This window comes from Schistocerca americana, chromosome 5 (genome assembly GCF_021461395.2).
Source record: "Schistocerca americana isolate TAMUIC-IGC-003095 chromosome 5, iqSchAmer2.1, whole genome shotgun sequence".
Classification (NCBI taxonomy): Eukaryota; Metazoa; Arthropoda; class Insecta; order Orthoptera; family Acrididae; genus Schistocerca; species Schistocerca americana.
Window position 1 is genome coordinate 256,325,821 of NC_060123.1, and position 144,179 is coordinate 256,469,999.

Here is a 144,179-nt window from a genome sequence, read left to right on the forward strand (position 1 = left end):
TGGGGTTTATGATCGTCACGTGAGGTGTACGTAGTCTGCAACCTCTGTACTATGCTCCCTGGCCATCATGGTGCCTTGCACGAGCTCGAATGAAAACATGGAAGCCCATATGAATGTTCCCCAGAGCGTAATGGAGTCGTCACCAGCTTGTCTCTGCCGCGTCCCGCGGTTGTACGAGTGTCAAGGAGATGTTCTTCTGGAAGGCGAATGATTCGCGCCCTCACATCGGCATGAGAGACAAGGTATCGGGATTGATCAGGTCATGCAGCGCTCTGCCATAGCGCCAACGTACAGTGCCAATGTTCCCGTGTCAGTTTCAATCCTAGTTGCCGATGTCGTGACATTAACATTGGCACTTCCATCGGTTGTCAAGTGCGGAGGGCCATAGGTAGAAGCATTCGGTGCGCTGTGTGTTCGGATAGAATAAATTGCGCTCTGTGTAGCATGAGCGTCTGATGTTATTTCCGACACAGTTCGCCGCCTCTTCTGTTGCACTAGTGTGCCCAGACCACGACGTACGACGTGGTGGCCGACCAACCCCACGACTTCTGGACTCGCCAACGCACCCCTCACACGCCCTGACAAGTTGTGCAGTTTCCGAAATGCTCGTGCCGAGCCTCCAGGCCATCAAAATCTGCTCGTGATGTAACTCATACAGACCGCGCACCTTCACCATTTATACATGGACAGCACACTCACTGATACTGCATGACCCGCGCATGTGTCTGACTACCAGTCATTCCTCGTCAGATGGCGCTACTGTCGCCTGGACTGGTTTGTATTGATAGTGGGTCGATGGCGATAATATACTGGCTGAGGAGTGCGTAGGGTGCGTAAAGTATACATGAAAGCGTTGCAACGATTAGTATTGAGTCATAACGGGGAAACTATGTTACTGTTTTCTAATATACAGGCAAACACAAATGTAAAGAGAACCCCACTGGAAGTAACAATGAAATAATGAATTAAATGATCAGAAATGTGAAACTTCCACTATGTTGCACATAAATCTGCCCCTACAGTTGCACATGAGTCTGCAATCACATTTATCAACACAAACTCCTGTACATTATGCAGACCAATCTTAAGAGAAAGAAGCGCGTTGCGCAGGACTACAACAGTGGTCATGGTAAGAAACACCATATGTGAGTAGATGCTCACTATAATGACACGAACCAAGGAAGGAAGGATAAGAAAAGGTGCATCAGTATCATATTGAGAACAATACGTATAGACAGGATAACAGGATATCTGATTTACAATTCGCTAATAACACGTAAACCGTTGGTATGAGTATATTAAAAAAACGTGTGTGTGTGAATGCCTAAGGGACAAAACTGCGGAAGTCATCGGTCCATATACTTATACACTACTTTAAACTAAGTTTTGATAATGACAACACAGACACTCATGCCCGAGGGAGGACTCGAACCTCCGGCGGGAGGGACCCCGCAATCCTTGACATGGCGCCTCAAACCGCGCAGCCACTGCACGCGGCCTGAGTAGGTTAAACCAGAGTCGTGAGATTCATGTACTCAACACATCATGTGACAAAGACATCGTAATGTTTCCAGAATGAGATTTTCACTCTGCTGCGGAGTGTGGGCTGATATGAAACTTCCTGGCAGATTAAAACTGTGTACCGCACCGAGACTCGAACTCGGGACCTTTGCCTTTAGCGGGCAAGTGCTCTGCCAACTGAGCTACCCAAGCACGACTCACGACCCCTCCTCACAGCTTCAATTCTGCCAGTACCTCCCCCAGGCTGTGGCTAAGCCATGTCTCCGCAATATCCTTTCTTCCAGGGGTGCTAGTTCTGCAAGGTTCGCAGAAGAGCTTCTGTGAAGTTTGGAAGGTAAGAGACGAGGAACTGGCAGAATTTAAGCTTTGAGAATGGGTTGTGAGTCGTGCTTGGGTAGCTCAGTTGGCAAGGTACTTGCCCGTGTAAAGCGTAGGTCTCGAGTTGGAGTCTCGGTCCCGCACACAGTTTTATTCTGCCAGGAAGTTTCACATCGTAATGTTGTCTGGGCAAAAACATACTGAGTCAATAAACCCTGTGAACTCCCGTGTGACGAGCCGTTAAGCTCTTTGAAAAAGGAGGCAAACTCATCACATGAAAAATGAAGTTATATTTTAGATTATAATACACACCTGAGGGAGCGAGATAATACAATCAACTAGTAGAGACGATATAGTCAGTAAGAATAGCTCCACTACACCACGTCAAACGACACACTGAACCTGATGTAATCTACTGATAATAGTCTAAGAGAAGCAAGCCTAATGATCTGAGCATCATGTCGGAACGTAGGTCCCCCTGCTACATGTGCCGTACTATACTTACAGATGTACATAAACGGTTTAAGCCATACAAATATAAAACCTTACTAAAACCAAAACCGACATCAAAGTATACATATGACCTTTCTTTAAAAGAAGGGACATAGGTTTGCTCATGAAAGGTGGGTATCGCATAAGCGTACAAAAAGTTAGAAAAAACACTGGCTATTGAAAACCTACTAGCAAGGGCGTACTCTCACCCTGAAACGAAAGCTGTTTTGGACTCAGCACTAACAGTTGTGGTAAACTGGAAATGAGCGTTTGGCGTCATTGGCCGGAAGGGCACTTACGGGGCACGCCCGGCCGCCTTGGTGCAGGTCATTGGGCGACCTGAGCGCCGGATGGGGATGAAATGATGATGAAGACAACACAACACCCAACCTCTGAGCGGAGAAAATCCCCTACCCAGCCGGGAATCGAACCCGGGCCGCCGGCTGGAGTGGCCGTGCGGTTCTGGGCGCTTCAGTCTGGAGCCGAGTGACCGCTACGTTCACAGGTTCGAATCCTGCCTCGGGCATGGATATGTGTGATGTCCTTAGGTTAGTTAGGTTTAATTAGTTCTAAGTTCTAGGCGACTGATGACCTCAGAAGTTAAGTGCATAGTGTTCAGAGCCATTTTTGAACTCGGGCCCGTAGGACGACAATCCGTCACGGTGACCACTCAGCCATCGGGGCGGACACAGTTGTGGTAAGTGGTAGAAAATAGGAATGGAGTATAGCAGTAAAACGTAAATATCTAAGTGGACCTATCCAGACCAGGATATAAAAACGTCTCAGCAACCCATAGGCAAGCTTTGGCATAACTCAGTGGAGACTAGGATTGAAGCAGCAAACACAACTAACTTAAGGAACCAGTAGCTGTTGAGGACGCGTCATTTACTTTCACGGTCGGTGCATAAAGAAGGAGGGAATTACGGTATTATGTAATAATTCGTGACAGAAATATGTTCAATACAGGTAAAATATGAAAAGTTAATTAAAACAGCGTTTGCATCAACGTCAGCTGCTTTAGGTAAGGTTCAAACAAATGAGTTTGAACTATGAACTAATACGCTTGTACGATGCCCACCTTCCATGAGTGAACCTATGTCCCTTCTCTTAAAGAAAGGTTACGTATTTTGATGTGCTTTTGGTTTTAGACGTCTTTCAGATTATGTATTTGTATGGCGTAAACCATTTATGTACCTCTACAGTAGGGCACATGTAACAGGGGGACCTACCTTCCCACATGATGCTCAGATCGTTAGGCCTCCTACTCTCTGCGGATTTTCAGTAGATTGTATCAGGTTCAGTATGTCGTTTGACTTAGTCTAATGGAACTGTTCTTACTGACTCTATAATCTCCACTAATTGATTTTGTTCTCTCGCTCCTTAAGTTGTGTACTATAACCTTAAATATAATCTCATTTTTTCATATCATTTGCTCGACTCCTTTTTAAAAGAGTTTAGTAGTTCATCACCCGAATTTTAACAGGGTTTGTTGAATTAGTATATTATGCCCAGACACCATTACGATGTCTTTATCATTTTATGTGTTGATTACAAGAGTCTCAAGACAGTAGTTTAACGTATTCATATTGTAAATGTTTATGTATTATTAGTGGATACTAAAGCGAATCTCGAGTTTATACGTGTTCTTCTCACTGTCATACGGATGCACTTTTTTTGATCCTTCCTTCATTTTAAGCATCCAATCACATACGGTGTTTGTATACCATTACCATCGTTTATGGCTTGTGCAACCTGCTTCTTTCTTTAAAGATTAGTCTGTATTACGTACAAGACTTGAGTTGCAGACTGATATGCCACGTATTGGAAGTTCCACACTTCTAATCATTTAATTCATAGTTAATTGCAGCGGGGTTCTATTTTAGTTTTGTGTGTCTATATATTAGAACATACTAGCACATTTTCCTCGTCATGACTAAGTACTGATGGTTGCAACGCGTTCATGTGCACCGTATATGTGGGATATCACTTTAGGGTCAAATGGCTCCAAGCGCTATGGGACTTAACATCTGAGGTCATCAGTCCCCTAGACTTAAAAATACTTAAACCTAACTAACTTAAGGACATCACACACATCCATGCCGCAGGAAGGATTCGAAACTGCGACCTTAGGAGCAGCGCGGTTCCTGACTGAAGCGCCTAGAACCGATCGGCCACAGCGACCGGCATCACTTTAGGAACGATACCTAATTGTAGACTGTGATTGTTGTACTTCTTACTAGCAATTATGTACGACAGGCGTGTAACTACATGTGATATTGTTTTACTGGTCTCCAATATGCACTGGGATGCTTCTTCACATGTATTTCTTGCCTCGCTATTGACGTTATTTTTCTACGCTCCACTACGACCGTGTGAATACAACTGCATGTAGCATAGATGTTTATGTTTTTAGTAATTTTCTAATTTTTTACAATTCCTGTGTGACGCAGATTAACGTTGCCTTGACCTACTAACATGATTACTTTCATTCTTCGACGTGTAACCACGATAGTTACTACACTACATTTATTGGCATTATGGTGATAATGTTGTGAGTTCTTCCCTCGTTATATTGTTTTGATGGTACATGACGTGTTTGTTTTCGCGCGACTTCAGTTACATTGGTTGACTTGGATATGTTGTTCAGATTGCACACTTGTACCTCTTATGCTGTGGTAATACCCGACATAGTGTTCTGGAATATTCCTTGACAGTCATATTCTCATTTAAACACATTCTCATGAAGGTAGTGACTGAGATATTACACATTGCTTAGTACAGCCTGACACCTGTTTTTGGTTTAGGGTTGACTGTTCGACATAATTTGACATAAGTTGATTCTCACATCATAGCTTTTGTCCTCATAAGCATCTTAATATTCTCCACACTATAAACTTGTATTTACTATACGATAAGCGGATTCATTCTTTAGCGTACATCCATTTTACTGGTTCTTTTTCTGCTTGTAAGTCGCACTTTCATTTGTCTTATCCTGCATAGGGGCTACGTGTAACATAAAGGTATGCGTCGTCGGTTTTTCTGACTGAAACGAATGTCTTTCTTATAGACTGTCTACAGGTATGTATGGCGGTACTGTTTTTTAGACTTACTTCATAGTTTATAGTTTGGTTTATCAGCTAGCCACACGCCTGGCTAGCAGCAGATTTCTTACTTTCATGATAATGTTGGTTATGACCTTATCCATATGATATTTCAGTACACCCTACTTCATGAAAATTCGTTATGGTAGATTACATTACCTTCAAAGTTTGGTTGATTAAAAACATTTTTATTAAATAGATGGCCCCTTATGACACTGTGATTGACTGATTACGCTGAAGTGACCTTTTATTCTGGCTTTATTATTTCTTATCAGTATATGGAAAATGATGACAAAGGCGGATAGCGTTCGGGTGACATGCAGTAAGTGGTTTTATGTCTACTGGTGCATCAGAATTTACAGATAAATACTTTTCTTCAGATTGACCTCGTCAGTATATGTCTATGATTGTTTTGTTCCAGATGTTTCACGGCCATTGACATTAGAATTACATCGCGGTTATCTATGCATAACACGTAAGGCGCCGGGCTGATAGCCGGCCAGTGTGGCTGAGCGGGTCTAGGCGCTTCAGTCTGGAACAGTACGACCGCTACGGTAGCAAGTTCGAATTCTGCCACCGGCATGGATGTGTGTGATGTCCTTATGTTAGTTAGGTTTAAGTAGTTCTAAGTTCTAGAGGACCGATGACCTCCGATGTTAAGTTCCATAGTACTCAGAGCCATGTGAACCAACCCCCGACTGATATATTCTCTTTTACTGTTATGTGGCATACACAACTGGTTCCTTAGTTCGCGCCAACGGCCTTGTCGCAGTGGTAACACTTGTCCCAGTCAAATCATCGAAGTTAAGTGCTGTCAGGCCGCGCAAGCACTTGGATGGGTGACCATTCGGTCTCTCCAGTGCTGTTGGCAAGCGGAGTGCACTTAGCCCCTGTGAGGAAAACAGAGAAGCTACTTGATTTAGAAGTAGCGGCTCTGGTCTCGTAAAATGACATACGGCAGGGAGAGCGGTGTGATGATCACGTGCCCCTCCATCTCTGCATCCAGTGACGCCTTTGGTATGAGGATGGCACGGAGGCCGGTCGGTACCGTTGGGCCTTCATGGTCCGACGGAGCTTAGGCTTTTAGTTTATATTCACACAGTGTGCAACTGTTTTCTCCTTCAGTTCCCTAATTACTCTTTAATCACTGCCTGTACTTTCATTTTGCTATATGTTAATACATATTGCGTCTAAGTGATTATTCTGCTATTCACAACTAAGTGGCTGGCAGAGGGTTTAATGAACCACTTTCAAGCTGTCTCTCTAGCGTTCCACTCTTGAAGGGCGCGCGGGAAAAACGAGCACTTAATTTTTTTCTGTGGGAGCTATCATTTCTATTATTTTATCATGATGCTCATTTCTCCCAATGTAGGTGGGTGCCAACAGAATGTTTTCGCAATCGGAGCAGAAAACTGGTGATTGAAATTTCATTAGAAGATGCCTGTGGCACTATCTCCAATATTTCGCGATAGTACAAAACCCTACTTCAAATCGACATTAGTGATATGGGCTTGTAATTCAGCGGATTACTCCTACTGCCGATATGCGTATTGGTGTGACTTGAGCAATTTTCCATTCTTTAGGTACGGATCTTTCAGTGAACGAGCGGTTGTATATAATTGCTAAATATGGAGCTATTGTATCAGCATACTCTACAAGCAACCTGACTGGTATACAATCTGGACCGGAGGCCTTGCCTCTATTAAGTAATTTAAGCTGCTTTGCTACACCGAGGATATCTACTTCTATGTTGCTGATCTTGGCAGTTGTTCTTGATTGGAATTCAGGGATATTTACTTCGTCTTCTTTGGTGAAGGAGTTTTGGAAAACCGTGTTTAATGACTCTGCTTTAGTGGCACTGTCATCAGTGACTTCACCGTTGTTATCGCGCAGTGAAGGTATTCATGGCGCCTTGACACTGGTGTGCTTTATGTATGACCAGAATCGTTTGGGTTTTCTGCCAGATTTTGAGACAGGATTTCATTGTGGATATTATTAAAAGCATCTCGCATTGAAGCACGCGCTATATTTCGGACTTCTGCAAAACTTTGCCAATCTTGCGGATTTTGCGTTTTTGTTTTGTTTTTTGTTTTTTTAATCTGGCACGCTGTTTTCGTTGCTTCTGCAACAGCGAACTGACCCGTTTTGTCTACCATGGGGAATCAGTACTATCACTTATTATTTTATGTGATATATATCTCTCAACTGTCGTCGATGCTATCTCTTTGAAATCACTCCATGTCTTTTCTATGGTTAAGTGATCAGATCGGAATGAATGAAGACTGTCTCTTAAAAAGGCGTTAAGAGCATTTTTATCCTCTTTTTTAAATAGATGTACTTTGCGTTCCTTTTTAATGGTTGTGGGTGTTAGGGTATTCAGCCTAGCAGCAACTGCCTTGTGGTCGCCAATCCCTGTATTAGTCATGATACTCCCTATTTGTCCAGGATTATTTGTTGCTAAGAGGTCAAGCATGCTTTCTCAACCGTTTACGCTTCGAGTGGGCTCGTGAACTAATTGTTCAAAATAATTGTATTACAAAGCATTCAGTACAATTTCGGACGAAGTTTTATGCCTGCCACCGGCTTTAAACGTATAATTTTTCCAGCATATCGAGGGCATATTGAAGTCGCCACCGACTATAATTGTATGAGTGGGGTAGCTATTTGATATGAGACTCAAGTTTTCTTTGAACTTTTCAGCAACTAAATCTTCTGACTAGGGGTTCGGTAAAACGATCCAGTCAATAGTTTAGTCTGATTTTCAAGTATATCCTCCAACCATACTATTTCGCAGGAACTTTCTAATTCAGTTTCACTACAAGTAAACTACTTCTGACACCGATAAATACTCCACCACCAACTGTGTTTAATCTATCCTTCCTGAATACTGGCAGGTCGTATGAAAAACTTTCGGCTGAACTTATTTCCGGCTTTAGCCAGCTTTCCGTACCTTTAACTGTTTGAGCTTGAGCGCTTTCTATTAGGGCTTGGGGCTCTGGTTCTTTCCCAACACAGCTACGACAATTTACAACTACAATACCAAACGCTTCTACAAGTACCTTACTGTGTTGTACCTGCCCCCTTTAAGACGGACGCCCTTTCTGTGGTTTCCTGAGACCCTGTAACCTAAAAAACGGCCCCGTGCCTTCCACACAGTACCCGCTACCCGTGTAGCCGCTTCATGTGTGTAATGGACTCCTGACCACTGCATAAAATTTAATGTCTTAAAAAATTTACACGACTCCTTTTAGTATGTATTTTACGCTATTAACATTGTCGCCTGTACACGCTAACCTGAAGATGGCGTAATGTAACTGAAACTGGCAGCACAATTAAAATAAAACAAGAAATTTAGCTTTGACATTTAAAAAATGACATACTCTTTGCTTTGTTCCAGTACATTTCGTTTCTTTTCGTTTTTGGATCATCTTGAGTGGCCTGCTACTTCATAGTTACTTATCTATTGAACCATCAGAATCATATAATCATCATTCTAAGTCATTGAATCATGTAATCGTTATGTTTAATGTCGGGTACGCCAGATCTTTTGTTGCTTTAGTAGGTCCTAATACTTTCTTAGCCTCCATTATTTTATGACTGTCCTTTCGTGTTGAAATCTTCTATTTACGAGAAGAATCCTGTCCGTCTGACCGTAACAGTAAAGACACACTATTATCAAGAGTCATTTCTTTCGAGTAGCACCCTAAAGAAACTTGAGTTTCTTTATGGTGCTATTTGAACGAAATGACTACGACACAACGTGACTTTACCGCCGTGGGCCAAGGGCATGCCTTCTTCCCGTTAGTAGAATACTGGAAAACGAAAGAACAGTCATAAAACAGTGGAGGCTGAGAAAGTGTCGGGAAGCATTGCAGCAACAAAATATCTGACGTACCGCACACGTAACCGTAATAATTATATCATACTGATAATTTAATGACCCTGATAGCTCAGTAGCAGGCCAATGGAGATGCGTCACAAATAAAAAGAAGCTAAATGCGTACCACACAAATCACAATACATCTGCAAGAATATAGAAGCAAACGCAGAGCGACGGCAACCTTCGCTTGGAAAGTTAAAATGCCTCAACCGCGCAAATAAAGACGGCCGCCAGACATATCGGTCATACCAGCAACTACATGTGGCGCCACTGTATACTGCACCACACCTAGAACAGGTCGGTGACATCCTATATCTCCTTCCAGATCCATACAGAGTCATTCATTCCAATTTAGCCTATGCAAACATAAAGCATTTTTTGCTAAAAACATGTAGCAGGCAGATGGGCCTGTAAGATTTTCTCTGAGTAGGACATTTAGCCTCCTAGTTCTTCAAATTATGACATCTGAAAATTTCCAAAAGAGAAATTTTCCTAGGACAATTCACAATTGAACAAGCTGCTTAAAGTGAGAGTAATACCTGTACCCAAACTAATAGCTCTGCTGGTGTGACCACTGCGTCTGGTACCTTATTATTTTCCAGTGAACTGAGGATTTTCAGAGCCTTCTGATCATTAACTGGATTAATAACGTGACCGTTTTTGTACCCCTCATTTAGCTGTTTCCTCAAATTTTCCTGATGTTTATTATCTTCTGTTGGCAACAGTATTTTCATACAACAGTTCGTTTCTATCCAGCGAACGGGCGGTCTATTGACCATTTCTGAGAGAACTAAGGGTGACCTGATCTTATGAGTTACCAGTTTGTCAGGCGTGTTCCAATGATGCATCAGCAGTCGCTCTTATCACGTGACGTCCACAGTGTCGAAAAATTTAAATGGGAGTCTATCGGAATGTTTGTACCGCAAAATTGCTATGTTATCTTCTTCGGACAGTTTCGTCCTACTGCTAGAGCTTCTCCTTCTGGGGGCTAATTCGGCCAACTCCCGAATACAACACACGGCCAGCGGTGCTGGAACTTAAAAAGGTAAAAAAGAACAGTGACGCATCTAGAATACGAAAAAGGGTTTTAGGATAATTTAGATAGTGATTGGCATGGAAGTCACTTGGGCTCCACACCAATTGCTGGCATAGCGGATAAGGTGAGTCTTTTAGTGAATGTTGCTGTTATATACAATGAAGTCTCAACTTTAGAAATATATAGCGAAATGGAGGATGACCTGTAAAGGATCGACGCTTGGTGCAAAGATTTGCGAATGGACCCTTGACACAGACAGATGTGACCCATAAGCAGACTGACGATTCGTTACTCTACGATTACCTGATTGCAGAATAAACGCTGGAAGCTGCCTCATACATAAAATGCGTAGGATTGTGTGTTAGAGCGATTTAAAGTGTAATGACGTCTTGTTCACTATTTCTGCAGATGTAAGTAATGTACACAGTACTAGTCTAGAACAGGTGGTTACCAGCTTCAAATAATGTTCCTCCTTTAAAGGAAAAAAATTTCAGATGCATGCAGGTATCTTCATATAAAATTTTGGCAACAAATGAACATGTACTCTTTGATGCGAACCTTAACGTAATGGGTTGTTGTTGTTGTCTTCAGTCCTGAGACTGGTTTGATGCAGCTCTCCATGCTACTCTATCCTGTGCAAGCTTCTTCACCTCCCAGTACCTACCGCAACCTACATCCTTCTGAATCTGCTTAGTGTATTCACCTCTTCGTCTCCCTCTACGATTTTTACCCTCCACGTTGCCCTCCAATACTAAATTAGTGATCCCTTGATGCCTCAGAACATTGTCTTACCAACCGATCCCTTCTTCTAGTCAAGTTGTGCCACAAACGCCTCCCCAATTCTATTCAATACCTCCTCATTTGTTATGTGATCTACCCATCTAATCCTCAGAATTCTTCTGTAGCACCACATTTCGAAACCTTCTATTCTCTTCCTGTCCAAACTATCTATCGTCCCTCGACTCTTATAACTGCCATCTGCTTTCTGTACAAATTGTAAATAGCCTTTCGCTCCCTGTATTTTACCCCTCCCACCTTCAGAATTTGAAAGAGAGTATTCCAGTCAGCATTGTCAAAAGCTTTCTCTAAGTCTACAAATGCCAGGAACGCAGGTTTGCCTTTCCTTAATCTAGCCTCTAAGATAAGTCGTAAGGTCTGTTTTGCCTCACGTGTTCCAGTATTTCTACGGAATCCAAACTTATCTTCCCCGAGGTCGGCTTCTACTAGTTTTTCCATTCGTCTGTAAATAATTCGCGTTAGTATTTTGCAGCCGTCACTTATTAAACTGATAGTTCGATAATTTTCACATCTGTCAACACCTGCTTTCTTTGGGATTGGATTTATTATATTCTTCTTGAAGTTTGAGGCTATTTCGTCTGTCTCATACATCTTACTAACCAGATGGTACAATTTTGTCGGGACTGGCTCTCCCAAGGTTGTCAGTAATTCTAATGCGCCGCGCGGAATTAGCCGAGCGGTCCAAGGCGCTGCAGTCATGGACTGTGCGGTTGGTCCCGGCGGAGGTTAGAGTCCTCCCTCGGGCATGGGTGTGTGTGTTTGCCCTTTGGATAATTTAGGTTAAGTAATGTGTCAGTTTGGGGATTGATGACCTTAGCAGTTAAGTCCCATAATGTTTCACACACATTTCAACATTTTTGAAGTATTCTAATGGAATGTTGTCTACTCTCTGGGCCTTGTTTCGACTTAGGTCTGTCAAACTCATCACACAGTATTATATCTCCCATTTCATTTTCATCTACATCCTCTTCCATTTCCATAATATTGTCCTCAAGTACATCGCCCTTGTATAGACCCTCTATATACTCCTTTCACCTTTCTGCTTTGCCTTCTTTGCTTAGAACTGGGTTTCATCTGAATTCTTGATATTCATACAAATGGTTCTCTTTTCTCCAAAGGTCTCTTTAATTTTCCTGTAGGCAGTATCTATCTTACCCCTAGTGAGATAAGCCTCTACATCCTTACATTTGTCCTCTAGCCATCCCTGCTTAGCCATTTTGCACTTCCTGTCTATCTCATTTTTGAGACGTTTGTATTCCTTTTTGCCTGATTAATTTACTGAATCTTTATATTTTCTCCTTTCATCAATTAAATTCAATATTTATTCTGTTACCCAAGGATTTAAACTAGCCCTCGTCTTTTTACCTACTTGATCCTCTGCTGCCTTCACTACTTCATCCCTCAAAGCTACCCATTCTTCTTCCACTATATTTTTTCCCCCATTCCTGTCAATTGTTCCCTTATGTTCTCCCTGAAACTCTGAACAACCTCTGGTTTAGTCAGTTTATCCAGGTCTCATCTCCTTAAAGTACCACCTTTTTGCAGTTTCTTCAGTTTTAATCTACAGTCCATAACCAATAGATTGAGGTCAGAGTCCACATCTGCCCCTGGAAATGCCTTACAGTTTAAAACCTGGTTTCTAAATCTCGTCTTACCATTATATAAACTGTCTGATACCTTCTAGTGTCTCCAGGCTTCTTCCATGTATACAATCTTCTTTTATGATTCTTGAACCAAGTGTTAGCTATGATTAAGTTATGCTCTGTGCAAAATTCTACCAGGCGGCTTCCTCTTACATTCCTTAATCCCATTCCATATTCACCTACTACGTTTCCTACTCTTCCTTTTCCTACTATTGAGTTACAGTCACCTATGATGATTAAATTTTCATCTCCATTCACTATCTGAATAATTTCTTTTATCTCATTATACATTTCTTCAATTTCTTCATCATCTGCAGAGCTAGTTGGCATATAAACCTTCACTACCGTGGTAGGCGTGAGCTTCGTATCTATCTTGGTCACAATAATGCGTTCACTATGCTTTTTGTAGTGGATTACCGGCATTCCTATTTTCCTATTCATTATTAAACCTACTCGTGCATTATTCCTGTTTGACTTTGGACTATTTTACCTCCGGAATATTTTTTCCAAGAGGACGCCATCATCATTTAGCCACACAGTAAAACTGCATGCCCTCGGGATAAATTACGGCTGTAGTTTCCCATTGCTTTCAGTCGTTCGCAGTACCAGCACTGCAAGGCCGTTTTGGTTAGTGGGTTAGTGTTACAAGGCCATATCAGTCAATCATCCAGACTGTTGCCAATGCAAATACTGAAAATTCTGCTGCCCCTCCTCTGGAACCACACGTTTGTCTGACCTCTCAACAGATACCCCTCAGTTGTGGTTGCACCTACAGTACGGCTGTCTGTATCGCTGAGGCACGCAAGCCTCCCCATCAACGTCAAGGTCAATGGTTCATGGGGGTGGTGGGGGGACACACACATAATGTGTAAAACGAAGATTATCACACATGAAGTGTGGCAAAAACTTACCTATATCCATACACTAGAAAATAAAATTACAGTGTTGAATTCATGAAGGTGTAATGCCACAAAAAATCAATACATCCATACACTCTTGTCTATCAGATGTAAGAATTCGGGAACTATAATAATTAAGGTAGAAACTTCACTAAATTTGAGTAACAAGTAAAGCGCTTCATAATCATGCATAGCCCATAATGCCATTTTATATCTGCATAAGACCTCCTATTGTAAATAATGAAATGGCATAGAAACAAGCAAAACATCCTGCTCAAGGAAATAGGATACATGATGATGAGGAGGAACTGATGGGAGTTATCTACAGCATTCAGGTACCATGTTCCACATTTTAAAAGACGGAATTGAAGTTGTCCAGATACCATCTATTGACTAATTCTGCTGTGGTACGTCTTCTGGAAGTATCTTCATAAATATTCACTGTTCTGCGTTCCTGTAATGTGCATAAGATTTGGAGGAACACCTCTATATAGCCTAAATTAAGTCTATTCTTTTTTAGATGAATCTATTTGTAAAAGAACCTCCTATATGCCCAATACAATGCCTGAGGAATGTGCCACAATTATTCTCACAGTTGTCCGATTTACTGAGAGGTTAGCTTTTATTATTGTTGCGTATGATTAGTTTCTTCAGAGCGAAGTACGTTTGGAAACTAATTCCCAACTTTCTGTTAACGGCGAAAGGCAAAGGTCCCGATTTCGAGTTTCGGTCCGGCACACTGTTTTGATTTGCCAGGAAGTTTCATATCAGCGCACACTCCGCTGCAGAGTGAAAATCTCATTCTTAAAACTGTTACGGTTGACCTGCTTGTCAAAGATATACTAACTTATTTACGTATTTTGACCTGTCCATTACTATTGATTGTTAGAATTAAAATGATTTGTGGATAAGTTCTTAAGACGAACTAGTGACACGGGATGGGTAACAGGCACATAGTCACAAATCTTAACCCTCTCATAGTTACTTGTATGTAGGTTGTAACTTCACTAAATAAATGTAAACTGTGTAAACCAAACTGACATACTATAATATTCTTCAAAAAGAGGACGAAAAGAGGCTGGATGCTCACGACCTCTGCAAACTCATTGCTATTAGTGTAAGAGTTATTCACGTGCTTAGGATCGAATAAACCGTAGTCCGCTTTGGTTGTGACCACTGTGTGGGCTGCTTAGCGACTTCGTCGAGGTCCGGAAAGGCTCTCAGATACTATTGACTTCCTCAATATGTCTGGTCTGGCACCACAAAAGACTAACCTTTCATACTTTCTTAAATCAGTATTTCGGCAAAGATTCTCATCGACCGCAAACGTCAGTAGAACCATCCTTTTTTTTTTTACGCAAGTCAGAGTAAAGAAGAGAGAAGTGAATTACTGATCACCTGATGTACAGGAATAACGCGCTTACTACAAGCACAATATTTGCGGTAGAGTTTCATATATTGACTTAGATTAGCAAAGGAGATGGTGCAGGAATTAAGGAACTGCTTGCATTTGGTTTTCGGGAGAAATGGGGATCCAAACTGTACGGACACCTATGTTCACATTCTCAGTCGTTCCACTACATTGCTTTAGGCGAGTGCTGGAACAATATCTTTGTAGGCAACACCACAAGATTTTTCCTTTCTTTGCATTATGTGCACTTTAATTGCCTCTTCATCGGGGAAGTATCAGATCCTAATATTCCTACCTCCTTAGTTTTTAATAGTGGTGCTTCGAAATAAATACCTCAAGCTCAACCGAACAACAAATGTATCTTTCGTTCTACAGCTCAGAGGACTCTGCGATAGAGCTTCCTGAAAGATTAAAAACTGATAGCGGATAGGAACCCTATCTCCGAACCTTAATTATTGCGGCCAGTGATCTAGGCAACTGGAATTTCGTAACTAGAAGATCGGTGGTAGGATAGTGCCACTGAGGTGACTTCTGAAGGACCATTGTTGCTCTTCGTCACTCAGATTTAATTACCTGTTCGTATTAAGCTTCTCCAAACATCTGAATACTCTCCGTATATGACAAACATAACGACGTACAGCAAGTATATAACAGCAATATTCACTAAAACTCGAGAAGCTTTTGCGACCGAGGAGATGAAATCATTAAGACAATGGACTCGTTCAACAAAACTGGTGACCAAAGTCCTATTCAATCGTAATGGTTTCATTACACCACAGTTTTCCGATATTTGTTAAAGCACATGATGGGATTTTTGCATTTCAGGATACAGGAAATTTAACCGCAACCTCACTTTTTCGACAAAGCCATTGCATTTGGTGAGAACAGTTCCCATTTCCTTTAGTGTGTTAGTAACAAAGAGATAACTAGAAATATTTATTACATTATGTATTAGGAGTATTGTTGACAACAGATCCCTACAGTCGATTTCGAGAAATGAAGATGATGGAGTGGCATCAACTCTGCATTAGTTGATTTAGATTCAGCTGGTGAAAGAAAATTCCACTGCCGTGGGGAAGATCAAGCTATCGCATATTTCCTAAGCCCTAGATGTCATGAAAATGTCCTGTATCCAGTAATATGCCCCGCAGTAACCGGGCCTTCTGTCTGATGAAGATATTTAAGTGATCATTTCTAGGGTCACGTTTGAGAGTAGTAGGTTACGTGGTGAGATAGAGTAACACACTTCCTCTTGCCAAATATACACTCATAAAAAGGTTTTGCATCACGCCAGTTCTCAGAACTCCTGAAGACAGAAGTTGACTGTGGATATTGTATCACGACCCAGTGCCTGGGACTGTTCAGAGATGTCACTAAACAAGACCAAAGATGTAAACAACCATGCATGAGCATCGCCTATTAGACGGAGGAGGTCCGACAGTCGATCAGTCCCAGTCATTCCACCAGGAAAGAGGTACACGGCTCGTGTTGTCTATCGTTGAACCATGCCTAGACGGTCGATACCGCGGTTCGATCACATCCACATTGTTACTTTGTGTCAGAATGGGCTCTAAACAAAGAAAGTGTCCAGGCGTCTCAGAGTGAACCAAAGCGGTGTTGTTCGGACATGGAGGAGATGCAGAGAGAGGGAAAATCGATGAAATGCTTCACTCATGTCACCAAAGGGCTACTACTGCAGTGGATGACCGCAACCTACGGATTATGGCTCGGAGGAACCCTGACAGCTATGCCACCACGTCGAATAATGCTTTTCGTGCAGCCATAGGACATCGTGTTACAACTCAAACTATGCGCAATAGGCAACATGATGCGCAACTTCACTCCCGACGAGGTCCATGGCGAGGTCCATCTTTGTAAGCAGGACACCATGCAGTGTGGTACAGATGGGCCCAACAACATGCAGAATGGACCACTCAGGATTGCCATCACTTTCTCTTCACCGATGCGTCTCGCATATGGCTTCAACCAGACAATCATCGGAGACCTGTTTGGAAGCAGTTTGAACGCCTTAGACACACTGTCCAGCGAGGTGGAGGTTCACTGATGTTCTGGGGTGGCATAATGTGGGGCCGACGTACGCCGCTGTTGGTCATGAAAGGCGCCGTAATGGCTGTACGAGACGTGAATCCCATCCGCCGACCGATAATACCACCAACCATATCGATGGCATATCGCCGAGGGATTCGTCTTCATTGACGACAAATCGCGCCCACATGGTGCGCATCTTATGAATGACTTCCTTCAGGTAACGACATCACTCGACTAGAATGGCCAGCATGTTCTCCAGGCATGAACCCTATCGAAAATGCCTGAGATAAATTGAAAGGGGCTGTTAATGGACGACGTGACCCACCAACCACTCTGAGGGATCTACACCGAAACGCCGTTGGGGAGTGGGACAATCTGGACCAACAGTGCATTGATGATGTTGAGGGTAGTATGCCACGACCAATACAGGCATGCATCAATGTAAGACTACATGCTACTGGGTATTAGAGGTAGCGGTGTTTACAGCAATCTGGACCACCACCTCTGAAGGTCTCGCTGTACGGTGGTAGAACATGCAATGTGTGGTTTTCATGAGCAATAAACAGGGTGTAAATGATGTTTATGTTCATCTCTATTCCAATTTTCTGTACACGATCCGGGACTCTCGGAACCGCATTCGGAAGGACGACGGTTCAATCCCGCGTCCGGCCATCCTGATTTAGGTTTTCCGTGATTTCCCTAAATCACTCCAGGCAAATTCTGGGATGGTTCCTCTGAAAGGGCACGGCCGACTTCCTTCCCCATCCTTCCCTAATCCGATGAGACCGATGACCCCGCTGTCTGGTCTCCTTCCCCAAACCAACCAACCAACCAACTCTCGGAACCGAGGTGATACAAAACGTTTTTCGAAATGTGTACATACCTAACCGTAAAATCGCTGACAGAAATTTAGGCTTCAGAAAGGTTCATCAAAACCGTCTTAAACACTTGAACCATTACCTGTGAATTACAAAAAGCAACGGAAGTTTTTCACGTTTTGTCAAGCAAATAATGCAGCTTTGTTAGTTTTATCATATAAGTCAGTAACGTACAATACAGCAGTCTAGCTCATTTCTAAAGGGCGACTGCTGTACATTTGTTGAAAAGATTTATGGAAATTAAAAATTCGCCGTTCTATGAGAGGCATGACCTATCCTCTCTATGTGATCGAGAGCTCAGATATAACTCATATCCTGTGAATGAATAAATATTTAGGAAATTAATATGTTTCTGAAGCACAATTGGTAACCATTAGTTCAACAGGTTGTTGCTTTCTTCCAAGCTACCATTAACATTTATCTATCTGGAGGTTACTCACATCGGCTTATGTTCAGACGAACAAATTTTTTGTTTCACTTTCCGAAAAACCATTAGGCATTGTCGCACTTCACACATTTGTGAGGAAAGCAGTATCTGTGTGTGCGTGTGTATGTGATCAAAATATGGTTCATATGGCTCTGAGCCATATGGGACTTAACTGCTGAGGTTATCAGTCCCCTAGAACTTAGAACTACTCAAACCTAACTAACCTAAGGACATCACACACATCCATGCCCGAGGCAGGTTTGGAACCTGCGACCGTAGCGGTCGCGCAATTCCAGACTGAAGCGCCTAGAACCGCTCGGCCACTCCGCCACGCTGTGTGTGTGTGTGTGTGTGTGTGTGTGTGTGTGTGTGTGAGAGAGAGAGAGAGAGAGAGAGAGAGAGAGAGAGAGGGAGAGAGAGTGCGCGCGTGTGTGTGTGTGTGTGTGTGTGTGTGTGTGTGTGTGTGTGTGTGTGTGTGTATGGAGCGGTATGAATTGAGGAGGGCTTAAGAAGTTCCACGTATTGTCATTTCCACTGTAGCTCTGCATCTCTGCAGAAATGACCTCCTTCAAGCCGTATACATCATTATGTCATCACATTAAGTTAGCAATCAGTAACTGGGTCGCTGGTTTACTGCATCTTAACAGTCATAGCTTTGATTTATATGCAGTCGAAATTATAGCTTGATGCGACGCCGTAAATTACAAATTATGATACCTGATGACGCTCTTCGAATAGAGAGTAATCTCAAAGACAGTTCCACTGCCACGAAAGTTTCACTAATTTTGTCGGTACTGTTCGCTCTTTGCCGACCTGTGACACCAGGTGCGCCGACGAATCTCGTGAATGAAGTTGCGACACACGGTAGTTCGGTGAGAGCAGCGTAATGACGCAACGGTGTTCTCGCATCGCACCTAACTCGACTGCGTGTGCGTGAGAATGTGCGTGCAGTGTGTGTGTGTGTGTGTGTGTGTGTGTGGAGGACGCGCCGGAGGATGGACCGAAGTGGTCCGCAGTCGGCAGTCGGCACCGCGGTAACCTTGTGCGCCGTGCAGTCCAGCGAAAGGAGAGCGCCCGCCGATGGACGGACCTAGGCGAGGCCGCTGACAGCACCGCCCGCGGACGGCCGGCCCGTTACGAAACGGAAGACGCGGCGCGCCGTGGTGTGATGCGGCCCGCGGCTCTGGAAAGGCGCACTGGAGGCTGCGCTTCTGCCTCCCATCAACAGGTGGAAGCGGAGCAAGGCTGCCTGTCACCGCCCCAGTCGGCAGCTGTCTCAACTACAGCGGGCTCCGCTCTGCTTCCCATCCACGTTCTCTGTGGCTTACGACTCGGCTGAAACCGTCTACATCTTTACCCCCAAGACACATTACAGTGTGCAACGGAGGAAGCTCTGTGTATCACTAACACTTTCATGTTCCACTCTATAGTGTACTGCCTCGTACACATCGGTAAGGGGAAGTGGGCTACACAGTGGTACGGCAGCAGTTGTCGTAAGAAAGAAGCTAGACAGGAGCAGAAAAGATTAGTGAACAAGCAAATCCATTAAAGAGAATGTTTATTTAACTCAGATTTCTCCAAGCGTACGAAGATTTTTTACAACTGAAAAATTTGGAAATTAGTGGTAGCGAGTTATGGGACCAAACTGCTGAGGCCATCGGTCCCTAACCTTACACACTACTTAATCTAACTCAAAGTAACTTAAGCTAAGGACAACACACTCACACCCATGCTCGAGGGAGGACTCGAATCTCCGACGGAGGTAGCCGCGCGAACCGTGACAAGGCGCCTCAGACGGTACGGCTGCCGCGTGCCGCTACAACTGAACACTCAGCAATAAAGTCCAGTTCTCTACATCTACATCTATATACACACTCCGCAAGTGGTGTTAATGCAAAAGAAACAAAAGTGTCTTAGAGAGAGGGCCTCTTAACTAATTCACGAGCGACGTTCAGGGCCACAACTGGTGGCGACTCCGTCGCGACTGCGCCGCACCTCGTTGTGAATGGGCCATGTGGCTGTCACAGACACCTTGTGTCGTGGCGGCAGAGGGCACTCGTGGTACAGGACTGTAGGCAGAAACTTGTTTTATCGTTACCAACTGAGGGATGCCAGTGGGGCAGTATGAATCTACACTATGTGATGAAAAGTATCCGGACACTTGGTTGAAAATGACTTACAAGTTCCTGCCACCCTACATCGGTAATGATGGAATTCAGTACGGTGTTGGCCCACCCTTAGTCTTGATGACAGCTTCCACTCTCGAAGGCATACGTTCAATTAGGGAATGGCAGCCCATTCTTCACGGAAAGCTGCATTGAGGAGAGGCATCGATGTCGGTCGGTAAGGCCTGGCACGAAGTCGGCGTTCCAAAACATCCCAATGGTGTTCTATAGCATTCACGTCAGGACTCTGTGCAGGCCAGTCCATTACAGGGATATTATTGCTGTGTAACCACTCCGCCATAGGCCGTGCTTTATGAACAGGTGCTCGATCGTGTTAAAAGATGCAATCGCGATCCCCGAATTGCTCTTTAACAGCGGGAAGCAACAAGGTGCTTCAAACATTAATGTAGGCCCGTGCTGTGATAGTGCCACGCAAAACAACATGGTTGCAAGCCCCCTTCATGAAAAACAGGACCACACCATTTCACCACCACGTCCAAATTTTACTGTTGGCACTACACACGCTGGCAGATGACGTTCACCGGGCAACCGCCATACCCACACCCTGCAATCTCCACATCGCGTACCGTGATTTATTACTTCACAGAACGTTTTTCCACTGCTCAATCGTCCAATGTTTACTCTCCCTACACCAAGCGAGGCGTCGTTTGGCATTTACCGGTGTGATGTGTGGCTAATGAGCAGCTGCTCGACCATGAAATCCACGTTCTCTCACCACCCGCCTAACTGTCACAGTATTTGTAGTTTGGAATTCCTGTGTCATGGTCTGGATAGATGTCTGCCTACTACACATTGCGACTCTCTTCAACTGCCGGAGGTCTCTGTCATTCAACAGACGAGGTCGGGCTCTACGCTTTGAAAGGCCAGACTAAATCCGCACGACAGAACAGGTAGTAGGAATTGTGAAAAGGGGCCAGAAATGAGCGGCTGTTAGTTACACTCGAACACATGTAACTTTACTTAGTTGGCCAAACATTACAGCGCAGTTTTCCGAGCTTAACTATGTTATACAATCTTATGGCTTAAGAGCACAACCTCTTTCATTTTTAAAACTGCTTTAGGCCCGTTATTTGAAACCCAACTAAAAGCATACAAATTCAAACCATCGGCTACGAACCATTAAAATACACAATCAAACACCAATAAGAAAAGGCAGTACAGCCAGCGGTGCTCAGAAGTTTCCGGGGTCGGTCTGCTGCTTGAATATTGACATTCGCTTAGGGGAGACAGGTAGTCGGGCCAACCATTTTCAATCCGCTGGGAACCCAACAGACAGACAGTCAGCAGACCAATTATCAAGATCAGTTCCGCTCCACACTTGCACCAAACTCAAACAATGCTAACAGCGGAGACTGGAACAAGAACCAGAACGGATCACAGACATCCCATAAGCGGTGGACGACTCAAGTACAGACGACTAATCAGACGACCGATCAAACGGCGAAGCATGGTCGTTGCGACTGAAACGTGTGTGTCGGCAATCGTCGGGCGAGTGATGGCTATCCTGTCCTACCTCGCTAACGAACGCCATCCGACCAGTTCAGAGCCAGTACGCCGACAATCTTTAAATAACTTGTCAAACCACATAAACTACACACAGCTTCACGAACACTTGCCCGAATAACTAGACAATGCTAACGGCAGTGATTGAGCAAAACAAGGACGAATTATGAATTGGCACACATATTTTTTTTTTTTTCTGGTCATCAGTCTACTGACTGGTTTGATGCGGCCCGCCACGAATTCCTTTCCTGTGCTAACCTCCTCATCTCAGAGTAGCACTTGCAACCTACGTCCTCAATTATTTGCTTGACGTATTCCAATCTCTGTCTTCCTCTACAGTTTTTGCCCTCTACAGCTCCCTCTAGTACCATGAAAGTCATTCCCTCATGTCTTAGCAGATGTCCTATCATACTGTCCCTTCTCCTTATCAGTGTTTTCCACACATTCCTTTCCTCTCCGATTCTGCGTAGAACCTCCTCATTCCTTACCTTATCAGTCCACCTAATTTTCAACATTCGTCTATAGCACCACATCTCAAATGCTTCGGTTCTCTTCTGTTCCGGTTTTCCCACAGTCCATGTTTCACTACCATACAATGCTGTACTCCAGACGTACATCCTCAGAAATTTCTTCCTCAAATTAAGGCCGGTATTTGATATTAGTAGACTTCTCTTGGCCAGAAATGCCTTTTTTGCCATAGCGAGTCTGCTTTTGATGTCCTTCTTGCTCCGTCCGTCATTGGTTATTTTACTGCCTAGGTAGCAGAATTCCTTAACTTCATTGATTTCGTGACCATCAATCCTGATGTTACGTTTCTCGCTGTTCTCATTTCTACTACTTCTCATTACCTTCGTCTTTCTCCGATTTACTCTCAAACCATACTGTGTATTCATTAGTCTGTTCATTCCGTTCAGCAGATCATTTAATTCTTCTTCACCTTCACTCAGGATAGCAATGTTATCAGCGAATCGTATCATTGATATCCTTTCACCTTGTATTTTAATTCCACTCCTGAACCTCTCTTTTATTTCCATCATTGCTTCCTCGATGTACAGATTAAAGAGTAGGGGCGAAAGGCTACAGCGTTTTCTTGCACCCTTCTTAATTCGAGCACTTCGTTCTTGATCGTCCACTCTTATTATTCCCTCTTGGTTGTTGTACATATTGTATATGACCCGTCTCTCCATATAGCTTACCCCTACTTTTTTCAGAATCTCGAACAGCTTGCACCATTTTATATTGTCGAACGCTTTTTCCAGGTCGACAAATCCTATGAAAGTGTCTTGATTTTTCTTCAGCCTAGCTTCCATTATTAGCCGTAACGTCAGAATTGCCTCTCTCGTCCCTTTACTTTTCCTAAAGCCAAACTGATCGTCACCTAGCGCATTCTCAGTTTTCTTTTCCATTCTTCTGTATATTATTTTTGTAAGCAGCTTCGATGCATGAGCTGTTAAGCTGATTGTGCGATAATTCTCGCACTTGTCAGCTCTTGCCGTCTTCGGAATTGTGTGGATGATGCTTTTCCGAAAGTCAGATGGTATGTCGCCAGACTCATATATTCTACACACCAACGTGAGTAGTCGTGTTGTTGCCACTTCCCCCAAGCGGTCGCCGGCCAAATATACGTCGTCCGACAAGACGACCGACCGACGATCAACCAAAGTCGCCCCCACTCAAATCATGTGTGTCGGCAATCATCGGCGAGTGATGGCTATGCGCGCCTCTACAACGCGAATGCGCCAACCGAGCAACTGCTACATATCAGCACGGAGACAGCACTAAAATAATGGGGCAGTGAACGTCACAGGCTACACACAATTTCACAAACACTTGGACGAAGAATGTGACCAATGCTAAAAGCAGTGACTGTGGAATCAATAGGACGAATCTTGAGTTGAGACATACTCCGCCAACCCATAAGCGATCGGCGAGCAAATACACGTCGTCCGGTATGACGACCAACCGACGATCAACCAAGACCGTCCCCAGGCAACGGTCGGGCTAACATGGCTATCCGAACCTCACTGCCGCTCCAACCTGACCGAACTTCTGCCGCGTCCCAACTATCCGACTGCCCGGTCCGAACTTAAAGCTGGTGCGTTCCAACTGACTTCATTCTCGTGTCCGAACTGCACTGCAGGCGCTTTCCAACTTGCTGGACCACACACGACGACTGGGAAGTAATAGCAGTCCAGCAAAGATAATACGGGAGGGCCTATATCGATAAGCGCTGCTACTGTCACTCACGGGCAGGCAAGGCAGCAACACGGTGACACTAGTAATTGAAAATTAAAATAACGAGGTGGCAGTACGGTAAAAACAAGATGTAAAATAAGAAATGGCACGGACACGAGCCACGCACGGTTCACGCTTTTGTGCTGTACGTGTACCTTTACATTTCCAGTTCACTAACACATCGGAAACTGTGGACCTAGGGATGTTTAGGAGTGTGAAAATCTCGCTTACAGACATATGACACAAGTGACACCCAATCACCTGACCACATTCGAAGTCCGTGAGTTCTGCGGAGCGCCCCATTCTGCTCTCTCTTGATGTCTAATAACTAATGACGTCGCTGGTATGGAGTACCTGGCACCAGGTGGCAGCCCAATGCACTTAATATGAAAAACGTATGTTTTTGGGGGTGTCCGCATACTTTTGATCACATAGTGTATGATACTACACAGTTGATAAAAGTACATGAAAGCACAAATGCTAACAAGTCCCTGCATCGTGCGATATATGTAGCAGAAAGCAATATGTTGGTTGACTCATGTAGGAATATAGGCTCTGGGAACTTAAACAGTAAGCCACACTATGATGCAGAACGCCTCTCTTGCAGTGTCTGCCTTTGGAATTGGATAAGCATCTCTGTGTCACTTTCGCGCTTACTAAATGAATTTGTAACGACAGGAGGTACCCTTCTTTGGATCATCTCTGCTTCTATTATCAGTCATATCTGTTATGGGTGGTATCACATGTCGATACCATACCATGGTATCCTTCAGTTGGTAACGGAACTGCAGGTTTCCATTAGATGCTGATAGCAGTCGAACCGGATCTGGTGGACCCAATGGTGCATGCCCACTCATCCAGACCAAATCGTTCACGTGATTCTGAGCACTATGGGACTTAATATCTGAGGTCATCAGTCCCATAGAACTTAGAACTACTTAAACCTAACTAACCTAAGGACATCACACACATCCATGCCCGAGGCAGCAATCGAACCTGCGACCGCAGCGGTCGTGCGGTTCCAGACTGAAGCGTCTAGAACTGCTGTGCCGCACTGGCCGGCTCCACTCAACCATGTGGACAACTGGTTGTAAAGCTCTGTATGAAGGAAAGTATGACCATCCTTTCCCCTGCGTTTGCCGCCGTCCGCAGTTCAGGATTGGCTGAAACCGCGTCACGTGACATGAGCAGCCATTGTGGGCCCAAGCGTTACGTGTGAAGCATACGAAGCGTTGTGTATATTTTAGGTCTTAAGTAGAATTATGCCTCAGTGCGGTGCTTTTGGTTGTTCGTTTCGAGGCGAAAAGGGAGGAAAACTGTACAGAATTCCTTCCGGAGGAGAGATGCAACGAGGAGGAGAATAATGGTTGCAATGTGGATGGCTTCAGGAACTCGACTTAACTATACAGTTAATTTTATTCATTTCTGGCCTTTTATCTCCGTCTCCTTTTTATATTTCTTGGTTTCCGATCCATTCGAGCGGTAAAAAGAAGTCAGAAGAGCTAATGGGATGGTTTAATGCTAATTTAATTACAAAATAGAGATCTTAGAGACAAAATTGCCACTGTTAGCACATAAAACGAAAAATAGCGAATGGAACGTACAAAGTTATCAAGACCGGTAAAAAATTTGAACTTCGTGAAGAAGCGAAATAATAATCAGGAAAAACATGACTAATGCTGAAAGCTGATCACTTTGGAGCCTATCTATCCGACATTTTCACTCCTACTAACAATCTTCCTAGTTATTACTCTTAATTTCCTACAATCCATGAACACACAACATTGTGCCAACCCTGGCTCCCAGCTTCCATTACTTGGGAAGCATTTCACAAACAGATTTATAGACACCGATTTCAGCACATGACATAAAAGAACTTAAAAGATGCAATACATCCACTGGCCATGACGGCATTACCTATCGAATACCATCCCCTCTCCATTTACAGTAACCATCGCAACTCTTTACAAGATCCTCTCCACATGTTACAATCATAAGCTGTGGGAAACATGAGGACTCCTACATTTCTTCAAACCACACAAAACCCCTAATGATGATTCTTGTCACCCCATTAGCCTCATCTCAGTGTTAAACAAGGTCATTGTATCAATACTCTTCCGATGCATCCATCACACGCGGATCAACGCCTCCCCCATCGTGTTAACCAACACAAAACCCCTAATGATGCTTCTTGTCACCCCATTAGCCTCATCTCAGTGTTAAACAAGGTCATTGTATCAATACTCTTCCGATGCATCCATCACACGCGGACCAACGCCTCCCCCATCGTGTTAACCAGTGTGGCTTCCATCCCAGCTTCTCCTCTGACGACCAACTTTGGTGCCTCACTCATCTCCTGTCCAAACAGCTCACAACCACAAATGCGCTAATTTTGTATCCCTTCACCTGGAGAAAGCTTGTGACAGTGCATGGCATTCAAATCTCCTTTCGAAACCACAGACTTAATGCACTTTCAGTTAACTATGTCCGCCTTATTACGTCCTTACCTCGTAGCCCATCCATACCTTTCATCCAACTGCTGGCGTGCCTCAAAGGTCCATCCTTTATCCTCTATACCCAAAACCCTTCCACCCGCCCACCTCCTTCAGTATGCTATGACATCGCTTCTCAACCCTCTATCCTGCAATCCAAAAGTCCCACCTATCTCTTTAAATCCACCTTAACCAGTTTACCTCCTCAAGTTCAACGCTTTCAAAACCCAAGAAATAATTATAGGACGAACTACCTGCTGCTTCTACATCATCTTTTATGCTGTTCCTGTACTACTAACCAACACACTAAAATATCTGAGTGAAACATCATGCTGACTCTCATCAGCGATGTTTAGAATTATACGACTACAGAAGATTAATTTTAACTATTTAAACGTATAGCGGTTTACGTTATAACAACACAGATCACAGTTAAGAAATATCACAAATATTTCTTCGCCACCTGTGTCCGTTTTCTGTCATGAAGTGATTCTTTAAATGTCAGTGAGTGAAAAGTGATCCTTGCAGTTGTTTACACACTGAAATAAATGAGCTTTTATACAAGAGTTTCAATCGAGCTCTTTAGTATGAAAAAACGTTTTTCTTTTTTTCACTATGTTCTCTTTCCATTTACGTTGAAAACCATAAGAAAGTGGTTACAGCTAAACCACGTAATTAACCCAGTATCCGATCATGTCGTTCTCTATTTTTAGAATTAAAGTAAATTATGAAGTTAGAATAGATTTCTGACATCTCATAATGATTTTCATACATGGACGTCAAACTTTTTCGTATGAAGTTAATCCCGATTAGTGTCAAAAGGTGCAGGAGTTAAAACAGGAGGTACTTTTCTAGTGACTGATGTAGACTATGTGCTTTTAAAAGGAAATGTAGCAAATCCTCTCGATGGATGTTGATATTCACAACACAGGCAAAGATATTAGCTGAGACAAAGTTAATAAATGTCCTGGAATATGCTTTTACTTGTAGAGTGGAAGTGCCCGATGAAAATTGTGGCCCAGTTGAGGAATACTTACGGACGGGACATCCCTTTATGCCCTGATAGGAGTCTAATCGTAAGAGCGCGAAAGTTCATGTAGGGGATTAGATCAAGTTACATGACACTGATTGAGTCCGCAGCTCGTGGTCGTGCGGTAGCGTTCTCGCTTCCCACGCCCGGGTTCCCGGGTTCGATTCCCGACGGGGTCATGGATTTTCTCTGCCTCGTGATGACTGGGTGTTGTGTGCTGTCCTTAGGTTAGTTAGGTTTAAGTAGTTCTAAGTTCTAGGGGACTGATGACCATAGATGTTAAGTCCCATAGTGCTCAGAGCCATTTGACACTGATTGACGACACCAAAAAGTTAAGTCACCACCACGGGATCAGTGGAGGAACGTGGATAGACAACCTGTATGCCGGCCGCTGTGGCCGAGCGGTTCTAGGCGCTTCAGCCGGGAACCGCGCTGTTGCTACGGTCGCAGGTTCGAATTCTGCCTCGGGCATGGATGTGTGTGATGTCCTTAGGTCAGTTAGGTTTAAGTAGTTCTAAGTTTATGGGATTGATGACGTCAGATGTTAAGTCCTATAGTGGTTAGAGCCATTTGAATTTGACAAACTGTATGAGACAGAAAGACGACGTAAAGAATATGAGAAAAAAACAAACAAACACAAGACAGAGCAATGAAGAGGCAGAGTTTGTTTATCGAGGTTATCGTTTACGTGCGAGAAATATCCTAGAGTAATGAACAGAATCTGTACTTGGACGGAGATATAGCATTGGTCGTATGTTTTTGGTTTTATTATCCGCAAAATCGGTTTTCGGTCACAGTGACCATCATCAGTGCTGTAATATACAATTAAAATTGGTAGGCACTGGTATCAACAAGCTTAGAGCGATCACATGCTGTTTCTCCCTCCAGTTATATCCATTATCTGGTCGTGGTGCACAGAACACTCCATGGAGTCGCCAATCAATAGTATCTGTACTACAAGTAACAGTAGAGAATAATCGAGGAGACTGGTAGAATTGAAAATGAGCAACGTTCCCCATGATGCTTGTGGGTGTGACTTTGTAGTCGTTATATCGTTAAGTTCGATTTGCACTACGATTAACTGAAAGCCACCTGTGATCACTTTAAAGAAATTATCGTGGGATTCACTTTAAGTGATACATGAACGCTGTGGAAAACCTAAGGTGGAAAACCTAGGGCTGAATCCAGGAACAAGTTTCTAAACCTCCGTCCACTCGATTACTATCACTTGTCGGCGTTGTTTTTTTTTTCTTTTTTTAATCCAGTCAACAGTTGTGTAATAATGGTTTTCTTAAAAGCTGAAACTTATCTAATGTTACAGGACATTACTTACAAAATTCTATGTGTCGTGCTTGGGTAGCTTAGACGCGAAATGCAAAGGTTCCGATTTCGAGTCTCGGTCCGGCACACAGTTTAAATCTGCCAGGAAGTTTCATATCAGCCACACTCCGCTGCAGAGTTAAAATCTCATTCTGATTACTTACATAATACTTTCTAACTGATCCAGCGGTTAAATACATAGAGGCTGGGGTAAACCATTTGTCAGTTTTCCTTAAATACGGAGATTACCCACACAGTTAACGTTACACAAGCACCTGGATCGCGCAGTTCATGTGCTGTTTTGACCACACAGTAGACGTATGTGGTAATTAGCACTTCAGTGACAGTGGTCTACTTGCAGTAAATTGAAACCAGAGATCAGCAATGAGCTCCGTATACTCGCTTCCATCTAGCGGGTCTTGTGATGTCGTCTCCGAACTCGCCAGCTCCGTGTGTCCGTAGACTCAAACCGTGAGTCCCCACTGCCGCTTGCTCGTCACCTGAGTCCGGTTTCAGGCACAAGTGGACTCGACTCGCTGAGAAAGGAGAGTGAGTACACGAGTTCGCAAGTATAACCACGGACCCACGGCATTCTCGCTACGCTCGCAACTGTTTTAAATGAAGATGCCGTCATTAAACCTTAAAGTACTATTCAACTATTTCACGCAATTATGATTTCGGATTTACAACCATTCTCTAATGCAAGCTGAAATGTCACAAAGTGTCCCACCGGCCTAAATGACAGAAGCTAGCTATATACGAGTGATCGGTTAACAGGAAATATTGCTCTGCTTATAAATAGATTTATGTAGATAAGGCTATTTCGGAGACTGTTGTAAATTTATTGTATTATGTAATATCTATTCAGAAGACGTCTAGCAATTACGCTGACCTATACACACCTTCGATGCCTTACCGTGTCTGTAACGATAGTACACGAAACCAACTCTACTTGGTGATTAATTATTAAAATAAATTATAGAAATGAATAATAAGGTACACTACTCGCTGTTAACCCATAAACGCAAGTTTCCATGAGCAAATGAATACAAAAATGGGGCTCTTTCTTGTCGCAGGGGCGTGACAGAGACGTTGTTCTGTGTCCACTTTTCGTTTGACAAAGCACGTACGTTTTCTCGTGGTGGAGGTGGAATAACCAAGAATAAAACCATTTTGTTTGTGGTTTTCGTCTGAAGCGTGGACTATAGCGTTAAACCTATTCCAGACATCACTCCTTCTCTGATGGATCACTTTGGCAATTGTGTATTTTGCTTCAATTAATTTTGCTCGTGCGCCCTCCATAGTCTCAGAAAACACAACCTCGTTAAAGACCAACTCATTCCGACAGTCGGTCATTTTCTCTTGTCGTTACTACTTTACAGCAATAGCATCAAACACTCAGCAGTAAGTCACGACTAGCCGTACACTCCTGTAGGCTACAGTTAAGAGGGGACGAGTTGACAGGCGTGGAGCGACGGTTCTCAGACTCGTCATACTCGCGGAAATGCAGCGGGAACGAATGAAGCCCGCCAGCGCTGACGTAACAACGGCGCCTTGGTCTGTGAAGTATGCAACCGGACATTACATTGCTAATCGCTCCCTTACTGAATGAAACCTATTGTGCTTTTCAGTCACACTGCTCCTTTACTAGCACCTCGGTTGTTTGAAGTTCACTGTTCGGATAATTCAAATGGTTCAAATGGCTCTGAGCACTATGGGACTTAACATCTGAGGTCATCAGTCCCCTAGAACTTATAACTACTTAAACCTAACTAACCTAAGGACATCACACACATTCATGCTCGAGGCAGGATTCGACCCTGCGCCCGTAGCGGTCACGCGGTTCCAGACTGAAGCGCCTAGAACCGCTCGGCTACCAGCGGCCGTCCATTTGGGGAATAATAATCGAAATTAATAATATAACGAAAACCAATAGGAATTCAACTGTTAAGAAAAATTGTAAACTCTTTTGAACATTGTTATTTCCGCAGAGTGAGAGAATCGTAAGCCTCTGATGTGATCCGACGTATTTTTAGTTAATAGTTGCGAACAATATAATTTCGGCCTTTTTAATGTGAAAAATCTGAATTCTGTACGATATATTAAACTGTGAGAAAATCAGTGGAAAATACATTCACGTAAAAATATTTAAGCAGCAACAGTGTTCCAATCTACTTAGTTCAAATCAATCCAGAGGACCTGATGCTATATTTTTAGCTTCAAGAATCAGACCGCTAGACAAGAAGGACTGGAGCCGTCTCAACATGACAACCTCAGTAAACTTGAAAGTTTGTTTTAATATTCGCTTCCCTCAAATCTTCATAAAAGACTTTGCTTATTAATTGCTTGGACTGGTCATTGTTTAATGTGGACAATAGGTGGAAGAAGGAAGGAGGGGGGAGATTACAAGCTGCAACACATATACGACTTTTGTTGACAAGTGCAATTACGATTGATAGATCCCAGTCGTTCCATAGGCCATTCAAGGATTTTTTAAGGATTTTTCACCTCCTGGTTCTTAAGTAGAGCATCTTTTACAGCCGCCAGAAGTCTTAAGTTCACTAATCGAGCGCAGGATAATCTGCATACTCGTACGTCCGAAATTCATCACTGCAGAATTGCACCCGTAAACAGGAAACTTGTCACAGCATGACCGCAGAATTCATCACTCATGAAGACCTAGTGGCAGTAATTTTTGAGCCCGCGACAAGCATTCGTAACGCGCAAGAACGTTTCAAAAAAGTAAGGCATGCATTGTTTGGCGATTTCATCGTTTCAGAAAAGCTTAAAGCACAATTTTAGAGCATTTACTGAAAAAAAGTGATGAGGAGAGCAGAATGTTTTAATTTTTTTCTGTATCATTCTTTCTTTTTCAGCAATTTTCAGGTTTATTTTAATCTTCATTCTTAAAATAAAAGTTAATTCTTGCTATCCATACATCAACTAAAATTAAAATTCGTGTTCTCTGCATTTCATTACTTAAAATGATTTCGGGGGACGTATATCGACTACTTTATTTCAGTTTCGCATCTGTACATTTACAAATTGATGGAATGACGGTACTTCTGGGATAGATAAATTAATAGTTAGGTCTTACCTAGTATCCACAAGAACAAAACCGTGTCTTACGAAACTAGTTGTCCACACGAATATAAAATTTACGTAGAACTCAGTGTTCAGATGAAACAGTAACCTTGAGAAATTTTAGCTAGTTAGTTAGCTCTTTAGCGTAACAGGCATTAGGAAATGCACGCTTGGTTAAAGCTCTTTCTCGTGGTCCTGCCTTATTGACTGTCGTTTTATGCCCGCTGCTTCACAACGTTACAATTTCGGTATATAGTTATGTGGTGACTTTTTCTCGGTTCAGTGATCCCTTAACCTGTTCTAACCTCACTGGCAGCTTCTTCCGTACCCTATATATGTATTACAATAAATTAATTGCCGGATGGCAGTCCATCTTACTTTTCCTCATCAATGACATCAAGCAAAAACAAAACAAACAAAAATTAACACTGGAAACACTGTATTTTATGCCCGCGGTTTCACAATGTTACAATTTCGGTATATAGTTAAGTGGTGACTTTTTCTCGTTTCAGTTATCCCTTAACCTGTTCTAACCTCACTGGCAGCTTCTTCCATACCCTATATATGTATTACAATAAATTAATTGGCGGATGGCAGTCCATCTTACTTTTCCTCATCAATGGCATCAAGCTAAAAAAAAAAAAAAAAAAAAAAAAAAAAAAAAAAAAAAATTAACACTGGAAACACTGTATTAGTTCGCACAAAAGCCGCCCTTTTCCCCAAAATTCGGTCAGAAAAATTTGGGGTGTGGGTAATACGCTCGACCCTACAAACACTCGTTTATTTTCACGTTATAAGAAATTTAATGGTAGTGCACGTTTCTTGAATGGAAATGGAGCAACTGTCTTCGATTGTACCTATTTCATTTTGCTAGTGACTACTATCGTCCTCACTGTTTCGCTATTTTATACGACAGCACAGGCAAAGCTTTTCCTTATTTTGAGCAAAATTTAGTCTTCTCCGGTGCGTGGTAACGTTGAGAGGAAATCCACAGTAGTTTGGATCCGGTGTAATTAATAAAGACAGCTTGCAAGGTATTAGTTGTTCAAATGTGTGTGAATTCTTAAGGGACCAAACTGCTTGGGTCATCGGTCCCTAGACTTACACAGTACTTAAACTAACTTACGCTAAGAACAACACATACACCCATGCCTGAGGGAGGACTTGAACCTCCGGCGGGAGGGGAACTATTAGTTCAAATGGTTCAAATGGCTCTGAGCGCTATGGGACTCAAGTGCTGAGGTCATTAGTCCCCTAGAACTTAGAACTAGTTAAACCTAACTAACCTAAGGACAGCACAAACATCCATGCCCGAGGCAGGATTCGAACCTGGGACCGTAGAGGTCTTGCGGTTCCAGACTGCAGCGCCTTTAACCGCACGGCCACTTCGGCCGGCAACTATTAGTTGTTCCTTACATGAAGTACCCATCTAACAGAGAGTTTTTCGAAAAGTGTAGTTCAAGAAGTGCTGGATCGTAGTGAGGACAACATTCTATGGGAGAAGAGGAGCGAAAGTACTGGCAGTTATAATTACTTTACTTACTTTACTTTTTCGTGTCCGGAAACTACAATTTGTTTGCCCAATATTGGGCAATGTCCGATGCTTCTTCTTTAGCCAGCCATAGATCGTCGAGGGTGCATCTGTGCGGGCAGTCTGGGCATTGTAGGAGATGTTCCATGTCCTGTCGAGTGCCGCAGTCGCATTTGTCGTCATTTTCGTCCAACAAATCCCATTTGATCAGATTAGATTTCACAGGAGCCACCCCAGTTCTGATGCGGTTAAGCATTCTCCAGGTTTTCCAATCACCAGAAACGCCGCTTGGTGGGTCCTCTCTTAGTGGGTAGTAGATGGGGGGCTCATCTAAGGCGCAACTTAGGTAACGGCGTCTGGATTTGAGTCTGCTGGGGCCACACTCTAGGCAAAATATTGAGTGACGAGCATCAAAGGTTTGTTTTAGCTTCTCGGTATGTTCATGGGCTTTCCTACGTGAGTCAGGGTTTGAGAAACCTGCGGCCCTGTAAAGATTTTCTATGGGGGTAGGTTTCATGCAGCCTGTCACTATCCCGCATGTTTCATTCAAGCTAATATCTACCTTTTTTGCGCGGGAGGATCTGCACCATAACGGGCAGGCATATTCGGCAGTTGAGAAGCACAAAGCTTGGGCTTGAATACGAGGTACTGCAAGAATCCAAAATGAGTTCCAGGGCTCATAACTACATTTATGTAATTTAAATTAGGGAAACCAAATTTCGTCACCTTAATACGTTCGGACCTGTGTAAGTCTTGAAAGGTTACAGGAAAGGTTACAAATTGTTAGATATGTTCCTGATTTTATGATCCACTTGAAGGTAAATAACAGTTAAATTATTGTAACGTGCTAGAACCAGTATTTCACATAAAGTTAACACTGCAAAAGCAGAATTACAAAAAAAGTGTTCGTAATTTCGTCTCTCATAAAAATTCTGTAAAGTACAGTTATTTTTTTCTTTCTAACGTTACCAGGCAGATTCACTACTATGAATCACTTGAATGTCATGACTGAACAATCTTTTCAAGTTTTTTCAGCCTTCCAAAGATTGGTATCATATGAATTTGTGTGTCTGTGTACATGTAGTATGTTTCAAGATAACAAACTAAATATTCCGTGCAACGAAACTATTTCTCTCGCCTCGTGTTTTTCTACATCAGAAAAGTAAAGTAATTTTCATAAATAGCAAATTAAATCAGTCTCTAACTCGGGACCTTCGCCAATCCCGGGTAAGTGCTCTACCACCTCAGTTATCCAAGCACTACTCACGACCCTTCCTCACAGCTTTAACTCCGCCAGTACCTCGACTCCTACCTTCCAAACTTCACAGAAGCTCTCCTAACGACCTTGCAGAACTAGCAGTCCTGGAAGAAGGTCCCGATCTCGAGTCTCGGTCTGGCATACAGTTTCAATGTTCCAGGAAGTTTAATATCAGCGCACACGGCTGAGGAGTGGAAATTTCATCCTCGAAACATCCCCCTGGCTGTGGCTAAGCCATGTCTCCGCGATACGCTTTCTTCCAGGAGCGCTAGTTCTGCAAGGTCTACGTGAAAGCTTCTGTGAAGTTTGGAGGGCAGGAGACGACGTACTGGCTGGATTAAAGCTGTGAGGACCGGTCGTGAATCGTGACTGCATAGCTCAAATTAAATATGTTTATTGCCAGTTCCAAATTTTGTCTTCGGGACAGAAGTAGGAACTCCATGGGTGGCGAATTTACAAACATCCCCATATTTGTTGTTTTGGCCGCTATAGCAACACAGGCAAACCCCGTGTCTGTAATGACCACACACCGGGAACTGTAACAGAAATACTGCCAAATATTTGAAAACAAATCAATGCTCACACAAGGAATTGCAAGCTGTTTAATTGTAACTGCTACGCTAATCATCTCAGCATATTGTGTATACAGGGTGTCCCATTTATCTTGACCACCCTAAATAACTCTTTGTTCACATGCAAATTACTAAATCTTTCAAATAAATGTTCTTTAGCCGTCAGGGACATGTAAGAATACGATGTACACTGGTTTTAGGAATTCCAATCTCGAGTTCAAGCTGTCGTGTGCTCACATGTGGATTCATAGCAACGAAAGCGAGAACAGTAACTTCGGCAGCTTCGTCTCTGCGAGTGCTGCACCGATTGCGTTGCCGTGGGTTGAAACTTCCCGTTTGCTGAAGCGTCGCAACAAGACCCCGAAAAAATCCGTCGGTAAGGTGGGTTCTTGTCAGGATATCACTCTCTGTACAGTTCCGCTGCCTGAATAGCATTTCGCCTACCTTCAACAACAACAATAAAAGAAAAGTTATGTCGACGCAGTTTTTAGGAAGGACAGATTTACTGTATGCCTACTCTACACAACAGTATTTAAAAGGACTAAACTACTGTACTAAATGTACCCGTACATAAGAAAACAGTATTGCAATTACTGTTTTGCTAACTTACATTCCCCATAAATGAGTAGCATTGCTACCTTCTCTTCGTTGGTTTACATTCTACTCACACAACTCATCAACCGACAATGGTTGACGGAATGACGGGTGTGGATTCTACTTATGTTTACATTTGTCCTCTGTCAACGTCAGCACGAGGATGTGTTCCATTACCCCGAGCAATTGCAGTAAGCGCTGGGAGCGTCAACGTCATTGTTGCGTTACGTAATTAATAACGTTGCGGTTCAGCGAATGGTACACTGTGATACATTTTTTAATAGATCTTTAGGAGAGGAAATGAATTACCGAATAAAAAATACAGTGTGCCCTTTAAAAAAGTCATACCGCTGTTCTTATCTTTGTAAAAAAACAAAAACAAAGATACAACGAAGGCAATCATGCTGATTGATATCCCCCAGACGGCTAAAGAACATTTGTTTCAAGCATTTTGTAATTTGCTTCTGGGTAAACAATTATTTAGGGTGGTGAAGCTACATGGGTCACCCTGTATATACAAATACAATATTTCGTAGTCGCATGATACACGAGTTCCACGTAACAAACTCTCTCGACAATGCAGTGCACAGAGGTCACTGTGCACTGCTGAACATTTGTTGCCAACTGTGGAAACCGAAAATTCTGAGGGAGGGGGATGAAATTAGGTGCGACGACAATATTAGGGCCCCTTACCTTACTATCTCGTACTGTTATCGGTACAAGGCATAAGAGCAAATAATATTGCAAGCACTCAGTCGTTTTGGTGATGAAGTAGCAACAAATCAGATTGTAGATGAGACAGAGCGAGAACTGAGAGGCAGGCAGCGGTTAGCTCCGACGAGAGGACGTAGTGCAGTGGCGACGGGCCGCGGTCGTTCTGAGGAGAGATGGGCAGCGCGCACGCACGGACCGCCTTGACAGGGGGCGTTGTCGCAACGGCGGGCGAAGCTCGGCTAGGGAATGGCCAGCGTGTGGGAGAGCGGGGCGCCCGATCGCCACGCCGCTCCGTGACGCAACAGGCCCACAATCCAGTTGGGAGACACGAGGGGCGCCTCCCCCATCCGCGTGGCGCACTATATAAACTGCGGCCGGCCTACCTGCGAGCACCACTCGTCCCACGCCCATCGAGCAGGCATCACCATGGCCAAGGTAAGTCCTCACCACCGAGCTGCTCCTCGTTAGCTCTCAACGGCAGGTCCTCATCACAGCAGACTCAGTTACCCGGTACGCTGCAGCTCACACCTGCTGAGTTCTCTTAGCGGTTTTCTTTTTGTAAAGATCCTCTCATTTCTCATCGTGGCCATCCCGGGGAAATGTCAGTCATTTGTGCGGGGGAGGGGGTAACGTAGGTTTTTGTCAATTTCATCCTTCCCACTGCTAATCATCGTTTTCATTTTGAGCACCCTTAACCGGTTTTTAGACCCATTCGATTCAGGCAGACAGACACAGTTTCTGCTCAACTAAAAAGAAATATTTAGTCTTCGCCAGTGGCTGGTAACATCGAAAGGAAATCAACAGTGCTTGGATTCGGTGTAATTATTGTACATCCTTCAAACTACCAGTTTTTCCTTACGTGAAGACTACATCTAACACACAGTTTATGGAAAAGTGTGGTTCAAGAAGATCTGGATTGTAGCGAGAAAAATGTTCCGTGGGAGGAGAGTAGCGACAATACTCTCACTGAGGAACCAAATACCGGCAGTGAAATTAACAGCGATATCAGTGGAGACTGTGATTAAACGGCTGGAATTTCTGTGTAATTTATCGGCATTACGACATAAAAAATGTGAGTGAGAGTGACCTTATTGTAAACAGTTTTTGTAAACGGGCTGTGACGTAAACCTGAGATATTGAAGTTATCGTTTATTTATTCATACACTCTGCCCATCAGTCACTGCTGTCTGTATTCTTTACATTCTTTCCCCTATTCTCGAATTTTCTTTCCCTTCCTCCATTGCCTCGTCGACCCTTCCTCCATTGACTCATCGACATTCACATTGAATAAATCTGGATGTAGGCCGAAACTATGTCTCAAACTCTTACGGAAATTAGATTGTCTTTCTAGATTTCTCATGCAAGGCTTCTCCTCCATCTTTCTTCAGTAGTGCCCATCCTGTTACTTCAAACACTTTAAAAATGGTTCAAATGGCTCTGAGCACTATGGGGCTCAACTTCTGAGGTCATTAGTCCCCTAGAACTTAGAGCTAGTTAAACCTAACTAACCTAAGAACATCACACACATCCATGCCCGAGGCAGGATTCGAACCTGCGACCGTAGCGGTCTCGCAGTTCCAGACTGCAGCGCCTAGAACCGCACGTCCACTTCGGCCGGCCAAACACTTTACCTCACATTGCCTTGCCGAAGGCTTCCTCTAGGAAGATAAATGTCTAGGAAGTATCATTCTTTTCCTTTTCTTCCTTTCATTGTAACGTTGAATCGTAAAACTGATTCCCAGGTAGCTTTTTAGCTTTCAAGCAGAATTACTCTTTCTTAAAGATAGTACTATAAATTTGCATTGCGTAATTGATATTTCCAAGCGCCATGTTCTTTTTCGCTTATACAGGTTTCTCAGTAAATCGCTTTCTAGCATCTCATTGCAACTTTATCTTATTGCAAGACTGACAGCTATGTTTCTTACATAGGGAGGTTTAAGAAATGTGAAGAAACATGACAGAGAATCCGTGCAGAACTGAGATCACGTCTCTGAGAACCGTCTAGCCAACGAATGTTATCTGAAATTTTCTCTTTAATGGCTAGTTCGGGAACAATTCTTTTGAGCAATGATCTTCCTATGGAAATATTGCTGTCGAGGGTTTGTTTCGTTCATTCCACAAGAGCTGGCAAAAAGTGGACGCAGACAAAATCGTTCAAATGGCTCTAAGCACTATGAGACTTAACATCTGAGGTCGTCAGTCCCCTAGACTTAGAACTACTTAAACCTAAGGACATCACACATTCACGCCTGAGGCAGGATTCGAACCTGCGACCGTAGCAGCCGTGTGGTTCCGCACTGAAGCGTCTAGACACGCTCGACCACAGCGGCAGGGGGGCTGAGAGTAACCAGACTTATTTAGAATCTTACTTCAGTGCTTACCGCCCGAAAATGCACTCAATATTTTATCACAAAACGAAAATGATTCAATTTCTCGCTGGGTCATCCTGAGATTCCAATGTATCTTCCTCTGCGACCGAATATTGTTAATCAATATTTCTTTCTTTCCCAGACCATTCATACCATGGGCAGAGCATGTTACCTTTTTGTTTACTCGTCTCAAATATCAAATTGGGCACAACTCACCTTATTCCCAGGTGACTGTGCATGTAATCAAATTCTCATCCCACTCACAACCTACAGTTTATCCAGAGCCGGAGGAATTTAACAATAAACATATACACAATCTAGTCACACTAATGTGACCGCAGCCTATGTTAGATGTCAACGTGCAGTTGCCACTTACAGACGGCAACGGCAAGTGGCAGCACTCACAATGGAGGGTAGAGGTATAATGCGTATCGGGGCGATGCGGAAAAGCGAAGTATTTGTCGCAAGGCGGAAACTGAACGATTTATCCCACGTCCAAAGGGGTATGCTCATTGGCTTTCGGGTGGAAGCATTTCCGAAACGGCAAAATTTGTAAACTATTTGCTTTCCGCAGTGGTTAATCTATACCGTGCACGTCAAAATGGCGCTATCCAAAACCGGCGCCGAGGGAACTGTGGTGCACCATGGGCCCTAGGTGACCGGTGTGAGTGACGGCTGCAGAGGTGGTTGTACGTACCAACAAACGTGCAACTGTTGACTAACTGATCGCCCAGACGAACCAATGGGCTTCTGACAATGTCTCCTCAACGAACATTCAGCGAACACTGCTGTGTATGAGCCTCCGCCGTAGCCGCCTGCTTCATGCACCCGTGCTGACTGCTCTTCATTGACGACAGAAAGGCTGGACTTCGCACGCCAGGACCGCGACAGGACGCCCAATGACTGGCGACAGGTTGTCGTTTCCGATGTACTGCGTTTTACGCTGTTGGCGTGTACGGCTTTGCTACAATCAGGCCGAAGAAGGGAGGGTAATGGTCAGGGAAACATTTTCGTGACATTTCCTGGGTGAACTCCTCATTCTGGAAGGCGCAGCGGATCAAGACAAGTGTGAATCTATCCTTGGGGCCTAGGCCGCCACTACATGCACTTTGGTTTTCCCTCGATACGATGGCGTCTACCAGCAGGACAATGCAACATGTCACACAACTCTCAGTGTACGTATGTGGTTTGAAGACCACCAACATGAGTCTGCTGTAGTCCCCTGGCCACCAAACTTCCCAGGTAGATACCCGATCGTGAATTTGTGGGACCACTTGATGGGGCTGTTGGCGCCATGGATCCTCAACCGAGAAAGATGGTGCAGCTGGGCATGGCAATGGAGATGGCATGCCTCCACATTCATGCTGGTACGTTCCAGAACCTCACTGATTCTCTTCCTGCACCTATGCGCAGCAAAAGGTGGTTATTCAGGCTCCTGACATTTGGTCATATTAATGTATCTGGACCATGTTTAAAATTCGGAATAAAATGGTGTTTTGGGGCAGCCGCCCTCGGTCGTAGCAATTGATGGTCGGTGAGCTCATATATAGATATCTGCACTTGAAAAACTACCTTCATATCTTCCTTACAGCGGTTTTTAAGAGTGAACATGACAAAACAGCGTCTTTCACTTTTCTCAATGGGATATTTCTCACCTATCTTGATCGTCCGTATAGCTTCACAATCAGGCCCAAGCCTTACGCTCTACCTACCGATAGCTGGGTCATCTTCTACCTGCGACGTCAGTGGACGATTGCATGGAGGCGTATGTTTGTGCTACACCTCTATCTCTATCATATACAGATTTCGGGCTAGAACCGCTACATCTTCTTGAAGTAGTTCATCACTGATACGGCACAGTACGGCCTGCCGCGTTTCTCGTGCAAGAACAAAACCCTTTAATAGTACTCAAGTACTAAGAAGCGAACTTAGATCCTTCAGGCCGCTCAGTTACGGTGAAACTGTCTTTACTAGTACAGCGGTAATCTGTCTATCCGTTTTTCTGTATACAGCTCTAGTTGGCAGTTGCTCAGCGCAAGATGCCTTTCTGATAACATATTTCTCGTACCTCTTTCGCCGTTGTTATAGTAGTGGCATTGCAAAGAAATGTATCAACGAAGGAAAGTCCCAGTTTAAAATCTGTCGGTGGTGAGATGATTAATGACAGAGCACAGTATCGACCGGGCTACGATACGGGTAAGACCCGCCCGTTGTTTTGAAAGGAATCATTCCAACATTCGCCTGACCTATCTTGGGAATGATGGCAATACGACCACAGTAACCACATGGGGACTTCAGCCAGTGTGCCTGCTAAGTGTATAACACCAACGCTTCTTGGCTTGGTATTTTTTTCGAAATATCCCGACTTTTGTACATAATTTGTTGCTGGTGAAGTTCAACTCGAATCCCTAACATCGTTCCTTGATCATTTTTACGTTATTTCATTATCTGCAGTCGAAATAAAAAATTTCTAACACTGACGAATAGGAAAATATCATTAATGTAATTGGTTTGAGCAAGAAATCGTTTCCAGAAGTTTCATCAAATAGAAATAGGTACTGCGGATTCCTTAGCCTAGAGATTTGTCCTTTATGATTTCGTGGAAAAAAAGAGTGTTTTACGCTCTTTACTGAAAAGAACTGATTTAGTGACAACCAAAGTAAGACGATTTGGTAGGCATCAAGATCACAACAAAATATGAAACTATCTCACCTGGGCATCCTTTTCGTGTAGAGACTTGAGTGTTCTAATAGTCTAATTAAGATTGACCCTTGATCCACGCTTTTGTACTATAAAATTGCACGTCTAGGAATAGCTTTCTAGATATTGATTTTTCACCTTTTTTGATACTTCCTGATAATCCAATAAAAAGGCATAAAGACGTAACCCAGTGCCAATCTTCCACCTTCCCGACTACCCCTTAGCGTTCCCTACGTAGCACAAAGTTTAATATGTATATGCTTTCTGCTGTAGGTGGATTTGGGTCCAATACGTTAGTCAGCTATCTAAGAAAGGTAATTTTTTCGTTAAAGTTATTTCGTTCTTACATTACGATTCGTTGCTTATTTCTTTTCTTTCCCCCTTGTGTAGACCACTGTGACCGGAGCTTACAATGCAGAGAAGGTGTCCCAAGCATTTTAGGGATATGTTACTGGCCTACATTCTCTCTTGCCTGATGTATTCCATAAGGCGACGAGTGCCTATACGGTTTTTTAGGAACATTTTTCGTACACTTAGTTGTGTCCAATTCTCGTTGAAAATTCTGTCCATTTCACGTCGTAACTAATGTAGAAAAAGCAAAAGCTAGAACGAGTACGACGTTTAACTAGTATGATGTTTCTCGACGCAGCGATTCATCTTTTGTTCTCGGGAGACCTAAAGCATTAACATGAACTCCTTATTCTTCCCTCACAATTTACGTCAAGAATAGTTGGTTGGCTTCTGCTAACGTTAGGAAACGAAAATAATAGCCCCCATTCATAGCGAATGCACTTAGCCTTCCTTCTAATGCTACAGTATTTGATACCTTTTGGTTACCCAGGAATTAAAGAGTGAATGGGTAATCTGAAAGACGATCTCAACCCAACCCCATCCCACTTCCCTGTACTGCCAACATCACATGTGGGTGATTCTCACATGGTTGTTCCCTTCACTGCTCCTTTCGAAGAAAACTGTAGGATATTCAATAACACAAAATTTTCTTCCACTATGTTAAAGCCAATGAATGAGTCTGTATGTATCTCTCCTCCACAGAATTTCCTGATTCTCACACTGGCTGTAGCCAGCGTGCTGGCAGAACCGCCAGTCAGCCGCCAGTACCTGCCTCCTGGAGGAAACGGCGGCATCTCTACCCAGTACGGTGCTCCAAACGGCGGTGCCAACGGGTTTGGCCGAACGAATGGCCTGTCGACCAGATATGGTGCTCCCAATGGGAACGGATTCGGTGGACGCAACGGAATTTCTACTCAGTATGGAGCTCCTGGTGCCAATGGATTTGGAAGAACCAACGGAGGAGTCTCCTCCTTGTATGGGGCACCTAATGGAGTCTTTAGTGGAGGCAATGGCCTGTCTAACGGCTTTGGTAGAACAAATGGTGCTCTGTCCACCCAGTATGGAGTCCCTAATGGTGGTGCCCTGAACGGAGGTTTTGGGAGATCCAATGGCATTTCCACTCAGTATGGAGCTCCCAATGGAAATGGATTTGGAAGGGTTAATGGAGCGTCAAACGGACTCGGAGGCAGAAACGGTCTTTCGAGACAGTATGGCGCACCCAATGGAGGAGCAAACGGCTTCAACGGGGCTAGGACCCCTTCTTCTGTGTACGGCGCTCCCAACGGTAACGGTTTCGGAAGGATGAACGGCCTATCAACACGGTATGGCGCCCCGAACGGTGGAGCAGCGAACGGCTTCGGTGGAGGAAACGGCGGCCTGTCTACCCAGTACGGGGCCCCCAATGGAGGCGCAGGGGCCAATGGCTTCGGCGCTCCTTCTCCAGTGTACGGAGTCCCTGGTGCAGCTGGTTATGGCGAAGGAGGTGCCTCCCAGGACGATCTCTCTGTGAGTACAGCATGCCCAAACAGCGTTGCCAATAACTGTCATTAATTATACCAAAGTAAATGTATTCTACCTCCAACAGTTCTTTCAACAGGTATATCATTTTTTGCCCAGTTCTACATTGAAACGATTTTCACATATTCTTAGAGGGGACAGTATTACCCGAAACCAGCAAAAAAGTCTTGTAGACAAATGTCAAGAAGTAAATGTATCCTTAGATCACCACACGCTTAAGAAGCCACATAGATTTACCCACAAACTGCTTTTCAGTCCGCCGCCCCTCGATCTGCTTTTGTCTCATTTACTGCGATTTTTGACAGTGTATGTCACAACTATTTTTTCTGAATATCTTTTTCCCGTGATTCAAATACTATACTCGTCTTACAACTGGTTCTTCTGTGTCTGATGCATTAAAAAGTCAATACCGATACCGAAGCGTAAATATCCTCATATAGTACGTGCACGGTACAAAAGTTTTCTTGGCCAAACAGAGTAGCTTGAAATTTCGACTAGCGAACATTTTGTACATATTTCGTTCTGGGATTCTGGAAAAATAAGTGTTATTTCGAGATGAAGCCAATGCTAGTAAGCATGTCTGCCATCCAATCGTCGAAGAACGTGACCATCTCGTTCTTGTGCAGGATAATATAGAAAGTAGAGAAACCAGTAACGTAGCACCAGCTTCATTGCCAGAGCTTCGCAGCGCAATGTTTAGAATGTCTGCATTCCCGAAGATAGACCGTCTGTTTAAAACCACAAAGACGGAATACCTGCTTCACCGTATAGCTCCGAGAGCATTTTAATAAGTTCCATTCTACGTTACAACATTCTTAGGGCTAGTTAAATATATAATAGTTATTGTAAATTAAATATTACCCTTGAGAGTAAACTGTTTCAGGTCCGCTGATACCGAATACACGCATTTCAGGAAATATTGTCAACAACCAGTTTAGAGTACTTTGTATTTTGCTGTAGATGAGGCTAATGGGATATATAAAATATTATATTGACTAGACTCCGTTCACAAAAACAATTAATAATTCTATTTAGCATTCTTGGAAAATTTGGAAATTTGTGGTAAGACCATATGGGACCAAACTGCTGAGGTCATCGGTTCCTAAGCTTACGTACTACTTAATCTAACTGAAACCAACTTACACTACGGACAACACACATACACACGCCCGAGGTATGACTCGAACCTCCGACGGGGGGAGCCACACGAACCGTGCAAGACGCCTCAGACTGTGCGGCTATCATTCTTGGACACAGACTGTAAGCGTAGACTTCCAATACTTTTGCTAGTGTACCATAGTTCTCCCGAAAGATATTGCCAAGTTTATTATTTCTTACTGTATACTAAATTCAGAAGCTGCCTTTTACCCCCAGAAATTGTTGTATTTAAAGCTTCAAGGGTAGAAGTTGGTAGAACGGCTACTTCTTTAATATTATAGAAAAGTATTTTAAAAGAATTTAATTATAAACAATGGGGGGGGGGGGGTAAGAATAGAAAACTGTTTCATATAATTAAGGCACTAGAATACATTACATATGCTTCTTTGTTTCTTTTTTGGAAAATTCAAGAGTAAATCCACATTTGAAAATTGAAAACAAGCTAATAAAGTATTCTGAAGAAGATCTATTAAAACGTGACATGAAGCATAACACTTTATGGACTTTAATTCTTTGGTCAAATATAATTACAGAAAAATCTTACTAGAATTAATGCAGCTAGATCATTGTCTATCCAAGTCTTCATAGAGACGACGACAATTCCTTGGGTCCCAAAACTGTTACTTTAATTCATCATCATCAATTTGAACAGGTGTTCAGCACTTGTAAAGCACATTCAGAGAACTGCAAGGGTGTCTGGAAATCCTTTTCGCTGCCATATGACCCAAGGCATTCACAGTGTAATTATTTTTTAAGAACTTCTTGGACTGTTTCTACAATGAGTCCTTAGCTCTGCTGTGAGGAGTGTGTGTTTTAAACTTCCTGGCACTTTACAGCTGTCTGTCTGACAGACTCGAACTGGGGAACGTACCTTGCGTGGATAATGACTGTATCCACGAAGCTATCCAGCCATGACTCATGACCCCTTCTGACAACTTCGCTTCTGCATAATTCTTGTGTACACTTAACTGGTGGAGCTCTCCCGCACGACAAAGTTTGTGCGCGCTTCTCTTTGACATAATATGCTCATTTATCTAAGAGAGCGTACGCTTATCTCTGTTGCAGGAGCCAGCTAACTATGATTTCAACTACTCCGTGGAGGATGCGCAAACAGGTGCTGAGTTCGGCCACGAGGAGTCGCGACAGGACGAGAGTGCCCAGGGACAGTACCACGTGCTGCTGCCAGATGGCCGCAAGCAGGTGGTCGACTACGAGGCTGACGAAGGCGGCTACAGGCCGACCATCAACTACGAAGAGACAGGTCGTGGCAACGGAGGCTACGCCAACGGGGGTTACGCTAACGGTGGAAACGGTGGCTACCCCAGCAGCAACGGTGGCTACTCCAACGGCAACGGTGGCTACGCGAACGGCAACGGTGGCTACTCCAACGGCAACGGTGGCTACGCGAACGGCAACGGTGGCTACTCCAACGGCAACGGTGGCTACGCGAAAGGCAATGGTGGCTACTCTGGAGCTAATGGTGGCTATGCCAATGGCAGTCGCAACGGAAATGGAAATGGTGGATATCCGAGGGGCAATGGTGGCTACTCCAATGGAAATGGGCCTTATTAAGTTACGATGAAACAGGAATCGATTATGGCATTGCATGTTCAATGTTCTTTTTTCTGTAAATATCTAATGTAGAGCCGTGTGAATGTACAACAATTGTGTAAATACGCTTATTCCAAATAAATGGAAATATAGTAAGTTTAAACAATGTTTCTTTATGAGTACACAGTGAACTTTCAGTTTGAAGAACTGCGAAGAGATGCACTCTAAATCTTGTTTTATGGCTCAGATGTTAGTTACTAAAATAATTCCTTCAGTTACCACCTTTACACAACTTTCCATCGGTTATACTAGTGGTTGTTACAATTACACAAGGCAAAATACTAACACTTAATCCTTAAACGAAATATTTTACAGGAAACATTACTCATAATGTAGTTTGTACTTTGAGAATAATTATTTTTAGCGAACATCTCATAAGTTCCTCAGTTTGAACTGCTGCAAATTCCACTTTAGTGGAAATGCTAGTGGGGATACGTTGGACTGCTTTAAGGTCTTCGAAGTGGTTTGTCGATGATATTATTCCCAACCTTATAAAAAATTCTTTTGTAGAATTGCTTTGAGTATCTTGGTCGCAATAATACGGGCATATTACTGTTGTTTTCGGCGTTAATTTGCTGTTAACTCTGCCGACAGCAACCCCATCACTGAACTGTTCACAGTAACACACCCTCTGTCCTAGATTCACAGTCGTAACTGACTCCCATTATCTAATAGTCATGGGGGACTGGAATTTAGGGAACGGAGTAGAAGGAAGGGCTACAGCGAATATAGGGTTTGTGTTAGGAATGAGAGAGGAGAAAGACTGATTGAGTTTGCAATTAATATCAGCTAGTAATAGCGAACACTCTGTTCAAGAATGACAATACTTGGAAAAGGCAGGGACGCATGGGAAAAGTTCAATTTTATTCCACTATGGTCAGGCAGAGATTCCGAAATCAGATACTGAATTGTAAGGCGTTACTCAGATATGGGCCTAGATCAAAATTTAGTAGTGATGAAGAGTAAGCTGAAGTTTAAGAGACTAGTCAGAAGAATCAATACGCAAAGGAGTGGGATAGAGGAATATTAAGGAATGAAGAATTAGTTTGAAGTTATGTAACGCTTAAGATATTGCATTAGGGAATATCTCAGTAGGAAATTCAGTTGAAGAGATATTGTTACATTTAAAAAGGGCAATCACAGAAGTTGAAGACAAAACCATTGGTACAAAGAAGGTAATTACGAAGAAACCATGGGTAACCCAAGAAATACTTCAATTCATTAACGAAAGAAGAAAGTTCAAAACTTTTTAGGACAATTCAGGAATAAAGAAGTACATGTCACTGAGGAACGAAATAAACAGGAAATCTAGGGAAACCAAGGCAAAATGGCTGAATGAAAATGTAAAGAAATCAAAAAGGAAATGATTTTCGGAAGGACTCACACACCATATAGAAAAGTCAAAACAATCGTCGGTGACATTAAAAGCAAGGGTGGTAACATTAAGAGTGCAATGGGAATTCTACTGTTAATGCAGAGGACAGAGTGGAAAGGGGGAAAGAGTACACTGAAAGCCTCTTTACGGGGGAAGATTTGTCTGAAGTGATTGAAGAAGAAATGGTCGTCGATAGGGAACACATAGGGGATCTAGTATTAGAATCATAATTTAAAAGAGGGTTGGAAGTCTGAAGACCAAATAAGACAGAAGGGATGGATAGCATTTCATCAGAATTTCTAAAATCATTGTCGTCGATAGGGATCACATAGGGGATCTAGTATTAGAATCATAATTTAAAAGAAGGTTGTAAGTCTGAAGACCAAATAAGACAGAAGGGATGGCTAGCATTTCATCAGAATTTCTAAAATCATTGAGGGGAGTGACAACAAAACGACTGTAGAATGTTTGAGTTTGGTGACATGTCATCTGATTTTTGGGAAAAATATCATCCAAAGAAGGCCGAAGACTGCAAGTGCTAACAAACGTGAGAATTATCTCACAATCAGCTTAAAATCTTATGAGTCCAAGTTGCTGACAGTAATAATAGAACGAAGATTGCAAAAGAAAATTAAGGGACCTATTAGATGACAGTCAGCGCCATAGATATAGCTCTGACGTTACGGCTGGTAACGCAAGCAAAACTAAAGAAAAGTCAAGACAGGTTTGTAGGATTTATCGACCTGGAAAAAGCGTTCGACAATGTCAAATGGATCAAGATGCTCGAAATTCTGAGGAAAATAGGGTAGGGAGAGACTCGTAATATACAACATGTACAAGAACCAAGATGGAATAATGAGAGTGAAAGATCAAGAACGATGTGCCCGGATTAAAAAGGATGTAAGACTGGGAGGTAGTCTTTCGCCACTACTGCTCAATCCACGGATCTATGAAGCAAAGACGGAAGAAAAAATTCAAGAGCGGAATCAAAATTGCAGGTGAAAGAATATGAATCATAGGATTCGATGATGACATTGCTATTATCAATGAAATTGTGGAAGAATTATATGACCCTTCGAATGCAATAAACAGTCTACTGAGTATAGAATCTGGATTAAAGGTTAATCAAAGAAAGACAAAAGTAATGAGATGCAGCAGAAACAAAAACAGCAAGAAACTTAACATTAGGATTGATGGTAACGAAGTAGATGAAGTTAAGGAATTCTGCTCCCAATGCAGTAGAATAACCCATGACAGACGGAGGAATGAGGACATCAATATCAGGCTAGCATTGAGGAAAAGGGCATTCCTGGCCAAGAGAAGTCTACTAGTATCAGACATAGGGCTTAATCTGAGGAAGAAATTTCTCAGAATGTAATTTTGGAGCATAGCATTGTATGATAGTAAAACATGGATTGTGGGAAAACCGGAACAGAAATAAATCGAAGCATTTTAGATGTAGTGCTACAAACTAATGTTGAAAATTAAGTGGACTGATAAGGTTAGGAATAAGGAGGTCCTGCACAGAATCGGAGAGGAAAGGAATATGTCGAAAATACTAACAAGAAAAAGGGACAGGATGATAGAATATCTCTTAAGACATGAGGGAATAACTTACATGGTACTAGAGGGAACTGTAGTGGGTAAAAACTGTAAAGGAGGGCAGAGACTGGAATACATGCAGCAAATAATTGAGGACGTAGATTGCAAGTGTTTCTCCGAGATGAAGAGTTTGGCACAGGAGACAAATTTGGGGCGCGTCGCATGAAACTAGTCAGAAGACTGATGACTTAAAAAATAAAATAAAACATAAAAACTAACAATATTAGTATATAACTTCGCAATACTAAACTTCAAGAAGTAAAAAATGTACCATTTATGTCAGAGGTTTTGTAACTAGATACACTGTAGACTACACCACCAACGTCTGAACGTATATCTCAGCACTAGGTAAATAAAGAGTAAAATAGCTGACAGGTAATTTGTATAAAAACAATTTTTAAGTCAAACATTACGTCAAATGATACTAGAACGCAAAAATTAAAAAAAATATTTACAAAAATATAGTGGCTCACTAATGAGTCGAACTTTCTGTATCATATTGGTTAAACCAGCGAGATTACATAGTGGAATTTCTGAACCTAGAGAGACAAACGAAAAATTACCTTTCAGTAAAAGTAAGACACTAAACCCACTTAAAATTTAAATTATTTTTAAAAGCATTAGAACATGAAAAACGAAAAATGATACAATAACTTACCATCAAATTTTCTTGCATATTTTCATTCTTAGAACGTACCATGCACACTAAAATGTTCACTTGAGTACTGTGTTGACATATGCTCGTTACGAAGTGTAACATACGATAAATGTTGGTAAAGGCGGCTTTTCCACGAGTTTATATCAGCTGCGTATGCTTATCGGCAGAAACCAAAATTGGCCAGGATTAACTGACAGGTGGCACGGAAGTACGCACCTTTACGATTCCAAGAAACAAATACGATTATTATTAACAACATGATAATAAAGATAAGTATTGAATTGAGTACGAGAAAGCACACGAAGAAAGCGACTCGCAATATAGATGTAGAATTCACCATAAGTGTGTCAAGAATACATTAAATGTACGTATTAACTGTCAGCAGGCAACCATTTAAACAATGATTAATTTAACGGAATGAAATACGCATATTTTAAGTTCAAATGAGCACAGATAGGAAGTGCTGTAAATTAGTATTTAAAATAGTTATTGAAGGCCAATGGTCTGCCGTAGTGATTGAGGCGCCAACAGCAGTCCGCTGTGAGCAGCGGAGGCGATTTCAAAGAGCGTGCACTGTGCGGCAAGGGGAAGCCCGCAGTGCAGGTCGCAATCTTGCTTGCAGAACGTATTCGAAAACGGTCCATCGGCACCAGCGCTTCCATTAGTTCAATTTAGAAACACATTTTTTCAAACAAGTTCATCGACATATATTGAAAAAATAGTTCAGATTAAATTCGAGTTGATTATTTAGTATTAGTTCAGGAGATTTTTCCTTTTACTAAAATTTATATTCCCTCCAACAACTCGAGCATTATTCTCTTGCGCACAGTGTGCAGTACTTTCATACTATGTTCAATATCCTGCACCGCATGTGCGTTGGCAGCAATGTGCATACCGAAAACAACCTGATTTTTGGAATGTGTGTTCTCGCTAAGACGAGCTTCAAATGAACGGTCTGTCTGGCCGATATAAAATTGGTCACAGTCATTGCATTTCACTTCGTATACTATTAAACTAAGAAAATCGTCGAGTTTATGCCCAGTTCTATGCAGAGTATGAGAGTTTAACGTGCTAGTTGTTTGAAAGTCCAACTTCACGTTCACTTTCCGCAGGCACTATTTAGTCATCTGTGATACTTGACCACTATGAGCCATGGCTCTATATTTTGTTTTTAGCTGACGTCTCTTGTTCTTAGTCAAGACGCTATTAGTACTTGAGGGAGATTCTGTGTTCATATATATATTTTTTCAGCGTCAGTGATATCGGTTGTTTTGTATGGATTTGTGGCCGCCATCAGTTTTAAAATTCCTGTTTCTTTGTAAACTTCGTGTTGCTGTAAGTGTAACCGCAAGAGATCATGCATCATTAAACTAAGAAAATCGTCGAGTTTATGCCCAGTTCTATGCAGAGTATGAGAGTTTAACGTGCTAGTTGTTTGAAAGTCCAACTTCACGTTCACTTTCCGCAGGCACTATTTAGTCATCTGTGATACTTGACCACTATGAGCCATGGCTCTATATTTTGTTTTTAGCTGACGTCTCTTGTTCTTAGTCAAGACGCTATTAGTACTTGAGGGAGATTCTGTGTTCATATATATATTTTTTCAGCGTCAGTGATATCGGTTGTTTTGTATGGATTTGTGGCCGCCATCAGTTTTAAAATTCCTGTTTCTTTGTAAACTTCGTGTTGCTGTAAGTGTAACCGCAAGAGATCATGCATCATAGAGTTAAGAAGTATTTTTTATAACGTTGCAGATGGTGCTAACGCGAGTAATTGTAATGTCTTTTCTCTAGGTTATTAAAAAGTAAGGCCTAAGCACCTGTTAAATTGTGGCCCATGACGAGCCCATCTTTCTGATATCTTCCCATTAAATTGTAAGTAGTAGGACATTAGTGGTACCTTTGGTAGCTCTACCAACTCAGTGACTTAGCTGTACTAATCTTATGTGACAATAAACTGTGCTTTACACTAAAAATGGTTCAAATGGCTCTGAGCACTATGGGACTTAACATATGAGGTCATCAATCCCCTAGAACTTAGAACTACTTAAAAGTAACTAACCTAAGGACATCACACACATCAATGCCCGAGGCGGGATTTGAACCTGCGACCGTAGCAGTCTCGCGGTTCCGGACTGAATCGCCCATAACCGCTCGCCCACCACGGCCGGCCTTTACAGTCAGCATACATGCTTTTAACGGTATATTAGAGTATCATTTGGCGATGTCTGGAACTCTAGCTTTGCACAACAACAAAGAAGAATTGCCATATCGTGCATCAAGCACAAGGCAACTCCTTCGCGTCTGCACCTACCATCTGAGAACATGTAATGGACTCTCTGAAAATGCTGTCTCATCAAGAACCATTCGTTGGAGAGCAGGACTCAGGATTTACCGTCTCATGCATATGCTGCCGTTAACACCGCAACATGGACGGCTGCCTTTGAGATGCTACCGTGACCGGCACTGTTCATGAATGGTGACACATTGTGTTCAGCGCCGAATCACTGTTCTGCACTATACTGGAAGAGCATCGTCGACGACTATGGCGGCGACCTGGGAAGTGGTCCTATTATTTCAGTGTTTTGGAAACACTGGCGTCACGGTATGAAATGCAATTTCTAGTGAGATAGTGTCACGGTATCATTATTCAATAGGACAATGCCCATCCACACATGGAACGGTGTTTATGAAATGTCTGCATGTTGTTGACGTACACCGGTTCCCATCAAAAAGGCCAGATCCGTCGCCGATTTATGTGTTGGACCATCCTGGGATTTCTGCGTCTTGCTTCGTTTTCTCGTCGATTCATTGATAATCAGTCGATGAATTGTGAGCCATTATTAACTTTGTTAAGGAATGATGTTCCTTGGCAGTGGACTGAGGAGTGTCAACGAGCATTAGAAGCAACCAAGCAAGCTTTGTCTAATGCGATGATTCTATATCATCCTGATATGTCAATTGAATTTAGATTGATGACTGATGCTCCATCTGTTGATTTTGGAGTATGTCTGCTCCAAATTCGAATAATAAATGGCAAGCCCACCTTCTGCCTGATAGCTTTCGCTAGTAGGACACTGTCAAGTTGCGAGAGATCTTATACTACAACTGAACAGGAGGTACTTGCCGTAGTGTGGGCGTTCAAAAAGTTTCATTATTATTTATATGGAGCAAGAACATTACATGCGAGAATAGAAAGCTGAACGGTAGCTCTTCAAGAATACCAAGATCGTATTGTATGTATCCAAGGTAAGGAGAATATCATAGCAGATGCGTTATCCCGTCTTCCAGAAGGATTAGAAGAATACATAATCTAGGATGAAAATTCAGATGAGATTCCAGTATTATTTATGACAGATCAGGTAAACCGAAAATACTGTTTAGAATTATGTGGAGATACGACGAGGCTCCGAGAAAGTGATCCAAGGTGGCTAAACATTCGACAGAATTTAGAAGATCCACAAGAAGATAAAATAAGCCAGTACTATAAGATAGTGAATGAAGTACAGAGCAATATGAATCAGAATTGGTTTGTGTGTCTACCCGAAAAACAAAAGGAGAAGTTAATAATGTATACTCACAGCACTTGGGGACATTTTGGTGTTGCGAAATGTGCTAACAAACTGAGAATGTACTGTTACTTCTCAGACATACGTTGCAAAGTATGGAGGGTACTGAGAAAATGTGTAATATATCAGAAAACGAAACTGAACGACAGAAGCAGTAAAGGGCTTTTACATTCGATCATTCCCGAAAAACCGCTAGCTATTTTATTGGGCGATATCTGTGGACCGTTACCGAGGGATAGAGGAGGCTGTAAACATATTGTAGCTTTCTTGGACTTATTTACCAAATGTGTAAAATTCTATCCAATGAAAACTGCTGTAGGAGCAGCAATTCCGAATCGTCTATTCTATAACTACATTCCGCGCGTATGGTTTTATCCGACAATACTACAAATTTTACCGGATGTAGGTGATGGCATGCATTAGCCCGAGAAAATGTATCGTAAATCTTGACTTCCAAATATAGTCAGGGTGCGAAACCGATTATGAGGGTTTTTCGTGAATTAAACAGATTCGTGCGACCGTATTGCCATGCGAAACAAACGGATGGAATATCTCGATACCCTTTAAGAAATCATGAACAATTTGCTTCATATGAGCACAAACATTAAGCTAGCTGAACTAGTGTTTGAAAGAATAGAAAGAAATGAATGGACGGATAAGTTTCCCAAAATACCATAAGAAGAAACCCACTGGCGAGATAAGATTAGAACAGCATTAATAAATATCACCGGAAAGACAAGAAAAAGGAAGATAGATTCTGAAAAGAGAAAATCCTTTTGCGTTGGGGAAAGAGTATTATTACGTATACATCCACGAGAGTCATTACTAAAGAAAACAAATAAGAAATGGTTATTAACGTATGAAGAACCATTTGAGGTAGTTAAGATACCAAATCCAGGAGCATATCTATTAGGACATACTAAAACAAGAAATATAAAACAATTATATCCCCATCATGATTTAAAAAAGTTTCATTCCTGAAAGAACAAAGGATTGGCAAAGGAAGAAAATAATTTTAACTAAGAATAATATAAGCAATTTTTTTATAATTTCTGGTAAGCGTATGACGATTCAACTGAAATGCATAAGAGCTATATAAATATATATGTTTTGTTTCAGCAACATGATATTTAGTTTCATTAAGGAAAAGTTAATTATGATGTTTCTTAATTTCAGTTAAGACTATATTTATTAGTGGATATATGTTTTAGTTTTTTATGAAAATGATAGTATTAGGTACATGAGAATATTCACGTCAAGAGCATATGAATACATATATTCAAGGCAACGGCATATGACTACACATGATTAAATATTTTAAAGAGAAAAGTCACTTCACTTGGTGGAGTTTTTACGAAATTTGGTTGAGATAGATTTCAAACGAGTATATTAGGAAGGACAATGCTGGAACTTGTTGAGTGAGATATGTGTAATCGTTGTGGATTGTTTGAAATTAAATTTTCATTATTTAAATAAGAGTTATGAGGACAGATTAAGAGAACCAACTGGGCTGAATTTATGTAGATTCGTGGGTATTAAACAAATTTGTAATTGAATTTTGCAAAAGTTAAGATCAGTTCTGAAGACTGACAAAAGTTCGGATTAATGACGTACACTGTGAACAATAACGATGTTCCAATGAAATGTTGTGTGTTACCATGTGCGAAATCAGTTATGAACACGTGCTGGTGCAGTGTCATAAAAAGGAACTAGCGAAGAGACGTTAGAGGGATTATCTGTTTGCTAAAGAGCAAATATATACTCAAATGCGGCATATACGATAACGATTATTGTGCTTTATAGAAATAGTATGTAAAGACACTAAAGGGATGGTTCAAATGGCTCTGAGCACTATGGGACTCAACATCTTAGGTCATAAGTCCCCTAGAACTTAGAACTACTTAAACCTAACTAACCTAAGGACATCACACACACCCATGCCCGAGGCAGGATTCGAACCTGCGACCGTAGCAGTCCCGCGGTTCCGGACTGCAGCGCCAGAACCGCACGGCCACCGCGGCCGGCACACTAAAGGGAATTATCACCAGAGTTTACCACGGGCAACGTGAGTGTGTCGATGTTGTACTCTCATATTCAGAAGTGACTATATAAAGACAAAATTTTTTAATGTGATGAAAGATTGCCCGAATTCTGAGTAATAAAATTTGGTACTGCTTCTTCCGAATCTCTGATTTCAAACCAGTAGCGTGAGAACGAAAAGTGTACGTACTAACCCGTTCTCTCACAGCGCTTTACCATCAGTAAAGTTTAGCATTGATACATGCTATAGAGTATGTTAATGTTCACACATCACCGCCCTGTGAATGTACGTAAGTTGGTCTGATCCAGCCTTTCTTCTACCTGAGGATCAACCCTCTTCATGATCATCCCTACCATCCCACACACACTAGCAAGAGTGTCATCCTCTGTCTCTCCCCACACCTGCCCTGCACCTTCCACGCGACGTCGAGCTGACGTCGCTACCGAGATATCTTCACATTTGTTTATACCTGAATCCACCAATGACAGAACACATTGTCTAAAGACACCTTCAGATCTGTCAGTCAAAATATTAAATAATTTTTGTAAGTTACTGGGTGAGGCGCAAGGTTAAATTAGCCTTGTTCCGGGTTTCTCATGGTTTCCCTTAGGAATTCTCGCCCGAATGGGAAGGCTATTCTGATCGGAAGCCCATGGTCACATTAGCCGTTTACAGTTAATGTGAAATTATCAAATCTTTTGATCAGTAGCAAGTGAGTATGAAACCTTCTCAGATTTCATAAGAGGCAAAACTTGTCGACCGCGACTAGCACATTCCACTCAGTAATAGACTTGGCCACTGTTTCTATGTTTCGATACAGTTTATCGATACATGGAACTGTTTCAGTGTTTAGAACCGGCTGTGTTTCATTGTATCAAAACAGTGGTGTTTCATTCCGCTCGGTCTCGGCTAACGGGACCAGATTCGATCTCGAACCAGACACAGAAACTGTATCGTTGTTTCAAAGTAACGCTGTTTCAGTCCACTTGTGCTTGGACTAATTGTATCGAAACGGTGATGGTTAATTCCGCTCTGTCTCGGACGAGATTCGGCTACGGCACAGATACTGAAACACGTTTAATAGACTACTTCATAAAACACTTTCAAGAGTGTCGAAATCTTTTTGACAGGCAAAAGCATGAAGCTTAAGATTTCCCAAAATAAAGCTTTGTTGTTATTGACTGCCCATTACCGAAATGGCTTAATATCTGCTTTAAAAACACTGACAAACAATAAAGGACACACACTATCCCCATTCAAAATAATAAAAGTGTGAAGAACATTCAGTTACAATACACATCTCTTATAACATACGTTTCTCTGCTCATGTACAGTAGTCATATTAAAAAACGCAAGTAAATCTACAACATTTTGAATAAAAAAAGGCGTAGAGTGATAGTTTTTAGACGTATAGATAAACTGGATGTACGTATACGTGAAAACAATCTGATTGACGGATCATTGATGGTGCAGTGGTGAACGGGTAGGGCTGGGTAGCATGGTGGATTTTCTCTCTTACATTTTGCTATTTATTCGAATAACATGGCGTTATTTGTGGGTCTACAGTCAATGCGCCTATTCTCCACAATGACTCCTTTTGTCTGCATGGAAATTAGCAGGATGGTTATATTATCCATACTAAAGGAACGTAGGATTCCCAGTAGTGTATACGTTGTTTCTGCAGCACGCTCCCGCCTACAGTTCCGTTTTTGTTGGTTCTTCTGTCTTCAGCTACGGCGTTACGAAGCCCGGTGTGGGATTATTTCAGTGTTGTCGTTTAGAAGTAGTGCAACTTCTTGGTTAAACTGACATTTGCGACAAAAGCATCCAACAGTTAATTTAAGTGAAACTCTTTCGAAACCAGTTTCTACGAATCTGGACAGTGACGAAGCCAGTTCAGTTTCCACAGCAACTGTTCAAGAATCTGCCATTTCAATGCCTGTGCGTCAAGATGAACAATCTGACATCCGGCACTTCCACCTGTTCAGTTCTGGGTAGGTGTGGTAGACAAACAATGATTACTGGATTTGCATCAAGAACAGTGCCTTCATCCAAACGAGCCAAAATAGCCGAATAGATTTTGAGACTTGTTGTTAAACAATATCTTCAATTTTATATAGTTGAGGGTGTAGAGGTTAGAAAAATGACTTGTTTATTGAATGAAAACTATGTACTTCCCAATGAAAAAACACTCACCAACAGTTTACTCTCTCAAGTGTTCGATAACACTCTAGAGCGAGTAAGATTTGCAGTGCAAGCTGCATCCTACAAGTGCATTACGACTGATGGACGGAAATCTGTGAAAAATGAGAATTATATTGCAGTGACTGCTCACTTCGTTGATGAAAATTGCAAACTGAAGTCATATTTGTTATCTAGTTTTAAATTCCATGACAAGCAAGCAGCTGAAAACATTTCCAGTGAATTACAATGTGTAACTCCAACTTGGAGTATTACCAATAAAATTTCAGCTTGAGCTACAGATGCACCTAATATGGTGAATTCAGTGATGATATACAAATGGTGGCATGTACCTTGTTTTGCAAAAGTGACGCCAATAATGGGATTTTTCAAAAGAAGTCCTCAAGCGCTTGAGAAATTAGACAATATTCAGTAGCAAATGGGCTTCCCCATTTTAACACCGATACAAGATTGCTCTACGAGGTGGAAATCCACGTATAAAATGTTTGACAGGCTTTTGAAAATCAAAGAGCCTTTGCAAAGCACCCTCCCCATCCTCAGCGTGGATTAACAAAACAAAACTGTCCAATGAAGACTGCTCAGTTATTGAAAAACGTTATGAAATACTATCTCGTTTTGAGTAAGTCACAACAGAAATTAGTAGCGAAAGAAATTTAACCTTGTCAAAAGTTGGCTTATTAAGCAAAGGTTTACAAAGTCATTGTCTGAGACTGAAAAACTCAGATTACAGCAATGAAACCATTAATACAGTAACTGCTAAACTTGAGGATGGAATCTGTACCCGCCTCGTTCGAAAATTTGCAGATAAAGCAATTGCTTGCTAAGCAACATTCTTCAGGGAGCATAGAAAGAAAAGAAGCCATAATTAACAACTGCTGTGTAATACTACTGAAACCCACTCGATGGTCTACAGACAATCCACCACCAGCCAAACTAGTCGTGGTGAGCACATTCAACTTTAGCAGTGGCAACATTTTGACCAAGCTGTAGGAGGCGTGACCCAAAGTGTAGACAATCCACGTGCTGCATGTATAGTCAAGCTTGATAAATATGTCAAGATGCCACTGATACCCAGATCACCAGATCTGTTGAAGTGGTGGAAAGAAAATCATCTGTTGTTTCCTACGCTGTTTGAAATAATGAAACGGCGTCTTTGTGTTATGGCCACCTCTGTTCCGTTAGAGCGCATATTTTCAAAGCAGGGGCAAACAATAACAGACAGACGATCCCGGCTTACAAGCGAAAAAGTATAAAAAATGATATTTCTAAACTACGACTCAGAATTGGTACAGTAGATCTACCCATAAATGAGCAGTAAAATCTCAATTAATTTTCTTTTTCTCTGGACAATGTGCACTGAATTAGTATTTGACTGTATTTTGTTTAGTCCTACAAATTTTACAAGAACATTTTTATCAAATTTGTTCCACACAGAAGACACTAACGGCTTTGCTCACCATTCGGTGAGTTTAATTTTTTTGAGTATGTTTTTTATTGATTTGTTCGATAGTAATAATCTGATTTATGTATGTATATGTTTGTGTGTTTATTTTTGTAAATGTGCTATGTTTTGTTTTTACACTATAGGCATTTTAATACTTGTGTGTCAAAAATAACTCTCAGGCAATTTTCTTTCTTTTTTTTTGGCGTTCAGATACTGTGATAAAAATTGCTTTTCAACAGCAACTTAATTTCATCTCTGATTTCCTGTGGAAGTTTATAATAAAATGATAATATATCAGCTTGCTGTGAGTAGTTAAGGGAACTCCATATACTTGTACCTCAAACGGACTTCTACTGTAACTAGTGTAGAGCCAGATCTGCCATGATATAGGTATCGCAAAGGCATTACACTGTATGAATTGTTTTAAATTTTAGTCTGGATTTTATACTTCAAGGAAACGTACCGATCTCTGCATTTCGGTTACCTTGACATGTTTTAACATGTTTTCAAATTCTATTAAGTGTACTTATTATGAGCTGTCTCCAACTGACTTGTGAATGTTTGATGAAAAACTGCCATACTTGATCTTTGTGCTATATCCTCCAGTCTGTTATAGTAATGTTTCGATTTGTGTGCATCAGTCACTTTACATCCTGCTCTGTGTGACAAACAATGGAAAATTTAACTGTAAGTATGAAAAGTGTGAGTGGCACACTCATAAATGTCAATTCAGTGTCTCGCTTCCCACGATATTATTTCAATAAATTATATCTCAGGATATGCTTTTTAGAGAGCACATATAGATTATCACTCATAAAACCTATCAAAATTAGGCACTAGAATACAGGGAAACGAGTTTGGAAAAATCTGTTACATCAAACATACAAATTGTGTCCTTAGCCAATTGGAAAGTACGAAAGTCACATGACACGAAAGTAAGCGCAATTCCTGCAGGAAATACGAAACTGCCAAAACGACTAAGAGAAAGTTTCATACTTTCTGCGATGTATATTTTTTACAATCAGCTTGATTAATGTGAAGGCCTTTACGTTTACAAAACACAAAGCGTTCCACAGTTTCGAAACAGCGTTTCGGAACATTTCATTGTATTGTTTCATTTGTTTCATAACAAATGGCTGATGTAAATTTTTCAAAATTTGTAAACGTATATATGTATATTTAATCTAGGTCATGGCGCAAACTCCTGCGAGATAAATACATATGATAACCTCGCCGTAAGTGTATCAAGCACAGCAAGCTTCCATATGGAATGCAGCACATAATTTTACTATGTTTCGAAAAACGAATCTCAAAACACAATGTACTTTCATATATGACCGAGGGCAATGTGGGTGGGAACTATAGTGAAAGCCTTGGAAAGATGAGGTCTATCAGAAAAAGATTGGCAGGATAGAAGTTCGTGGAATGTGAGAACAGGTATCTGTTCATAAGTGGAAACGCAGACTAAAGTAAAAAAGTAAGTAAAATAAACGATTGATCACTGAATTGAAAATCTTAATATATTCTACAAACACAACCACGTAAACGAATCGAAAATACCAAGAAGCATTTTGAGACATAAACTGAAGTTGATAGGCGTGTTGCTACACCTGAAAGGTGATGTCTATTCAGCCTTCCCGCCAGTCGCGTAAATGGTGTGGAGCTAGTGGTGCCGCTATGAGAATGAAAATCAAGGTTTTCCTTAAATACACGTGAGCGTAAGTTACCTTTGAGACAGGACGTGGTGAGTAAGTCGAGAATGCCTTTCAGCGGACAAAGACGCCATTAAAAACACCTCACTGAGTTTGAACGAAGTCGTGTAACAGAGCTACAAGAGGCTGAAAGTTCGTTCTGCGATATTGCAGAAAGCCTTGGCAGGAATATAACCATGATACAGATTGCTGGCAGCGGTGGTTACGAAAATTTAGGGTCACAAGAAGATTGGATTCCGGAGAGCCAAGTGGCGCTACCGAGAGGAAAGACCGTTGTGTTCTGTGTATGGCTCTCGAGCATCGTACTGCATACTGCATGTGCGGCAGGAATTTGAGCAGCAATTAGAATGACAGTGAAATAAAGATCTGTTACAAACGGGTAACTTAAAGAACATATCCCAGCAAGAAGCAATATAGCGTGAATTCCACTGACCCAAGCACCGTCATTTGCGGCTTCACTGGTCTGTTGCGTTTTATGATGAACACGGTTCTTCCTGGGTGCCATTGATGGCCGTGTGTTGGTTAGAAGGAGGCTAGTTGAGGCCTTGATTCTTTCCATAACGATAACGCTCGCCCACGTACCGCTGTTGCAACCGAACATATTCTACTGAGAGTCGACATGTTGCCTTGGCTTGCTCGACCACCAAATCTGTCTCCAACCAAGCACAAATGGGACATCATCGCGCGACACCTCCAGCGTTATACACAGCCACACTAAACAGTCCTTGTATTGACCGGCCAACAGCAACAGGCATGGAACACCATACTGCAAAGTTCCTTCCGGCACCTGTACAACACATCGCATGCACATTTGCGTGCTTGCATTCAACATTGTGGAGCTTACAGCACATATTAATGTACCAGCGTTTCTCATCCGCAGTGACTTATCTAGATTTTACATTAACCTATGATCTTGCAATGTAAATCGATTAAATATGTTGCCTAGACATGTGCTCTATCGGAATTCCGTTACTTTACATTAATTACTTTGTAATGTTGCAATTCTTCCGTTACTGTAATAATAAAGGCGATAAGCCTCATAACTTCCTAAAAGTCTCTGAAAAATAATGAGAAGTAATTGCCATATCCCACTCGTGATGCAGCTACCTACACGTAAGCCCAAAATGGATACTTTACAAAGACTGGCTGGTACAATCACAAAATATGCTTGTTTATGCACGGCAACAGCGTTTGTGCACTACTTGCATATTAGAGGATTGTTAAGGGCGTCTACCGTAAGTACGTACATCATCCTGCTGGATACTGCATTGCCCGGAATATGGGGCTGGGTGGCGGCTCGTAAATTCATTGTAGATCATATGTTACAAAGTTTTCAAAAGTCGTTAAAAAGGGTTCTTCACCATCACTCGACCTTCTAAGCAACAGTTTGAAATTAATACGATGGCCGGCCGCGGTGGTCTAGCGGTTCTAGGCGCTCAGTCCGGAACCGCGCGACTACCACGGTCGCAGGTTCGAATCGTGCCTCGGGCATGGATGTGTGTGATGTCCTTAGGTTAGTTAGGTTTAAGTATTTCTAAGTTCTAGGGGACTGATGACCACAGATGTTTAGTCCCACAGTGCTCAGAGCCATTTGAACCATTTAATACGTTCGTAGCTTATATCTGAAATTAATATCTTAGCAGGGAAAGAAAAGTAACTGGACCACCATAGACGTAAGAAGAGAATGTTTACAGAGTTACAGTCTAGCGAATGTGTGTTGTATTACAGCTACCAAATTCACTTCTGCATGTTAAAGTCTATTGCATACTAATGAAAATGTAGATCTAGAGTGGTTGCGTGTGCCCTCATTCTTAGTCATGAGAATTCTGTCTAGGAGTTGAATTAATTTTGAAGATGACACGACAGATAATGAGAAAAATATTTCCGGAGAGTTTTGAGTTTGAAGGTATGTGATCATCCTCTTGAATTTGTTGCTCTGCCTATACAGGCAACTGCAGCAGCTTACCATTTACTTATCACTAACTTAGATGGATGTAGTCACCGTCGCTCTACTCATCAACAGCTGTTTCTAGTATCAGAGAATTCCAGCGAAAGTCTGTGTAGATGTGAAAGCATAGCTATTTGTTAGGCAGGATGTGCCCAGTGGGTGATTTAATGTTCCTTAACTTAGCTTCTTTTTCTCGTGAAAAATGAGTTGTATATAACATCAGTTGCTACCAGGACCTAAATGATCGCTTGTTCAGTGTTGCATTTAACGACATGAAACAGAACCTTGTCGTGTGTACGATGATTACTGGAATAAAAATGGCAATTAAAGTACTCACAGAAGATAGTCTGACCACCTTGTAGGGATAAAAATGTGTTTATCTCACCTTGAAAAGGTGATGGACATCATTTGATATGCCACTAATTCACTTTGCAAGTGATGTAGTGGTACCCATGCAGCAGATGTGTTCGATTCAGTCTACAACTGCACGTCGTGGGATAGGAAGGCATACTGCTGCTACAAAAAGATATCTCGTGGAACCTCTCATTTGCTGTTCGTCGACAGAATGCTTGGCAAACCTTTATAAACTCATAAACACTAGGCCGTATACTTGGAGAGAGGAAACGTGCCTCTCACTCTCAAGAACGTAATTGGCAGGGTGGTATAATCATAATCGCGCCGAAAACAGAAGTCTATGGGAACCTGACCGTTTATGTAATGTACTTTCCCATGCCCCCCCCCCCCCCCAAAAAAAGAAAAACAACCTTTACAACCACATAAGGAAGTTCTGATCGCTACCTGTTTCTGTAGGTACATCTTTGAGTGATGCACGAACTAGTACTAGGGACACTCATGGGAAACCACGAGTTTCTAAAACAATACTTCATTGGCTGGAGAAAGTAGAACGATCATAACAGTGAGAGTAAGTCTATTAAAGGAAGAGCAAGGACAGGAGAACACTTTGTGGGGCGGCACAGCGTTTGGAAAGGTTAGGTCGCTTGGAGTCTGCGAGAAAATAAGTTGACACAAAAAGCTTTGCTCCTTTGGAGTCTTGCGAGATTCAAGATGTCTCACTAACCACTGCTGCTCCAACGTAGCAGCTTTGGCGTAGTTTGGTTGTCGTTCTGTCGACACTCGACGGCTGGCGGTGTAGTGGACATCCACGTGGACCGAGCTTCTTCGCAGGCCGCCGCTGACGTGGACATTGCGAACTGGGCCAACCGCCCCACAGCTCGCTGTTACTGCATGCTCCATCTCAGAGCTCTCGTGGTAAGCGTTGCTGACTCTCGGTCACGGGGCCCCGGGTTCGATTCCCGGCAGTCTCGGGATTTTGTCCGCTGTAGACGGTGTGTGTGTTGTCCTGATCACCATTTCATTATCGTCGACACGTAGTTTACCGAAGTGCTGTCGAATAAAAAGAGATCCATTAGGTGGTCGAACTCCCCAGAAGGGGTCTTCAAGTACACCATCTCCACGTTTCCTAGAGCTCACAGTCGAGCCGGTCCCGGTAGTAATCTTGCAGGGGGAAAGCAAGTGGTAACAACACCTAAGTTTTTTTCGGAATTGTAATGTTTTATGAAAGTTGTGATAGAACAATCTTCACTACGATACATTCTTTTCTTCCGTTTGTCTACGGAGTCGGCGTTTTGGGACTGTTAGCGAAAGTGGGTGGTCCGATGCCCCACCTTCTCGCCCACTCCCCACCCCCATCCGCCAGGAACAACCAGCGTACCCTAATTGTCTCCGTCTAGAATATATCTCATGTTCAAGTTTGGGAACGTTCCAAAGTCTTTGCTCAGCATGTGTCTAAGAGGGGACCTGGGTACCAACCCACTATTTATCTACTTGGATGTAGGAAATCGCCTAAAACCACATCCGAAATGGTCAGTTCACCGGCCAATACTATGAAAAAACAACAGGATTACGAAATCACGTCATAGTAACATACAGTCGATGATTTCTTTAATATACCAGGTGATCAAAAAGTCAGTATGAATTTGAAAACTTAATAAACCACGGAATAGTGTAGATAGAGAGGTAAAAATTGACACACATGCTTGCAATGACATGGGGTTTTATCAGAACAAAAAAAAAAAAACAAAGTTCACAAAATGTCCGACAGATGGCGCTGGACAGCAAAACGTCAGTGGCTGCAAATGACAATCGTGTATAAAAGGAGCTGTAATGAGAGAGAGAATCAGATGCGCCAGCAGTCGCAGCATGTTGACGTTACCTGAAAAGGCGCTTTTAGTGAAGCTGTATTATCAGAATGGGGAATGTGCTAATTGAGCGTTACTATACCATCGTCATAGGAAAGGGATTCGAACGGGTAAAGGTCCGTTGACAAATGTAGCTGTGGCGAGAATGATTTCGAAGTTCGAAGCCACGGGTTGTTTAAACGATAGACCCCGTAGTGGCCGACCGAGCACAAGGCGTAATGCTGCTGAGACAGTTCAGGAAGATATGGAGACTGTAGTGGGTTCGTCTATACACGGGGAAGTCAGCGCTCGTGCAGTCGCACGTCGCACCGGCATTCCATACACTACGGTTTGGTTGGCACTTAGGTGTACCCTCCGAGGCTATCCGTACAACATCCATCGGTATGGCGATTTAGTGAAGCAGAGGGCATTTGCGGTGTGGGCGTTTCAAAAGATGATGGAAGATGACGATTGGTTGAGTAATGTGTTGGGGACCGACGAAGCTCATTTCACGCTCCGAGGGTCTGTCAACGTCCACAAGTGCAGAATTTGGGGTACCGAAAATCCTAGAACTACCGTTATCGGGCCTTTTTTCTTCCAGGAAATGCGTGATTCTGGTTTTGTAACTGCTACCGTGACGGGTGAGAGGTACGCCGATACGTTACAGAATCGCATCATCCCCACCTGTCTGATAAACACCTGCTGGAACGTACGATGTTTATGCAGGATGGCGCTCCACCCCATATTGCTAGACGCGTGAAAGATCTCATGCGCGCGTCGTTTGGTAATGATCGTGTGCTCAGCCGCCACTTTCGTCATGCTTGGCCTCCCAGGTCCCCAGACCTCAGTCCGTGGGATTATTGGCTTTGGGGTTACCTGAAGTCGCAAGTGTATGGTGATCGACCGACATCTCTAGGGATGCTGAAAGACAACATCCGACGCCAATGCCTCACCATAACTCCGGACATGCTTTACAAAGCTGTTCCCAACATTATTCCTCGACTACAGCTATTGTTAAGAAATGATGGTGGACATATTGAGCATTTCCTGTAAAGAACATCATCTTTGCTTTGTCTTACTTTGTTATGCTAATTATTCCTATTCTGATCAGATGAAGCGCAATCTGTCAGACATTTTTTTGAACTTTTGTATTTTTTTTTTGTTCTAATAAAACCCCATGTCATTCCAAGCATGTGTGTCAATTTGTACCTCTCTATCAACATTATTCCTTGATTTATTCAGTTTTCAAATTTATACTGACTTTTTGATCACCCGGTATTTTCCCATCCTTTCTAGTTTGCTTGTTTACATTTTTGAAGTGTTAGAACTCACATAAAATTATAAAACTAAAGGCTTTCCGAACAGGTAATGGAGGCTCAACGCCACTGACCGGCCGCTTTGTTATCCTCAGCCCACAGGCTGCGTATCTGGAGGGGCATGTGGTCACAGCACACCGCTCGCCCGGCCGTACGTCAGTTTCCGAGACCGGAGCAGCTACTTCTCAGTCAAGTAGCTACTCAGTTTGCCTCAGAAGGGCTGAGTGCACCCCGCTTGCCAACAGCGCTCGGCAGACCGGATGGTCACCCATCCAAGTGCTAGGCCAGCCCGATAACGCCTAACTTCGGTGATCTGACGGGAACCGGTGTTACCACTGCGGCACTGGCGTTGGCTACATAAAATTATAGTGTGTAATAAATAAATTTTTCTAGCAAGAGAAGTTTTAATTGGATGGTAAATGGTTGTATACTTCAACTTCTTCATTCACTCACCTAGTTTGACAAAGTGTCTGACTACTTGCCCCTCACTGAAACCTGCTTCTCGCTGCAGATTAGTGGGTCCTGCTATCCTCAGCCTTCAGTTTCCATGTCTTTTCATAAAAACACAGTAAAAGTCTTTATCAGCTTTCATTTTTCTCTTATTGAACGGCTGTGTTATTTACAGTTCCTCTGCATATTTGCACACTAGATTTAAAAACTCATATTGACTAAGAGGCATAAGCTGCCTGTCTAAACTCGTACAATATTGTTTTCTGTCCATCATTAAGATTTCTGGGGGAAAAAGTCTATTATTTTCTTAAACCGGTTTCATGTCCACCTTCTTGTTTTACCAAGAAGGTTTATGTATGTCACCTAATATACTTCCGCATTACAACTACAATCATCCTCTGAAAACCGCAGTGAAGTCCATGGCGGAAGGTACTTACCGTTGTAGCAGTTACAAGGGTTTCTTCCAGCTGCATTCATGTATGGAGCGCTGGAAGAATGACTGTTCAAAAGAGTCTGTCCGCGCTGTAATTAATCTACTCTTGTTCTTACAACCACTACAGAAGTATATTGCTAAGAGTCATCGTTAAAACTTTGTAAGCAATCTTTCTCGGGATAGATTGCATCTACCTTTATGTGTCTGTCAGTTCAGTTCCTTCATCATCTCGGTGCACTCTCTCACCGGTCAAACAAATCTGTGACCATTCGTGCTGTCCTTCTTTGTATGCATTCCTAGAAATGAATATTTCTCACTCGCTTGCTTGATTGGCATTTCATGAATTCTGACCTTTTCATCCATTTGCAGCCGGACTTCTCATCTTACCTTCTTACTGAAAACAGTTGTAAGAACTTGAGTTATATGCTAACAGTTTGTCCAACACAAACAAATTGCACCGTTACGATTGTTTAACAGATCCCATTGTTATTACTTGGGCTACAATATAGGAATTAACATTAGTTTTGACTAGAGATACAATAAACTCGTAGTATTATTTCGTTGCAGAGAAAACACAACACTCCAAGGTTAAGTTCGTGCGCCAGAACGCGCTAAAAACAGATAACTTGTTACAGTTACGAGAGGCTCTGTGGATCTAATTCAAAATAAAATGAGTTGCTTTGCTTGTCCATAGCTCACAGTGCAGTGTTGTGACAGCACTGGAATTAGAAGCAGCTGTTGTCCAACACAATCCCCAGTCGAATACCACCCGACCTCCTCCGGTTATTAACAAAGCTCAATCTGCACTAGATAAAAACTTTTAATAACGTAACATATTTCTGAAATGTTATCGAGGCAAAACCCGTATGAGAATTTTGCACTATAAGTAGGAAGCAAATACGTATACGATTTTCTAACTCAGTCATGAGAATATAATGATTATTTAATGTTTCGTGCGCTTATCTACAATGTCTCAACAGATGTTAAAGTTTGACTACCAGATACGCAAGATTTCAGTATCGTATTCCTATCATATCTCTTCCAGGGTTGTATACACACTGCAGCACGTATTTATTGGCTTGTATTAATTAGCTAGGCACCCAGGTCAGTGAATTAACTGAACCTATTAGCATAAAGTAACCGTATTCTAAAATTAAAGTGTGAATTTTCATTTTATTAAATCAGAATGGCAGACGTAACAAGTGTAGAATGAAGCATTACAATCTCTTGTAAATCTACTCGAACATAAATTTAATAAATTGTGAAGAAAATTAAATTTATTTATCCTAAAAAATTACAGACGTCCAAACCTCTTAAAGAATGAACGGAATCAGTTCCACAACCAAACTTAATTGGATCTGCTGACAAGCAGAATACAGGTTTTCTTGCAGTTTTCGACCTACTGTTACTTCGTGATTAGGGTGAGCCAACGCGTACGGCGGCTCCATTAGCCTGGCGAAATTTTCGTAGCGTCATCGGTAATGCTTCAAATGGCTCTGAGCACTATGGGACTTAACTTATGAGGTCATCAGTACCCTAGAACTTAGAACTACTTAAACCTAACTAACCTAAGGACATCACACACATCCTTGCCCGAGGCAGGATTCGAACCTGCGACGGTAGCACTCGCGCGGTTCCGGACTGAAGCGCCTAGAACCGCAAGACCACAGCGGCCGGCGAAATAACAAGTTCTTCCCCATCTTAGTCAGCTTGCATTTCGTCATTAAGAATGTCATTGCGGCCGGACACTACCACATTTAATGTAGATTCCTTCGCTGTACCTTGAAGATCTTTGTAGAAGAAGGCAAGAAAAATGTTTTACTTGATTAGACGACAAGTAAGTAATAAAATGGGGAGTCTAACGAGATATAGGAAATTATTTGGAATAAATAATTAACTCACAGACATGCTTAATTGCAGTAAGTATCTCTCATAACGAAGGACCTGAAGATCTTGTACAGCTTAAACATGCAATACTGAAGAAATCACTCCTAAAACGTTAAGACAGCAAATGTGGCTTCACAGCAGTCTGGAGGAGAATACGAAGGGAAACGGTTTTGTCAGTCACATGCGTCGTCATTGCTATTGCACAGTTAACGCTGTCTGTCGAGGACTGAATACCGCTACGAGCAGCGAAGCCGTTCCTGCGTCTTACGCTCTCTACCCCTCCGGCCGCGCCAGCAGAAGATCTTTGGGATAGGAAATGAGACATCTCTATGCGCAACTGGCATTGCGCCGAACCTGATATACGTGATGTACTCTGACGTCTAAAAGAAGCGATCGTCCTCAGTGAAAGACGGGCACACGAGCCGATCTGCGGGCAGATCCGTGAGCAGGCGGGGGCGTTGTCGCAACGCAGTGAGCGGCGAAGCGCGGGCCGCCGGCCACCGCCGGCTGGGCTCTGACGCAACGCGCCGCTCCCCCTGTCCGCAGTTCGGGGGCACACACGGCGCGTCCGTCCAGCCGGCTTATATAAAGTGGCGGCCGCATCCCTCCACACGGCACACTCTCGTCTGACCACCGAGCAGCCACCACCATGGACAAGGTAGGCTAGACTAGTGGTAGGCTTCCGAAAAGGATTTTCCAAAATTCTTACAGTTCTGTGTTCGCCTCCCTAGATTATTGGTCAGCTTAGATGGCTGCATGTTGACGACTCGGTCCCCGGTATTGCCAAAGATTTTTCGTTGATGTAAGGAGTGGTACGGGGAGCGCTCGGCATCGTGATTCCAAATAAGGAGCTGCTTGATTGAAAAGTAGCGGCTCCAAGGTCTCGACACAGCGGGAGAGGAGTTTGCTAACCATTGGCCTGTCCATACCGCCTCCACGTATCTCCGAATGGCTCTAGGATGACACGGCGACCGGTCGACATCCATTGGGAGCTTCTTTTAGTATTCTCTTAATTCCTATATTGTCCATAATTCGAAATTCACATCCTCAAGAGCAGAAGCTCAAAAAACTTTATAATTAATTCTAATCGTTTTTTTGGAAGAGTCAGTGTTGTGAATTCGGCGACGGGACATCATAGTTAAAGTGCTAGTCACAATCTGGAGGATATGGTTAAGCCGCAACCGGGAGGATATGGTTCAAATGAGAGGCACTGATGTTCGTCAGTTAAGTCAATCACTGAAAATTTCCGAGCCTGGCCGCAGCAAACAATTTTGACCAACCTCCGTGGTAAAGCGGTTAAGTTCGCTGCCTGCTAGCTCAGAAGATTTCTTGTTCTCGCTGACTCTCTCGAGAGGTGCCTTGTTAACTCCAATGATAATATAAAGAAAGTCGTGACATCAAAATTAAAGGCTAACACCAGAGAGCGGTGCACAACACATATTTATGGAGGGTGTTTTTAAAAGGGTTTCACATACGCCTACTGGTCAAAACCAGAGGAAATGTTCCGATTATTACATGCCCAGGAGCAAATACCTGCTGAGGTATAGGCCGATCTATTGGTGATGAATAATGTGTACTATTTACAAGAGGGGAATAGAAAATTACTTCAATATACACGCGGGGGAGATACGATTCCTCGAGCAGCCATAGAGGTGGGACATCAGAATCCCTACACTATTTGTGAATGGGCACCAGTTGTCGATGACAGACTCATAGGTCCACACACTTTACTGGAGTAACAGGTGCTGTGTATCGCCGATTTCTGCACCAAAAATTACCAGCGGTATTGGAGAACATTGGCCTTGCAGAAAGACAACGAACGTGATTTATATACGACGGACACCACCTCATTTTCTATGGATCCTGTGACGATACCTCACCACGACGTCACATGGCCGATGGATCGGTCGAGGAAGTTCTGTAGCGTGGCCTTCCCATCCGACGCAACTGAATCCGCCGGTTTTCGGGATTTGGGGACATTTAAACGCAACGGTTTGTCCTTAACCAATCAATAGTGTGCAGACATAGGGGCGTGTGACCAATGCATTTGACGCAATCCTAATGAAGCCGGGTATATCTGAAAGATTCTGTGGTTCACTGTTAGGATGTGTGGGAACAACAGGTAGCACTGCCTATAGTTCCTACTTCCACGTAACAGACAAAGGGTAATCAGAGGAAACATCGCCCCATTTATATTAACAGATATTGGGACGGCCGCTGTGGCCGAGTGGTTCTAGGCGCTTCAGTCCGGAACCGCGCTGATGCTATGGTCGCAGCTTCGAATCCTGCCTCTGGCATGGGTGTATGTGATGTCCTTAGGTTAGTTAGGTTTAAGTAGTTCTAAGCCCAGGGGTCTGATGACCTCAGACCCATAGTGCTTAGAATCATTTGAACCATCAACAGGTATTGGTTTCCTAATTTATGTCGTTATATGTTCCTCTTGTTTTAACTAGTTCTACCGCCATTGAGAATATTTAACTTTATGAACGAACTGTGTACAGTCTCAGGTCAGCACTGGAATCGTTTCATAACCCGGCAAAGATCACATTCTTGCCTCGTTCCATAATGCAACAGTGTTCTGCATTTAGTGATTAAACATAGTCTAACAACTAACCGCTGAACTTTCTCTTTCGGTAATTGGCGTTTCTCCCAACGGAGAAACGAAATCGAGTGAAGACTATTTAGCAAAATTCCAAATTCCTATCCGTGGGGACGTCTAATGGAGCATTTTATTACAGTGTTTTCAGGAAACCTAAAATTAAATCAAAAGGTATTTTGTCTAAATTCGATTATTCCGTTTTCTGATGCAGGATGTCACAACACATGTTATCATCTCAAGAAATTCGGAGCCTTCATGCTGTCACCTTAAGACTCAGTCTAGTATCACTCAAGTATTTATAATCCACAGGGTACCTTACCAATGCTAAGAAACTGACTACCAGCTTTTCGGTTTAAGTGAATTGTCATTCAATAGAGAAGGTGCACAATTTACGTTCAGATATATTTCCAATAGAAAGTTTTCCTTTCCTATGGAAAAACATAATGTTATGCTGAAAATATAAATAACTTGGTGGCTGTACGTGTCAACTGATTAACTACCAATTCCTCTCTTCCTCCTCCTTCAAAGTGATTTACAATTTTAGCAACATTTTATGTGTGACAGAAAGCCAAGACAAAGCTTGATTCATATTCTGAAATGATCTACAGATCCTCCGCAACTAAAATTACTTGGCAGTTCCCTAACTAGTGTTCCAGCAATAGTGGACACCAAAACATGCTGAAGAAGATCCCAGCAGAGGAATCGAAACGTCGATTATTTTAGAAGAAAATGTGACGTGGCCTAACAACCCCAAAATTTTAAGTCCATAATAAGTCGTGGTCATACCGTTTCCAAAAATCCACTTCTATAGGCGCTTCTCCTCTGGGTCTCGATAACACAATCCTTCCAAGGAAGTTGCTTGCATTCACTAGAGTCTGCCGCGACTGGTGGCCATGCCTTCGTGATTATCAGCTTTGAAGAACAGAAAGATTAGCTGAAAATTTACCAACGCACTTTTTCGCAGAACAGTAGCACAGCCGCTGCATGATATGAGAATTTGCCCCCACTCCCCATTACAAGCTTGTATATAATTTCCGTATTTTTCTCCCTGCCAGTTGAAATTTCAACTCTCATCTTGAACTATATATTTCTTTCCAGTATCTTCTATACAGAAGTAGGTTGCATTAAAATTTTCACTAGCTCGTTGTTTTTGGTGTGTTTATGTTTTAGATTAAAGTATTACAAACATAAAAATGGTAGTTTAAGATACTGGAGTGTTTTGATTGTTCCTCAGTTATGGAGTCATCCAGTAAAAAGTTTAGCAGCTATTATGCGACCCTGTTCAATCATTCTATTCAACTAGTACCATCAACGATAGCTTACTGTGGTTCATGTTCATGTGGAGGATAGAGCTGTAACGATGAACAGAATTTGCTTGCATTCATCAGGCCCTAAATGAACTCGTTAATATATTGTAAATTTTTTTCTCGCAGATGTTGGTGCTTCTAACAATTGCCATTATGGGCGTAACGGGCGAGCCCCCAGTGGATCGTCAGTACCTGCCACCTGGAGGGAACGGTGCCATTTCTACACAGTATGGGGCCCCGAATGGTGGCGCCAACGGATTGTCGAGGACAAACGGGCTCTCGACGAGGTACGGAGCACCCAATGGCAACGGTTTCGGCAGGAGCAATGGTGGTCTCTCCTCCTCCTATGGTGCACCCAGCAGTGGTGTTCTAAACGGAGGCTTCGGCGGCGGTAATGGAAGGACAAATGGAGCTCCGTCATCACAATATGGAGCTCCCAGTGGCGGAGTATTCAATGGAGGAAACGGGCTCTCCACACAGTACGGCGCTCCAAACGGAGTTGCGAGAACAAATGGAGCCACTAACGGGTTCGGAAGATCTAACGGCCTGTCGACGCAGTATGGTGCTCCTAACGGAGGAGCGAATGGATACAACGGTGCGAGGACGCCGTCATCACTCTACGGAGCTCCGAACGGTAACGGCTTTGGCAGGATGAATGGACTCTCTTCACAGTACGGTGCCCCAAACGGTGCGGGTAACGGTTTTGCTGGAGGAAACGGTGGCCTGTCCACCCAGTATGGAGCACCCAATGGAAGGAGCAACGGCGCAGGATACAACGGTTTTTCTAATGGGAATGGCGGTCTTTCTACAGCCTACGGTGCTCCTGGAGCAGCTGGCTATGGCCGAGGAGGTGCCTCCCAAGACGACCTTTCGGTAAGTTGTGGTACTTACCACTGGTTTCTGATATTGTATTCAAACAACCCACTCGTGAAATTTATCTCACCCTCCTAGTTACGAAAGATTACCTCTTGAAACAATTCTGACAATTACACATAATTATCATCAGAAACATTTTTCAGTAGCAGGGTTTCTTTGAGTAATGTTCTCGCAAATAAGTTAGTAATCCTCTCACATAGTCGTATCAATCTTACCTGTGAAATGTTGCTTACGTACCACGCACGAGGCGTTTTTGACATTAATAGAATGAAAAACCAGTCCAGGTTATCTGCATGCGCTGAAAATGTTCATTGGACATTTTTGACATCTTCGGAAATCCCATTTTCAACTGTGTTACGATGATTTAAAAATGGATCTCTGCCAGAAACTAGTCATCGAATGAATAAAAAGGAAAAATTTTCAACTTGGACTGGTTTTTTGTTCTACTGATTAACAGAAGTTGCTGACCCAAGCTACTCCAGAATGCTGGAGGTTCGTAAATTCTCGATAATGGCGAATGATGGAAAGAAGAGTAGATCAGTAGCGACGGGGGGACAAGCTCAGAGTAGAGAATAATCTGAAACAAAACTGGTAATGTCCCTTCTCGAACTATCCCTACATCGGTCTTAGGCGATTTATGCAAAACCTGATGAAAGTCAATTTTCTTAATTACAGCATCACTGCGCTAGGTATTACTTTCCTGCAGGGTAACTACCTGGTATATTTCAGCTCTCAGACGAAAGTCAGTGCCCTAAGGACCTTGAGAAACTGACTATGCTCGTTCTGCATACTTATTTATTTGTTTAGTACCGAAATAGATGTTTTGCAAATGCATAAATTTCACGTTTTTAGCATCATGCAAGCAACATGTTATTTCACCGGCAAATACCTCAAGTATATGCTCCATTTATGAATTAGGCCTACATAACTTGAGCTGTGTGTATCGCTCCTTCATACAGCTGCCTACGTGATGACAGAACGAGGGAGAAACTGAGGATCCGCCACTATGTAAACAGAAAATGATCCAGAGCCACAGACTGTTGTACAATGTTCAGATGCTTTAGCTGATACACTTCTGCTCTCCAGACGTGATTGATTCCTGCACCGGAATTTAAGTTACATGAATAGCGCTATACATTTCTACGTGCCACCAATTGCGTGTGTTTTGAACAATTTTTAATAGCATTTTGCAGTTGAACTGCGAAACAGTTTCGAAACTGAATGTTTGTGTTCATATCAGATTTTGAGCGAGATTTTTACCATGAAATAACCTCCTGGAGTTTCCGAGATATGAAACCTTTCGCAAAGTGCAACTGAGAGGGGGAGGGGAGTGTGTTACTAGGAAGCAACATTAGATAGCAAACAGCGAATCTTCTTTGAAATGAAAAGTGAATTACGCATGACACACGGGTACGCTATTTGAAAGACGCTCCAGAGAAAACTGACGTGTTTTAGCTGTCATGCACAGAAATACTTCAGTTATATGGTACAGGTAAAGAGTTATTTCTTTCGCATTCTCATTGCCAATTTTGTGTTGCTGGATCCAGAGGCGAATAAATTTCAGTACTGGAGCTGGAATGAACTTTCATCCTTATAATTTGACGCTCAGGAACCATTGAGTTGATGTGGTACAGTTCTTGACAAGAAGACGGTGCTTCGTTGTTCTGAGTTATGAAGGAAACCACTCAGTAGTGCCTCGTCGAATGTAAACATTTGGCACTTTGATCTGGTCTGCCTGTTGGAAAGGAATCGTTAAGTCTGATTGTCAGCTTAGCTATCAGACGCTACCAAGTTTCATCCTTTCCCTTCCTTCTCTCTCGACCTCATCGATATCAGTTATGCAAACACATTACATTGCAAAAAGCCATTCAGCAGCCAAGACCGCATAAAATATTTCTTTATTTAAGACATCCGGTTTCAACAGACTATGCTGCCATCTTCAGGTCTTAAAATGTTTTGATTTAAAACAGGTTCATTTTACGCCGAACCTCAAACACAGGATGTGACTGGATAAAAATCAGTACTTGACATCTTGTGCGTGAGGTTCACCTTAAAATGAAAATGTTTTACAACAAAACATTTTAAGACCTGAAGATGACATCTTAGTCTGTTGAAAAGGGGTGTATAAAATAAAGAAATATTTTATGCGATCTTGGCTGTTGAATGGTTGTTTACAATTAAAACAGATCGACCTTCAATATTCTCAAAATGAGAAAATTCAAAGTATTACATCGCCCAACGGTTCATAACTGTCGTCCTTGCGTAAATAAATTTTATATTTCACTGACGTGTTTATAAAGGCTCTAGGAGTAGAGTTTAGCCAAGAACGCAGGAAAGAGTTGCAGCCCGGACTCAACATTAAATTTTCCACGATCTTTGAACAAAGCTTGCATCGAGAAACTTAACTGACAGCGGGAAATCACGAGAAACCGCTTAAAACGCAGCGATATGCAGGACTGACTGAGCTAGAGTGTCTTGTGTCTTTACAGGAACCAGCCAACTACGAGTTCAGCTACACGGTGGAGGACGCTGCGACCGGCACCGAGTTCGGGCACGAGGAGTCGCGGCAGGGGGAGAGCGCCCAGGGCCAGTATCACGTGCTGCTGCCCGACGGTCGCAGGCAGGTGGTCGACTACGAGGCCGACGAGGGCGGCTACAGGCCCACCGTCAACTACGAGGAGACGGGCCGCGGCAACGGCGGATACGCCAACGGGGGTTACGCTAACGGCGGAAACGGGGGCTACCCCAGCGGCAATGGTGGTTACTCCAATGGTAACGGTGGGTACTCGAACGGCAACGGAGGATACCCCAGCGGCAACGGTGGATATCCTGGAGCGAATGGTGGATACCCCAGCGGCAACGGTGGATATCCTGGAGCGAATGGGGGCTATCCCAACGGTAATGGCGGACAGTCTTCTGGAAACGGGCCGTATTAAAATCCGGTGTACATGGATACTCTTCATAGCGCACAAATATTTTGTTCAATACGTATATTTATATTTTATTCTGTAAATATATCCTACAAATGCCGGATGAATATACATGAATGCTTGTGTAAATACGCTTATTCGAAATAAAGATACAGACACTTACTTGAATATTTTCTTGTTATCCTGGCAATGTGATAGAAACATAGACAAACGTTTGAAGTATGAATAACAACACTCAACACTCAATAACTACTAAAATTATCATAAAAATTATAATAATTAAAAAGTCAAGAATGATGAAATGTTTCCAAAATACTCACAGCAGTATTATGAAGATACTTTGTTCGCAACTACCAGTTCTGGGAAAGTATAGATGGATCTTCAGGTTTAACTGTCAAGAATGAGATCACTGCGTGAAATTTTTGGCTACCTGTTGTTGTGTAGAGTCCCACGAGCAGACAGCTGTGCCCCAACACGACGTGGCATGGACTCGACTAATATCTGAAGTAGTGCTGTAGGGAACTGACACCATGAATCCTGGAGGGCTGTCCATAAATCCGTAAGAGTGCGACAGGGTGGATATCTCTTCTGAACAGCACGTTGCAAGGCGTCCCAGATAAGCTCAGTAATGTTCATGTCTGGGGAGTTTAGTGGCCAGCGGAAGTGTTTAAACTCAGAAGAGCCATTCTGTGGCAATTCTGGACGTTTGGGGTGTCGCATTGCCCTGCTCGAATTGCCGAAGTCGATCGGAATGCACAACGGACTACAATGGATGTAGGTGACCAGACAGGATGCTTGCGTACATGTCACCTGTCAGAGTCATATCTCGACGTATCAAGGGTCCCATTTCACTCCAACTCCAGATACCCAACCTGCTTGAACAGTCCCCTGTTGATATACAAACTTCATGGATTCGTAAGGTTGTCTTCATACCCATACTCATCGATCCGCTTCATACAATTTGAAACGAGACTCATCCGACCAGGCAACATTTTTCCAGTCATCAACAGTCCAATATCAGCGTCGACGGTCCCAGGCGAGGCATAAAGTTTTATGTTGTGCAGTCATCAAGGGTACACGAGTGGGCTTTCGGCTCCGAAAGCCCATATTGATGATGTTTTGTTGAGAGGCTCACACGCTGACACTTATTCATGGCCCAGCATTGAAATCTGCAGCAATTTGAAGACCGGTTGCACTTCTGTCGCGTTGAACGATTCTCTTCAGTCGCCGTTGGTCTCATTCTTGCAGGATCTTTTTTCGGCAGCAGCGATGTCGGAGACTTGATGTTTTGTTTATTCCTGGTATTCACGGTACACTCGTGAAATGGTCGTACGGGAAAATTCCCACTTCATCGCTACCTCAGAGAAACCGTGTCCCATCGCTCGTGCACCTACTGTAACACGACGCTCCAACTCACTTAAGTCTTGATAAGCCGCCATTGTAGCAGCAGTAACTGATGTAACCACTGCGCCAGAGCCTTGTTGCCTTATGTATACGTTTCCGGGTTCGATTCCTCGATTCCCGGCGGGGTCAGGGATTTTCTCTGTCTCGTGATGACTGGGTGTTGTGTAATGTCCTTAGGTTAGTTAGGTGTAAGTAGTTCTAGGATCTAGGGGACTGATGACCATAGATGTTAAGTCCCATAGTGCTCAGAGCCATTTGAACCAGCCATAGACGTTGCCAGCCCAGCCGCAGCGCAGTATTCTGCCTGTTTAGATGTCTCTGTATTTGAATACGCATGCCTATACAAGTTTTGTGGCGCTTCAGTGTAGAACCATAGTGTTGGCATTCATGAAATTACGAAAGACAAGTACACACAGTGGCTACATTTCCACACTGTAGTGGGACAATTAAGGTGTCCCAGCATTCGGGAAGCTGTCCACATTAAGAGTAAAAGCTACATTAGTGGCTTCCCATAAAAAAATTGAGTTCACCGAAAAGATGTTTGTGAAAATCTACGAAGCATGACTGCTGAATCAGGGAGGCCTAGAAAAATGCGAGAGGGAAGCAGATAATGAATGGACACTACTGTGAATGGGGCTATAAGGAGCAAAAATTAAAAATCACGTGGGAAAAGTACTGTAAGTACATGGGAAATACCACCCAAAAGATAATTAATATGGAATCGAAAGTCGAGAATGGTAGAAATCAGAGAAATGGCTTCGAGGTGCTATCCGGTGAGCTAATGTGAGTACTAGTCATTGTTTATCGGTGAATGCCACAACTATAGTTCTGTATTTCTACCATTCAAAAATCCGACGCAGAGTTTCGTATTCTTGACAGATAAATCTTAAGATGTGCCTATAATGACATGATACCAGACAGCTGCAGGATGTGTAATAATATACTCAGGTGCAAATGTGAGGGGGTTACGATATGCTTGGCACACGGTATGGCGATCCTCTCCTGTAACTGTCAGACATGGCCCACCGAAACCTTGACGATGAGTACGTCTACCTTTAAGTTCCTATGAAGTCCAACATCTGGTTACCATATCCGAATGCTACACAAATCTAGATACTCGGTCCAAATGGTACAGTCAATGATGTCCTTATAATGAAGCCTCACATGAATACGTGACATCTACATGTCTTTCACAGTGATTACTGTACAACAGACGCTGTTGAATCCCCCTATATGCCCTACCAGGGCTGGTAACGACAGTAAGCAAGAACAAAACAATGAAAGAGTTTTGACATCTGACCGTATCTCCTAGGTGCGTTTTTGTCAGGTTGTGTATAAATACATAACGATGTCTCAATAGCACACGTCCAACTTTGTAGTGGTGAATCATACTATTCGAATAGTTACAGCCCCATATGTTCAACAGTTGGTCCGCTCGCAGCCACGACCTCCAACATAGGTTGGTTGGTTCGCTGATTTGGGTGAGGGGACCAAACAGTGAGGTCGTTTGTACCATCGGGTTAGGGAAGGATGGGAAGGGGAGTCGGCTGCGCCCTTTCAAAGGAACAATCGCGGCATTTGCCTGAAGCGATTTAGGGAAATCACGGAAAACCTAAATCAGGATGGCCGGACGCGGGTTTGAACCGTCGTCCTCCCGAATGCGAGTCCAATGTGCTAACCACTACGCCACCTTGCTCCGTCCCAGCGTAATTGGTTCAAATGGGTCTGAGCACTATGGGACTTAACATCTGCGGTCATCAGTCCCATAGAACTTAGAATTACTTAAACCTAACTAACCTAAGGACATCACACACATCCATGCCCGAGGCAGGATTCGAACCTGCGACCGTAGCGGTCTCGCGGTTCCAGACTGAAGCGCCTAGAACCGCACGGTCACACTGGCCGGCCCAGCGTAATTCAGATCAGCCAGAAGCACGTGTAAGGTCAGGCATCGCCTGCGTCAGCGCCCTTTGACCTCCCCGTTGTGCGGTCAGTGTGGCCCTGTCATACGTCGCGCCACGTCCATACATCAGGGGAAGTGCCCCAACTAGAACAGCTAGGACCGAAAAAAACGATTTTAAAATACGTAGGTATACGTGAAATAACCGCAGAAATCAGTACTACGAGCGAACCCGTTAGGATAGTGCAGTGAAATTTGGTGTTAATGGCGATGGCGGCAGACGACCGAAGAGAGTGCCTTTGCTATCAGCACGACGTCGCCTGCAGCACCTCTCCTGGGCTCGTGACCATATCGGTTGGACTCTAGACGACTGGAATACCGTAGCCTGGTCAGATGAGGTACGATTCCAGTTGGTAAGAGCTGCTGGTAGGGCCGAATGTGGCACTGGTGCCACGAAGCCACGTACCCAGGTTGTCAACAAGGCACAGTGCAACGTGATAGTAGCTCCATAATGTTGGCAGCTGTGTTTACATAGAATGGAGTGGGTCCTCTGGTACTACTGAACATCTCATTGACTGAAAATGGTTATGTTCAGCTACTTGCAGACCATATGCTGCCTTTCATAGACTTCTCGTTAGCAAAAAAACGATGCAATTTTTGTGGATGACAATGCGCCAAATCAGCGATTGATTCTAAGAACATTCTGGACAGTTCGAGCGAGTGATTGGACCACCCTGATCGCCCGACATCAACCCTATCGAACATTCACAGGACGTAATCAAGAGGTTAGTTGGCGTACACAATTCTGCACCAGCAACATTCGTAATTATGGACAGCTATAGGGGCAGCATGGTTCAGTATTTCTGCAGGAACTTCCAACGGCCTCTTGAGTTCGTGCCAAATCGAGTTGCTGCACTACGCCGGGAGAAAGGAGGTTCGACGGGACATTAAGAGGCAGTCCATGACTTTTGTCACCTCCGCGTATTTTGACATGTACAGTACTTAGTTGCCTTTGTGAAGTATGCATATACTATGTTGTGTTCGATACACATAACGTCCCACTGAAATCCTTGTATAGTCAATATTAGATAGATACTTACACAAGTTGTACTTCAGTTATTTACACAAATTGTAAAACGAATTTTATACACACGCCGAACATTAGTCCGTGCTTTATTGACTAAGCATTACTGATCAAGAATTTATTCTTGGTAATGTGATTGCCACATTCTCTGACAGTGTTAACAACAAAATGAGTTCATCATTCCAAACTGGAATGCAATTAGTACAGTTTAAATAAAAATATACTTGAGACTTTGAATCACAATAGTATTCATAAAATATTTACTTCATTTACTGTTAAGATTAAACTTCGTTATAAAAATTAGTTACGGAGTCTTAGCGCAGAGATTTCTGGTTCTGGTATGTGTTGGCTATAAGTACAAAAACGTAAGTACCTTAAGCAGTTTCTTTAAAATTTCTCTTTCTTTGGTGACTTATATCATTACCATAAAACACGAGTGACCATTCACTATAAATTTTTAGACCTACAACTATTACTAGTTACAACTCCTTTGTACTGTCACGCACTTTATCAATGTTGGCGCAATAAAAAAAGAACAGAATTCACTGTTTAAGTACGGCACTGATCCTTAAAAATTACATATTCTCAATATGTCCATTAGTATTTCGCAGCAAATGGTTCTTAATCAGTTAATTTTCCTTCATTTATTGGTAATTAAATTTTTACTAATTTTTATTTTGACAATTTTCATTTGATCAACCATATTCTTATAGCATCTCCATGACTTGCCTCAATCGAATATCAAATAATAGTTATAAAATATCTAGTGACTTTACGTTAGAAGCCTATCAATATGTGAGCAATATGGTGCAGGCAAGGAGTAATCGAGTTAAAAATATATCTTGTGTTTCATATACCAAACTATGGAATTCCGTCATATTTTGACAGCTAAAATAACGCAGTTTCCAAGTTCCTCAAATTTGTCAACGTAAAGTAAGTTCCAAATAAATTTACACGAGTCATATTTCTCATTGAAAGATATTAAAACTGTGTTGTAATTGTAATTCCTTCATGTTATTACAGAGGCAGAAAACCTCAGATATACAGAGACAGATATACGAGCAAGAAATCGAATAAGTCTGGAAGAAATATGAAGTATAAGAAACAGGCAATTGTACAGATAATATGGATCGATGAAATCTTCTCGTTATATCAGTCGAATAGTAGTTTCGTCTTGCGGTAACGTTTCAATGATTTCCAACTCGTCATGTTCAGGCAATGAAACATTGCTACGAGATGACACTGTCACATGGCCGATAACCGAGAAGATTTCATCAACAAAATTCCCCGCGAAAGCATGCACTCCTATAAGGATTACACTGATGTTCTGTCGGATATTAGGTAGGTAAGGACACAACCACGACTCGGTAAACACCCAAATAAAGCCGGATCGAGTAAAAAGACACTGATTCACGTAAGCAACGCTTTCACGTAAAAGCCGTTACAATGAGGGGGTTTCTGGTGATAAAATAGTTTAGCAAAAGCACAGTCGATAATAAAATAGTTCTCCTCAGACAGAGAGAGAGAGAGTGGAGAGAGAGAGAAGAGATAATACAAAATTTTGTGATATGTGACGATAAGCTTTCATCAGATGGTGAAAGAGCTGAAAAAGCCCCTTAACAACCAGGAGAGCTTCGTAATCCCCGTCGGGCTGTCTATCATCATTTTACAGTTAACCATCGGTCGGGAACGAAGCTGCCAGTGGCACCGTAACAGGTGAGACGCAGCGGAGGGAGCCGCAGCTCTGAGCGCCCGCTCAAGGTCGACGTACAGCGTCACGTCACGACGCCAGCCGGCTGCGCGGAGCACGGTCACTGCACCGCCCGCAAGACGCAAGAGCAGGAGCAAGGTCACGCCGCTGCAGCCAACTGCCCGCCTACAGCTTTCGTCTCCCTGCCACTTCCGTCGTCCCGGGTACTACAGGGCCAACTGATCTCCACGCACAGCAGAAGGCACACGCATGTGGCTAATCGGCCAGGAAGAGCCCTATGGTTATGACAAGGCTGTGCCAACTCCTGTCCCAGGACCGAGTCTGCCTTGCTGGCGTCGTCACACTGGCTCATTTATGTCTTTGGAGCGTGGACTAAAAAACCGCCGCGCACCCATCAATGATATACAGATAATACGTAACGCACTTATTAAAATCGTGTTGCCCTTGCATGAACTATCGTATTTTTCTAAACAACTGTTTGCAGTTAGATTTTAACTCAGTATCAAATGGTTTAAATGGCTCTAAGCACCATGGAACTCAATACCCGAGGTCATCAGTCCCCTAGAGCTTAGAACTACTTAAACCTAACTAACCTAAGGACATCACACACATCCATGCCCGAGGCAGGATTCGAACCTGCGACCGCAGCAGCCGCGTTGTTCCAGACTGAAGACTGGCCGGGGTGGCCGAGCGGTTCTAGGCGCTACAGTCTGGAACCGCATGACCGCTACGGTCGCAGGTTCGATACTGCCTTGGGCATGGATGTGTGTGATGTCCTTAGGTTAGTTATTAGTTAGGTTGAAGTAGTTCTCAGTTGTAGGGGACTGATGACCTCAGCAGTTAAGTCCCATAATGCCCAGAGCCATTTGAACCAGACAGAAGCGCCTGGAACCGCTCGGCCACTGCGGCCGGCAACTGAGCATCAACAACGAAGAAGTTATTATGGGAGAATTCAGGTAAAAAACTGGTAGTCCACACTGTGCAAGCCTCTTCATCTATGTTTATTATAAAAGTAAGTGTACAACGTGCTTGCGCTAAAACTCAGAAACGAGTCCCGTTGCGATCAAGGGTGTTATATGGTGTGGTAACCCTCTATCCCCCCAGCCATGAAGACGGTTCTCTCTTATACAGAAAGGTCGTGCTTTTGTAGGTTTAAGCGCTGGGAACTTTCGGCTTCTAGAAATTTTCTAGAACATCCAGAACATTCGAGAGTATTCGAGGACATTCCAGAACGCTCGAGAATATTCTAGAGCATTCCGCAACATACCAGAACGTTCCTGAATGATCCGCAATGGTCCGGGAGGTTCTGGAATGTTCGGGAATAGTATGGAAGATTCCCGAATGTTCAGTAACATCCCAGAGCATCCCAGATCATTGTGGAACGTTCCAGGACACTGTCGAATGTTGTTGAATGTTCCGGAACATTGTGCACTGTTCTAGACCATTTTGGTGTGTTTTGGAATTCGCCAATGGTGTTGCTACCCATTGGTAGGGATATATAAAGGAAGACCCGTCTTAGGTTCTAACGTCAGTTTCGTATCAGTGACGAAGAGAGGAACAGAAAAAATAGTTGAGTGAGTGAACAAAAACGAACAGAGAAGTGTGAGTAGTCAAAGTGATACAGTGACTGAATATAAATCGAAAGTGTGGAAAGTGTGTAGAGTGTACTTAGTGTATTCGATAATACGAAGTTTTTTTAATTTTCATTTTAATCATTGTCGAAGCCTAAAAGAGGAGGAGATCTCGCCAGTCCTGAAGCAAAACATCGAAAACGAAAAGAACAGTGAAAAAACGAAACAAACGAGCACCAAGCACGTTTAAGTTCCCAACGGACTACAAGAAGCACCGAGAGAAGCAGAGAAATCGAAGAACAACGAAATGAATACACTACTGGCCATTAAAATTGCTACACTAACAAGAAATGCAGAAGATAAACGGGTATTCCTTGAACAAATATATTATACTACAACTGACATGTCAGCACGTTGTAGGTGTCGCCACCGGTGCCAACCTTGTGTGAATGCTCTGAAAAGCTAATCATCTGCATATCACAGCATCTTCTTCCTGTTGGTTAAATTTCGCGTCTGTAGCACATAATCTTCGTGGTGTAGCAATTTTAATGGCCAGTAGTGTAGATTGAAGAATGAAGACTGCGAACTAAAGCCAGCTACGAAAACATGAAGCACGAGAAGTGCGGACAACAAGTAGTAAACAGTACAATCTAACAAATGAAGCATTTCACTACGACCCGACGAAAGAATATATCAAACACAAACACGTCGTAATTGCAAAAATGGATGACATCTGTCAATTTTGCAAAAAGAAAAAAATTCCGCGGGTACTTTTACTTAACATGACCTGGGAAGTTCCAGAATCAAAACAGTTTCTTCAAAATATAAAAGCAAACAACGCCTGCTTCCAAATGAATTCTTTCGGCCTCACTTCGATCAACACTAACAGGGATGAAATCGATGAAATGTTTTTTCCCTCCAAGGATAAATCTATCAAATCACTGGACCTTTACTACCACTACCCAAAGAAGACCATAAATTTCTGCAAGTATATTTAATCGGATATAAAGAAACAGAAATTGATCAACGATGCACTGACATCAGTGAATTGAGGCGAGAAGAAGTCCAAGATGTATAGAGAATCTTACATAAATATAGTCAACTGACTCACGTGTTCGAAACAAGATCGAATGATTTCTGATGACTATAAAGCTATAATTCTAGCCGACAAAAGACCACCTGGAGAATACGAACATCGATATACTTGACCTCAGATGAACGAAGTCATCATGTCAATTGTGGACAACGTAAACACAAGCCGTGACATGATTGTACGAGGAAGACAAGGACTAAAAGCTCATTGCAGAGACACACAGTTCATGTGGTGCCCTCCAGTATCCATTAATACTCCTGCAGGGAAAGGACGGATATTTTGTTAACACGAAACAAATCCAACACGAAACAGGCCTAGAAACAAACAAAAGGGTCACTTCCAAGGAGTTCTATACGTACCGCTTAAGCCTCGCGGGGTAGCCACGTGGTCTCAGGCGTCTTGTCACCACAGCCCGCGCGGCTCCCCCCCCCCCCCCCCCTTGTCATCCTTAGCGTAATTTAGTTTAAGTTAGATTAAATAATGTGTAAGCTTAGGAACCGATGACCTCAGCAATTTGGTCCCATAAGACCTTACCACAAATTTCCATTTCCATACCGCTTAATGATCAGAGACAATGAAACATACATTCTCAACACTCGTCGTTTATCCCATCAATTCATGGTGTACATGTACCCAAAAATAGAAGCGGAAAGGATGCTTTACATAAGACTGAATCAGAAAAAACTAGGCACGGAAGAATAAATCCACCTTCGAGACGCAACCATAAATGACGGAAATTTTGATGACACTGGAACAATAGTAATTCTACTTGCACTCATCATACATGGTAAGTCCCAGACCCATGCACGAATACATTCAAGATGCCATGACCTACGTAAGGAAATATGGACGACCTGACATCTTTATAACATTCACATGCAACTGGCCTTGGACAGAAATCGAACAACTAAAATACGGACAAGCCCCATGAATCGACATAACATAATAGTCCGAGTTTTCCTACAAAAGCAAATGCGATTTATTGAAGTAATCACAAAATACATCTTTGGAGCCGTTAGATGCTTTATGTACACGACAGAATGGCAAAAACGAGGACTGACTCACTCACTCAAACTCACGAAATCATCCAAGTCGTCTTTGCTCACATATTTACAGACGTATTTGACGGATTTAACTGAATCGCAGTATTCTACTTTTATATGTGTTTGGAACATTTTGGAAAGAAGTGATTGTCTATTTCCAGTTCTATTTCTGGGACTGTTCGATGTAGTAATGAAGAACATGATTCACCGGCCATGCAGGCGGTTAAACTCAAATTCACCACGTATGAATAATGGAAAATGGACAAAAGATATCTAAAACCATACTGGACGACACACAAACCGGAGTTGATTGCTATTCCAAATACAGGAGACTATCATTGAAAAACGGTGGCCTTACAACAAAAATACGAATACGAGGCAGCGACAAACTGGAAATAGATAATCAGTGGATAGTACACACAAATGCAATTCAGTGAAATCCATCAGCAATATCTGTAAGTGTGTGAACAAAGGCAGTGACATGACACTATTTCAAATAGCCAAAGACAGCGAACAACTAAACAGAACCGACGAGATCCTCATGTATCAAACCGGAAGATGCATCAACAATACCGAAGCAGCAAGTCGTATTTTCGGTTTTCCTCTACACGAATGCGAACCAATTGTGCAACATCTAGGAGTACATCGGGAGCATAGTGGGAGAGTTTACTTCAAAAAGTACACAGCCAGAAAAACTGCAAGCGAACCACACCAGAACACAACAGTAACAGCCTTTTACTGATTGTGTCTATCGGATCCATTCGCGAAAATAATACTATACGTCGACGTCCCGACCGGTTATACGTAAAACACAATAGGAAAATCTTTCAGCAACGAAAACAAGGAATTACACTAGCGGATCATCCAGAAATTATGAAAACTGGCGCACTAGGCCGAGTATATAGCGAACATCCGAACAACGCCGAATGTTTCTATTTCTGGATGTTGCAACACGAAGTAAGGGGACTAAAAAACTTCACCGATATCAAGACTGTTGACGGTTACCCATTCCAGAAGTTCGGAGAGCACGTCAACGCTTAGGACTATTGGAAAACGACATCCACTGGGAATTAACACTACAAGAAGCCTCATGAGAGCCTCAGCTGAACAAATCAGAGACATATTCGCCGTAATTCTAACAACACGTAACCCTGTGAATCCAAAACAGCTATGGGACTCCTACAAAGACGGTATGAATGTTGACATACTGTACCAAATTCGACAAGTTTATCCTAAACTGAACATCAAATTCAACGACGGCATCTTCAATGAAACACTCAGTCGCATAGAAGATAAATGTTTGGCAACAAACAACCAGACCTTAGTACAACTTGGGATGCAAGCACCTTGGACAGATGCTATCGCTGTGCTAATTTTCGATATTACAATGGAAAAAAGCTAAATCATCAATCAACTTCATCAATACATTGTTCACAATAAACCACTCCTCAATGATAATCAAAAGGAAATTTCCAACGTTTCATGGACCGGATCGACAGCAAAATTGGCGGAGTTATTTACTTGGATGCACCAAGCGGCACCAGGAAAGCGTTTCAAATAAATCTATTGCAGGTGGAGTTACGTGCTAAACAACACATCGTACTTGCACTGGTATGGTCCGGCATTGCAGCCCCACCTATGGAAAGGGGACGAACTGCCCATTCCGCCCTACAACTACCGTTGAATATAGCCGAAGAACAAGTCCTGGCACGTAAAATCTGAAGAGTATGAGGACGGGGTGAACTTCTAAAGCAACCTAAAATTATCGTCTGGGGCAAACACACAATGGGACGTAAACAATCACTAGATGCCATGGGCAGAACATTACAAGACTTTTGAGGAAACTCTGAAACACTTCCAGTTATGCCCAAGTTAACACCAACAGACGAGATAATACATGCTTAAAAAGATCACATCTTTGACTACATATACAAATACTGCGACTAACAAAAAATATGAAAACTAATTATCAAAAGACAAAAAAACAGCACATTTGGCTCAACAACATTTACAAATAGGCGAAGGCACGTATCCTACTGAATAGACGATCGGCCTCATTAAACTCAACAGTGATATCTGCAACACAGCCACTGCTGAAAGCGAACTCGTCGACCGAATTTTTCCAGATATTGTTCACTTTACCAGTAAACTAAAAATAATATTATCGACGATATCAACTTCAAAAGAAAATTCCCGGTGAAGAAAGAATATACAATTCGGTCGACCCGATGATAAACGTGTAACGAGGCGTGGACTTTCCTACAGAAATTCTACGCTCTCTGGACGTACCAGGAATGCCATGACTTTGGCAACGACTTAAAATTGGATTTCCGAGCATACTACTCAGAAATCTCAACTCACCAAAACCATGTAACGGAACAAGGATGATCGTCAAACAGCTATCGAAAAAAGAAAGAAACATCAAAGCCGAATTTATGACTAGAAAGTACAAAGGATACACATTATTTATCCCCAAAACATCACTGATCTCTGTTGAACTGCCGTCCCAACGCCAAATACTGCAATTTCCAATCAAATTAGCCTACAGTTTTACAGTTAACAAAGCACAAGGACCAACTTTAAAATGTTGCGCCATCAACCTCAAAGGCCGATGGCTTCTTTCATTGTCAACTATACGTAACTTGCAAATTCGAAAACTATGTACATAAATATCATGGATAACAAAATGAAAAATGTTGTTTGAAAAATATTGTTTGTAAACAAATAATTTAAATAGGTAGAATGTGATGTCAATAAAATTTTATTAGGTCTTATATTTTAAAATTTTTCCTTTTATTCCAATTATTACACAATCTCGTAACAACTCCCTGAGCGAATCGGGGTACCCCAGCTAGTCTCTATGTAAAAACGGACACCTAGTTGAAACTGTTTAATACAGTCGAGATTGAATATGCAGATTTCGGTTATGACATGTTCGACATGGCGATGATGTGGCGCAGACCAGTAGCAAAATTCTGCATGACCTACTGAAGTGTCGCAACATCGATGCTGTCGAAGACCCCCTGAATGACTGTCTTCAGCTCAGCTGAGGTTATTGCTGTGCACCTTGTCTTTAATGTAGCACCACAAAGTGGAATTGCATGTATTCACATTCGGAGTATATGGCAGCTAATCGAGGTTCATGTCAGTGGCCTCTGGGTACTGCAGAACCTGAATGGTGTCCCAAAAGTGCTCCGCCAGGACATAAAACACTCTCCTGCCTCAATGGGGTCGAACTCCGTCTTGCATGAACCATATCTTGTCGAAATCAAGGTTACTTTGGATAACGAGGATGGAATCATCTTCCAAAACCTTCACATACCGTTCGGTAGTCACCGTAGCATCAAGGAATATCGCACCAATAATTCCATGACTGGACATTGGGTATCATATAGTCATCCGGTGAGGATGAAGAGACTTCTAAATAGCGAAATGCCTATCCTCAGTCCCCCAAATGCGCCAATTTTGCGTATTGACGAACCCATCCAAAAGAAAGACGGCTTCGTCGCTAAACCAAACCATGCATGCGCATACTAATTCCCATAAAGCCCCGTTGCCAACCTAGCTGTTTTAACTTCCTAACGCAGACTGTTCAGAAGTTATGACGACTTTATTTAATGTGGTTCAATAATTGTCACCATGTATGAGAAACTTTCTGCCTGATTTCTCGACCCATCAGAAAGCAGAACACCGCTTGCTGCAGGGCGTGAGAGAATAATTTAGGATTCTTCCCCAAACTGATGGCGTAACACGCCTAAATCTTTATTCCTGTGGTTAATTAAGATCCCGACGAGTGTCGTTATTCAATGTCGTGTGTCGAGAACAAGAATGTCGAAGCCTGCCTTGTGCCATAGCTCCTGTGCGACAAATCCGACAGTGCCGGTAGAAGAATAATCCACTCATTTCGAAGACACTGCCGATAGCAGTGACGAAACCTCCAAGGGCAAGTGAAATCACTCTTTGGGTATGACAACCAGTTGACTGATAGTTTATGTAAAAACACCCGTTCGCGTTCACAATAATCGCAAATAATAAGCTCAATTCACGGCACGAAAACACCCTCAAAGCACGAAAGAACCATCTTTAGTCTGAACTACACCACCCATACACTGCAGGTTGAACGCCTCACTCGGACGTCGCTTACCTCGACCCCTTGCAGCATTAGAAAAGAGCCAAAATCGTAACTCATCGGAAACCACACTATTCGTCTCCAGTCTGGTACCGTGCTGCGGTAAAGTTTCTATGTTGTTTTGTCCATTCGCGATGTGCAGCTTTATGTCCTGCTGTGAATAATGGCTCATGCGATCTCCCCTCTAAGCAGTTACTTGCACAACTCTGTCTCGGAATCTGATTGTTACATTCACTGACTAAAATTCTTGCCGGCCGTAGTGGCCGAGCGGTTCTAGGCGCTACAGTCTGGAACCGCGCGACCGCTACGGTCGCAGGTTCGAATCCTGCCTCGGGCATGGATGTGTGTGATGTCCTTAGGTTAGTTAGGTTTAAGTAGTTCTAAGTTCTAAGGGACTGATGACCTTAGAAGTTAAGTCCCATAGTGCTCAGAGCCATTCGAACTAAATTTCTTGCCGGGTTTGATATCGATTATCATTTACAACGCGTGACACTTATATATCTGTTTCCTTGCTATCTGAATATTTTTAGAGCCACTTTTCTTACGCTGGTTGCGAATGGCATATCATTCGTTAATCAATCTACAGATAGGGCAAGCCCCTCCTAGATTTTCAAAGATGGTAGTTCCATTCTGTGTTCTGTCACGTCTGCACGCCGATCCGATTCCACACAATTGACTGGCGCAGACACACAGCTTCACTCAATGACTTACGTCAGCTGCGAAGGTTCACACGCCCGCCTGGTGCTAGTATACACCATTCACATCTCTCCAAGACACCCAGTACGCCCCTCTAAGACGGTTACAAATGATGGTCCCAGTCCCGCAGCCCAAGTTGCTAACGCACACGTGTGTGATGACTCTCGTCTCGGAGGTAAGCTGGTTCGAAATCTGGTGCTGGATAAAATTTTCACTGCCAGTGTTTGGCTGGCAAAGGGAGGAGACGGGGTTGCCTAAAGTCTCTCGTGACCACTTTGGCGCTAGAGTATTGGATTAAATTCGGACACCTTTCCGCTGTGTCTCACGAGTTGGGAGCGTTCAACACTGTTGATTGCGATCGTCCATCGGATGGAGACTTTTAGCTCGCCGGCCCTCAAAGTGCTGACCTCAATCTGTCAGCGATCAAAAGCGTCAATAATTATTTATTTACTCCGTTGTAGGTTTTTACTATAATTTGAACGCAAACTGTTTTATTTCTTGGAAAAATTATTCAATGTACATAATTACTTAATTATCTTACATAATACTATCTCCCATCAATAAATTGAATTACTTCTACTGTTAATAATAGCAATAATTAATTAAAAAGCTGTTACTATTGTCAATAAATACTTCACCTACTACTAAGACTCCGTGTGCTGTTATTATAATAACTTCAGTTCTTGTTCGTCATATTCCATAATGCATTTCATCGCAGCCCGGTCCATAGATATGGCTTGCCTGTACCTTAGATGCTGTGGAGAGCGTTGTGGTTGCATCTGCCTCTTCCACTGTTTGTTAGCTCTTTCGTTACAGGGCACGACCCCCCGCCCCGGGCGAGCATCGTTGTTGCTGGTAAGGAGTGCAGCCGTACGCTGACCCACGTCAGCCGCCAGCCGCGGTGGCCGTGCGGTTCTAGGCGCTTCAGTCCGGAGCCGCGCGATTGCTACGGTCGCAGGTTCGAATCCTGCGTCGGGCATGGATGTGTGTGATGTCCTTAGGTTAGTTAGGTTTAAGTAGTTCTAAGTTCTAGGGGACTGATGACCTCAGATGTTAAGTCCCATAGTGCTCAGAGCCATTTGAACCATTTTTGAGCCACGTCAGCCCGGTTGGCAAGACACTGCCCACGGCACGTTTCTCTCTTGTGCTTCTTCGACGGCCGTGCATGCAGTGTTGGTAGTTCTTCGGCCGCAACTGTTGACCTCAGCTGCCTTCGCTGAGTTGCTGCTCGACCTTCTGCAGCAAACTGTCGTGTTGAAATGAGGGGGAGTGATTTTAAATTTCTGCATGTCCATATTTTCAGAGATGGTTGCGGCACTCGGCTATTCGCTACAGGATATTATACTTATTTTGTTTGGCTATCAATTTCTGCGATTTAGTACACCATCTTCATGCCCCTGTCCGACGTGTAGAAGGATTCCACCTTGGTTCTAGTCAAAATAGGGGCCAGCATTCCGATATTAGTATCCGTAGATTTCTGCTTGCTATAGCGATCGATTCAACAATCGACTTGCTGTAGCGATTACTACAATCATCGGCAGATGATGGTTCAAGTGATCGCTATAGCAAGTCGATGGTTGAAGTGATTGCTATAGCAAGCAGAATTCTACAGATACCAGTATTTGAATACTGTCCCCTGTTTTGACCAGAACCGATGTATAATCTTCCAACACGTCGGTCATGGGCCTGAAGATAGCGTAGTAAATCGCCGAAACTGGTAGCCAAATGAAATAAGTTTGTAAATTAGATGGCTGAAAGGCGTTTGATTTGGCATCCTGATTTTAAACAGTCTCGGCAATAATGTCCAATATCTGACATTCCGTCTCGCAACGCCATATCTAATTGTAATCGAGTCTTTTGTGCTGATTAAGTTGCTGCTGATCAGTATCAGCAACATCGGCGTACCATGGACAGCCGCAGATAGTATGTTCTGCTGTACCTTCTTTACTACAGGCACAGTCCGAGGCTTGTCCTCTACCATTTCAATGCCAGTAGGCAGCGCAGCGCCCATGACCAGTCAAGAAATGTGTCAGGCCTCTTGAGGAACTCAGGTGCTTCATTCCCAGTCTGTGCTTTGTATTCGGAAAACTCCATAGGTGCGTCTCAATGTTTGGGCATCATCCCTTCGTTTCTGCTATAGATGTAGGGTCTGATTGTGAATTTTCTGCTTGTTTGTGGTCCGCATTTCTATTTACTTTACCACTTCATGATAATGACCTTTCTTCAGCCAATACACACCACCTTCCTCCGTATCTGGAGATCAAATGGAAATATTAATAGTATTACTTGCAACGCTTTCACTGACACAGTACCTAAAGATTCCGGCAACCGAAAAAGTATTCCACGTTGCGCCAATATCGTCCGTCTTGCTCATGTTTTCAGGGCGACAATCAGTAAATCACACTCACGTGACAAGCACGAAAATAGTACACACTATGGTGAGAAGAGCGATCTCTGACCAATTATGAAGCCAACTCTAACAAAATAGCTTATACATTATGCAATAAAATAGTTATAGATAACAGTAAATCTTGTTCATATTTGCCATGAATATCAGTAAACAAATTAACTTTAACGAAGTGTATTTTAGACATTGTTCCCATTCGTTGTGTAATGACTATACCTGCGTTGACAGACAAAGCATTGTCACCAGCCCATAAAAAATCCTTGGCTAGTGACAGCGTCAAAGCAGACAGAGAGTCAACCTTGTCATAATACTCTTACTAATAAATATTTATTACCAGGAGGTGGGAGAAGAGACATACTTCTGCCGAAATGCTGCAGAAATCTGAAAACACATACGGTGAGTGATGCGAGAAGATTTTAGATCGACGCTCTGCGAAAACCCTCTAATGCACGTACTTTAAATGGGTAACCATTCCTTTATCTGATTTGAACTTGTTACTTAAACGTTTTCTTATCTCGTTGTTTGTGCTGAGAGAAATTCTAATGACAGTTTCTATAAATAAATTTCGTACATTGTTAGATCTACTTCTTAGGTAAAATTATGTAATTTTGTGTTTGAATGTTTAATTTTTTTTTGTGAATCCTTTAAACAAACAGTTAACAGTAGAAGAATACATGAAATACTATAGTTTATGGAATAAATATAAAGACTTCATAGTGTAATTAGGTACCTTCCGCGTAATGTTATTCCTCCAAATATTTTACAGTTGAAGGCCCTTTTCCCGAACAGTCATATGACGTATACGTTAAACATAAATTGTTGGCGGTAAGTTTCTTGATGTTGGGGTCAATCCAGAATCAAGTATTAACCTTGTTCTCATCCTTGTACGCTATCGGAGTCAATGAGCAGGCTTACATTGATGTTCATCAGCAAGGAGATTTGATGTAAGAGACAGGGGACAGACAAGGGAAGATTTCAGTAAAAGTGGACGGACAAACATTAAACCATGCGCTCAGTATACACATTGTGCTAGCACTGAATTTAAAGTCGAGTAACATTAAATTTGAATTTGCAACAGAGTCGCTGGAAAAGCTTGAAAAGTTACTATGTAGATGGCGGTTATAGGTAAATTAAATAAATCTTTGGAAAACAGAGAAGCAATTATACAAACATCAAACGCTCTGATGGCAACGCAATTCTAAAAATGGAAGTCAGGCTGACAGTAATATATACTTGTTAAATAAATGAGATAAGGCTGGTGACAACATTACGGAACAGGTGTGATGAAAGAGGACGAAGATAAAAAGGTTGACGCCGTACGATTCGGAGAATCTGCCACAATGCTGAATGACTTAAATCGAATCAAGGCACCTGGAGTGGGCAAAATCCCTTCAGGATTATTAATATCCTTGTGAGAGCCTGCGAGACAAAGTTATCCCACATGATATACTGGACGGATCAGACAGGTGATACGCCGCAATACTTCAAGAAGAAAGTGATAATCTTTATATCAAAAAAGGAAGATGGTGACGGGTGTGACTATTATTTCCTCGTGAGTGTAACAAGTAATAGTTGTAGAATGCTTCCATGAATTATCTACAGAATATCAGAACGACTGGTAAAAGCCAAGTAGGAAACATCCATCTCTGTTCAAGAAAAAAACGAGGGTTGGATCCTTAGTAGTGTCAACTAGTTGCTTACAGCTCGTACAAAACAGATACATGTTTCAAAGTCTCACTGACCTTCAGAGTAGTCACCAGCATTGTGTATAACCCGTCAGCGATGCGGGAGTCGTAGGATACTCTTAGCAGTGCTAGATGTCTTGAAAGTTCGAGCGGCGCGGTCTATTGCCAGACGGATTTATAGCAGTTCTGAAGCGAGCGCCGTGAAGTGTTTCCTTCAGTTTAGAAATCGAGTTGAACTCGAGAGGGCTTCAGGCAGGGGAGTGCAGTAGGTGGTATAGCACTTAGCAACCCCATGAGTCAAACAAATATGAAGCTTTCACGGTACGTGCTTGAGCGTTGTCCTGTAAAATGATGGTGAGCCTCTAAGCTGGTCATAGGTTATGTTCCAAAAATAAACAGCATAGAGACAGAAGTGATGACACTTTCTGCAGGACCTGCAACGAATACAGAATTAGTGGTGTGCTGCCTAATACAATCACATCGATTGTTAGTCTAGGCGTAACGTTGCAACGTAGTATGAAATGGAATGAGCGCGTTAGGTTGGTATTAGAGAAGGCGACTGCTTGACTTCGTTTTATTGGGAGGATTTTGTCGAAGTGCAGCTCCTCCTTGTAGGAGTGAGTGTGCAGAGCGGTAGTACGACCTATTCAAAAATAGTTCAAATGGGTCTGAGCACTACGCGACTTAACTTCTGAGGTCATCAGTCGCCTAGAACGTAGAACTAATTAAACCTAACTAACCTAAGGACATCACACACATCCATGCCCGAGGCAGGATTCGAACGTGCGACCGTAGCGGTCGCTCGGTTCCAGACTGTAGCGCCTAGAACCGCACGGCCACTTCCGCCGCGACCTATTCCTATTAGAGACACGTTGCTGTGTTTATTACCGCTGGGTTCGCTCAGCACGCAAGTATTACCGGGATGCTTGGTGAACTGGAATGCGAATTCCTGGTCCGAATACGGTAGGCATTATCGCGGAAATTTAGGGAACCGGCATTTAAGGCCGACTGCAGAAGTGTTCCACTGCCCCCAATGTGCATTTCGCGTAAGGACCACGGAGAAAATATTTATTATGGAGGCTTTTAGATAGTACTTTTTCCCCTCGTTTTATTTGTAAGTGGAAGGGGAAAGGAGATAACCACTAGCGATATGAGGTACTCTCCGTCATGCACCGTACTGCGGTATGTGGAGTTGCATGTAGATGCACACGTAGAGTGACTAGCAATGGTAAAATGTGCCCTGCGCAATGTGCGGAATGTTAGCTTGTGGAGTACGAATTTAGTTGTAGGTCAGAAAAATGCAGTCCGTAATTTATTTACATAGTCAGCTAGCTAACTATTGGTACCGCAAATGCGCAAATAGCTAGAAACATTTTCATTCGCATGTAAACGGCGGCAAGAAGCGTGTGGCAGTAAAAGTATGTACATTCCAGATTTAGCATGAGCCTGGTCTTGCGAAGGCTGAGATCCTCGCGCCCCTCCGTAATGCTCCAGTTGCGCGCGACGTGACGTATGTTGACGGCGGAAGGCTGAGGCCGTGGTGAGAGACGGGCCGGCAGCAGCCGATACACGGGCAGATCCGCGAGCCGGGGCGGGGGCGGGGGCGGGGGCTGTGCCGCAACGCAGCCTGGGCGGCGCGTGAGCCGAGCCGCTGACGCAACGCGCCCCTCAGCCAGTTCGGCGGACGGACACACACGCCTATATAAACTGGCCATCGCCACCCTGCAGTCGCCAGAGTTCCCACCGCCTTCTCAACCAACACATCATGGCCACGGTAAGTCGTCTCCGGACGTTCTGCCTTTAAAGAACACTTGGTTTTCTTCCGTTGACTTAAGACTTACGCCTTAAGGAAGAAAGAAAACTATGTTCCCAATGTTTCTTCTATAAACTCACCTTCGTACTTCAATAAACTGTCCTCCCTCTACTATAAACTCATCATCTTCAATAAACTAACCTTCTTCCTTCAGTAAACTTACCTTCTATCTTTCGAGGTACTTTCAAAGGAAGGGAGTAAGTTTACAGCCTGAAGTACCATTGACGGTCAGGGCAACTCTGATTGGGGAACGTTACTGACAGCCGCCTTTTATGCCATTTAGAGAAAAAAAAAAGGTTCAAATGGCTCTGAGCACTATGCGACTTAACTTCTGAGGTCGTCAGTCGCCTAGAACTTAGAACTAATTAAACCTAACTAACCTAAGGACATCACACACATCCTTTCCCGAGGCAGGATTCGAACCTGCGACCGTAGCCGTCGCGCGGTTCCGGTACTTCTTTATTCCTTCCTTCTGCATCGGTGATAGTGGTTCTTTTCTCTTACAACACAGGCATACATTATTTTCTATATTAGCCTGGCCCACAGGTTGTGGCGTTTTTTTTTTTTTTAAGTTTCCTCCAATATAAACAAGAAGTGAACAACAAATCAAGTAATAACGTCTTCTTCGTTGTTGTTTACAATTTCTACCCAAGGTATAGCAATCTGTTCAGTGCCTCGAAGGTAGAAAGCACCTGGTTTCCAATAGAATAAGTCGTCTAGACATGCCTTCAGTTGTACGTGATTACTGAGCGAAACGCCATGCGTTGCGGTCGGGAGAATACAGAATATGTGGCAGTATATCCCAACGGATTCCTTGGCGATGTGAGGGCGTTGTCGTGTTGCGGAAGAGCGCCGTGTCAGTTGCTGCTGGGTAGCGTTATTGAGTTTTTGCATTTGCTGGATGTAAATTTTCGCATTCACTGTTTGGTTTTGATCAAGCAGTTCGTGATGGACCACGCACTTTTCCGAGGTCGAAATTGCTGTCTTTGAAACACTTAAACCAATCTTGAGCCATCCTAAGAGGCACATCACAAAGCTCTCGAGCAGCTTCCGCTGCTTTGGTACCTCGATTAAACGAAAAAGCATAAGATTTCGCAAATACTCTTTCGTGTCGAGCTGAGACTCCAATTTAATGACTGAATAACATGAAGCATAGTGCCGACAAATGTCATTTTTTATGCAAAATTTTGTTTTAGAAAAGAACGCCAGTACTTACGGGCCCCCACATTAAAGAAAATATGGGTTCTCAAAGGTGTAACACTAGCTTCAGCTTCTCTTGAATAAGTGTTTGCTATATTATGTGAAATAATATGCAATGTGAAAGACACTGAAATATTATTCCGAAATAGGCATTTGGAACTTACTTAGTGTGTCCTAAAAACGAAATTAATTAGTAGATGTTTTGATTTAGCTAACAGTATTATATTTTGAAACTTTTTTCTTTGCAGTTTCTCCTGTTTCTAACATTTTCCATGGTCGGCGTATTGGCCGAACCACCAGTCAACCGGCAGTACCTACCTCCAGCAGGAAACGGTGGTATCTCCACCCAATATGGGGCTCCCAGCACAGGCACCAATGGATTCAGCAATGGAAATGGGCTCTCGACAACTTATGGCGCTCCCAATGGTAACGCACTCGGTGGCACCAACGGAATTTCCTCTCAGTATGGTGCTCCTGGTGCTAATGGTTTTGGGAGGCAAAATGGAGGTCTCTCATCCCTATATGGAGCACCCAATGGACGTGTTCTAAATGGCAGAACTAATGGACTTATCTCTGGCAACGGCTTTGGAAGGGCGAATGGCGCTCTGTCTAGCAGATATGGAGCACCAAATGGAGGTGCCCTGAACGGTGGTTCAGGCAGGTCGAATGGTCTGTCCACCCAATATGGTGCTCCCAACGGAGCTTCGAATGGTTTGAGAGGAAGGAACGGCCTGTCGACACAGTACGGGGCGCCTAATGGTGGAGGTAATGGCTACAATGGCGCGAGGATACCGTCATCAGTCTACGGAGCGCCAAATGGGAACGGTGTAGGAGGTCTAAACGGGCTTGCCACGCAGTACGGAGCCCCTAATGGAGGTCTTTTGGGAGCCAATGGTGGCCTTTCGGCTCAGTACGGTGCGCCAAATGGTGGAGGCAATGGAATTGCAGCCAATGGGCTCTCCAGCGTCTACGGAGTACCTGGAGCTGCTGGCTACGGCAATGGAGGAGCGTCCCAAGATGATCTTGCAGTAAGTATAAGTCATATTCTGCCCTATCTTCTCTAATGTATTGGTAGCCTGAAAATAAGTTCATGACTTACGATCTTGATAACTGTGCTTGCAAAAGCTGATATTGTTGTGCAAAGCATCGCAGATTTGGGTCTCACATTGGATATATGTGTCACTGTTATTCTTTACGTCGTTGCAATATATGATATTCTTCCGATGACTATGCACAACATTAACGGAGTTACCACAGAGGTTCGGAAGTTGCATGTAGTGGTTTGCAAGGAAACTACAGCAGGCTGAGGAAACTTACATATGGACAAAATCAAATATTGCAGAGATACTGTAGGCTGTAGTGGTACATACGGCCACTAAAATTACTTTCTTACTGTTGGTAAATTGGTATGTTTAACATTATAATGAAATCATTTTCTTCCATTCCTTATTCCTGTTTACAAAAGTATGGGCTAGTAGGGTTGAATGATCCTTTGACATTGACATAATAAGCAGAGGAGTGGAGCTCAGTCGGACAAAAAAGGGACAATAACTTTTTGTTTGAGGTTCTTTTAAATAGCACTTTTCAGCTTTCTCCTGAAGCAATTTAAACAGCTTGTGAGGCACTTAAATAAGATTTCTAATGTCTGAATCATAGCATCAGCTCACTTTGTGTGACTCATAATCACTTTTGTGGTAATGGCAGCATGAATATAACTTTTGTTAAGATGTTATATGAAAGCCTATGTTCGTAAAGATTGTATTTTCGAAATTTCTCATCGACAAACCTGACTCACTACCATGAATTGACTTGCCGTATTTCGCAGATAGGTCATATTTTTCTCAATAGGCCACCAAATCTGGAGGCCTTCCTGCGGTTGCTGTGAGGTACTTAAGACTAATTTAAAAAAGCTTTCCAACTGAAAGCTTGCAGCTGTTTCGAAGGAAATATTGACGAGAAAGTCTTATAGACGATAATGTGAAGAGATTTAACTAAACTACGGAAAATTATGGAAACTCCAGACGGTTACAATGAGAGTTGACGGTATTTCTTCCAAATACAAGTCCAGCGTTTTCTTCGTCGCAACACTTCGTTCAGTGCTTACATCTTGACACTGCTGAGGCAGTAGGGAGTAATCGATCACCCATAGTTATGCGCAATAGGTGCTGATACTTGTCGAATACTGTGGGATTAATGGCTGAGGAATTATTTTCCCAATAGCCCAATAGGAGCACACTAACAACCCGTTGATTATTTTTGATTATACTACAATAGTTCGTTACTTGGTGGAAAGTACATGTATGTTATCTGTGATGTATAGGTTCCCTTTGTTGTTCTTGCTTCAAACAACTGCATTTAATTCCAACATAAAACATATGCAGAAGACAAGACAATATCTTTCCCAAAGGCAAAACATTCTCTCGCTTTCTCCACTTTCTTCTCAAGTACTTGGACGTCATGCACATATTTAATTACCATTGTCTGTTTCTTAGGAACCAGCTAACTACCAGTTCAGCTACACAGTGGAGGACGCTGAAAGCGGTGTTGAATTTGGCCATGAGGAGTCTCGAGAGGGAGACAGTGCTCAAGGTCAATACCACGTGTTGCTGCCTGATGGTCGCAGGCAGGTGGTGGACTATGAAGCCGATCAGGGCGGCTACAGGCCGACCGTCAACTACGAGGAGACTGGCCTAGGTAATGGAGGCTACGGCAATGGGGGCTATGCCAATGGTGGGAACGGCGGATATCCCAGCAGCAATGGAGGTTATCCTAGAGGAAACGGTGCTTACTCCAATGGTAATGGTGGCTACTCCAACGGCAATGGCGGCTACTCCAACGGCAATGGTGGCTCCTCCAACGGCAATGGTGGATATTCCAATGGTAATGGTGGCTACTCTAATGGTAATGGTGGCTACTCCAATGGAAATGGTGGATATTCCAATGGTAATGGTGGCTATCCCAGCAGAAATGGCAATGGTGGATATTCCAATGGTAATGGTGGCTATCCCAGCAGAAATGGCAATGGTTTGCAGTCCTCTGGAAATGGTCCATACTGATACCAGTGAAAATGGGATACCCTGTGGCATCTTATCTCGCTTATGTTCTATAGTTCTGTAAATATAATTATGTAGAGACATGTATTTATGTATATACTCTTAACAACAATAAATTTAAATGTCATTGATGCAATACTCGACTGTTTATTCGCAAATTAAAGAGTCCTTAAGAAGCTATTTGACTTCATCAGTTTGTCTTCTCTTTCACCAAGATATTGAGAACTTCAAAATGCATTCACTACTGTTGTCATAAACAATCGTCTGAAAAAAGTGTTTCTTTCATATTGTTCAGGTGATCGGTCAGTAGAGAATATCAGTCAAGGATTAGGACGGAACATGGTCCATTTTTGATCTCGGCTTGTTCTTATTTGGGTATGTTTTCTTGTGGCAGACCAACACTACTCCTCGAATATCATCACTCTAACGCCAACGTCGGCTACTTAATGACGAAACTGTCACAACAAGACAGAAGGAAGGAAGTAAGAGTAGGGTAAAATGTGCATAGACGAGTAGGGACATACTGCAAGCCCTGATTGGGGAAGGGTGAATGAGGAAATCGACTGTGCCCTTTTCAAAGGATCTATTCTGGCATTTGCATAAAGCGGTTTAGAGAGACCGAGGAAAACACAAATATGAATGGAAGAATGGGTATATAGACCGCCAACATCCCTGATAATTTTCAGGTGGTGACGTTGTTGAACGACATAAACTTCCCGCTGACAAGTAATGCAGACGTGTGTCGCTATACTATGCTTAGAGATTTTTATTTCAGACGAGTAGTAGCTATTTATCATTTAGTAACTGGGCAAGAACAAAAGGTGAAATTTAAACTGCAGTACTTCACTGTAAACTCTGGAAAAAATTAAACTGCACTCCAATTACACTAAAAGTCCATTATTTTTCACCATTAATTTGAAATATATAATTCGTAAGGTATCCTAAAACCGTCTGAATACTTATGCAAGTTATTTCTTCTATTGTGAACGCTCCAGCAAACTAAGCTCAGGAGGAAGGCTCCCTACTTGACTCGAACTGCACAGAGAGTGAACAGGTATTCAAAATATTAATGGTGTTTGAAAGTTACCCCCAAGACCTCCTAGCACAATTCAGTTCTCGATTTGTTCTTAAGTAGACTTGAGCTCAAAAGGTAATAATTATTCCCTTACATGTATTCCAAACGTATTCTGGGAGACGTGCAATTCTGTATCGAATTTCAGTGGAGATATCAAACGCTTCCCAGACTTTTATGTCATAGAATAAAGCGCTAATAATGTATAACCCTACCTAAAATATCAGACTTACCCACACACATACAACAAAATTCAGTGCTTTAGAGACGAAATACGAGAATACATAACAATGTGTACATCGACACTTCAGTGATTTAGAGATGTATTTTGATGCAATGTCGTATTACCTTTGACACACACACATGCACACCGACACACATGCACACACACACACAGTATATATATATATATATATATATATATATATATATATATGTGTGTGTGTGTGTGTGTGTGTATTTTGATGCAATGTTGTATTACCTTTGACACACACACATGCACACAGACACACATGCACACGCTCACACACACAAACACACACACACACACACACACACACACATATATATATATATATATATATATATATATATATATATATATGTCAAGTCATTTTAAGAAAAAACCTTCAAAACAAAAGACATGGCGATCACCTAACAAGGACATAGGTGAATTCCAAATTGACCATATTGCAATCTCGTATCCATGTCACAAAGAAATTTTAAATGTTCAAGTTCGTAAAGGCGCCAATATTGACTCAGACCATTACTTAACCCGTGTGAAACTAAAGCTAAAACCCCAAAATTTCAACAAAAGGACACCATTAATCCCCAAATTTGACACCAGTAAAATCCAACCATCATTATTAGCAGACGAATTTGACAAAACAAGTGCACAAAATTGGGAACAACTCAAACACAAGATTATCAAAACAGCTCAAGATCAAATTCCTTTACGAAAACACAAGAAACATGCTTGGTGGAATGAAAACTGTGATCATGCAATCAAAGCCAGACAAGAGACATTTAAAGCATGGAATAGCAACAAGACAGAAGACACATATGATACATTCCTGACAACTAGAAAAGACACTTCAAAACTAATTAGACAAACAAAAAGACAATATGAGAATAGTCAACTCTTAGAAATTGAAGAAGATTTTCAGAAATACAATACCAGAAATTTTTATAAAACTTTTAAAACCAAAATAAAGGGGTACCAACCCCAGAATCTTTGCTTCAAGAAGGAAAATGGACAGTTGGCTCTTAACAACCAAGAAAATTGCAAAGAACTTTCTAAATATTTTAAGAATCTTCTAAATTGCCCCGAGCCCACAGAAAGATTTCCACCAAAAATTCCCCAACAATGCAATCCAGTTTCACTTGCACCAAATGAAGAGGAAATCATTAAAGAAATTCATAGGTTGAAAAACAACAAAGCATCTGGTGAAGATGGAATTGTTGCAGAACTTTTAAAGGCAGCTGGTCCAAAAACCGTTAAAGAAATTACTTCAATCATGCAAAACATTTGGCAAACTGAAAAAATTCCTGATGAATGGAAAACCGCCTTGATTCACCCACTTCATAAGAAGGGAGACAAAACTGATGTTAATAATTACAGAGGAATTTCTCTTCTTCCAGTCACATACAAAATCCTCTCTCAATGTCTTCTGAACCGAGCACAACAACAACTTGAATGGAAAATTGGCGAATATCAAGCAGGTTTCAGGCAAAATAGATCTTGCCCAGAACAGATTTTAGTCCTCAAACTAATTCTCAGACATCAAAAAATTTACAATAAAAAACTAGTTTGTACCTTTGTAGATTTTAGAAAGGCTTATGACTCAGTGGATCGTGAATCTCTTTTCCAAATTGTGAAAGAACAAGGCCTGGATCCTAAAACCACGGCAATTATCAGAGACACGCTAACTGGTACAAAATCAAAAGTAAAGTTCAGAGGAGAAATTTCAGAATCCTTTGAAATAAAAACAGGCGTGAGGCAAGGTGATGGACTCTCTCCGTTGCTATTTAACTGCGTTCTAGAAAAAGTAATACAAGAGTGGCGCGAGCGAAAATTGGAGTTCAAAATTGACCAACCAGTGAAATTAGGACGAACAAATATTCGAATAGACTGTTTGGCCTTTGCAGACGACTTGGTTATTCTAACGCAGGACATCCAAATTGCTCAGAAACAAATAGAAATTCTTAAAGAAACAGCAGAAAGAGTAGGTCTCCAAATCTCATTTGAAAAAACACAGTATATGACTAGCAACAAACTGGCACCCAAACTTTTGGAAACTAAGTATGGAAAAATCAAAAGAGTTTCGCAATTCAAATATTTAGGTGAAACAATCTCACAGACTGGTCTAGAAAAAATTGGAAATGAAATTCGTTGTCAAAAGATGGAGACAGCTTTTAGACATACAAAAGACATCTACAACAAAAAATGTCTCTCGAGGTACTCTAAATTGAGACATTACAACACGGTCATAAAACCAGAGTGCCTTTATGGGGCTGAAACGCTAATTTTAAACAGAAAAAAGGACATTCAAGAAATCCAAAAAAGAGAAAGAAAAGTAATCAGAAAAATTCTAGGTCCAAAATATACTGAAGAAGGAACATACAGGCTAAGAGCAAATAGTGAAATTCAACAATACACCAGCATATATTCGGATATGAAAAAACGCAGATTAAAATTTTATGGGCATATTAAAAGAATGGATGCTACCAGACTAACTAAACAAGTAGTGGAATTCTACGAAAATCGAAGTAAAGCTAAATTTGAGACAATAAAATGGATTGCTGCTATAAAAGAGGACATGAAAGAGGCAGATATAAAACAAGATGAAATTCAAGACAGAAAATTATTTGGGCAAAAAATTCATGACTGGGTAGTTGGTCAAGCTGAAAAACCAAAGAAAACTGGAACCACATGGTCTGATGAAAGGAAAAGAGCTCATTCCGAGAGAATGAAAACAATTTGGGCAGAGAGAAAGGCTAAAAGAAAATAACTGAATGCCCCGTGATTGTACTTTGCGTGGTCCAGTAGGGCCCAAACGTGAATAATAATAATAATAATATATATATATATATATATATATATATATATATATATATATATATATATATATACGACTGACAGAGTTATCGGATGTCCTTCTGAGGACTGTCATGCCAAATTCTATCCAATTGGTACGTTATATCGTAAAAATCCAGAGCTGATAGGAGGGCCCTGCCCACAATGTTCCAAATCTTCTTAACCGAGGAGAGATTCGGCGCCGTTACTGTTCAAGAAGGAGACTGCCAAGCACGAAGACAAGCAGTAAAAACTGTCGAGATGTGTGGGCAGGTATTACCTTGGTGAAACGTAAGATTAGGATCCCTTGCCGTAAAGAGCAATAAATGGGGGCGTAGAACATCGTAGACGTACCGCTGTGCAGTAAGGGTGACTCGGACGACAACCAAGGGGGTACTGCTACGAAAAGAAGTGGCACCGGAGGCCATCACTCCTCATTGTCGGTCGATATGGCGGACGACAGTCACGTTGGTATCCCAGCGCTGCCTGGGGCATCTCCAGAGTCGTCTTCGCTGGTCATTGGAGCTCAGTTGGAAGTGTGGCTCGTCACTGAAGACAGTCCCACTCCAGTCAATGAGATTCCAGGCCGAAAACGCGTCTGGCGATGCACCGGACAGTGATGGGATGCCAGTCTGACTGCTGCCCGCCATGTGGTCCGACAAACAGGAGTGATGGTATGGGGGTGCTACTTCTTTTCACAACAGGATCCCTTCGGTTGTTATTCACTGCGCTCTTACGGCACAGTGGTACGTCGACGGGTACTACGACCCTTTTTGTACTACGACCCTTTTTGCTGCCTTTCATGGTAAGCCATCCTGGGATTAAATTTCAGTAACTTAATTCCCGCCTGCACACGATGAAAGTAACTACCCGTTGTCTTCGTGCATACCAAACCATAACTTGGCCAGCTAGGTTGCCAAATCTCTCCCCAACTGAGAACGTTTGGAACATTATGGGCAACAGGGCCCTCCAACCAGCTCGGGATTTTGAGGATCTAAGGTGCCAGTTGAACAGAATTTGGCACAATATCCCTCAGAAGGATATCAAACACCTCTATCAGGGCCACAGGTGGACCAATGCGTCATTGACTTGCTCAGATTGTGAAGAAGCTCTTTCTGTTGAATAACTGACCCAAGTTTTCCTGAAATTGTAAACGTTTGTTTGTCTGTACATTTACATCCCATCTACAGATTTCCATCCCATTCGGGTGAATCCTTCCTGGTGCGTTTTACTTTCTTTTATTTTCTTTTTCTTTTAAGAAGAGTGTAAGATAACTCAATTTAACTTTCACATAATTTTGTATCCCGCCTGGAAGGCGGCGCGTGGGTAGGAGCAGGAGCAGGAAAATTACGTGGGTCTGCAGTGAATAAAAATGGTTTACTGGTGCAAGAAAGAATACATAACTTTGTACAGATGCGAAGTCTTAGACCCGTCATATGTAGAGCAAAGCTGAAGCGAAGTTTCCTGGCTGCCTGCATCTGATGAAATGGGCAGAATCTGTAGCGATGTTCGTAGAGCTCTCCAGCGCCGGCTAGAGGGCGCTGTCATGATGTCGTCGGTGTCGCAGTGCCAACTTAACTGGTACCTAAGCCGTGGCATCGTAGCTATCAATACCACAAATAACATCACAACCGAAGGTCCAAGAAAGAAAAATTTAGCTCCAGCTTGTACATTAGAACGAGAATATATAAAACAAAGTCAGTTTTTCTGCCATACTGCTGTGTCGTGATATTTCGTGGTACTTCGTGCGTATGCTACTTCATCCGCATACATTTTTAAGCATACACGGTGATGCTTGTTACATCTGTGTTTCTCTGACAACAGCAACTAGTGCTTGTTGATCAGGATAGCGTAGGAGTAAGTAGACTTTCTGTTTTTGGGTCATAAGTCTTCTGACTGGTTTGATGCGGCCCTCCACGAATTTCTCTTCTCTACCGACCTTTTCATCTCCCACTATCACTTGTACCCACCAGCCTCAATTATTTATTGTTCGTGTTTTGATCTACGTCTTTCCCTACCATTTTACTCTTTATATATCTCTCAGGCACTAAGGGTCTCTTCTTGTTTTAACATGTCCTGTGTTCTTGTCTCTTCTTATATCCATGTTTTACGCATTGTTCCTTTCGCGTCGATTCTGCAGCGAACCTCCTCGTTTCTTATGAGTTCAGCTAATTTTCAGCACCATTATACAGCACCTTATTATAAACGCTTAGATTCTTTTCTTTTGCGGCTTTACACAGTCCACGATTTACTTGCATATAGTGCTCTGTTAGAAACGTACATGATCAGAAATGTCTTTCTCAAGTTAATGCTGATGTCTGCTAATAGTACATTTCTTTTATCCATGGAGACCCCGTTTGCCTGTGCTTATCTGCTTTTCATGTCCTCCTTGTTTCATGCGTCACGGGCTACGTTACTTTGGATAATTATTTCACATCGTCTACTTCGTGACCCCCAGTTTGATGTTAAGTTTATTTCTACCTTAATTGCTGCTACTTCTCTGTACTTTCGCCTTTACTCTCAAACTATAGCATTTGCTCATCAGACTGTTCATTCTATTCAACAGGCCTTGTAATTTTTCTTCACTTTCAATGAGGACAGCAACGCCATCAGTGAATCTTATCATTGATATCCTTTCACACTGAATTTAATCCTATTCCCGAATATTTATCTTAAATCTGTGATTACGTTATTGCTCAAAGACGAAAGACTAGAACATGTATTACACCCTTCTTGAACCGAGCACTTCTTTCTTATTTTTCCCTCTTGTTTCCTACACATCTTGCGTATACAGCTTACACCTATTATCCTGAGAATTTCTAACATGTTGCACCATTTTACACTGTCGAACGCTTTTTCTAGGTTGAGAAATCCAATGTATGTGTCTTGATTTTTGGTAAGTGGTGCTTACATTAACAGGCGCATGGTCAGAACTGCCAGTTTGGTGCCTCTAAAGCCAAACAGATCGTCATCTAACTGATCCTCTAATTTCTAGACTTAATAAGCTAGACACTTTGAATTTTTGCAGTACGGTCCTCGTTGGGCAAGTTCTTTGAACTCGCATTAACCGTATTTCACTTTCCCTTTCGCGAAATTATTTCACGGTTATTCCAATGATTCACTTAATATAAGCACATCGCTTCGGATTTTTTGCAGAAAGTGATTGTAGTAGTTTCCTCTAATTATGAAAAGTAAGACACTGTTTCAGCCATTGTTTTATAGAGGGACCGCTACAGAGTTCATATATGATAGATTCGCATCCGTCGTCATGGAACCTGCAGGTGTACCAAGTTTCATGCTGTTTTATGACTCTTCAGGATTCGTACGGTGTGGAAAAGTGAAGCTACCCTGCAAATCTGAGTAAGGAGTGCTTGAAATTTTAATGTCTTTGGCAAGTTGAAGATAATGAAGAAATTGATGGATAGTCTTAAACAGAATTTAGTGGGCGTTAGTGAACTGAAATACGAAGATGACCAAGATTTATGGTTAGATGATGATATAATATTGGAAGACACAAACGAATAAATTAAAGACAGCACGTTGCCAGTGGGCATTGATTTATATTAGTTTTTGCTATAAATTCTCTTATGTCTTAGAATTAGATTCAGGTAGAAGATCTGCTCCGGACACAAACAGCATAGTCTGAATTATGCCTGATATTCTGTAATTTTTGGTTCAAGTGGTTTCTGTGGTTTATCGAGAAAACAAGAGGACATAATTTCGTATGCAACTCATGTTATTGAGATTCCCCTGTGGTCATTTACATCTGTTCTGTCTATCATCGTATTCAACGTATGACCAACACATTTTTTCAATCTTCTTTATTATTATATTAATTATTTTATATGCACATCAGTTTCTTAATCAATAAAAATCAGTAACAGGAGCGTAGTTACAATCAATAAAAATCAGTAACAGGAGCGTAGTTACCTCTGTCTACCTTCTTATTCAACAGGTGCATTAAAGCAATTTTACAATCTTCTTTACTACTATATTAATAATTTTATACGCACATTAGTTTTTTAATCAATACAATTCGATAACATGACGCAATGATATTACTAAGACAGGAGAGTAACTGGTTTCTGAAACGTTTCGAACACACCCTTGTGCTTCAAGGGCCCTGAGAATATTTTATTGAAATTAAACGTACAGTTGCGTAAGAGGAAGGTTTCGTAAGCAGGTGTCATCCAAATTTTAAGAAATTTATCGTTATGAAAAGGAACTTCTGACAAAGTTAGTCTTTCAAGCCTTTGGAAGCTGACCACGATACACGAGAAAGATCATTGCGCGCAATGGAGTCTGAGGAGGTCGTATTGGATAGAGAGGGGATTTATCGTTAAACTCCCGCCAACAGTGTGGATAGTAGTGTCTGAGCAGCAGATGCGCTCCTGCCGTAAAAATCGTGTGTAGGCCACGGGGCCGAAATATTTGATCCAGGTTTCATTTCTGCCAAAGGATTACATTAAGTGTTACTACAGTTGCGAAATCTCCTTCAGTTTGGACTGTTCAGATGAGGCATCTTACTTCCGTGCTGGAGGTTTCGATTAGTACAGCGGCCACCAAGTTCAGAATCACGAAAACGCTCAATCCATGCTCACCTCGGATGACCTGGAACGATCTTCTATCAACTTGTGTGCCGTAATTGTATAATATCATTGAAACGACCACAAATTTGATGCTATAAGAAGTACAAAACTAAACTAAATATTTTGGTGCTAGCCTCCAAAGCAGTCGCGTACATATCAGCACCATTTTGATTCAAAATGTCTGGGCATACCTTCGCTCTCTGTATGCTACTCACTAGAAGCGAGGTAATGTTCGCATGTTAGAGTACAGCCTCCTCAAAATGCCCTGGCAGCCTTGGATGCTGTTTCAGACGCAGAGTTAGTGGGAGATGAGCTTCTCAACCCGGCTCCGCGATTGTAGGTGGAAGGTGTGAGAATTTACGACGCAGCTCGGAGTGCTCTGGGATGAAATTTCAAGGCAGGTGCAGCACAATATGATCATTACTCTCCCGTTTACGAGGCTAACGCAACTTGGCGGTGTTACTCAACATCCGTTTTGGAGATGTGCCTGACACTTACGAGGCAGGTGGATTACTGTATTCTCTCCAGCACATCTCACAGCTTGCTCTTCTAGGCAGCATGGACGATCACTATATACACTATGTGATCAAAACTATCCGGAAACCTGGCTGAAAATGATTTGCAAGTTCGTGACGCCCTACGTCTGTAGTGCTGGAATTCAGTTTGGTGTTGGCCTACCCTTAGCTTTGATGACAGCTTTCACTCTCGCAGACATACGTTCAATCAAGTGCTGGAAAGTTTCTTGGGGAAAGGCAGCCCATTCTTCATGGAGTGCTGCACTGAGGAGAGGTATAGATGTCGGTCGGTGATGTCTGGCACGAACTCGGCGTTCCAAAACACCCTAGGTCAAGACTCTGTGCTGGCCAGTTCATTTCAGGGATGTTATTGTCCTGTAACCACTCCGCCACAGACCGTGCGTTATGAACAGGTGTTCGATCTTGTTGAAAGATGCAATCTCAATCCACGAATTGCTCTTTAACAGTAGAAAGCAAGCAGGTGCTTAAAACATCAATGTAGGCCTGTGCTGTGATAGTGCCACGCAAAACAACAAGAGGTGCAAGCCCCCTCCATGAAAAACACGACCACACCATAACACCACTCCCTCCGAATTTTACTGATGGCACTACTCACGCTGGCAGATGACGTTCACCAGACATTCGCCATACCCACACCCTGCCATCGGATCGCAACATTGTGTACCGTGATTCATCACTCCACACAACGTTTTTCCACTGTTCAATTGTTCAATGTATACGCTCCTCACACCAAGCGAGGCTTCGTTTGGCATTTACCGGCGTGACGTGTGGCTTATGAGCAGCCGCTCGACCATGAAATCCAAGTTTTTTCACTTCACACGTAACTGTCGCACTACTTGCAGTGGTCCCGATACAGTTTGGAATTCCTGTGTGATGGTCTGGATAGATGTCTGCCTACTACACATTACGACTCTCTTCAACCGTCGGCGGTATCCGTCAGTCAACAGACGAGGTCGGCCTGTACGCTTCTGTGCTGCACTTGTTCCTTCACGTTGCTACTTCACTGTTACATCGGAAACAGTGGACCTAGCGATGTTGAGGAGTGTGGAAATCTCGCGTACAGACGTATGAGTCAAGTGACACCCAATCACCTGACCACGTTCGAAGTGTGTGATTTCCGCGGAGAGCCCCATTCTGCTCTCTCACGATGTCTAATGACTACTGAGGTCACTGATATGGAGTACCTGGCAGTAGGTGGCAGCACAATGCACATAATTTAAAATACGTACGTTTTGGGGGGTGTCATACTTCTGATCATATAGTGTATTATAAAATACCCCGCCGGGTTTTTCTCTTTATATGTGAAAGCTAACCTCTGGATCTATTGTAGGGATTCTGATACGGTTTTCATTATTGACAGTCTGCTTCGCGAGGATGGTTTGTATACGTAATTTATAACTGATGCGGCGGTAAGTCATTCGGTCGTAGGTAGTGCTACCCATTGCAATCTCTTCCCCTTCATCATCATCATCATCATCAGCCAATTCAATCAATAGGTGATGTGGCCTCTTCGAGTCGTGGATTCAGGTAGGCTTTCAGAAGTCTTCTCCAAGTGGGACGGTCTTGGGCAGTTCTCTGCCAGGTGTTGCCAGCGATCTTCTTGATGTCTTTGTCCCACCTGTCTGGTGGTCTTCCTCTAGGCCTTCGGTGCTCTCTCGGACTCCATTCCAGTACTAGCTTCGTCCATCTGTTGTCTTTTCTTCTTGCAACGTGGCCAGCCCACTGCCATTTCGAGGTACCTACTCTCTCTAAGATGTCATCTGCCCTTTTCCTGTCCTTTCTTGTATAGCCCAGCATTGACCTGTCCATGGCTCTCCGTGCTGTCCTAAGTTTCCCTTTTGTGAATGAGTTCAGTGTCCATGTCTCTCAGCCATACGTCATCACAGGAAGAATGCATTGATCAAATACTGCTTTCTTCAGATTTACTGGCATTTTTGATCTGAATACTTTTGAATTCTTCCCAAATGCTTGCCAGCCAAGCTTGATGCGTCGATAGATTTCTGGTCTTATGTCTCCCTTCATATTTATAATCTGGCCAAGGTAGACATATTCACTGACCTCTTCTAATAGACTGTCCTTGATTTTCACATCTCCAGCTGGGACCCATTTGTTGGATATTACTTTTGTTTTGGAAAGGTTCATGTTCAAGCCAACCAGCTGACATTCCGATGCAAGATCTGTAACTAAGTTTTGGAGCTCTGCGAAGTCTTTGGCCAGTAAGGCAATATCATCAGCAAATCTCAAGTTGGTAAGCCTTCTTGCATTAATTCTAATTCCCTTACCTTCCCAGCTCAGCTTGGACATAGCCATTTCCAATACAGCAGAGAACAGTTTTGGGGAGATTGGATCGCCTTGCTTGACACCCCTCATGATGCGGAATTCTTGAGTTGATTCGCCGATGTTCACATAAGCTGAAGAATTCTCGTGGATTTTCCTGAGCACTTCAATGTATGCTGCTCCCACTCCTTGCTCACTCAAAGCTTGGAGGACAGCTACATGGCTAACGGAGTCAAATGCCTTTTCAAAGTCTTCCCCTTACTAATCGATTAATGCGAAATTTTCATCAAGATCGCGTGCAAGTAATTGATACACATCTCCTCCTAAACAAGTGAACAGATTTCAACCAATCTTGATAAACAAATCACTTACTGTCTAGAACGGATCACTGAACAGTTACGGACCACCTACCTATTAAAGGGGTGGCGGTGGTGGTGGTAAAAAATGAGTGTAGCACATTTTGCACAAATGCCCAGACTTCATTCATCCAAAATTTGAGAATGAGAGACCTAGTAACTTGCAACAAACTTTACACGTAATTTCAAACCTTTACGCAACTTTTTCTCGCTGACAACCGCCACAAAATAATGAAAGGAAAAAGAGTTAATTTTTTACTACATTTTCGCTGTCGATGCAATGGAACTGTGGCATCAGGCATTACATTCTAATTTATTGCTACCTTTCTACCAACTGTATTAGCAAAAATATTCGCAGGCAGTTTCCACAGTACCACTGAAATTTCCTGCAAAATTATATGGTTCAAATGGCTTTGAGTACTAGGGGACTTAACTTCTGAGGTCATCAGTCCCCTAGAACTTAGAACTACTTAAACCTAACTAACCTAAGGACATTACACACATCCATGCCATAGGCTGGATTCGAACCTGCGACCGTAGTGGTCGCGCGGTTCCAGACTGTAGCGCCTAGATTCACTCGGCCACACCAGCCGGCCAAAGTTATATCATTGCATGACACCTAGTTCAGGTGATATGGCGTCATAAACATCGATAGGTGTGAAAAACTGCCACATCGTGTATGACTTTTAAATTTATTACTGCTTTGTTACTAACTCTATTTGCAACACGTTTCACAGACAGTATCAACATACCCCGCAATATGAACATATATAAAGCAAGAATGCATAAATTGTAGCACTTGCTTTGAATCGTTAATAAATCAAAATACAATAATTTGGAACAGTAATAAACTCTCATCACCGAAATGATGAACTGGAGACAACTTTGTTATAGCAGTTATCATGTAACCTTGTCGTTTTGGTAGTGGTCTTCAGCTCAAAGACTGGTTTGTTGCAGCTCTCCATGCTACTCTATCCTGTACTAGCCTCTTCATCTCCCGGTAACTACTGCAACCTACAACCTTACAACCTTCTCAATCTGTTAACTGTATGCATCTCTTGGTCTTCCTCTACGATTTTAACCCCCCCCCCCCCCCCTCAGAATGTGTTCTACCAAACGATCCCTCCTTTTAGTGAGGTTGTACTACAAATATCTCTTCTCCCTATTCTGTTCAGTACCTCCTCATTAGTTATGTGATCTACCCATCTAATCTTCAGCATTCTTCTGTAGCACCACATCTCAGGAGCCTCTATTCTCTTCCTGTCTAAATTGTTTACCGACCACATTTACTTCCGTACATGGCTACACTCCACACAGATGCTTTCAGAAAGGACTTCCTGACACTTAAATCTATACCCGACGTCAAATAATTCCTTTTCTTCAGAAATGCTTTTCTTGCCATTGCCAGTCTACATTTTATATCCTCCCTACTTCGACCATCATCACTTATTTTGCTTCCCAAATAGCAAAACTCATTTACTACTTTAAGTGTCTCATTTCCTAATCTAATTCTCTCAGCATCACCCTGATTTAATGCGACTAAATTACATTACTTTCGTTTTGCTTTTGTTGATGTTCATCTTATATTCTCCTTTCAAGACACTACCCATTCTTTTTAACTGCTCTTCCAGGTCTTTACCTGTCTCTGACAGTATTACAATGTCATCGGAAAACCTCAAAGTTTTTATTTCTCTTCCCTGGACTCTAATTCATATTCCAAACTTTTCTTTTGTTTCCTTTGCTGCTTGCTCAATATACAGATTGAATAACGTCGGGGATAAGCCTCAACCCTCTCTTACTACCCTCTCAATCACTGATTCCCTTTCGTACCCCTCGATTCTTGTAACTGCCATCTGGTTTATGAAGAAATTGTAAATAGGCTTTAGCTACCTGTATTTTATCCCTGCCACCTTTAGGATTTGAAAGAGAGTGTTCCAGTCAACATTGTTGACAGCTTTCTCTAAGTCTACAAATGCCAGAAACGTAGGTTTACCTTTCCTTAACTTATTGCCTATTGCCTCGCGTGCTCCTAAATTTCTCCAGAATACAAACTGATCTTCCCCTATGTCGGCTTCTACCAGCTTACCGTTCTTCTGCGAAGCGTCCGTGTTGGTATTTTGCAACCGTGACTTATTAAACTGATAGTTCGGTAATTTTCACACCTGTCAGCACCTGCTTTCTTTGGAATTGAAATTACTATATTGTTCTTGAAGTCTGTTGGTATTTCACCGTTCTGATACATCTTAGTCACTAGATGGAAGAATTTTGTCGTGGCTAGCTCTCCAAAGGTTATCAGTAGCTTTAACGGAATGTTGTCTGCTCCCGAGGCCTTTTTTTGATTTAAGTCCTTCAGTACCTTGTCAAATTCTTCACGCAGTATCATGTCAAGAATGGTTCAAATGGCTCTGAGCACTATGGGACTCAACTGCTGAGGTCATTAGTCCCCTAGAACTTAGAACTAGTTAAACCTAACTAACCTAAGGACATCACAAACATCCATGCCCGAGGCAGGATTCGAACCTGCGACCGTAGCGGTCTTGCGGTTCCAGACTGCAGCGCCTTTAACCGCACGGCCACTATGGCCGGCAGTATCATGTCGCTCTTCTCATTTTCGTCTATGTCCTCTTCCATTTCCAAAATGTTGCCGTGAATTACATCTCCCTTGGATAGACCCTCGATATACTCCTTCCACCTATTTGCTTTCCCTTTTTTGCTTAGAACAGGTTTGCCATCTGAGCTCTTGATATTCTTACAGGTGGTACTCTTTTCTCCAAAGGTCTCCTTAATTTTCCTGTTTGCAACATCTATCTTACCACTAGTGATTTATGCTTCTACACCCTTACATTTGTCCTCTAGCCACTCGTGCTTAAATGCAACCTCACCGCAACGGTTACTTACATGCATAGATTTTCGATAATTTACCAAGAAAACAGGTTATACGCAAATGACAAAAAGTTTTGCGACACCTCGGTTCCGAGAGTTCCGGAACCTGTACAGAAAATTGGAATATAGATCAACATAAACATCATTTCCGCTCTTTTTCTTGCTCATGAAAACTACAATTGCATGTTGTACCACCATACAGCGAGACCTTCGGAGGTGATGGTCCTGATTGCTGTACACACCGGTACCTCTAATGCCCAGCACCACCTCCTCATGCATTGATGCATACTATCCACAAGTTCATCTAGGCGCTGGTGGTCCATATTGTCCGGTCCTCAATGGCGATTGGCGTAGATCCCTGTGAGTGGTTGGTGGGTCATGGCGTTCATAAATAGCCCTTTTCAATCTATCCCAGGCATATTCGATAGGCTTCATGTCTGGCGAACATTCTTGCCACTCTAGTCGAGCGATGCCTTTATCCTGAAGGAAGTCATTGACAAGATGTGCACGATGGGTGCGCGAACTGTTGTCCATGAAGACGAATGCGTCGCCATTATGCTGCCGATATGGTTGCACTATCGGTCGGTGGATGGCATTCACGTATCGTACAGCCGTTACGGTGCCTTCCATGACCGCCAGCGGCGTAGGTTGGCCCCACATAATGCCACTCCAAAACAACAGGGAACCTCCAACTTGCTGCACTCGCTGGACAGTGTGTCTAAAGCGTTAAGCCTGACCAGGTTGCCGCCAAACACGTCTCTGACGAGTGTCTGGTTGGAGGCGTATGCGACACTCATCGGTGAAGAGAACGTCATGCCAATCCTGAGCGGTCCATTCGGCATGTTGTTGGGCCCATCTGTACCACGCGGCATGGTGTCGTGGTTGCAAAGATGGACCTCACCATGGACGTCGGGAGTGAAGTTGCGCATCATGCAGCTCATTGTTCACAATTTAAGTCGTAACACGACATCCTGTGGCTGCGCGGAAAGCATTATTCAACATGGTCGCGTTCCTGTCAGGATGTCTCCGAGTCATAATCCGCAGGTAGCGTTCATCCACTGCAGTAGTAGCTCGTGGGTGGCGTGAGCGAGGCATGTCATCGGCAGTTTCTGTCTCTCTGTATCTCCTCCATGTCCGAACAACATCACTTTGGTTCACTCCCAGACGCCTGGACGCTTCTCTTGTTGAGAACCCTTCCTGGTACAAAGTAACAATTCGGTCGCGATCGAACAGTGGTATTGACCGTCTAGGCAAGGTTGAACTACAGGCAACACGAGCAATCCTGGTGGAAGGGCTGGAACTGATCTGCTGTCGGATCATCTCTTTCTAATAGGCGCTGTTCATGCATGGTTGTTTACGTCTTTGGTCGGGTTTAGTGACATCTCTGAACAGTCAAAGGGACTGTGCCTGTGATACAATACTCGCAGTCAACGTCTATCTTCAGGTGTGGGAACCGGGGTGCTGCAAAACTTTTTTTGATGTGTGTAGTGTGTCACATGAGTAACAAATCCATCAGCAATATTTCAGTTTTTCCAGAGCTGCTCAAGTCGACAGTTGAATATATGATTGTGAACAGGAAATATGAAGGAAAGCCTCAGCTAAACCAAGAAAAGGTAGATCTAATATATCTGACGGACAGAGGCCGTCGAGCAATGCGGAGAATGATTATAAAAAAGAGCATGTAATCAGCAGAAGGAATCACTGGTAAGTGTCAAAGTGCTCCTATCAGTCCAGCTAGCACTACGACTGTCTGTAGGAGCTTAAAAGGAATGAGGAATAGTGATCGAGCAGCTCCTCACAAGACACCTCTCTAGTAAATGCTAAGCGAAGCTCGAAGTGGTGTAAATAGTGACGTCACTTGACAGTAGATGACTAGAAACGAGTGGTTTTGAGTGATGAATCACGATGTACCTTGTTGAAATCCAATGTAGAGGATTGGTTTCAGCGAATACCAGGAGAACGATACCTGTCATCATGTGTAATGGCAGCAGTTCTGTATAGAGGAGGTTGTGTTACGGTACGGGGGTGCTTCTCGTGGTTAGGGTGTGGTGTCATTATTTTGCTTTAGAAATCGCTAAACGTGGGAGGGTGTCAACATATTTTGCAGCACTGTGTACTGCGCACAGTAAAGGAACAATGCGGAAACGACGACTCTTTGTATCAGCATGACAATGGTTTCTGGTTAATAGCATTCCTGAAATTGACTGACCTACCCAGAGACTCGACATGAACCCAATGGAACAGTTTTAGGATGAGTCAGAATGTCGACTCGGCTCGAGGCCACAGTGTTTACTACTCTGGTTTCCACTCTTGATGAAGAATGGGCTGCCACTCCACTGCAAGTATTCGAATATCTCATGGAAAGAGTTCTCTAGCAGAGCCCAAGCCGAACGGTGAACACACCCCGTACTAAAGTCCACTAATAGGTTTCCGGATACTTCTGATAAGGCCATGTGATTTCTATCGACTTCGGTGTTCCTGGCCTACCTCCCGACAGTCTTTGTGATTCTGTCTTGTGAGAACCTCTTACAATGCCTCGAGAGCCTCGTCACCCGACGAAAACTTGAATTAATGCTGGTATTCCCTCTACTTTTTTTATCCCCCGTCCTCTTTCCCTACAGTTCACTTCATTCCCAGATGGGCTATTACTTGACAGGATTTCTCCTATGAAACGATCCCTTAATAGACATGCTGTGCCATAAATTTTCTTTCTCTGTAATTGATTGTCGGTTCTGTTCCTCTAATCTTCAGCAGTCATTTGTGCCACATTTTTAGAGCTTCTATTTTTATCTTGTCTCAACTATTTATCGTCCACGTTTCACTTATGCACGAGGCTACACTCAAGACATGTCCGAAAGAACAGAGACCATTTTGATCCAGCAGACATTTTGAATTAAGACACAAAGAAATTACAGACATTGGCTGTGAGCGGGCATTGATTGAAATCAATTGGGAAAGTTGAAAATTTGTGCTGGACCGGGATTCGTACCCAAGTCTCTTGTTTACTAGACGGACGCCCTGACCACTAAGCGAATGGGACATCGTGTTCATTGGAACCGCATGGACTACCCTTGCACGCCTTCCGCCAGACCCAAATTCTCAACTTACCTACACACTGTTAATGTAGTGCCCCTTGCCCATTATCGTCATTGCTCGCGGCATTTCGTCAATTCCCATCGAGCATGGAGCGCTTCCGCAATGAAGAGATCATTGAGGGTCTTCGACTTAAAGACACGTGGCGTCTGTTGTTTCCGGTTCGAATCCTCGTTCGGGATAAACTTTCAACTTTCCCCATTATTTTTAATCGATGATCGCTTGCAACGTAAGCAATTTCTTTGTGTTACATATATTGCTGCCTGAAGCGCAAATTTCCTCTACTACTTTTAGTGCCTCATCGCTCGATTTAATTTGAGTAAACTCCATTAATTTTGTTTTACTGTTGTTGATCTTATAGTCCCCTTTCTAGACACTATCCATCCATTCAGGTGATCTTCCAAATCCATTGCTACGTCTAACAGCATTACGCTGTCATCGGCAAGCCTTAAAAAATTGCTCTCTTCTCTCTGAACTTTAATTCCTTCTCCAAATTTTTACTCGGTTTCTTTCAACTCTTGCGCGATGTGTGGACTGAATAACATAGGGGATGTACTAAAACATGTCCACTCACGTCTGAACTAGTCTTCTGTTTCACGATCTTCGATCGTGATTGAATATAACCTTTCGCTCCTTGTAATATATACCTGATAACTTCATAAATGGTTCAAATGGCTCTAAGCACTGTGGGACTTAACATCTGAGGTCATCAGTCCCCTAGAACTTAGAACTACTGAAACCTAACTAACCTAAGGACATCATACACATCCATGCCCGAGGCAGGATTCGAACCGGCGACCGTAGCGGTCGCGCGGTTCCAGACTGAAGCGCCTACAACCGCTCGACCACACCGGCCGGCGATACCTTCATAATTTTAGTGAGTATGTTTGGTCAGAATTGTTAGAAGCGATTGATTGACTTGCTGATTTTTTCTTCATTAAGAAAGAATACTGCAGCCGTGTCCTGATATTAATCTTTGTAGCTTCAGTCCCTTCAGAGTAAACAATTCTTGACGACTTCTTCTGAGCGTACGGAGAACAGGACACTCACCATAAAATGCTCTGAAATCAACGAGAATAGAGTTATTCGTTGAGTTAACACTGCTAATGCGCGAGAAGTAAGATTAAGGTATATCATTGTTCAGTCAGTGTTTTCAGCTAGTGGTGCATACAAAAAATCCCTATACTCTCCTCACCAACGATTATTAAAGAATGTTTCCGTCGTATGTGCATACTAATCAAAATGTATGTCTAGATTATTAACTTTTTGTCAGCAAGGACGAATCACATTTTGGATGGAAAATCAACAGATGTAAAATTTGACATCGACGTGCACCAGGGAAGTATGTTAGGACCGTTTTTGTTCAAAGTTGTATATTAATGACCTGGCGGACAATATTAACAATAACCTAAGACGGTTTGCAGACGATACTTTTATGTTTAATGAAAAACCGCCTGAAAAAATCTTCGCAAATATTTAATAATTTTTTGATAAGATTTCTAAAATGGCACAAAAATTAACAACTTGTTTTAAATATTCAGAACTGTATAACTGTACACTTCACGGATATCAGAAAACATGGAATCCTATATATAGAGTATCAGTGGGTCACAAACTGGAATCAGTCAACTCACACGAATATCCAGATGCTACAGTCTGTAAGAACGTGAAATGCAATAACCACATGGGCCCAGCTGCAAGTGATGCAGGAGGCAGAATTCGATTAGGGAACTGGGAAAATCCAGTCTCTAAGGAAATTGCTTATAAAAAGCTTTTGCTGTCCGTACCAGAATGTTGCTGAAGTATGTAGTACACATTCCAAATGGGATACTGAATGTATGCTTATAAATGCAGAAGGAATGGTCACAGGTTTGTGCTATCCAAGAGAGGGTGACATATACACGTTGAAAACCAAGAACTGGTGGACGCTTGAAGGTATGTGTCACATATTCTAGCCCACATACAAAGATGCGGAAACGAGTGTTAAGTACGAAAGAACAGATATGTACATTCTGCGACAAAAAGTATCATAGTGAGTGCTGCTTTTATTAGAATATGACGTCAAATTAAAGATGCTTGTAAACTACATCCTCTTCCTGAGCCAAGACAAATCCATCCCTTCTCTCCTCTACTAACCAAGTCCTCTCCACTTGCCCTCCCACTCCTCTATCCACTCCCTCTCCTCTAATCACAATCTAATTCTTTTTCTTTTGAATCATAAGTCTTCCGACCGGTTTAACGCGGACCGCCAAGAATTCCTCTCCTGTGCCAATTTTTCCGTCTCACTGTAACTAACATTCTCAATTATTTGTTGGATGTATTCCATACTCTGTCTACTCTTACAGTTTTCACCGCCTACAGGTCCCTCTAGTACCATGGAAGTCATTCCCTGTAGTTTATCAGGGGTCCTGTCGTACTGCCCGTTTGTCTTGTCAGTCTCTTCCATATACTTCTTTTTTCGCAGATTCTGCGGAGAACGTCATCTTTCCTAACCTTATCTGTTCACCTAATTTTCAACATTTTTGTGTAACACCACAAATCACATGCTTCGATTCTGGCGTGTTACTGTTTTCCCATTGTCCATGTTTCACTACCACACAATTCTGTGCACCAACCGTATATTCTCAGGAATTTGTTCCTAAAATTAAGGCCTACGTTTGATACTAACAGACTTCTGTTGGCCAGGAATAGCCTTTTTACCAACGCTAGTCTGCTTTTTTTTATGTTCTCTTTCTCCGTCTGTCATGGGTTATTTTGCTGCCTAGATAGCAGAATTCTTTGACTTCACCCACTTCGTGATTTCTTTCCTCTATCTTTGATTTACTCTCAATTCTTATTCTGTACCCATTATACGGTTCATTCCATTCAACAGATACTGTTATTCATCTTCACGATCACTGAGAATAGCAATGTCATCAGTGAATCTTATCACTGATATCTTTCCACCTAGGATTTTCATTCAGCTCTTGAATATTTCTTTTATTACCAACATCGTTTCTCCGATGTATTGAACAGTGTGGGTGAAAGACTACATCCTCGTCTTATAATGTTTTTAATCCGAGCAATTCTTTCTTGGTCTCCTACTCTTATTCTTCCCTCTTGGTTCTCTTACATTTTACAACATATGTTACCCGTCTTTCCCTACTTTTCTCAGAAATTTAAACACATTGAACCATTTTACACTGTCGAACGATTTTTCCAAGTCGACAAATCCTATGAATGGGTCTTGATTTTTTTCAGTCTTGCTTCCATTATCAACCGCAACGTCAGAACTGCCTTTCGTGTTCCTTTACTTTCCCTAAAGGCAAACTGATCGTCAGCTAACAGATCCTGAATTCTCTTTGTCATTCTTCTGTACATCGTTCTTGTCAGTAATTTGGGTGCATGAACTGTTAAGCTGATAGTCCGATTGCTTTCGCACTTGTCGGCTCTTGCAATCTTCAGAATTGTGTGGATGATGTTTTTCCGAAAGTCATATAGTACACCGCCATTCTCATACATTTTACACATCACCGTGAATGGTCGTTTCGTTGCCACTTCCACCAACTATTTTTAAAAGTTCTGATGGAATTCTGTCTATCCCTTCTGCATTATTTGATCTCGAGTCCTTCAAAACTTTCTTCAATTGTGACTATAATACTGGATCCCCTATCACTTCTATATCGACTCCTCTTTCTTCTTCTATCACGTAATCAGACAAGTTACCTTTCTCATAGAAGAATTCATTGTACTCTGCGTTTAACAGCAGAATCCCCATTGCACCCTAATGTTACCGCGTTTACTTTTAATTTCTCTCAATGTTGTTTTGACTACCCTTCTTGTTGTGTCAGTCATACCGACAATCACTTCTTTTCCGATTTCTTCACATTTTTCATGCAGCCGTTTGGCGTAAGTTTCCCTGCACTTTCTGTTTACTAGTGACTTGTATTTCTGTATTCCGGAATTTCCCTGAAAAAAGTTGTATTTCCTTTTTACGCCGATCAGCTGAAGTATTTCTCATGTTACCCATGGTTTGTTCCCGGTTACCTTCACATCCAGCTTGTGTGGTTTCTCTCTTTAGAAGTTTCCATTCCGCTTCAACTGAATTATCTACTGAGCTATTCATTGTCACATTTATCTGCAGCCTCAGAGAACTTAAAATGTGTTTCTTCATGCCTTAGTGTTTCTTCATGCCTTCATGCCTTAATGCTTCTTTGCACATTGTTTCTTCCTGACTAATCTCTTAAGCTTCAGACTACTCTTCATAATTACAGTATTGTCATCTGAGTCTGTATCTGCTCCTGGGTACTCCTTACGTTCCGATATGTGATTTTGGAATATCTGTCTGACCATGATGTAATCTAACTGAAACCATTCCATATTTCCCGGCCTCTTCCAAGTATACCTCCTCTTGTGATTCTTGAATAGTATATCCGCTGTTACTATCTGAAATTTATTGCAGAACTCAATTGGTCTTTCTCCTTGTTCATTCCTATTTGCAAGACCATATTCTCCCATAACCGTTTCTTCATGCTCCTTCTACAACCACATTTCAGCGCCCCATAACTATTGGGTTTCACCGCTTTGCGTACTGAATTACCCATGCAATATTGTCATATACTCTCTCTATGCCTTCATCTTCTGCTTGCGACATCGGCATGTACACCTGAACTATTGTTGTTGGTGTTCGTTTTCTGTCTAATTTAATGAGAACAACCCTATCACTGAGCTGTGCACCATAGCTCACTCTGTGCCCCACCTTCCTTTTCCTAACGAATCCTACTCCCGTCGTACTATTTCCTGCTTCTGTTCCTACTGTTCTATACTTATCCAATTATTAATCCTCGTATTGTTTCCATTTCATCTCACTTTCCCCCAGTATGTCTACATTCATCCTTAGCTTTTCCTAGCTTTCCTACCATATTCACACTGCTCACATTCCACTTCCTGACTCGTAGAACGTTACCCTTCTTTTAGTTAGTTAATCATTTTCTCATGGTCTCCCCCCATTTGCAGTCCCCTCCCAGAGATCTTAATGGAGGACAAGTACGGAATAGGAGAGATTATTGTGACACTTTCTCACTTACAGGCCACATGCACTGTGGGTACACTTCACATGTCTTGAACGCAGTGGTTTTCACTGCTTTATACATCCTCATGTCAGTGAGCACTGCTGATTCTTCCGCCTTTTAGGGGCAGTTTTCCACCTCAAAGGCTAGAAAGTGCCCTGAAACTCTGTCCGCTATTCTGCCCTCTTTGACAAGGCCATTCGCTGAATGAGGGTGACTGCTTATACCGGAAGTCTTCAGCAGCCATTGCTGAATATTTTTATTCTAAATTTAAGTTGTGGCTTCTTTCGAACCTGGGACTGAGGAACTTTCGATTACTAGTCAAAGACGTTACCTCTAGACTGCTTTACTTGCCATTAAAGTGATAGAGACCATGACAACCAAGTATTTTACCTGGGATTAAAGCCATATAGTCCATCTCTATCTAGTTCTCCGTACCTCCGACTTGTCAACAAGCATAGTTAGATATTTGTAAGAAACATGCTGAAAAGCACAATGAATGTAAAAAATCAATATTTTGACGTTTTAAATATCTGTATTACTTGTCAAAACGCACGTGACAATATTGTTGATCGAACTTACAGGCTAAATTTGAATTTGTCAATGAGCATAGTTCACTTATTTTACCACACTTGGTGTAAGGCACAATGTACCCTCAGATTAAAACTTTCATATCACAATTGTCTGTATCATTGTTCTATAACTATACTAAACACATTCTAGCTAAAATAAGACGCTTGCTATATGTCATAATGCTAATTCTATGTCTAAGAATTTGTCAAAAATATGTAAACTTCACCAGGAGAATAATGTTTATGACATTGTTATTTTCATTGAGTCATGTGAAGTGGCACTGTTTGACTTCCTGCCACCGGTGCCGTGTGTTTGGTGTATTTTGGATGGCGCGTTCTGCCATAGGGCTAGCTCTTTGCACAGGGCTCGACCCAAGGACGTCTTGGGCTGTCTTCCAATGGACGTTAGTTCGTGGTCAGCAATCGAGACAGATGTTCAGTTGGAACTATTAGATGACACTCAATATTTTCTATTTTTTTGTGGGGGTGGGGGAATTACCCACTTACTATACCCAAAAATTCATCTAATGAGTAGAAGGAGTTGCCATTAAGAAATTCTTTTCAGACTTTTGATGCTATTAGGTAAGTGACCAAAGACTTTTGTGGCAGCATAATTTACCCCCTTCTGAGCCAAAGTTAGATTTAACCTTGAGTGGTGAAGTTCATCCTTTCTACTAGTGTTGTAACCATGTACACTGCTATTACTTTTGAATTCGTTCGGATTGTTAATAACAGATTTCATAAGTGAATATATATATTGTGAGGCTACAGTGAAGATTTCTAGCTCTTTCAATAAGTGTCTGCAGGATGACCTTGGATGAGCTCCAGCAATTATTCTGATTACACGCTTTTGTCCGCCCCCGGTGGCTGAGTGGTCAGCGCGACAGACTGTCAATCCTAAAGGCCCGGGTTCGATTCCCGGCTGGGTCGGAGAATTGCTCGGCTTAGGGACTGGGTGTTGTGTTGTCCTAATCATCATCATTTCATCCCCATCGACGCGCAAGTCGCGGAAGTGGCGTCAAATAGAAATACTTGCACTAGGGGAGCGGTCTCCCCGACGGGAGGCCCTCGTCATTCGCCATTTCCATTTCCATTACATGCTTTTGTGCAATGAACATTCTTTTACTCAATGATGAGTTACCCCAGAATATAATGCCATACGAAATCAGAGAATGAAAATAGGCGTGGTAAGCTAATTTACTCAGATGTATATCGCCAAAATTTGCAATGATCCTAATAGCATAAGTAGCTGAACTCAAACGTTTCTGCAGATCCTCAGTGTGTTTTTTTTCCAGTTCAACCCCTCATCAATGCATGCACCTAGAAATTTTGAATATTCTACCTTAGCTACCAATTTCTGATCGAAACTTATATTTATTAATGGTGTCATTCCATTTACTGTGTGGAATTGTATATACTGTGTTTTGTCAAAGTTTAATGAGAGCCCATTTGTAGAAAACCACTTAATTATTTTCTGAAAAACATCATTTTCAATTTCCCTAGTTAATTCTTGTCTGTCAGGTGTGGTAGCTATACTTGTATCATCTGCAGAAAGTACCAGCTTTGCATCTTCGTGAATATAGAATGGCAAGTCATTAATATATATTAAGAACAGCAGAGGAACCAAGACCGAACCTTGCGGCACCCCATTCTTGATTGTTCCTCAGTTTGAGAACTCACCAGTTTTTTTGCATATTATGTGAACTGTTTATTTCAACTTTCTGCACTCTTCCAGTTAGGTATGATTTAAACCATTTGAGCACTATCCCATTCATACCACTGTAAGTGAGCTTGTCTAGAAGTATTCCATGATTTACACAATCAAAAGCCTTTGATAGATCACAAAAAATCCCAATGGGTGACTTCCGGTTACTCAGAGCATTTAATATTTCATTAGTGAAAGTATATATAGCATTTTCCGTGGAAAAACCCTTCTGGAAACCAAACTGAAATTTGGTTAAAAAAGTTTATTTTTACAAAGGTGTGAAGCTACTCTACAATACATTACTTTTTCAAGAATTTTGGATAAGGCAGAAGAGAGATTTGGCGGCAGTTGTTGACATGAGACGTATCCCCTTTTTTATGCAGTGGTTTAACAATGGCATACTTTAGTCTATCTGGAAAATCACCCTGCTTCAGACAGCTATTACGTATGTGGCTAAGAATCCAACTTATTTCTTGGGAACAAGCTTTTATTATCCTGCTGGAAATGCCATCAATTCCATTTGAGCTCTTATTCTTGAGAGAGTTTATTATCTTCCCAATTTCAGAAGGAGAAGTGGGTGAAATTTCAATTGTATCAAATGGTGTGGGTAAGGCCTCTTCTATTAACTGCCTTGCTTCTTCTAATGAACATTTAGATCTTATTTTCTCTTCAAAATTTAAAAAATGATTGTTTTCGACTTCCGGCTTGTTGTTTACCAAGTTTCCATTCGCTTTGATGGTGATGCCGTCATCCTGTACTCGGGGTTGTCCTGTCTCCCTTGTAATAATATTCGAATTGTTTTGATTTTGTTATCAGAGGTATTAATCTCAGACATGATGCACATGCTTCTGGACTTTTTAATAACCTTTCTTAGTGTAGTACAGTAGTTTTTATAATATTTGGCTGTTTCTGGGTCATTACTCACTCTTGTTGTTAGATACAGTTCCTTTCTGTGGTTACAAGATATTTTTATTCCTTTAGTAAGCCAAGGTTTTTCCATGGTTTCTTATAATTAGATTTAACTACTTTCTTGGGGAAACAGTTTTCAAATTCTCTTACAAGTGTATCATCAAATAAGTTATATTTTAAATTAGCATCGGGTTTCTTGTACACCTCATCCCAGTCTAACTGCTGAAGACTTTATCTGAAATTTATAATTGTTGAGTCATTAATTGCATGCACAACTTTGGAGGGTAGTTTTGAATTACTGAATGGAGCTACGTCATATACTGTAACTAGCTGAGCATCATGATCAGAAATCCCATTCTCAACAGGACAAGAATTTATGTTTTTAAACCACTCTTGGTCTATAAAAGTGTTATCTATCAATGTGCTGCTGTCCATTCAGTTGTCAGATTGTGATTAGTGTGTGGTGGGTGCTGTTTACAGTTAAAGCCAGTGGCTGGTCTATGTGCATTGAAGATGAAGTCCTGAGTGTATTTTCTTTCCGTCGTTACAACTACAAGACAATGCTCTTTTCTTATGTGACTAGTTTTGCGTTATTGAAGTAAAGCATCACCAGTGGACCGCAATTAAAGATGTTCAGAATTTGATTTGTTTTTAACATAAAAAACAGTTCGTTAACAATTTGTTTGGCTTTACTTACGGTGATTCCAGCTTAGTTTCTCGCCTACATCAGGAAATACCGTCTGTTAGCATGTCTTTGGTGTCTTTTTTCACTAGACACTGAAACTTGGTGCCTATTTTTCCGTTGCTCTGCACAGCTATGCATATCTTACGTTTTACTCAGCGTATATTTTCAAATACCACTGTTTATTCTTATACTTCTAGGTGTGTATTGTCTTTCGTAATGTTGCCAACATAACATTGGTTTAGTTTGCCTCTGAACTACATTTTTAGTGGGTTTTATGTGTAATATTCTATTTAATTACGTTGCTGTGTATTTATGTACGGTGTAAGAGCAATGAAGAAATAGTGATGGAGCATTTTTTTTAATAATCGAGGGAGGGAGAAGCAAAGATGAGTGGACGTAAGTGGGTAATAGTGAGGTGGAGCGTGATTTAGAGGAAAAGAAAGGAGCAAGAACCGACATGAAATTTGGGGGGAGGGAGGGGTGCGGAGGGGAATGTTGGATGGAGAGGGTGAAGAAGGAAAAAGGTTCTTTTCTTTTTTATCTGATATTTTCAATTATTTTATATAGTCTCCGGTTTCCAAAGATAAAATAATTGAAAAAATAATGAAAAACTGTCTTTCTTTATATTTATAGCCCTTACAATGCTGTCTCTCGATGTAATATTTGGATATTGTGTCTTGTGTGCTGCACGTTCTTTCCACGTATCCCATGATAGGTTTTATTCATAACATATACTATGTTGTTATATTGTGTGTGATAAATTTATTAAAAATGTATAACAATGTTTCTTATGACAGTGTATTAATTCTGTAAATATTAGCAGTTCCAGTTTAATGTAATGTATTAACCAATTTTCATAATCTAATGACAAACGATCAGGGTAATAAATAATATATTCAAATGTCTTATGTTTTTTATGTTATACTTTACGACATGTCCCACACCCACAACCATCATTTCATTTTTGGGTCTACGGAACGAAAACTGAATCTAAATCTAAATATCAATGACGATTATTATAAAAAAAATAAATGTAATATGGTAAGTGATATGTACGATGTAAACGCTACATCCCGATACGTTTCTTCGAACTTTGAGGACGGTGGCATCTGGCGCCATGTTGAAGTCATACAGTTCCCAGGTCTGCCGCCTGCAGTCTGGTGTACGGCGTCTAAAATTAGTGTCTTTTGAAAATACGCTTAACGGCAGTAGCACATGTGAGTGTATATTTTTCTTGTATTGCTCATTTTTATGAACTTCCTACGCGTATTGCAAGTAAGTATACTCAGTGTGTACTTTCGTACCTGGTGGTAGAGTGGTCTTGTGGTATCTATATGCAAGCCTTTTTAGTCTCTTTTGCTAACTTTGGCCACAGTTATCTGATGACAATTATTCGAAATGCGACATAAATAAAATGTTTAGCGATGAAGACGGGGTCTAACGTGCTGCTTCCCGAAAGGGAAGGCGTGCCAGTCCCCGGCACGAATCAGCCCGACGGATTAGTGTCGAGGTCCGGTGTGCCGGCCAGCCTGTGGATGGTTTTTAAGGCGGTTTTCCATCTACCTCGGCGAATGAGGACTGGTTCCTCCTATTCTGCCTCAGCTACACTATGTCGGCGATTGCAGCCCAAACACCATCTCCACGTAAGCGTACACCACAATAATACTGGGTTCGGTGTGGAGCGGCGGCGGGGTGGGTGGACACAAAAAATGGTTCAAATGGCTTTGAGCACTATGGGACTTAACATCTATGGTCATCAGTCCCCTAGAACTTAGAACTACTTAAACCTAACTAACCTAAGGACATCACACACATCCATGCCCGAGTCAGGATTCGAACCTGTGAGCGTAGCGGTCACGCGGTTCCAGACTAAAGCGCCTAGAACCGCACGGCCACACTGGGCGGCTTGGGTGGACAGCTGTGGCCTGTTGTGGGGTTGTGAACCACTGAGGGCTACGGCGGGACGAAGCCTCTCCGTCGTTTCTAGGTCCCCAGTTTAACACACAATACACAATGCAAGACGTTTCCAAGTAATTACTACATGCTATGTCTAAATGGTCTCATACCTTAAAAATGGATGGTTCATTAGTTGGATGAGAGTGACTTAATGTCAATTACTCCAGCTTCATTTGCTACTAGCTATACCCGGCAACGTTTTGCTGTGGTTCAGTCTGTTTAAATGGAAAAGTAAGACAAGAGAAATCACATGTTTCTAATACATATGTGAATAGTATATATGTCCTAATCTCCTTCCCTGTCCCTGTCCATCTGTTTCCAAGTTTCTTTGTCCATCTCTCCTCCTACCAACTCTCTCTGTCCATCACCCTCAGCCCCTCTCTTTGTCCATCCCCTCCCCCACCCTCCCTATCTCCTTCTTCAGTCACCTCTTTCCACCTCTCTCTGACCTTGAACCTTGTTTGTTGTTGTTGCAAGTTCAGTTTCTGTAGTAGTAGTAGTAGTCTAATCATAAACAATAAGTCATAAATATAACTTTGTGGTTGCTAACAACGGTTCACTTTTCTATGTTTTTACGCATATTTCTGTATTGAAAAGTAAAGAGTCTATATGTGTCAAAACGTTTGTTACAGTAACGTGTAAAAGTCTGAAGTAAATCAGAAAAGTACACTTTGATATTTTTGGTAACTATGTTTACCCTTTATATATCACATTTGTATATTTTTATACAATATTTATTAAAAATACATGTACATTAAAGAATTAGGTGCCTATTAGGTACTTAAAAACATGCCTGCATTAGAATTCAAGCTTGTGTCAAAATTTACAAGCAATCGGTGGAGAACTTTCGGAGATTAAAGATTTTGAACAAACCATCATTTACATTCTTATTACGTCTCGCCTTTTTAGTATGTACATATTACATGTGTACGACATGGCGATCCAATAGGTACATAAATACACGTGGGTATTAGAATTCAACGCTGTGTCAAAATTTCAAAGCAATTCTGAAGAAGTTTCGGAACTTCGAAATTTTGAGGAAACGAGCATCTACGTTTGTACTTTTATAGAAAATGTAGATGTTGCTAATTGCAAATATTCGAAATTTTTTTTACCTGATTGCTTTAAAATTTGACACAACGTTCTACTGGTATATGCAAGTGTTTTTATTCGCCTATTTTTAAAATATATGTAATACATAAATTTATATACATTTAATAACAGGAAAACGTTGTAGAGAGATCCAAAAAGTTACATTTACGTATATTACACGTCATGAACTAAAGAATTATGTACTTTAAATACGTCTGTGTTAGAATTCAATGTTACTTAAAAATTTTAAAGCGATCGGTCTTGAACTTTCGGTGATTAATGATTTTGAACAAACCAACATTTACATTTTAATGACGTTTCCCCTTTTGTTACACATACATTAAACATATAGCAGATGACGTTCCAGTAAATACGGAAAAGACGTGAGTATTCTAACGCAGTGTTGAGTGAAACTTTCAAACGAATCCCTGAAGAATAATTGGAAGATCTGAGCTTTTGAAGGAACGAACATCTACGTTTGTAATTATGGAGAAACTGTAAATATTCCTTCTTGCAAAACTACGAAAGTTTCAGAATCGATCGAATGCTCTGAAATTTTAACGTGACGTTGCACTGGAACACAAGTGCGTTTTTATATATCTATTTTTCAAATATATGTAGTATATAACTTTTTATAAATTTCATAAAAGGGAAGGTTATTACAAAAAATCTCAAAAAGTTAAATATGTATATTAGATATCGTATATTGAGAAGCAGGTACCTAAAAACACGTTTGTATTATAATGCAATTTTGAGTCAAAATTTTAAGGTAATAGGCCGAGAACTTTTTGAGATACACTATTTTGAACAAACGAACGTATTCATTTTCATTATATAGATTACCTTAAGCTGTTTCACATATGCCATTGCATAATGTGTATTAATTTCATTTACATTAACAAAATGAAAGAGTATCCTTCAATGTCCAGTTGGAATCTCTCTCTTGAAAAGTCTTAAGTTTCCTTACCACCTTATCAATGACATTAGTCGAATACCAATCATCACAAATAACGGATGACATTGAACTCGCATTTTTTTATACTGGGAGACAGTTTTTTCTGCTCACTTGAGTTGGGAAACAGAAACTTACAGCTTAACCAAAAATTTATTTTAAGAAGTTTTTTGACTAGACAAATCTTGTTCTCGAAAACGGGAAGTCAGGCATCCAAGATATGTCTTGGCTTCTAAAGCCAAAACCTATTATATATCACACCTGTACATAAATGACTTCCAAACGCAAACTTGACTCCAAACCATTCGAAACCACCTTCGTCATCTGTAGATTTTTTTTATTTTTTATTTTTTTTTTTACTACAAGTGTCAAATGTTGATGCATTTTTCCGGGAAACGACTGCTCTCTGCAACTTCTTGCAGTAACTGCAACACAAAGTAAAACATTCATGAGTCACCAATAAGTTAAAGATATGATACTGTCAATATTAAAATACACTCATGTTCAGAAAAAAAATCTTGAACGACTAGGAGTAGCACATTTATATTTACATGACATGTAAATTTGTATATTTTGCAGAAATGATTAGCATTTCAGTTATCTCGGTTCAGAATATTTCCTGTTCTCTAGTAGGTACAGGGTCCGCCGTGGGCACTGATAACTTTTCCATGGGTGATGGAATCGAGGCAGATGAGGAGCAAACGGCATCCTGTGGTATAGCCATCCATGCTGCATTCACCTGGCTCCAAAGTTCATCTGTGGTGTTTGGCATTGGGTCACAGCGTTCAGCTCGTCGTTTCACCATGTCCCACGTCTGCCCCCGGTAGCTGAGTGGTCAGTGCGACAGAATGTCAATTCAAGGGGCCCGGGTTCGATTTCCGGCTGGGTTGGAGATTTTCTCCCCTCAGGGACTGGGTGTTGTGTTGTGCTAATCATCATCATTGCATCCCCATCGACGCGCAAGTCGCCGAAGTGGCGCCAACTCGAAAGACTTGCACCTGGCGAACGGTCTACTCTACGGGAAGCCCTAGTCACACGATATTTACATTTACTTACCATGTACCACATATTTTCGACTGGCAACAAATCTTGTGATATGCCGAACTAGAACAAAAGGCTGACATCTTGTGATGTCAAGAAGGCATGTGTTAGTGCAGCAACATGTTGTCGTGCTTTTTCTTGCTCGAAACTGGCGTCCGGGGTGTTGCGCGAAAGGGCATGGCAACGGGTCGCAGGATGTCATTCTCGTAGGTCACACTGCCCTGGACACGCATCAGATGTAATTTGTGTTTCAGCCAATAGCACTCCACACCATAAGGACTTGAGTTGGCGCTGTATGTCTTGTGCGAATGCAGTCTCTGTGATGCCGCTCCACGTGTCTGCGGCCAACCAAATTGCGGCCATCATTTTCAAACAAAGAGGACCTGGGCTCGTCCGGAAACACTAAGTGATGCCATTCCTCTCCCGAGGGACGTGGTTCGATACGCCATTTCGTCTACCATGTACCTGAACATTCGTCAAAGGCAGGTGGAGAAGTTGACGACGCGCTCATATTCCATGCCGTAATAAACGGAGGCGGACTATCACTCCCGATAGTGTACGATACGCTACACTGTTCCACTTTTGCACCAAAGCCGAGGTGGACGCAGATCTGTCCTGTAGTGCCATTTAGGTGAGGTGTCGATCTTCTCGGGGAGGTTGACCTGGATGGTGCGACCTGACACATCTCGTCGTGGTCTACGGTCTTCCGTGATGCATTCTGCACACACCCGTTGCACTGCCGAAACACGTCGTCCCACACGAGCAGCAATTTCCCTGATGAATGCATCACGTTCTCTCATGCCAAAAGCGCGCCCTCTTTGAAACTCACTGATTTCACGGTACGGTTCGTGCGTACGTCTGCGAGACATTCTGAACATCTGTTACATCTGTTCAATTCACAATGATCCGTTACCTTCCGTGTATAGCGACGACGAGGGCCGTAGGCACATTTTACCGGCAGGTGCTGTCGATCCGCGATATCGATCTTGACTTTGAACCCGCCGGCTGAAATGACTCAAATGCTAATCATTTCTGCAGAATATACTAGTGTACATGTCCTGTGAATATGAAGTTTGTCTCTAGTCGTTCATTTTCTTTTTTCTGAACGTGAGTGTATATATTCGTCAGACTTAATCTTTTCTGTTGGATAGGAGCTCAAAAAGTTGTCAGCTACGACGACACAACATCAGTGCCGTCCGCGAGTTCAAGTTCTACCTTTAAACCAAAACCTTCCTACCGCATGAGAAGCTAATGACCCTGCACATGGCCGTTCTAGGAATTTCCTCACCTCGTATTAAATGTCTACTCAAGTTCCCACGACTTTTCAGGCGTGTTTCAGCATGCTATTCCACCTCTTGCTTCATCTCTCGTGAGCAACATGAGACGGATAAGCATACAGTACATGTGTGTTTCACAACTTTTCGCTAACTTATTTTTAAATTCCTTAAAATGTACAAGCAAATTTCTATTAACGCGCGATCTTATTCTACTCAGACGCTGGTTGCACTGTGGCACCGGGCAGCTGCTATTCATTCCCAGTGAGAAAAGTAATAAGTTCACAAAATTTATAATTATGTGCCTTAAATACAAACGGCACGAAATCCACTCGAGTGAGGCACCCACTCATTACACATGGAATTCCACAGGGCGAGCCTTACTCGGAGTCCGGGTTCCATAAAGCCTGGTTTACACAAGTGAATGACCACTAACGGACGAGAATTATAGCGGCTGATTCGTGTGTGCAGACTGCATTCGGTCGCGTTCAGTTCGCATTCGCTTGTGTTCCGCTGGTTGTCAATCTTTAAAGGAATTTCACATCTTTGTGTGAGTGATGGAAAAAATATAATGTGGCAGACAGAAGTATTCAGATGTCACAGGAAACGAAACAGAAGGTTGCCGTGGCACTAAAAGGTACCAGGTGGGGACGTGAAGAAGACGACATGTTTGCGTCAGCAGGGAATAAGCACAAGCTTATAGAGATCCCTTGACTATAGCACTCAATACGACGCATGAATAAGGAAGCTGTTGCGTTTCGATACTCCGTGCAGGTTACTTGTCAACATATCGTTTTCTTCGTGTAATTTCGTAATGTTTGAACCCAGTGTACGTTCCAAATTCCTACTGCAAATCAATGTCAGTGAATGACAGAATGAATCAGATAATTATGTATTGTGTATTTGGATGACCAGTGCAGTTTCCAGTTTTTTGGTAAGAATATTTCGTTGAATGAGTGGTCGTATGTCTGCCCCTGATAGCTGACTGGTCAGCGGGTTGGAACGTCATACCTAACGGCCCGGGTTCGATTCCCGCCCGAATCGGAGATTTTCTCCGCTCAGGTATGGGGTGTTCTGTTGTCGTTATCATCATCATTTCATACCCATCAACACGCAAGTCGGCGAAGTGGCGTCAACTCTAAAGACTTGCATCAGGCGAAAGGTCTACCCGACGGGAGGCCCTAGCCACGTGGTATTCCCATTTTTTTAGTGGTCGTATGTGGTTGCTAAAGATGAAGCTGTTTCGTCAGTATACTTCGAAATAACCTAGTCGACATTGGAGGGGCGTTCAATAAGTAATGCAACACATTTCTTTCTGAAAGCAGGTTACTTTTATTCAGGATTCTGGAACACAATATTATTCAATAGTCTTTAGGTTAAAAAACACTATTCTCCAACAGAACATCTGTTCAGTGCGACGGCCTTACGCCACCTTATTTGGAGGGGCTGAATGCCCGCATGGTACCACTCTACTGGTAGACGTCGGAGCCTAAAGCTTAGATTACACGACGACGTTGGGTAGCGCCACTCGTTGCGAGGAATTAGTTGCACCTAATTGGTCTCATATATGACTGTAGACACGGCGACACCAGTATAAACTTCAGTTTAATCGTTTTGTGGGTCCCTGAGTCGTGTCAGTATTGAAGGTTTTGGCAGCTGCACGTCGCACTGGATGTGATGTAGTTAAATCTTGTTGCGTGGAATCGCTGCATAATAAGAAAATACGAAACATGTTTCGATTCGTAACTGGATGAAGAAAAGACGTCAGCTCGATTGCTCAGCATCCTTGCTGAAATAATTTATAACAGGAGATCCAATAAGTTCTTTTAATTATCTTAGAATGTCACCAGAACTGCTTACGTTTCTTCTACATAGAGTTAATTATCCGATAAGGAATAAAGGTGCTGTAATGCATCAAGCACTGTCGCCAGAATTGAAATTACATATATTGCGAGCACTGCAATCGAGAACACTCGGAATGCTATAAGATACGGTTTTAGTTAGTGATGACGCTATTTCACTAACACCAATAATTATTTACATTAATAGTAAAAATTATTAACATTAGCAACAATAATTATTCGAAGCAGACCGTATTAAGAAGAGAATGGTTTGTAAACTATGCTCTTGAAGATAGATCTGTAAAGTGACAATATTTCAAAATTGTGACATATGTGAACGGGGAGCACTGCAGCGACGTTTTAAATAGATGAATATTGAATAAAGAATGCAGCTTCTTGAGGTTGTATAGTCTTCCCTCCTGTCAACAATATTCCTTAACAAAGAGTTAGCCAACTCGAACGATGGGATTTTAGTCTTGTAGATGAGAGCATTCCTCAGCTAGAATTACATTTCCTTAATTCAGTTGTATATGTGCTCCTAACTCAATAAATTTTTCCCTGCGGCTCAGATATTGTCAGACTATCTATGTTATGATTGCTCATGACAGTCTCAACGGCAGCAATATGTGGCTTATTTTTGTAATCAGCATCACTGAAATCCCACAAACACCCATGCAAAGCATAGATACCCAAAAAGTGAACATGATTCTCCGTTCCCCACTTCATATTTCAGTTTGTCTACACTCTACGAACACACATAACCTCAAAACTCACACAACTAGGGTCGCCAAAGTTGGAACACGCCGAAAGTGTTTAGTTTCACCGAGCTGCGCAAACGCGCGGCGCGTATGCGCAGTGACCGTTAGTGCAGTTGCCTGCAACCTAGTGTCGTCGTGTGAACTAGGCTTAAGGCTTGCCGCACCAATGACCTCCCCACCGTGCACGAACTGCTTTCCGCGGGATGTATCCTTCATTGGGCAAAACATATGGAAGTCGGATGCTCCGATATCTGTGCTGTAGGGTGGAAGGAAGAACGGTCCAATGAAGTTTTGTGATCTCCTCTCGGGTGCACACACTTGCCTGGGACCTTGCGTTGTCATGGAGAAGTAGAACTTCGTTTGCATTTTTGTGGCGATGAAAACGTTGGAGTCGCCTCTTCAGTTTCTTGAGGGTAGCCCGATACATTTCGGAATGTATCGTAGCACCTTGTGGATGCACATTACCAGAACAATTCCTTAAGTCCGTCAGCACGACTTTGCCGGCTCAGAATGTAGCTTCGAACATGGCACGAGTCACAGCTGTGTGTGGTTAGCAGGAACGCGCGAGAGCGGACAGGTTTGCGCGAGCTTGTTGCCGTGATGACTCCCGCCTCGTCCATCGACCCATTGTGGTGTTTGTCACAGACATGCTGCAAGCGCCAAAGATGCCCCGATTTTCCTCCAAAAGAAACTCAGTGACAGCTCTGAGCAGTCACTGGTCGAAAACTCATGTAACTGTAGGGGCTGAAGCGGGAATATTTCACTATGATGCACAACAAATTTTGCATTCTTTCAACCGAAATTAGCCGAGAAAGAATGTGTTGCATTGCTTATTGAAAGGGAGGACGGCGGTTCAATTTCGCGTCCGCGATTTAGGTTATCCGTGATTTCCCTAAATCGCTCTAGGCAAATGCCGTGATGGTTCCTTTGAAAGGGCACGGCCGACTTCCTTCCCTGTCCCTCCTTAATCCGATGACACCGATGACCTTGCTGTCTGGTCTCTTCCCCCCATCAACCTAACCTAACTTATTGAACGCTCCTCGGACAATCCGGACCGGGAGACTTAGGTACACTAAGGGTATCTAGATCAAGATCACATAACAGAGGAAAGTCCACTGGACCTGGTGGTACACCAATTCGATTCTACACAGAGTACGCGAAAGAACTTGTCCCCCTTCTAACAGTCGTGTACTGCAAGTCTCTAGAGGAACGGAAGGTTCCAAATGATCGGAAAAGAGCACAGGTAGTCCCAGTCTTTAAGAAGGGTCGTCGAGCAGATGCGCAAAACTGTAGGACTATATCTCTGACATCGATCTGTTTTAGAATTTTAGAACATGTTTTTTGCTCGCGTACCATGTCATTTCTGGAAACCCAGAATCTACTCTGTAGGAATCAACACGGATTCCGGAAACAGCGATCGTGTGAGACCCAACTCAATTTATTTGTTCATGAGACACAGAAAATATTGGATACAGGCTCCCAGGAGACGCCATTTTCCTTGACTTCCGGAAAGCATTCGATACAGTTCGGCACTGTCGCCTGGTAAACAAAGTAAGAGCCTACGGAATATCAGACCAGCTGTGTGGCTGCATTGAAGAGTTTTTAGCAAACATAACACAGCATGTTGTTCTCAATGGAGAGACGTCTACAGCCGGCCGATGTGGCCGAGCGGTTCTAGGCGCTACAATCTGGAACCGCGCGACCGCTGCAGTCGCAGGTTCGAATCCTGCCTCGGGCATGGATGTGTGTGATGTCCTTAGGTTAGTTAGGTTTAAGTAGTTCTAAGTTCTAGGGGACTGATGACCTAAGCAGTTAAGTCCCATAGTGCTCAGAGCCATAGAGACGTCTACAGACGTTAAAGTAACTTCTGGCGTGCCACAGGGGAGTGTTATGGGACCATTACTTTTCACAATATGTATAAATGACGTAATAGATAGTATCGGAAGTTCCATGCGGGCTTTTCGGATGATGCTGTAATATACAGAGAAGCTGCAGGATTAGAAAATTGCAGCGAAATGCAGGAAGATCTGCAGCGGATAGGCACTTGGTGCAGGGAGTGGTAACTGACCCTCAACACAGACAAATGTAACGTATTGCGAATACACAGAAAGAAGGATCCCTTATTGTATAATTATATGATAGCGGAACAATGGTAGCAGTTACTTCTGTAAAATATCTGGGAGTATGCGTAGGGAATGATTTGAAGTGGAATGATCAATAAAATTAATTGTTGGTAAGGCGGGTACCAGGTTGAAAAATGGTTCAAATGGCTCTGAGCACTATGGGACTCAACTGCTGAGGTCATAAGTCCCCTAGAACTTAGAACTAGTTAAACCTAACTAACCTAAGGACATCACAAACATCCATGCCCGAGGCAGGATTCGAACCTGCGACCGTAGCGGTCTTGCGGTTCCAGACTGCAGCGCCTTTAACCGCACGGCCACTTCGGCCGGCGTACCAGGTTGAGATTCATTAGGAGCGTCCTTAGAAAATGTAGTCCATCAACAAAGGAGGTGGCTTGCAAAACACTCGTTCGACATATACTTGAGTACTTCTCATCAGTGTGGGGATCCGTTCCAGGTCGGGTTGACAGTGGAGATAGAGAAGATCCAAAGAAGAGCGGCGCGTTTCGTCACAGGGTTATATGGTAAGCGTGATAGCGTTACGGAGATGTTTAGCAAACTCAAGTGGCAGACTCTGCAAGAGGGGCGCTCTGCATCGCGGTGTGACTTGCCGTCCAGGTTTCGAGAGGGTGCGTTTCTGAATGAGGTATCGAATATATTGCTTCCCCCTACTTATACCTCCCGAGGAGATCACGAATGCAAAATTAGAGAGATTAGAGCGCGTACGGAGGCTTTCCGGCAGTCGTTCTTACCGCTAACCATACGCGACAGGAACAGGAATGGGAGGTAATGACAGTGGCACGTAAAGTGCCCTCCGACACACACCGCTGGGTGGTTTGCGGAGTATAGATGTAGATGTAGATGTAGATGCAGATGCACATTACTCATAATGACAGCAGAGGTTGATTCGAATTGTGGAATATCTCCTGCATCTTCTTTGGTGAAGGCATTTCGGAAAGCCTTGTCTAGGAACACCACTTTAGTGTCGCTGTCATCAGCAAAATCACAGTTAGTATCGCGCAGTGAATAAAACGACAGCGGCTGAAAAGTTTCACTGGTCTGTTCCTTTCGTTGTTATCTTCCTCTCCACTTTCGAAGGCATGAAATCCGAAGGCTAATTTCCGGCAGAGTGAGTAGCTGGTGTGGCGGGACCTCGGTGACAGGAATCGCATCCCAGCGACACCTCGCCTGCGCTTTGTGAGTGTGAGGGAATCCCAGGCACCAAGCTAGGTGGAGCCGAGCCACGCCTGCCCACGCGGCCGCCGCGAGACAGAAGAAAGGCTGTTGCGTCACGGGCCGGGCCGCTTCCCTTCTCACGCCCTTGCCGCCCCTTCGCCTCGCTGACGACAGCCGGCTAGTGCTTGGCTTTCACCAGCCCCCGTCCGCCGCAATGATTTAACGTCTTCCACGGAGTCGGTAATGAGACGCTCGGATTCTCCCGTGCAGAGTATCCTCCCCCCTCCCACCTCACCGCTCCTCTAACGAGCTCCGCGCGCGCTGGACGCTCCATCGTTTTGCAAAATCAAACCGCGCTAAACTGGCTCGTTAATCGGGCGCTCTCAATGCTGGCTGAGGTCTGTAATTAACAAAGCGTGTAACGGGCGGGTTGCGCTCACTCGGTACTTGACATCACTTGCAGCTAACCGGTTTATGTTGGGTAATAATACGCACAGGAGACAAGTGACCATATATAACTAGGCTCTCACGAAACTAAAAGAAATGTAAGTTGGTAGCAATGATGATACTACTGAGATCTTCGTGCGTGAAATTACCTAGATGGGAGAAACGAAGTGAAATTAAAACTATGCGATTCACAATAAATTTATCAACAAGACAAAACAATGAATTATTTACAAACGCTGACTTAAGTAACTTATAAACTAAATTACACAAGCAAAATAACATACAGAATAGCTTGTGGAACAGGTCCACACATCTAGAGACTTTCCACATTTTCGATAGTGGGTCGATCGTCTCCTAAGCTATTGAAGGACCTGCTAGCTCCATCTTCTTCTTTTTTTTCTAAAAAAAAAAAAAAAAAGAAGAAAAAGAAATAGAATTACAGAGATAAGACAAAATAAATGTTAGCGTCGCTGCCTCCTACATATCTACATATATACTCCGCTAGCCACCAAGCTGTGAGTGGCGGAGGGCACAATTCGGGCCAAAGTCATTATTTCCCCCCTCTGTTCCACTCACGGATCGCGCGAGGGAAAAACGACTGTCTCAACGCCTCAGTAAGAGCTCTTATTTCCCTTGTCTTTGAATGATGAACATTACGCGATTTGAAAGCTGGTGGTAATAATATATGCTCTACATCCTCGGTGAAGATTGGATTTCGGAATTTAGTGAGCAGCCCCTTCTGTTTCAAAAAATGTTTCAAATGGCTCTGAGCACTATGGGACTTAACATCTATGGTCATCAGTCCCCTAGAACTTAGAACTACTTAAACCTAACTAACCTAAGGACATCACACAACACCCAGTCATCACGAGGCAGAGAAAATCCCTGACCCGCTGGGAATCGAACCCGGGAACCCGGGCGCGGGAAGCGAGAGCGCTACCGCACGACCACGAGTTGCGGACCCCTTCTGTTTAGCGCGTCGTCTATGTGCAAGTGTGTCCCACTTCAAACTTCATATGAGATTTGTAACGCTCTCGCGATAGCTAAATGTACCAGTCACGAATCTTGCCGCTCTTCTTTGGATCTTCTCAATCTCTTGAATCAGACCCAACTGGTAAGGGTCCCATAGAGACGAACAATACTCTAAGACTGGACGAACTAACGTATTGTAAGGTATTTCCTTTGTTGAAGGACTCCATCGCTTCAGAATTCTACAAATAAACCGCAATCTGGAGTTCGCCTTACCCCTTACCTGTGTAATCTGATCATTCCATTTGAGATCATTTCGATTAGTCACACCCAGGTACTTGACTGATGTTACTGCTTCCAAAGACTGATCATTTATTTTGTACTCATACATTAATGGGAATTTTCACCTTGTTATACGCAGTAGGTTACACTTATTAATATTGAGAGATAACTGCCAGTTATTACACCACGCATTTATTTTCTGCTAATCCTGGTTGATTTGTTCACAACTTTCTTGTGCCTCCGATGCGGAGGCACTCGTGTTCGATTCCCGGTACCTCCTCAGCTTTTTTCCGAGGTGTTGAGGTCTGGTATATGTTCCACTCAGCCTATGTGAGGCCAAATGAGAAGTTGCTTGAATGAAGAAGCAGCAGCATCATCAGGATTCATCTACCGGAAGTAACAGCTGGAGAGACTGGAGATATGCTGTCCACACCTCCTACGATCTCATAGATCGCTCCTCGTACTCCGCTGTAGGCAGCAGTCGGCCAGTCGGAGCTGGTCTAAAGCCTAATTCGTCGTGAGTCGTGTTTGATTTTTTGCTTTACTTTATGACAAAACTTACAATGATACGTGTTCTCGCAAAGGAAATGCTTTCTTCGGTAATCCCGTAATAACGTCAACAAATCGCAAAAACTACTTTATGTATTTGAAAATGTATTAACATGATAGGTTTGTAATATGTTACTAAAGTAATGGAAGATTGATATATTATTTAACCTCTGGCAGTGCACCCTCATATAAGAAAAAACGTAGTTCGTATTATGCTCTTTTCTTCTTCTTCGTTACAACCTACTCTGTGGTATGTAAAATCAATCAATTTTTAATAGTATGTGCCTTTCTATTAGCCCAGTACTGTTTCATTCTTTATGATCTTGCTTCCGTTTTTTCTTCTGAGTTTTAGATTGTTTGTTTTCATTTGACTTGGAACTTCTCTTTCTTGTGATTTTTTCAGCTTTAACTATGAGCATATTTTCTATGATTTAGAGTTCTCTTAAGTCCTTCTCCATTTCCTCAAACCAGTTTGGTTGATTTTTTTATTGCGGAAGTAGTCAAAAACTTTGGTTATGCATGTTATTTTCTATGTTATTCACTGTATATTATTTTATTATAAGGAGTGTTCAAATGAAAAAGCACGTAACTTTATAACAAAAAAACTGGATGAAGTTTGGATATGCCAGTTTGGGTTAACGCAGTGAGACGTATAGAGAGACGAATGTAACGTCTCCCCCTAAAATATTCAAAGCGGTTTGCACTCAGCAGGCAAGATGACGCTCACCGTCTTTTTCGACTGCCGAGATTCGATACTGATCGAATTCCTCGAGCACGGAAAAACCATTAAACAACGACGCGTACAGTGAGACACTCTGAGGGAAGCGCTTCAAATTGAGCAACGAACTGAAAGATATAGGACACCCACAGGACAGGAATTATGGGAACAGTGGAATAGTTGTGC

General features: G+C 42.4%; 2 protein-coding genes across 2 annotated transcripts; both read left to right on the forward strand.

Moving 5' to 3' along the window:
* Nucleotides 1-37,380: 37,380 nt before the first annotated feature.
* On the forward strand, nt 37,381-77,387 carry LOC124616301 (pro-resilin-like). The gene is made up of 6 exons (XM_047144604.1): nt 37,381-37,407; nt 43,095-43,898; nt 46,134-46,636; nt 70,105-70,171; nt 73,546-74,292; nt 76,785-77,387. Exons 1-6 carry the CDS (start codon nt 37,399-37,401, stop codon nt 77,229-77,231), a joined length of 2,577 nt encoding a protein of 858 aa, XP_047000560.1. The 5' UTR covers nt 37,381-37,398; the 3' UTR covers nt 77,232-77,387.
* Nucleotides 77,388-97,688: 20,301 nt separating this feature from the next.
* Nucleotides 97,689-102,137, forward strand: LOC124615940 (pro-resilin-like). Its single transcript, XM_047144132.1, has 3 exons — nt 97,689-97,722; nt 99,210-99,989; nt 101,454-102,137. Exons 1-3 carry the CDS (start codon nt 97,714-97,716, stop codon nt 102,015-102,017), a joined length of 1,353 nt encoding a protein of 450 aa, XP_047000088.1. The 5' UTR covers nt 97,689-97,713; the 3' UTR covers nt 102,018-102,137.
* Nucleotides 102,138-144,179: the final 42,042 nt, after the last annotated feature.

Bases quoted from the DNA above. Each gene is read 5' to 3' on its own strand.
- LOC124616301 (XM_047144604.1), top strand. The intron at 46,637-70,104 runs TTAAGTTACGAT...GCTTATATAAAG, and splicing joins TCCAATGGAAATGGGCCTTA to TGGCGGCCGCATCCCTCCAC. The intron at 74,293-76,784 runs GTAAGTTGTGGT...GTGTCTTTACAG, and splicing joins CCTCCCAAGACGACCTTTCG to GAACCAGCCAACTACGAGTT.
- LOC124615940 (XM_047144132.1), top strand. The intron at 99,990-101,453 runs GTAAGTATAAGT...TCTGTTTCTTAG, and splicing joins CGTCCCAAGATGATCTTGCA to GAACCAGCTAACTACCAGTT.